This window comes from Phyllobates terribilis, unplaced genomic scaffold, assembly GCF_046119375.1.
Source record: "Phyllobates terribilis strain yellow unplaced genomic scaffold, ASM4611937v1 Scaffold_4__5_contigs__length_816908805, whole genome shotgun sequence".
Lineage (NCBI taxonomy): Eukaryota > Metazoa > Chordata > Amphibia > Anura > Dendrobatidae > Phyllobates > Phyllobates terribilis.
In genome coordinates this window covers 212,706,552-212,850,730 of record NW_027362764.1, presented here as the reverse complement: position 1 = coordinate 212,850,730, position 144,179 = coordinate 212,706,552, and the positions used below count along the sequence as shown (strand labels likewise).

The following is a 144,179-nucleotide window of genomic DNA, read 5'->3' as shown; positions in this document are numbered from 1 at the left end:
TACACAGGCACCTCCATTATTGAGGCGGTGCCTTAAATAGGGGCAGTCCTCCGGCCATTGGCCTGGGACTTTTAGGACGGCGCGTGTGCGTCCCCTTTAAGAGGAAGAGAGCGCATGTGTGCTCTAAGTGCAAAGACCGAGGATCTACGCGCGGTGCACGCACTCCGGACAGACACTGCGATGAGGCCAGGGGGGAGGAGCGGGGAATGCCGGACCAGAGCCGCGGTGGTTAGTAGATCGGCGTCTGTCGGGCAGAGGGCAGAGATGCCGACGCTACAGTCCATCTCTAGGCTTTCCTGAGCCACGGTCATGCAAGGAGACGCAAAAAAAATTACTATCATTTCCTGGCAGCACAGATGACAAGGGCCAGAACAAGTATATGCGTCCGTGAAATACATGTGCAGCACACGAATGGCATCAGTGTACACTCTGTGTGCTGTCCATGTTTAACATTGCAAAGTATAGGAGAAGCTTTGTCAATTAATTCTTTCTGTAACCATACCAGAAAAACACTGACACTGATGGTAAACACCGATGGCACCAGTACTGTTTTTTACGTACATGTTTAAAGGGAACCTGTCACCAGCAAAAACACTATTAACCTGCAGATATGGGGATAATCTGCAGGTTAATATCGCTATTATGCTGCCCGGCGCCTGCATGTAGCCGAACGCTACGGGTAGAAAATTAACTTTATTCTCCCCGACAGCATTCAGACTTCAGTCACGAGGGCAGTGGCGGTGCGGGTTCTGTCACCACTGTGAGTATAGAGAGTGGCGGCTGTAATCACACCTCCTGGCCCTGACAGACAGCTGAGCCCCAGTGCAGAGTCAGTGTCAGTCAGTGCCGGGGGCACGGTTATAGCTGTAGTCTTAGAGCTGTGACTAAACCAGCGTCGGACCTGCCCCTCCCCCCGTGACTAAAACCGAATGTTGTGAGGGGAATAAAGTTAATTTTCTCTCTGCAGCATTCGGCTACATGCAGGCACCAGGCAGGTTAGCAACACTGTTAACTTGCAAATTAACCCCATATCTGAAGGTTAACAGTGTTTTTTTCTGGAGACAGGTTCCTTTTAAACACAGATGTGTGAAGGAGGCCCTACAACACTAGACTACACTATACTACAGATTGAATTTCCAGACTGGCTATCTTATCATACCAGGGTTAATTCCCATGATGCTTGTGATGCGCCCCCTGGGCTGTGGGGTACTCGACAGCCGGGCCGGTCATTGCTAGGGGAAATGTCACAGTGGCGGTGACCCGGTCCGTGACCCAGGGCGGTCAATAAAAGAGGATTTATAGTTTTTATGTTTAATGTTCGCCACCTGAGGTATGCAGCTATATGGAGCTGTTGCTGCCGAGCAGGTCCTCTGTAGCTGTTGGTAATGCAACAGGTAAAGCTAAGCTCCAGGGAGGTGTGGTGATGGTTAATGATGAGGTAGCTGTTGTTGTGCAGTGTAGTGCAGGGCTGGTGATGGCTCAGCAATAATTCACAGTGACAGTGGGGTGCAGTCTTCAAGGGTTACTCACGATTATCACGTTGCTCCTGGTTACAATGGCCAAATTATCACCACCCGCGGTGTTCTGCGTTCACCGAGGCAGGGGTTCAGCAATCCCTCAGGTAATTCAAGAGCACTTAACGGGACCCCTTTCTGTGTGCCTTTCTCGGTCGACTTCCTGCGCTGGCTCTCACCCTCCTGCCCTGCGCCTCGCAAACAGTGTCCCAAGCCAGTAACCTCAGATCTTGGCGGGCAACCTGGAGTTCCCTGGATCCTGTGCGGCTATGTAACATACCTGGCGGCGCCCTTGCATGGTGGTCCATCTCCCACTGTGCAAGAGCGCGCACTTGATCTCCAGTCCAGAATGTCTCTCTGGCTTCCCTCCATGCTGTCTGTTTGTGTCTGTTTCTGCTGCTTAAGGGCGGCGCCCGATCACTTCCTGCTTTTTGTACCTGCTGTGGGTCACACCCCTTGTGCGTCCTCAGCCTATTGCTGTCTGTCACCTGGTATATAACCCAGCTGCTCCAATCAATCCCTGCCTGAGCATTGTGCTTCATTCAGTGTGTGCTTGCACTCTGAAGGTGCCAGGTCCCGTTCTGTGTTTCTCTTGTCTGCCTATCCTGGAGGCTGTATTTCCAGGCCTGTCTGAACACGCTCCTAGCCTGTTCCTCCCACCTTCTAGGGGCCGATTACCTAGACCCGCTTCTGTATCTTGTCTGTCCTGTCTGAACACGCTCCTAGCCTATTCCCCCCGCCTTCTAGGGGCCGATTACCTAGACCCGCTCCTGTATCTTGTCTGTCCTGTCTGAACACGCTCCTAGCCTGTTCCCCCCGCCTTCTAGGGGCCGATTACCTAGACCCGCTCCTGTATCTTGTCTGTCCTGTCTGAACACGCTCCTAGCCTGTTCCTCCCGCCTTCTAGGGGCCGATTACCTAGACCCGCTCCTGTATCTTGTCTGTCCTGTCTGAACACGCTCCTAGCCTGTTCCCCCCGCCTTCTAGGGGCCGATTACCTAGACCCGCTCCTGTATCTTGTCTGTCCTGTCTGAACACGCTCCTAGCCTGTTCCTCCCGCCTTCTAGGGGCCGATTACCTAGACCCGCTCCTGTATCTTGTCTGTCCTGTCTGAACACGCTCCTTGCCTGTTCGTCCCGCCTCTCTGGGGGCCGTATTCCCAGACCCGCTCCTGTATCCCGCTGCAGTGTCGGTCTCTTTCGTACACTCAGTTCCAGTCTGAACTCTCTCCTATCCTTTACCTGTTTTGCCTCTATGTCCGTTCCTTTCCTTTTTCTGCAGAGTCTGAACTCGTACCTAACTCCTGCTTGTTGTCTCTGTACTCCCGTTTGTGAGTTTGTGGTCCACTTGCTACTTCACTGCAAATACCCTGTGGGTATCTGGCTCTGCCTTTCCCTTCCTGTCTGTTCCGTGTGAACAGAGCCCTGTCCGTCCTGCTCTGACCCCTTTTGCTCACTGCTCCGGCAGCCTTGCTCCGCTCTTATCCTTTTGCTCACTGCTCCAGCAGTCTCGCTCCGCTCTTATCCTTTTGCTCACTGCTCCGGCAGTCTTGCTCAGCTCTGACCCTTTGCTCACCGCTCCTGGCGGTCTCGTCCTGCTCTGCTCTTGCTCACCGCTCCGGGCGGTCTCGTCCTGCTCTGCTTTTGCTCACCGCTCCAGGCGGTCTCGTCCTGTTCTGCTCTTGCTCACCGCTCCAGGCGGTCTCGTCCTGCTCTGCTCTTGCTCACCGCTCCAGGCGGTCTCGTCCTGCTCTGTTCTTGCTCACCGCTCCAGGTGGTCTCGTCCTGCCCTGCTCTTGCTCACCGCTCCAGGCGGTCTCGTCCTGCCCTGCTCTTGCTCACCGCTCCAGGCGGTCTCATCCTGCCCTGCTCTTGCTCACCACTCCAGGCGGTCTCGTCCTGCCCTGCTCTTGCTCACCGCTCCGGGCGGCCTCGTCCTGCCCTGCTCTCGCTCACCTCTCTGGGCGGCCTCACTCTGCTGTGTTTGTCCGCCACATCTGTGGTTCTGTTCCAGAGTCCCAGTGTGTACTGGGTCCTATCCCGCCTGTGTTCCTACCTGCTAGTGCCTTCCTGTCTGCACTCTAGCCGTGCTTGCCTGTACCCCCCTGCCTGCATACCCGCCTGCCTGCATACCAACCGTGCCTGCCTATTCCCACCAGTCTGTGAGCCAGCCTAACCAGTCTGTTCCTGTATTCCCCTGTGTGGGTCAACAGCCGTGTCCAGGGTCTGTCCTGGAGTAGCACCTGGTCCCTCTGCTCGGTTCCTCCTTGGTGCACTGGCTTCGTATGCCGTCGTGCGACCCTGGTCGGATCGGGTGAATACCTAGTTACGCCCCTCCAGGCATTCACTCTCCGGCACGGTCCAGTGGAATCACACGCACACGCCGCTCAGCCCGGGCGTGTGCATTACAGGCTACATTTTTGGCAATTAATTGCGGCTGTGGAAACTACACCCTGAAAATGTAGAAGCCTCCGGTTTCTAGCTGAATATCGTAATTCCCACTAGTTAGGGGCCGGTGCCCTTTGCGGCCTGATCCTTCCACGTCCTGGTAGCTTCGGACGTACAGGTGGCCTCCAGCACTTCTCGTACCCATAGGATCCCCTCGTTCTTTCTGGAGCCTTCCTCCCTGCTCCTCTCCTCTCTTCAGTCTCACCTCCTCGGCCTCTCTCACTCAAGCCCGCTCCTCCCGAGCAGAGCTCCTGCAGAGCTCCTGCTCCTTTCACTGTCCTCCTCTGACTGAACCCTTTCTAGATGGTTCCTATACTACTCCTGAAGTGCTCCCCTGTACTTCTTCCTCCACCGACACCCATTACATGGTTCCGCCCTCCAGCTAGGGACCAGGGACTGTGCTCTCCCTTAGGAGCAATCTCGCCCTGCCCTCTGAAGTGGAGTGTAATGGATGCAAGTCGGTGGGTCCCGGGCAGTACTCCATCCTTACCTGAGAGTGAGATACCACACCTCTGGGTGAGATGCAGTACCTCTGTGGCGACTGAACCCTCAGGGGCGCCACACTTGCCTTACACTAAGGCCCCTTATACATATTAGACTAAGGTCGGCTGAACCTAACGATATTGCCAGGTAGGCAAAGAAGTGGGGTTAGTGTGTAATGATCTATGTTGTATTATCAGCTTGAGCTAATAGTACATGATGTGTCTGTGGACCCACACGGTATAGACATAAGTACTCTGTGTGGTCTGTGTACAGGACCCTACCACGAGTATAATGCCCTACATGGCACAGCAATGAAGTATGAATTGAGAGATGCCTTAATGAATGCCTGATGTATTCCTAGCACAGGTGGGATTTCACTGTCCTGAAGTGTGATCAGATCCTGCTGATAAATGATCCCTATGTGATGAAACTTGTAAACAAGCATTTTTCTTCCAGTAATAACTTGAAAGAATGTAATTATAACACTGCCAGGAATGACAGCTTTCAATACGCCCCATCTCTGACATGACCTCTTGAGTGCTAACATACTGTGATAAGATGTGTGTCCAAGATGACATAATATCAGCTGAGGATAAACTCTCTCATTTGCAGCTGTTGTAAAGCTTAGAATAGGGTGATTTAATTGCGGTTCTGTTCCAAAATGTTCAAATGGCACAGACTTCATTCAGATTAAGGGCTCTTTCACACATCAGTGTGTCCGATAGGTGTGGTGACAGTATTCACACGTACCGGAGACACTGACACACCTAGACCCATTCAAATCTATGGGTCTGCGCACATGTCAGTGTGTTTCCACAGACTGTGTGTTCATGTGCTCCACATGCTGACATGTCTGTTTTTTTGTGGATGCACGGTCTGCAAAAGTGTCTCACGCAGAACACACATGGATGACATCTGTGTGTCATCAGTGTGACACGGGCCGGCGCTTGGGAACAGCGCTAACTGTACACTGATTGGGAATCAGTGTACAGTTAGCGCTGTTCCCAAGCGCCGGGTGCTGAATGCTGCCCTCATCATGGTTCCTGCCGGTGCTGCGATCAGCACCAGCAGGGACAATAATGAGGGTAGTAGTATTCTGCTCCCGCAGTGTCCCTGTGTAAAAATAAGAATAAAATAATAAAATCCATATACTCACCTGTCCTGAGATGTCCCCCGCTGTAATTGTCCCTGCTGGTACTGATAGCAGCGCCAGCAGGGAACCATGATGAGGGCAGTGTTCAGCACCTGGTGCTTGGGAACAGCGCTAAATTTAGCGCTTATACCAAGGCGCCGGTCCGTGTGATCCTGATGCGGCACACGGTTGCCACACATGTGACACACGTGGACACACGGATATCTCTGGTACAGTTTTTTCCGGTACCGGAAATATAAGGACATGTGAAACTGGCCTATGTAGTTTCAGTACAATTAAAACTGGATTATAGGATGGGCACAGGTATAAAGTGCCCTGGGGTCTCCTCCACCCAGGGAAACGATCAGATCTCCATCATCCACAAAATGTGGTACTACTATTCAGGCACTATCTTTTTTTGGGTCATTCTACAGGAAGATTCAGAAGAAGCCCGGAAGAAGCCCGGAATATTCCATTATAACTCCCGTTTGTAATTCATTGTGTTATATGCAATTCTGCAAGTGATCTCCGTTTTCTGCAAGACTGATTTCGATGCTGCACTCCATTTTCCGTGAATGTATCGGCAAGCATGTAGGGGGAATAACTGCAATTTCACTTTGAATGTTTTCATTCAAATCTTCCACAGTGCAAGGCTTGTTCTTATAAACTTTTCTGCTGAGCATATCCCAACGGAAGAAGTCTGGTGGTGTCAGATCCACCAACTGTGGTGGCCAAAGCCCCATTGAAATTATCTTGTTATTGAAAAAGGACTCTGCCATGCTCCTTGCCGATGTGTGACACTATCCTCACTCTTGCTGGAATTAACCTTCACGATCATCCAGTTAATTAACAGACTGTTCAAAAATGCCCAGCACACATCAGTGTTCACTGTGGTATCAAAGAAAATAGGGCCAATGATGCGCAACCGAGACATCATGCACCATACACTGACCTTATGATCATGGAGTGTTTTTTGTTGAGTGGCAGAGATTTTCAGCCTCTATCACATGGATGTTTAGCAATGCCGTATGGTGCCTATATCATCGATCCAAACCCAGGGCATCCTGACTTGTTCAAAGCACCATTACTAATTAGCACATTGCATGTTGTTTTGGTCAGATTGCTTTGTCCTAGCGAGAGTTATTAAAGGAAATTCAAGGCCTCTTTCAAGTGAATCTCCCTATGTAATTTTTAGGACACGTAGCATTGCCACTGCATTGTGGACACCTTGGGCAGCAGCATGACACTACTGGAACAGCTGGATAGACATTTTGTTTTGCCAGGGAAAGTGGAAATGTGCTGCAAATGCAAGGAGCCAAACTGGGAGCAGTCTCCTGGTCACTGTTTATATGGGTTCTGTATACCCTGTTCATCTTTGGGTCCTCATACTCTCAGGAAAACAGGGCCCTGTGATGGCAATTTGGCAATCTAATGAAGAAATAGTGGCATGGTCACCACACATTTGCATTTTGCTCTCTTTCTCTTGAGTGTTTGCTAATACTACATTGAATTTAGGTAGAAAAACATCTTTGGGGGTTCACTCAGCTAGCGCTCAGTCTCCTGTTCTTATAGGCCCCATAGTAGCATAAACTGGCTTTATGCAATGTATGGCATGGGCCATGCATTTTGCCGTCGGATTGCAGTTTCTGTAAAATCTACATAAAATGACGACATTGCACATATCTTTTGTGTTGACTTTGCTCATGTTTTGACAACTTACTAATTGGTTACGATCTGGGGATACATAAATATGAAATTGCTAAATATGCACCATTAACTGTGATGTATCTCCAGACCATAAAGATGTGACGGGATCATGTCAGTTCATATTTTACTTTCCTATATGTGAATTCTTCTAAGGCTTTACCCTGTAGGGTGGGAACCATCATTTACAGATGAACCGATCATTTCTGTTGCCTTGGAAAAACATTTCTTCATTTACTCCACTGCGATGAAACTATTATAACATCTTTTGTGCCACTGACTTTTATTTAATGGTCGTAATAAAATCCTGGAATGCTATTATGTACATGTGTTTTATGTTAAGGCATAGTAAGCCTGGAAATCAGGTGTAGATCTATGACTGCTTACAGAAAGTGTTATTGTCCCTAATTTTCTCCGCTAACCCTAGATTTAGTAACTGTTAGTGGATAATATTGTTACTTCAAAATGTTAATGAGATTCTATAATTCCATAAACTGCATATTAAAATTTCTCTGCTTCTGGATAATATACATTGTACTTACCTCTTTAATGCCTTGTGCATATGGAAAGAATGGATAGATATCCAAAGAAACCTGTAAGTTAAGAGTTATGAGAGTAAAAACTTTTTAGAGGCTTGATTATTATTATTATTTATTATTATAGCGCCATTCATTCCATGGCGCTTTACATGTGAAAGGGGGTATACATAATAAAAAACAAGTATAATAATCATGAACAAAACATGTCAGCAACTGGTACAGGAGGAGAGAGGACCCAAGGGATGGGTGAGGATACAGTAGGTGAGGGTAGAGCTGGTCATGCAGCGGTATTGTGGAACCAGAGTTACTGCAGGTTGTACGCTTGTTGGAAGAGGTGGTTCTTCAGCTTCCTTTTGAAGGTTTCCACAGTAGGCAAGAGTCTGATATGTTGGGGTAGAGAGTTCCAGAGTAGGGGAGATGCACGGGAGATGTCTTGTATGCAATTGTGGGAAGAGTAGATAAGAGGGGAGTAGAGAAGGACATCTTGTGAGGATCGAAAGTTCTGGGCAATGGGGAGCCAGTGAAGGGACTGACAGAGAGGAGAGGCCGGGGAATAGCAGGGGGACAGGTGGATTAGTCGGGCAGCAGAGTTTAGGATTGATTGGAGCGGTGCGATAGTGTTAGAGGGGAGGCCACAAAGCAGGAGGTTGCAGTGGTCAAGGTGGAAGATGACGAGGGCATGTGTGTCATCCTGGCCTGGATGCCACAAATATAATAAAGCTGTGTCTGAGAGCAAGGGGGAGGTTCTCTGGTCAGGGGAACATTAGCATGCAATACCTCCTGTCTCAGGCCAGTAGGGGGAGCAGGCTGCCCCTATAAAAGCTGGAACTGGGGGCAGGGTTAGAGGAGAACTGGACGACATGTCTCTGGATTGAGAGGTGTCCCAGAGCAGTGAGGGACAGTTGTATTGCACCCTAAGAGGACGTGTGGCAGTAGGAGAGCCACAAGCCAGGGACAAGAGGTGAAGTACGCCTGTCCTGGCAGATAAAGAACCAAATTTACCAGACTTTGGTGTCTGAGGCTGTGAGGATTCCACGTCCTACAGCAGATAACCAGTCCGCAGGGGACTGTACGTTCCTTGGCCTAAGAAGCCCGGAGGCTCCGCCACAGCAGAAGGGACCAGCAGAGCCGTACCAGGCCGGGAGTAGAAAGGAACCCACGTTGCAAACCATACGGGCGAGAGGACACGGTGAGCTCGGGACCGTGGGCTGTTACCCTACCAGGAGGAGATAGCCAGAAGGAGCGCAGACAGCACGGTAGGCCTACACCCTCACCCTGACCAGGGCCAATTTCCCAATTGCTCTCAGACATCCAGGTCCCCTCCTAGCCAGGACTGTTTGTGGGTCAGTTCACCTGTTCTAGTAAAGACCCTGGACTGCAACCTGTTGTCTGTGTGCTCCTTGCTCCTCCAGCACTAACGGTACTGGGACGCCCTACACCATCACCCCCATCTTCCATTATACTGCCCTGGGGCCGCATTCTTCCCGTGGGGAGTCACACTATCCCAACTGCATACATCATCAGCCCCAGCGGTCTACCTGGCAGCGGCGGTCCGCACTGACCGCAATCCACGGGTGGCGTAGTCGGACAAACCAACAGCGCATAGCAGACTACCACTGGTCTGACCACCTTGAGCCATGGAACCGGGTAGCCACTACTACCCCCATTGTTCCCCTATTGCCCGGATCTGAGTGCCCCACGGCCCAGGGGGCGAGTCAGCTTTGGCGTAGTCGGCAGGATAGTAACCAACCCACCACAAACGGGTATTGTGTGCCTGAAAAAGACTATGCACGCACCTGAAAAGAGGTTTCCCGCCATCCGGAGCCGTTTCCCGCCATTTCCAGCCGTCTCCCGCCATCTTCCGTTGGTTCCCGCCATCTTCAGCCGTTTTCCCACCATCGGACGCCATCTTCAGGATGCCGCACGGGAAGAAGAGGGGCGTGGACGTCCAAACCGCGCAAGACCCGAAGCTCCGCCCCACGCACCGACGCTGTGCAAGGTCCTGGAAGGGAGAGAGAGCGACGCTGACGTCACCAGGACGCGACGCAAGGTCCTCGTTCAGAGCAGCATCAGCGGAGCAGCGGCCTACAGAAGAGGATGGTCGGAAGGTAGGCCACGCTTAACTAGGGGGGAAGAAGATGTCGGACACAGAGGCGCCCACTACCACCAGCGCAGCTGCAGCAGCGGTGATGCCATTTTCCCTGCCCTACATCCCTGGAGTGGCTTGGCTGCCTAAGTACTCAGGGGAGCCCCATGCCCTGACTGATTTTAAGGAAAGGCTGTACAGTTTGTTCCAAGTTTACCCCCTGACAGAGGAACAGAAGGTCAGCATACTGACGGGGCAGTTAACTGGCGCAGCCCAGCGGAAGGTAAAGTCGTGGCCCGCTGAGGAGAAAAGGACTGTGAAGGAAATTCTGGCCCGGCTGCGAGGTACCTTTGATACCCGTACCTCAGCAGAAATTAAAATGCGGTTCTATGGATGTAAGCAGCAGGCACAGGACAGCATCAGAGACTATGCCCTAAATTTGCAGGAAGCCTTGAGAGCCATCAAACAAACTGACCCTGGCAGCGTGCAGGAAACGGACAAGCTGCTAACAGAACAATTCATAGAAGCTCTGCTGTCTAGCGCCCACAGGGCCCAACTGCGCCTCATGTTCTTTCAGAACCCTGATCTGACCTTTGCCCAATTTAAGGACAGGGCCATAAGGGTGCTCTGTGAACCCGCAACCAGTGGCGCTATAAACCCCCGGCGTCCTGCTCTCACCTACCACCAGGAGGCAGCGCCCTCCCTTATGGACTCTGTGGGGGCTGACGCACAGGCCCTGAACCAAGTCCCGTCGAAAGACCTGCACCACCAAGTCCAGGAGCTGACCAGGAGCGTTGCGGCGTTGACCAGGACCGTCCAGGCGTTACAAGTGGACCCGTCAAGACCCATCGAGCTGGCTTCAAGTCCGGAGGATGTCCCGTGGCGTCGACAGAGGAGGACCCCGTCGTTCAGAGGGAGGCCCACAGACCGCTACGCAGAGGATGGGCAGCCCATTTGCCGTCGATGCAACCAGCCCGGACACATTTCCAGGAACTGTAATTTAAACGGGCCCAACCTGGGGCAGAGGGCCGACTCCCAGGGATAAGATCACCAGGCCCTTATAATTGGCGTGATAAGTACGGTGGGGGGCGCCCGGTTATACCCGTGGTGCTTGACGGTATCCCCATGAGCGCCTTGCTGGATACTGGGTCGCAAGTAACCACTATCCCTTATGTACTTTTTAAGCAGTATTGGACTGATGCTGATATCACACGGTATCCAGACAGTAACTTGAGCATTATCGCCAGTAATGGCTTACCCGTGCCGCAGATGGGGTTCAAGGAGATGACCATTAAAATTGGTAAAGTTGAACTACCGGCACAGGGAGTGATTATTGTGGACATTGACCGTCGTGAAAGTCACCCTAAAATAACTGTGGGTACTAACGTGATTGAAAATTGTCTTTCAGAGGTAATTGTAATTCTACAACAGGTGGCGGTGAATGCTAGTTCCAGCCAACAGAGAGTCCTCAACAAAGAGATAAAAGCCCTGATGAAACGGCAGCAGGTAGAACTGTCTGGTGGTGAGATCGGTAGTGTAAGACTGAGTGATCCGTTCCCCATTTCCATGCCTCCCAAAAGTTAAATGATGATCTGGTGTCGGACTGCAATCGGGTTGAGAGGTAGAGACTACCAAGCCATGGTAGAACCCGTGTACTCAGACAGCAGGCCCACCATTTTGACAGCCCGGGGGGTGGTTGATGTCCGTCATGGGAGGGTGCCCGTTCGCATTCTCAACATTGGGGAGAGAGAGGTACACTTACCCAGGTACGCTACACTTGCCAAACTGTTTGTTGTCGAACACAAACCTATCAGGGCCGTGGAGCCTTTGCCTCCATCTCCACAGGCGGAGGGTAATGTCTCCCAGAAACAAAAGGAGGACTGATGCCAGAAACTCCATGTGGGTGCTGACTCCACTCCCCTGCACCAAAAACAAGGAGTCTACCGGGTGGTACAGGAGTACGAGAGAGTCTTTAGTAAGCACCCGCTGGACTTCGGCAGAGTAAAAGGGATAGAACACCACATCCCCACAGGGAGCCACCCACCAATAAAAGAGAGACACAGGCATGTACCCCCTGCACATTATCAGAATGCCAAGGGTATGCTGCGGGAAATGAAAGAAGCTGGGGTCATTAGAGATAGCTGTAGCCCCTGGGCAGCCCCCCTGGTTCTGGTAAAAAAGAAAGACGGCTCCATGAGACTGTGCGTGGACTATAGACAAATCAACCGTATCACCCACAAAGACGCATATCCGCTGCCTAGAATAGAGGAGTTTTTAGCCGCACTAAAATCAGCTAACTTCTTTTCTACTTTGGACCTTACTAGCAGGTACTGGCAGGTTCCTGTGGCAGAGGCTGACAAGGAGAAGACCGCCTTCACCACCCCGATGGGACTGAGTGAGTTCAACTGTATGCCGTTCGGGCTCTGCAACGCACCAGGGACCTTCCAGAGGCTGATGGAATGCTGTCTAGGGCAACGAAACTTCGAGACGGTCCTCCTTTACCTGGACAACGTGATCGTCTATTCGAAGACTTACGAGGATCATCTAAAGCACCAGGCCGAGGTGTTCGAAGCCCTGGCAGGCTATGGCCTGAAGGTGAAACCATCGAAGTGTCACCTGCTGAAACCAAAGGTCCAGTACCTAGGGCACGTGGTAAGTGCGGAAGGAGTAGCCCCCGACCCTGACAAGGTCACGGCAATCAAGAGCTGGCCCAGCCCCTCGAGCATCAAAGAAGTAAGGCAGTTCCTCGGGTTGGTAGGCTACTACCGAAGGTTCATCCCCGGGTTCACTAAGATGGCAGCTCCTATGCAGGACCTCCTTCTAGGACAGTCTAAGTCCAGAAGCCAAAAGCCACCCTTCAAGTGAGATCAACCAGAAGAGGAGTCCTTCCGCCAGTTGAAGATGGCCCTCACGGGGGATGAGATCCTGGCCTACCCTGATTATGGTCAGCCTTTTATTCTCCACACAGACGCCAGTAACGTGGGACTGGGAGCAGTACTGTCCCAAAACCAACAGGGCAGAGAAAGGGTGATCGCGTACGCCAGTCGGAAGCTGAGGCCCACCGAGAGGAACCCGGAGAATTACAGCTCCTTTAAGCTAGAATTCTTGGCGGTGGTGTGGACCATAAAGGAACGCTTCAAGCATTACCTGGCCTCCGCAAAGTTCACTGTGTACACGGACAACAACCCGTTAACACAACTAGACAGTGCAAGACTTGGTGCCCTGGAACAGCGGTGGATGGCCCGTCTCTCCAATTATGACTTCGTGATCAAGTACCGGGCAGGCAAAACCAATGCCAACGCTGACGCCCTATCGAGAATGCCTCACTTACCTGAAGGTGACGAAGACCCGGAAGAGCTGGAGGAGGTAGAACTCCCCGCGTTTCACCGGTATGGAGCCGCTCAATACTCCCACCGTGTGAAGGAGGAGGATTTAACAACCGTTATGATCAATCCCCTACCTCACCACAGCTGGGCCGAGACCCAAAATAGTGACCCTGCAGTCCGCCTGGTGAAAGATCTGCTGACCCAGGAAGACGGTCCAGATGCTCCAGAGGAAGCCAAGCAGCTATGGAAAGAGAAGAGCAAGCTGTTCCTCTATGAAGGCAAGCCGTGCAGACAACTTGTCAACCACCGGACGCACGAGCTGACCTGGCAAGTCGTGGTCCCAAGGCGGGATGCAGCTATGGTCCTGGGGGCTTACCATGACAGAGCGGGGCACTTCGGTAGGAAGAAGCTGGAGTTCCTGCTAAGAGGACGGTTCTTTTGGGTCGGCATGAGGGGGGCTGTAGAGAAGTGGTGCAGGGACTGTGGCCCTTGTAACTTAAGGAGAAAAGACCGCACCAGCCAGAAGACACCCTTGAAGCCCATCGTCACCCAGCAACCTCTTGAGCTGGTAGCTCTGGACCACGTCAAATTGGCTCCAAGCCGGTCAGGATACATCTACGCCCTGACAATCGTGGACCACTATTCCCGTTTTCTAGTGGTGGTCCCGGTGAAAGACTTGACAGCCCAAACGGCGGCCAGAGCCTTCCAGCAATACTTCTGCTGTCCACACGGGTATCCGGAACAGGTCCTGACAGACAGGGTCCAGCGTTCGAAGCCGAAATCTTCCAAGAGTTCTGCAACCTCTATGGCTGTAAGAATATTCGGACAACGCCTTACCACCCACAAACCAACGGGATGTGTGAGAAAATGAACAATATAGTCAATGATCTCCTGAAGACGTTACCCCTGGAGGAACGCAGTCTGTGGCCAGAAAAACTGCCGGATCTAATAGACTTATACAACCATATCCCGGTGAATGCTACAAACTGCACCCCGGCTTACCTGATGCGAGCTAGACCAGGTAAGCGGCCCGTACACCTGGAGATGGGAGTCCTAACACCTGAGGATACCTCCAAGGATGCGGACTGGGATACGGAATGGCAACTGCAGTACAAGAAGGTACAGGAGAGTGTGGAGAAGAGCCTGGCCCAGGTGAGAGAGAAGCAAGAAAAACTCTTCAACCAACACGCCCCAGCTGGTCCCCTAGAACCTGGTGAGCAGGTCCTGAAGCGAAAGAGAAGGCTTCACAAGTTGGACGACCAGTGGGAAAGGGAGCCCTACACCATACTGCAGTCTGATCACGACAACCCGAAGGTGTGCGTGATCACTAAGGATGGAGGAGAAACCACTAGTACCTTCTCCACAGACCACCTAAAAAGGTGCCCCGAGCAACTCCGTAGTGCAGAAGAGGATCAAAGTGACCTTGAACCCGCAGAGGACAAGGAAGAAATGATCAGCACAGTTCTCGGAGAGTTTACTCAGTCCTGGACTCGAATAAACGATGCCATAGTGGTACCCGTCCTGCATTTCCTGCAACCGGCTCAGCAACAACCTACACCAGAGCCAGAAGGTGAAGAAGAGCAAGCAGCTCCAGAGGCAGAAGAGCCTGTACCAGCAGCCCAGGAGAGTCAACCCTCTGCTGACAGTGAGCCTGCCATGCCTGCGGTAAGCCAGAGGACCCGCAGACAGCTGCCTGCCCTACCTGTACACCCAGCTGGTAGCTGTACCCCTAACGCTAGTGGGGAAAGCCAGGTTGGTCCACCACCAGACAGTGGGTTAAGGAGGTCAACCAGGAGCACAAAGGGGCAGATACCCGCTCGCTGGAGAATATAGGGTGCACTAAAATTGTAAATAACCCTGTTGCCAAATGTTGAAATGTTTGCCAAGTTACCTGCATGATTATTAACAGTGTATTTCAGTTTCTTGCAGTTACCGTACGGACTCAAAGGTTATGGACTTTTAATAACGGGGACTTTGTATGGACTGCGTTCGGAGCCTGACCAAGGAATGAACTAAGACTGTGAAGAACTTGGGGTAGGACAGGCCCCCACCTGGTTAAGGCTCCCCGTTGTGTTGGTGATATGGACACCCGGTCACAGACCACACTGTGACCTTAAGAACTCAATCTGTGCGTCATTTGTCTACTAATGTTTTATAGTCATGTATATTATCTTTGTTTACTGTTTAGTCCCGGAGTACTAAATTCTACTAGGGGGGAATGTGTCACCCTGGCCTGGATGCCACAAATATAATAAAGCTGTGTCTGAGAGCAAGGGGGAGGTTCTCTGGTCAGCGGAACATTAGCATGCAATACCTCCTGTCTCAGGCCAGTAGGGGGAGCAGGCTGCCCCTATAAAAGCTGGAACTGGGGGCAGGGTTAGAGGAGAACAGGACGACCTGTCTCTGGATTGAGAGGTGTCCCAGAGCAGTGGGGGACAGTTGTATTGCACCCAAAGAGGACGTGTGGCAGTAGGAGAGCCACAAGCCAGGGACAAGAGGTGAAGTACGCCTGTCCTGGCAGATAAAGAACCAAATTTACCAGACTTTGGTGTCTGAGGCTGTGAGGATTCCATGTCCTACAGCAGATAACCAGTCCGCAGGGGACTGTACGTTCCTTGGCCTAAGAAGCCCGGAGGCTCCGCCACAGTAGAAGGGACCAGCAGAGCCGTACCAGGCCGGGAGTAGAAAGGAACCCACATTGCAAACCATACGGGTGAGAGGACACGGTGAGCTCGGGACCGTGGGCTGTTACCCTACCAGGAGGGGATAGCCAGAAGGAGCGCAGAGAGCACGGTAGGCCTACACCCTCACTCTGACCAGGGCCAATTTCCCAATTGCTCTCAGACATCCAGGTCCCCTCCTAGCCGGGACTGTTTGTGGGTCAGTTCACCTGTTCTAGTAAAGACCCTGGACTGCAACCTGTTGTCTGTGTGCTCCTTGCTCCTCCAGCACTAACGGTACTGGAACGCCCTACAGCATCACCCCCATCTTCCATTATACTGCCCTGGGGCCGCACTCTTCCCGTGGGGAGTCACACTATCCCAGCTGCATACATCATCAGCCCCAGCGGTCTACCTGGCAGCGGCGGTCCGCACTGACCGCAATCCACGGGTAGCGTAGTCGGACACACCAACAGCGCGTCGCAGACTACCACTGGTCTGACCACCCTGAGCCACGGAACCGGGTAGCCACTACTACCCCCATCATTCCCCTATTGCCCGGATCCGAGTGCCCCACGGCCCAGGGGGCAAGTCACATGCACTAGTGTTTTTGCAAATTCTTGGTTAAGGAATGTGTGGATCCGGGAAATATTTTTGAGTTGGCGTCGGCAGGAAGTGGAAAGGGCTTGGATATGTGGTTTGAAGGAGAGATTAGAGTCAAAGGTTATTCCGAGGCAGCGAGCTTGTGGGACAGGGGAGAGTGAGCAGCCATTGACTTGATGGATCGGTCTGTTGGGGGCGTTGAGTGAGAAGGGGAAAAGATGATGAACTCTGTTTCATTCATGTTAAGTTTTAGAAATCTAGCAGAGAAGAAAGATGAAATTGTGGACAGACATTGTGGGATTCTGGTTAGTAAGAAAGTGCAGCTTTCGAGGCTTTGTCAGATTGGGCGAGCCAGGTTTTGGTGATGCAGAAGAAGGAAAGTTTATTAGTAATGAAAAGATAATGAATGTATAAAAGTTTGTTGCAGACAGAGCTAGCATTCCGTAGAGCTCCTGTTAGAGGGACTGGGAAAGTGGGAGCTGGGTGAATGGGTGTAAGGTTAGAAAGACTGCAGAAATTTGTGATAGATCGTGGCTAAGAGGTTGAAGTGACTGTGGGGATGTGGTGAGGAGGACCAGGATTTGAAGAGATATCGCCAGCAGTGAGGAGGGGCAGAGAAAGTGTTAGTAAGTGGAAGGAGGAGAAGGCATGAGGTGGCTGTCTGTGTTTGGAGACACAGGATTTCATGTTGAGGAACAGTGCTGAGAAGGTGAGATGGATGGAGTGGATGGAGGGAGAGATGATCAATTTATTACGAGATGTAGGGATTAGGGGGGTTAGAAGGAAGTGAAGGTCTATGGGAGTGAGAGTGAAAATAAACAGAAACATTGTTTCCTGTGATTATGTATCCAGTTACCTTCAGTACCCTTCTGGTTAAATTCATTGCATTACACTTAAATGATGCGCTTAGGTGATGCTCAGTAGACTACGTCATGCAGACGTATTGCTCACAAAATATTTGCAAGCCAATGCATTCAGGTGTTAAACAGAGGGGAGAGGCCTGTGCTCATCGATCATTGTAATACATTTGTTATTCATTCTTGTCTCTCCTATAAACATAAACATTTAGTTTGGACAAGTATGTATGATTTTAACTATGAGAAAAAAGTTTCATCAACCCCTTCCTGATACTGCAATTCTCCATTTTTGCGCTTTCGTTTTTTTCCTCCCCTTCTTCCTAGAGCCATGACTTTTTCATCTTTTCATCAACATAGAAATATGAGGGCTTGTTTTTTGTGGGTTAAGTTGTAGTTTTGAATGGCATCATTCATTTTCCAACTCATTGTACTGTACAGTTCCTGAACTTGTATCAAGTTCGGGACCTGACAAATAGCGTACAGCTATGTCAATGTAAGGCAGGGGTTAAAGAAAACCTGCCAGGGAATTTAAGGCTCATTCAGATGTCAGAGATTTTTCTTGTGCGCAAAAAAAAAAAAAAAAGACCAATTGTCATCACTGTTGTGGATCAGATTTTTATCATTGTTTCGTCAGGGTCAGTTTTACCATTACGCTATTTTCACACATTGCATTTTTGCTGTGTTTTTTTCTGCAGGCAAAACCTACTCTGTTGACAGTAAAGAAGCCGCTTACAAAAAGTAGGTTTTGCTGCATTTTTTGCAGCATTTTTGCTGTGTTTCTTTGCTGCGTTTTTGCATCTATTCATTGCTTTCTATGAATGAAAAAACTCTGCAAAAACACGGCAAAAATGCTGAAAAAATTGACATGCTGCAATTTTTAAAAATGCAGCAGTTTTCCACTTCAGTCAGGAAAAAAAACAATGTGTGTGCATTAGATTTCTGAAATCTGATAGCTTTTGCTGGTGCTGATAATGTCTGTAAAGTGCAGTGGAATTAATCGCACTATATAAGTGAGTAAAATAAATAAAATAAATAAATACTGTGAAATGCAGCTTTTAATTTGCATAAATTTGCATAAAAATGCAGCAAAAACGCAGCATGTGAACATAGCCTTAGTGTTTTATCATTTTTTTGTGTACAAGAAGTTTTCTCAAACTTCTCTTATCGGACAGCACATGAATGGCATCTGAGTACTGATAACAGGACCCATGGACTTGCACTAGCAGGTTTGATCCGTGGCTTGGATCTAAACTGAATATGTCTCTGTGACTTAATGGGGATCACTCAGTCAACAAAAACTCACGGACATAGACTAAGAGTTCCGTGACAAACAAGGATCAAACTTACTGTATATGTGAAAAACTGACATCTGAATGAGCCCCTAGAGTCACTAATTACTTTGCTGGATAGTTAGTAAAAGACAAGTTCGAATATACCTTCATGGCCGCAAATTCGTCAGATGAGGACTGATTCCTGGGAACTGCACCAAGCCTTGCATTATTCATCATCTATTGCTTTTGATAGAGGTCTGGTCACAGAATGTAATGCACTGTGCAGTCTCAACAGATGTTAATCAAGCAAATGGGATGGAGCTAGATAGAGATTATTGTGGAGAACTGATACCCTAGTTGGGTATTGACCCACCCTTGGTGCACTTACACCCTTAATTAAATAAATGATTTACATAATTCAAATTGATTTTCTCAGCACTAGAATATCCATTATATCTATAAAGGCATGTTTGGACCTGTGTTTTACTACCCTACTCAGCAAACTTATTGATTTGGTCTTCAAACATCCTGACATATTTGGTGCTGCTTATCACCTAGGGCAACAAAGGATCAGACAGGCCAAGATCCCTGTCCAATTCTTAGGGGTAACGTTTCTCCTTGTGGAGAGTGACGCACCTTTTCTGGCATGCCAAGGTAAGGAGGCTTATTTGCTGTTCAATGCTCCTCTGGGAAATTTAATATGCAAATTGCCTCTTCAGAGAAAAAGTGGACTTAAACTCTATAGCGCCACCTATTGGAAGCAGTGATCCTACAAGTCACAATCAACCCTTTAACGAATCGTGCAATATGACTTAGGATAATAATCAAATTAGAATCTCAATTTGCAGACACAGTGTTTTGGGTTGGTGGTCCTCGACAGTGCAAAGTATGAGAACTGACTTGGCATGTGTCACTCTCCACAAGGAGAAACGTTATCTCTTAGACCTCAGTCCAGAGCCTTTCACCTAGCCAAATCAGTTCTCATACTTTGCAACAGCCTGAAACACCGTGTCTGCAAATTGAGATTCTGATTTGGCTTTTATCCTAAGTTATATTGCACGACTCGTTAAAGGGTTGATTGTGACTTGTAGGATCGCTGCTTCCAATAGGTGGTGCTATAGAGTTCAAGTCCTCTTTTTCTCTAAAGAGGCAATTTGCATGTCCAAGTCTTGTATTTTTCTAAGGCCACGGCCCCACTCTCAGTATTCGGTCAGTATTTTTTCTCAGAAGTGGGAGCCAAAACCAGGAGTGGGTGATAAATGCAGAATTGGTGACTTGTTTCTATTATGCCTTTTCTCTGATTGTTCCTCACCTTGTTTTGGATCCCACTCATGAGAAAAAATACTGATCAAATACTGATATTGGGGCCGTGGCCTAAGAGTGATGTCTGGGAATAGATGGACTAAAATGTTTAGTCTTGGCTCATTCACCATCAAAACGGTTCTGACCTGGTGCCATATTTTCAGTAGTACTCCATTCATGGTGCTATTGATGTGTACATGCTTCACTATAGAGCCACATCTTATGCAGCACTATTTTAATGATTTAGGCTATGTGCCCACAATGCAGAAAAGCTCTGGGTTTTTCCTGAGCGTTTCTGCATCTCCCTGGCAGAAAAAACGCATGCGTTTGTCAATGTTTTTAGCATGCGATTTCGCATGCTTTTGTCAAGCGCTTTTCCAAGCGATTTTAGCATCACTTTGAAAAGTGCTTGAAAGTTGGTCTCACAATATAAATCCATGCAACCGGCATGGATTTATATTGTGTGACCAACATAATGTTAAAAAAAAAGAATTAGAACGTAAAAAATAAAAAATAACCTTATACTCACCTTTTGATGGCCCCCGCTCTGCTCCCGGCGTCACTGCTGGCTCTGTGGCGGGTACCGGTAATGTAAAAGGACCTTCCATTACGTCAGCGGTCATGTGAGAGGTCACGCGACCGCTGACGTCATGGAAGGTCCTTTTACATTACAGGTACCCGCCATGGAGCCAGCAGCGACGCCGGGAGCCGAGCGGGGTCAATCAGAAGGTGAGTATAAGATTATTTTTTATTTTAATTCTTTTTTTACTTACAGGTACTATGGTACCCGGGTCTGGAGGAGAGTCTCCTCTTCTCCAAACCCGGGTACCATCCACGCATTAATCGCATAAGATCCGCATGACTACATCTTATGCGCATCTTATGCGATCCAATGCAAGTCAATGGAGGCGATTTTGCAGCGAAATTGCGCTAGAATTGATCTTGTTGCGGGTTTTACCGCAATGCGAATCGCAGCGGAAATTTCCGCATAATGTGCAACGCACATGCGGATTTGCATTGCAGTAAATGGCAGACCTATTACAAGCGATTTTAATGTGTTTTTGTGGAGTTTTCGCAGCGAAAATACGCCGTAAAAACGCATTAAAAACGCTTTGTGTGCACATAGCCTTATAAGGGAATTACAGCAACTGAAAAATAACCTGGCATACAATTACCTCTTATGTGGAAAAAAAATTCTTGATTCAATAGACCAGACTGTTGGTTTCTCTATATGGTATAATGGATATAACTAGGATATGTGATATATTTAACTTCAAGATTTGAAGGGAATCTGTCAGTAGGCTAAACCCTCCTAAGCAGTCTGTATGGGTATATAGGTCATAGGAAGCTGATTAAAATGATACCTTGATATCTGCGATCCAACGTCTTATTCCTGAAAAATCCACAGTTTTCTTAATATGTAAAGTAGTTAAGATTTATCGGCCGGTCACCGATCTGCACAAGACCGCAACACCTCAAGATATTATTTTAAATGAAAGGGGTCGTTACCAGTGTGAGACATGAAATGACTGACAGTCTGCTCTCTTGATCTACATGTCTCACACTGGTAACTCCCCCCTTCATTTAAAATAATCTCTGGAGGCAGATAGCAGGGAGATCAGTGTCCCGGCCATAGAGCTTAACCGCTCATTTACATATAAGAAAAACGTGGATTTCTTTGAAATAAGACATCGGATCACAAATGTCAAGGTATCATTTTATTCAGCTTACTATGACCTAAATGCCCATACAGACAGTTTAGGAAGGTTGATCCTACTAACAGATTACCTTTTAATATTGAGACAAATCTGAAATGCTGATAAATCAGGGGAGAATGAGTCAGAGTATATTATGTAATGATCTACAACATGTAATGATATACAGTTATGTACCCACGTTGACTTCATTCAGCAAATCCTGGCCGGTCAGCCTTCTAAGATGTTTTGATACTCACGCATTTGAGCTGTATGCAGGAGATCTCTGGATAAGTAATTAGCATAGACACTTATTTAAAACTAGCAGCCGGAGTTACGAAACAAGTTTTGTGTTACACGCACGCCGCCTAAGTTCAGATAGGGGCGAAACCGGTTACATGATTTCGTTGGAATCCTGGGGGAACCGTTACTCGGGGGGACCATAGGCTGCAGCTTCTCTCAGGCACACGATAGATTCAGTTGCTGACCAGATGCAACTGACAAGAGCAGGGGCGTACATAGGAATCATGGGGCCCCATAGCAGAAGCTCTATTTGGGGCCCCCCCACCCAAAAAAAATGTAAATAATTGTCGGGGTCACCGAAGAGCAGATCTCACAACTTTCCATCCTTTACATAGTAATTTTCCCCCGCTCTGCGTCCTCGAATACAGATATGTAACCCCCCCCCCCATTAATATACTATTAGCCACTTAGTAATCAAAATATAAAGTCATAAGTAGCACTGTGCCCCCATTAACTATAATCTGCACCGGACAATAATATAAATTATTCAGTCTCTTTGACTCTCCCCAATTAACTGTAAGGCTATGTGCACACGGAAAACATACAAGGCTTCACAGTACAAGCAAAGTGAAACCCCCATAATTGCTCTCTCCCAGCACCCCCATCATTGCTCTCTCCCAGCACCCTCGTCATTGCTGTCTCCCAGCACCCTCGTCATTGCTGTCTCCCAGCACCCTCGTCATTGCTCTCTCCCAGCACCCCCGTCATTGCTCTCTCCCACCACCTCCATCATTGCTCTCTCTCAGCACCCCCATCATTACTCTCTCCCAGCACCCCCGTCATTGCTCTGTCCCAGCACCCCCATCATTGCTCTGTCCCAGCACCCTCATCGCTGCTCTCTCTCAGCACCCGCATCATTGCTCTGTCTCACCACCCCCATCATTGCTCTCTCCCAGCCCCCATCATTGCTCTGTCCCAGCACCCCCATCATTGCTCTGTCCCAGCACCTCCATCATTGCTCTCTCCCAGCCCCCCATCATTGATCTGTCCCAGCGCCTCCATCACTGCTTCTCCCAGCACTCCCATCATTGCGCTCTCCCAGCACCCCCATCATTGCGCTCTCCCAGCACCCCCATCATTGCGCTCTCTCAGCACCCCCATCATTTCCTCTCAGCATCCCCATCATTACTCTGTCCCAGCACCTACATCATTGCTCTCTCCCAGCACCCCCATCATTGCTCTCTCCCAGCACCCCCATAATTGCTCTCTCCCAGCAACACGTCATTGCTCTCCCCTTCCCCACCATCCCCATCATTGCTCTCCCCAGCCCTATCAGCCCCATTATTGCTCTCCCCAGCTCCATCAGCCCCATCATTCCTCTCCCCAGCCCCATCAGCCCCATTATTGCTCTTCCCAGCCCCATCAGCCCCATTATTGCTCTTTCCAGCCCCATCATTCCTCTCCCCAGCCCCATTATTGCTCTCCCCAGCCCCATCATCCCATCATTCCTCTCCCCAGCCCCATCAACTCCATTATTCCTCTCCCCAGCCCCACCATCCCCATCATTGCTCTCCCCAGCCCCATCATTGCTCTCCCTAGCCCCACCATCCCATTATTCCTCTCCCCAGCCCCATCAACCCCATTATTCCTCTCCCCAGTCCCATCATTCCTCTCCCCAGCCCCATTATTGCTCTCCCCGGCCCCATCAGCCCAATTATTCCTCTCCCCAGCCCCATCAGCCCCATTATTGCTCTCCCCAGCCCCATCAGCCCCATTATTCCTCTCCCCAGCCCCATCAGCCCTCTCCCCAGCCCCAATATTTCTCTCCCCAGCCCCATCATTGCTCTCCCCAGTCCCATCAGCCCCATTATTGCTCTTCCCAGCCCCATCATTCCTCTCCCCAGCCCCACCATTGCTCTCCCCCCAACTCCCCTCCCCAGCATTTCAGTAAAAAGAACAAAAAAAAAAAAACAACAACTTACCTCAGCTCGCTCCCCTGCAGCAGCATCCTCCTGGTTGCCGGCAGCTTTCTTCCTGACCCAGGCGTGCACTGCATGATGACGTCATCAAGCTGCGCACGCCTGGATCAGGGAGGAAGCAGAGGACGAACCCTCCAGCTCCGCTGCTATTCTCCTCCTGACAGCAGCGGAGCTGCAGGGATCGCTCCCTGACCGCCGCGTGCAGGGAGCAGCTGCACCTTGCAGGCCCCTTGGTGCAGCGGCATGGTGGGGACCCGGCGCAGCTGCACCGGCGCCAGTATGTCCACCCCTGAACTGCTATGGGGTCCCCCCGGCTCACGGGCCCCATAGCAGTCGCGTGGTCTGCCGCCATTGGCGGTACGTCACTGGACAAGAGTCTTCATAAATGGTAGCACAGTAACATTTAATGAGGCATGGCCAGTGCAATGCAAATGTCTCTTGACAACAGGCTCCAGTAATAACAGTACAGTCTCCTTTGCAGCACAGCAGTACAGTCTATTATCCGGTAGCACAGTACAGCACAGTTTTAATCACAGGCTTTTCCTTCACAAGGACTCAATTGTACACAGCATTCTTTATCCTGCATGGAGATGGAGGGGGGAGGGTTTGATGAGGGAGATGATCTCTGTGACACAATTCCTTCCAGTCCCTATCTTCCTGCCCGATAATACTCCACACTGTTAGCTCAGGGAGTCTAACACACTTTTGTTTAGCTTCCCTTCTGACCTGAATTCTGTTCCCTTGCCTTCTGTGAGATACAATTTATAAGCCACCTTTCTTTTCGGCTCCGGCCAGACAGTAAACAACTTCCCCACAATCCCCCTGGGGCTCTGCTAAAACACTCCCCTTCTCCTGTGACTGTGTTAACCCTTCTAGTTGCTGGATGCTTCTGGAGCACAAAACTTCCCGTCTCATGTGCTTGTGTTACTTCTAATAGGTGTTGAATGCATTTAAAGCAACAGCACTACTTCTGCATGTCACACTCTGCAACAGTGCTACGTCTGCATGTCACTCTTCCCTCCTTTTTGAATGTTGTCCTCGGCATTCATCTTAACTGGTCAATCTGACCAATTCTGAGACTGTGGTGAAAGTTGGATAACTTTATATACAAATTGGCATTGTGAAATTGGTATAACGTTCATAAACATTGATAACAACCTAATCTTATGACCTTTTTCTTGTAGGATGCCTGTAAGACATAAACAATTAACACAATCAGCATCTCTTCTGCTGGAGCTTTTTGTACATCTTCAACCAGCTCTCTCTCTCTCTCTCTATGCTTTAACAGTTCTTTGTTTTTACAAGGTCTTTTTAGAAAAATCAAAGCATGAAAACAAATCTTTCCACCAGGCAACATCTTCCATACTGCTTCTCGATGGTGAATACCACTCAAGTGGGCTTACCTGGTCCGCAGGCAGAGATACCTGTTTCCAGTCGACAGTCCTTGGCACTTGACCCAGTTCACCAAGTGTCTCATATGTCAGCATCACAGGCCTTCTCAGTTCTCGAGTTGACATCCTCCTAGTGGATTGTTCCTCAGAAACCACAGAAGTTTCTTCCGCCACACTCATTTCCCCTGCTTCCTCAGATGCTCTTGGATCTGCCTCTCTGAGTTCCTGTACTTCTCCTGAGTCGCTTGTTTCCGGATGGTCTGGTAATTCACTCCTTCGATCATCAGATCTGAATTGGACTTCATCTGTACTCCTTGGTACGAACTCTGGAGCCTCAGGGCTTAATTCACTCTCCTGAGGATGGTACATTCCTCTCCTTACCGGTCCGAGAAATACAACGGTGTGTTCTTCTCCATCGGAACTTTCAAGGTCACTATCCACCTCCTGAGCTTCAGTCTGTGGTGGTCCCTTAGTCAATCTCGGACGATGTCGGTCTACTTCTGGGAAGTCTTGTTGTGGTGAGAGATATTCACAGGGTAGTAGTAAATTCCGATGGACTATTCTGGTTTTCTTGTCTCCTGTTTTCTATCAGATTTCATACACTGGGTTGTCATCAGTTTTCCTCCTTATGATCACATACACCTTGTCTTCCCAGTATGAACGAAGTTTTCCTGGACCGCCTTTCTCACATACGTTCTTGACTAGCACCCGGCTTCCCGGTGCCAATTCAGCTCCATAACATTTTCAATCATAGTACTCCTTACCCTTGCTCTGTCCTTGCGTAACCACTTTGGACCCTATGTTGTATGCCTCTGCCATCCGGTCCTTCCATTTCCGAACGTAATCCGGATACGTTCTGTAATTCTCTAACACCGGAGTATCAAAAGATGAAGTCGATTGGCAGTCTTGGCGTTCGTTCATACAATAAGAAAAAGGGTGAGTAACCCGTTGCATCGCTCTTTGTACAGTCATGGCCAAAAGTTTTGAGAATGACACCAAAATTATATTTTCACATGATCTGCTGGCCTCTGGTTTTTATTAGTGTTTGTCTGATGTTTATATCACATGCAGAAATATAATTGCAATCATATTATGAGTACCAATAGGTTATATTGACAGTTAGAATGAGTTAATGCAGCAAGTCAATATTTGCAGTGTTGCCCCTTCTTCTTCAAGACCTCTGTAATTCTCCCTGGCATGCTCTCAATCAACTTTTGGACCAAATCCTGACTGATAGCAGTCCATTCTTGCATAATCAATGCTTGCATTTTGCCAGAATTTGTTGGTTTTTGTTTGTCCACCCGTCTCTTGATGATTGACCACAAGTTCTCAATGGGATTAAGATCTGGGGAGTTTCCAGGCCATGGACCCAAAATCTCTATGTTTTGTTCCATGAGCCATTTAGTTATCACCTTTGCTTTATGGCAAGGTGCTCCATCATGCTGGAAAAGGCATTGTTGGGCGCCAAACTGCTCTTGGACGGTTGGGAGAAGTTGCTCTTGGAGGACATTCTGGTACCATTCTTTATTCATGGCTGTGTTTTTAGGCAAGACTGTGAGTGAGCCGATTCCCTTGGCTGAGAAGCAACCCCACACATGAATGGTTTCAGGATGCTTTACAGTTGGCATGAGACAAGACTGGTGGTAGCGCTCACCTCTTCTTCTCCGAATAAGCTGTTTTCCAGATGTCCCAAACAATCGAAAAGGGGATTCATCAGAGAAAATGACTTTGCCCCAGTCCTCAGCAGTCCACTCCCTGTACCTTTTGCAGAATATCAGTCGGCCCCTGATGTTTTTTCTGGAGAGAAGTGGCTTCTTTGCTGCCCTCCTTGAAACCAGCCCTTGCTCAAAGAGTCTCCGCCTCACAGTGCGTGCAGAAGCACTCACACCAGCCTGCTGCCATTCCTGAGCAAGCTCGGCACTGCTGGTAGTCCGATCCCGCAGCTGAAACAGTTTTAAGATACGGTCCTGGCGCTTGCTGGTCTTTCTTGGGCGCCCTGGAGCCTTTTTGACAACAATGAAAGCTCTCTCCTTGAAGTTCTTGATGATGCGATAGATTGTTGACTGAGGTGCAATCTTTGTAGCTGCCATACTCTTCCCTGTTAGGCCATTTTTGTGCAGTGCAATGATGGCTGCACGTGTTTCTTTAGAGATAACCATGGTTAACTGAAGAGAAACAATGATACCAAGAACCAGCCTCCTTTTAAAGTGTCCAGTGATGTCATTCTTACTTAATCATGACTGATTGATCGCCAGCGCTGTTCTCATCAACACCCACACCTGTGTTAATGGATCAATCACTAAAACGATGTTAGCTGCTCCTTTTAAGGCAGGACTGCAATGATGTTGAAATGTGTTTTGGGGGTTAAAGTTCATTTTCAGGGCAAATATTGACTTTGCAAGTACAGTAATTGCTGTTAAGCTGATCACTCTGACATTCAGGAGTATATGCAAATTGCCATTACAAAAAATGAAGCAGTAAACTTTGGAAAAATTACTATTTGTCTCGTTCTCAATACTTTTGGCCATGACTGTACAGTTATAGGCATGTACCACTTTTGACAGAGAACTCTTCCAGTTTCCTTCTCATCAGCTGTTAAAGTGCGCAAAATCGACAATAATGTCCGGTTAAAATGTTCTACTTGTTATTACCCTCTGGGTGATAGGGCGTTGTGTGGGATCTCTGAATTCTACAGTACTTTCCTAGCTTGGCAAACAGCTGGTTCTCAAAGTCTCTTCCTTGGTCGTGGTGTAACCTCGTAGGGAACCCAAACCTCAAATCAAAATCATTGAAGATCTTATCGGCTACTGTTCGACCTGATTTATTGGTGGTGTCATATGCTTGAGCAAATCGAGTGAAATGGTCCATCACCACCAAGATGTATTCATAACCACCGTTGCACGTCTCGAGATGTAGAAAGTCTATTGAGACCATCTCAAATGGATACGTAGTTTGTATATTGCCCATAGGTGCCCGGGCAGACACCCACACTCCCTGGTCACGTACCTCTCAATACCTCTCTGCATGTATGGCCATGCAGATCAAATTTGTTGCCCTTTCCACTCCCAAGTGTCCAATGTTTTCATGGAGTTCTTTGAAAACCAACCTACGGAATACTCTGGCTAGTACCAACTGCCGGTTTTGTCTTCCTTTACGATACACTGAGGTAGAGCTTTGTCCATTCTTTAATTAAAACAGATATGTAAGAGGTGACAGACAGTCGCCCTGCAGTGGTTTACAGGAGATCTCCACGTTTGGCAATGCAGACAGAGGATGTTTAGGACCTAGCGACTACCTCCCTTTAGTCTGGGTGTATATATATCTGGTGTGTCTAGGTGGGCGTCGCCTGTTATACTCATTTCTACTTGGAACTTGGCTGAACCAGCATCACGTCCTCTCTGGAGTCTTTAGGCCGTGTGCTAGTCCAGATTATGAGGTCAACTCTTCCCCCTTTCCTTAGTGTCTGCGCTCCCTTTCCCCTCTGTGTTTCACTCATACCTGGCATGATAAGATACTGCTGGTGACTCATTGTCTCTCTCCCATTTACTTAGAAACTGATTTTGGTCCACATAAAGTAGTATTCTACCAATTTATCTGATCTTCTCGTTGTGCTCTACGGATTTTTCCTTTCGGTAGTTGTTGAATAGACCGGGGGTGATCTTGTTCTCTAACTTTTATGGTGGTTTCCACCGTCAATGGACACCACAATGATGTGTATTCCTCCTGATAAGCTTGTACTGCTTGAGTAGTGCTCTCAATTGCTTCCAGACAGACTTCCTCCGAGCATTCTTGCATGAAGTCCTCAGGCTCTAGTGGCATTCTTGACAATCCGTCAGCATCCGCATTGCATTTTCCTGGCCTGCACTTGATGCTGAAATTGAAGTCAACTAGTTCAGCGACCCATCTCTGACCCGTTGCATTCAGTTTGGCTGTAGTAAGGACATAGGTCAAAGGGTTGTTGTCAGTGTATACCTCAAATTCTTTGCTGTAGTAGAGATTGTAACGGGTCTGGGAGGCGGAACCTCTGACCAACTATACAAGGGGGCGGTCCTTGTAAGGAAGCGGGTGGCTCCCAGGGAAGACGGGCAGGTAGTCATGGCAAGTGACAGGGACAGTCTCTGGGTATAAGGGCAGGTAGTCACGGCAAGTGACAGGGACAGTCTCTGGGTAGAAGGACGGGTACTCACGGCAAGTGACAGGGACAGTCTCTGGGTAGAAGGACAGCAGGCAGGTGGCTGGTGAGCGGGCGAGAGTCTTTGGACAGGCAGGTGGTCACGGCAAGTGACGGCAGAGCCTCCAGGTAGGCTAGCAGGCAGGTAGCAGGTGAGTGCTCCCAGGTGAGCAGGCAAGAGTCTCTGGACAGGCAGGTGGTCACGGCAAGAGACGGCGGAGTCTCCAGGTAGGCTAGCAAGCAGGTAGCAGGTGAGCGCTCCCAGGTGAGCAGGCAAGAGTCTCTGGACAGGCAGGTGGTCACGGCAAGAGACGGCGGAGCCTCCAGGTAGGCTAGCAGGCAGGTAGCAGGTGAGCGCTCCCAGGTGAGCAGGCAAGAGTCTCTGGACAGGCAGGTGGTCACGGCAAGTGACGCGGAGCCTCCAGGTAGGCTAGCAGACAGGTAGCAGGTGAGCGGGCAGGCTGGTCCATAGACAGACTGACAGGTGTCGGAAGGCAGACCGTCGGACCGCAGGCTTGCAAGCAGGTAAACGGATATCAGGCAGGTATCAAGCAGGAATCTGACAGGTGACTGGCAGGTAACTGGTAACGGGACCTGAGGGCTGAAGCAGAGTGAAGGCTTTGCAACAACATTGCTCGGGCACCTCCATTTTGGAGGAGGTGCCTTATATATGGTGAGGTCCTCCGGCCATTGGCCGGGGACTCCTTAGGACGGCGCGCGCGGCCCCTTTAAGAGAGGGGGAGCGCGCGCGCGCCCTAAGCACAGTGGCCGGGAAGCAGCGCGCGCTGCCAGCAGAGCGGGAGGAGGACGCCGGGCACGGAGTGGAGAGGTGAGGGGAACAGCGTCCCTGCCTAGCAGGAGGCAGGGACGCCGACGCTACAGTACCCCCCCCTTTAGGCCCCCCCTTTTTTAGGCCAGACAGAAATTTATCAAGGATGAGAGGGGCATGGATGTTCTCCCGGGGCTCCCAAGTTCTCTCCTCAGGACCAAACCCCTTCCAATCTACCAGAAAAAAGGTTTTTCCTCTTACCCTTTTGGTGGCCAGAATGTTCTCTACCTCAAACTCGTTTTCAGCGGAAACCGGAGCAGGAGGCGTACCTGTAGACTTGGAAAAAGAGTTAAGTACCACGGGTTTGAGGAGAGATACATGGAAGGAGTTAGGGATCCGCAAGTTGGCCGGGAGTCTGAATTTATAGGCCACTGGGTTGATTTGTTTGATAACTTCCAGTGGGCCGATGAACCGAGGCCCTAACTTGTAGGAAGGAATCTTGAGCCGGACATACTTGGACGAGAGCCAGACTTTATCTTCAGGACGGAATTGTGGAGGATCCAGGCGTTTCTTGTCAGCGTGTTTTTTCATCCGCTTGGACGACAGAAGGAGATGCGGATCGGGTACTCTCCCAAATGGAGGAAAATTTGCTAACGAGAGATTCCGCAGCCGGATTGTCCACCGAGGTGGAGATGGGAAATGGGATCCGAGGATGCTGACCGAAGACTACAAAAAACGGGGACTTGGAGGAAGATTCGCTCTCGTGATTATTGTAAGAGAATTCGGCCCATGGCAGGAGATCCACCCAGTCTGAATGGTGGGCATTAACGAAATGCCGGAGGTAACTGGTCAGTATCTGATTGATCCGCTCCACTTGACCATTGGACTGTGGGTGGTATGCGGAGGAGAAGTCCAGGGTGACGTCTAGCAGCTTGCATGTGGCTCTCCAGAAGCGTGAGGTGAACTGGACCCCACGATCCGACATGATGTGGAGGGGCAGGCCATGGAGACGGAAGATGTGGCGGATAAAGTCTTTAGCCAGCTCGGGTGCAGACGGGAGGCCTGGCAGGGGAATGAAATGAGCCATTTTGGAAAAGCGGTCAGCGACCACCCAAATGACCGTACAACCGGCAGAGACAGGGAGATCTGTTATGAAGTCCATAGCTATATGCTGCCAGGGGGCAGCAGGTACTGGAAGAGGAAGGAGGCGACCGGCTGGCAGGTGTCTCGGAACCTTGTTGCGGGCGCAGGACACACAGACAGAAACAAAGTCTATTACGTCCTTGTGCAGGGTAGGCCACCAGTAGTGCCGGGTGATAAGCTGGAGGGTCTTTTTCTGACCGGCGTGGCCAGCAAGCTTAGACGAGTGACCCCAGTGTAGGATCTTCTCCCGATCAGGTACCGTTACGAACGTCTTACCGGGAGGGAGACAATTTAGACTCACGGGGGCCACCTGCATTACTCTGGCGGGATCGATGATGTGTTTAGGTTCCTCCTCAAGATCAGACACCAGGAAGGATTGGGACAAGGCATCAGCTTTGATGTTTTTGTCAGCCGGGCAAAAATGAAGAACAAAATCAAAGCGAGCAAAAAACAAGGACCACCGGACTTGGCGTGGGTTAAGTCTCTGGGCACTCTGGAGGTAAGCCAAGTTCTTGTGGTCCGTGTAAATTATTACCGGGTGAAGAGCCCCCTCGAGCAGGTAACGCCACTCCTCCAATGCCAGCTTAATGGCCAATAACTCTCGGTCTCCTATAGAATAGTTGCGCTCGGAAGAGGAGAAGAGTTTGGAGAAGAAGCCGCAAGTTACCATTCTCCCGGAAGACAATTTTTGGGTAAGTACCGCTCCGGCTCCAGAAGAGGAGGCGTCAACTTCCAGGAAGAATTGCTTATTGCCGTCCGGGCGATGCAGCACCGGGGCGGAAGAGAAAGCCTGTTTTAAGGAAAGAAAGGCTTCCTCTGCTTCGGGCGGCCATTCTCTGGGATTAGTGCCCTTACGGGTGAGCGCAGAGATAGGGGCCGTCCGGGAAGAGAACTGCGGTATGAAGAGGCAGTAGTAGTTGGCGAAGCCCAGGAACCGCTGAATAGCCTTCAACCCCTCTGGTCGAGGCCACTTCTCGATGGCAGACAGTTTCTCAGGATCCATTCGTAGGCCGGTGTGAGAAATTATGTAGCCCAAAAACGGAAGCGAGGTCTGCTCAAAGAGGCACTTCTCATATTTAGCGTAGAGGTGGTTCTGCCTGAGCCTGAGCAGAACCTGACGAACATCCCTCCGGTGTGTGGGGAGATCCGGAGAGAAGACCAAGATGTCGTTCAGGTACACCACTACGCAGGAGTAGAGAAGGTCCCGGAAGATGTCATTGACCAACTCTTGAAAGACGGCAGGAGCGTTACAGAGACCGAAGGGCATTACCAGGTATTCATAGTGGCCGTCCCGGGTGTTGAATGCCGTCTTCCATTCATCCCCCTGACGGATACGGACCAGGTTATACGCCTCACGGAGGTCCAGCTTGGTGAGGATTCTAGCCCCCCTCAGACGGTCAAATAATTCCGGGATGAGCGGAAGGGGGTATTTATTCTTCACCGTGATCTGGTTAAGGCCTCTATAGTCTATACAGGGACAGAGTGAGCCGTCCTTCTTTTTGACGAAGAAGAAGCCTGCTCCCGCCGGGGAAGTAGATTTCTGGATGAACCCCCGGACCAGATTCTCCTCAATATATTCTGACATGGATCGGGTCTCAGCAGCGTACAAAGGGTAAATGCGCCCACGGGGAGGAGTAGCGCCGGGCATCAGGTCGATTGTGCAGTCGTATGGTCTATGAGGGGGTAATGTCTCTGCCTCCTTTTTATTAAAGACGTCCGCATACGACCAATAAGGAGCCGGAAGACCAGGTAGATTGGCTGGAGTAGGAGAAGGACGGACAGGATGGACGGGAACTAAACAAGTCTTATGGCAGTCCTGTCCCCAGCGAAGGACTTCTCCGGTCTGCCAATCAAGCAAGGGTGCATGTCTCTGAAGCCAAGGTAGGCCTAGTAAGAGGGCGTGAGAGAGTCCAGGCAGAACATAAAAGAAGATGCTCTCAGAGGGCAGCATTCCCACCTGCAGGGTTATGGATTCGGTGATGAGTTGGATGGTATGTGGTAAGAGACCCCCATCCACGGCAGCGACAGATAAGGGTACAGCTAGAGGTTTGGTGGGAATGCGGTATGTCTCTACCAGAGACTGAGAAATGAGATTTCCGGCAGCTCCAGAGTCAAGTTGGGCTAGTTCAAAATAACGGTTCTCCCCGCAGATGATAGAGACCGACAGCAACAGAGATGGAGAGGGTTTACTCTTGTCTAGGACGACCTCTCTGAGCGATCCTAGACACAGGCGTTTCCTGACCTCTCCGGGCAGGAACGGATCCGGGGCTCCTTACTGCCACAGTAGAAGCAGCTCCCCTCGGCACGGCGTAACTCTTGACGGGTTTTGACCATCTTGGTCTGGTCGACCTGCATAGGCTCGGGTGAGTGCTCCTGGGGAGTAGTGGGAGAAGTGACAGATTTCTGAAAGGTAGGGGCTAGACGTGGAAACCTCCTCTCACGGGTGACCTCTTTGGCGCGTTCCTGGAACCGGATGTCAATCCGGGTGGCAAGAGTTATTAAGTCGTCGAGTGTGGTAGGTATGTCCCGACCGGCGAGTTCATCTTTAATACGGCCGGTCAGACCCTCCCAAAAGACAGACACCAGGGCGTCGTTATCCCAGGCCAGCTCCGAAGCAAGGGGACGGAACCGTATGGCATATTGGCCCACGGTGAGATTTCCTTGATGGAGGCGTAGCAGAGATGATGCGGATGAGGTCTTCCGTCCGGGTTCGTCGAAGACTTTCCGGAAAGCCGTGAGAAAGGCTGGCAGGTTGGACACCAGGGGGTCTCCTCTCTCCCATAGAGGATTTAGCCAAGCCAGTGCCTCCCCCGAGAGATGGGACTTGATGAAGGCTACTTTGGCCCGGTCGGAGATAAACTGGTGGGACAGGAGTTCAAAGTGCAGGGTGCACTGGTTTATGAAGCCCCGAGCTTGAGCGGGGTCGCCTCCGAAACGAGGAGGTGCAGAAAGCCGGGGTCCGGGGCAGGATGCCATGGTATTGGTGGGCAGCGGCGCTGCCGAGCTGCGAGTCATGACACTAGCGATGGTTGCTGGTGGAGTAGTCAGAGTGTCCAGGCGAGAGTTGACACTCCGCAGATGACTCAGGATGGACTCCTGTTGGGACCTCTGACGGGACAGTTCATGACATAGGTCCGAGAGCGAGGGAGCTTGGGTGCCACCGGGTTCCATGGCCCGAGCAAACTGTAACGGGTCTGGGAGGCGGAACCTCTGAGCAACTATACAAGGGGGCGGTCCTTGTAAGGAAGCGGGTGGCTCCCAGGGAGGACAGGCAGGTAGTCACGGCAAGTGACAGGGACAGTCTCTGGGTAGAAGGACGGGTACTCACGGCAAGTGACAGGGACAGTCTCTGGGTAGAAGGACAGCAGGCAGGTGGCTGGTGAGCGGGCGAGAGTCTTTGGACAGGCAGGTGGTCACGGCAAGTGACGGCAGAGCCTCCAGGTAGGCTAGCAAGCAGGTAGCAGGTGAGCGCTCCCAGGTGAGCAGGCAAGAGTCTCTGGACAGGCAGGTGGTCACGGCAAGAGACGGCGGAGCCTCCAGGTAGGCTAGCAGGCAGGTAGCAGGTGAGCGCTCCCAGGTGAGCAGGCAAGAGTCTCTGGACAGGCAGGTGGTCACGGCAAGAGACGGCGGAGCCTCCAGGTAGGCTAGCAGGCAGGTAGCAGGTGAGCGCTCCCAGGTGAGCAGGCAAGAGTCTCTAGACAGGCAGGTGGTCACGGCAAGTGACGGCGGAGCCTCCAGGTAGGCTAGCAGGCAGGTAGCAGATGAGCGCTCTCAGGTGAGCGGGCAGGCTGGTCCATAGACAGACTGACAGGTGTCGGAAGGCAGACCGTCGGACCGCAGGCTTGCAAGCAGGTAAATGGATATCAGGCAGGTATCAAGCAGGAATCTGACAGGTGACTGGCAGGTAACTGGTAACGGGACCTGAGGGCTGAAGCAGAGTGAAGGCTTTGCAACAACATTGCTCGGGCACCTCCATTTTGGAGGAGGTGCCTTATATATGGTGAGGTGACTCCTTAGGACGGCGCGCGCGGCCCCTTTAAGAGAGGGAGAGCGCGCGTGCGCCCTAAGCACAGTGGCCGGGAAGCAGCGCGCGCTACCAGCAGAGCGGGAGGAGGACGCCGGGCACGGAGTGGAGAGGTGAGGGGAACAGCGTCCCTGCCTAGCAGGAGGCAGGGACGCCGACGCTACAGAGATAATCTCTAAATCGTTCACAGATAGCCCATTTCAATGCTAGGAACTCCAATTTTCCAGAATGTAGATTGTAATTCTTTTCGTCGTCTGTCAATGTTGTAGAACCGTAACCGATGACTCTCAATTTTCCATCTTGATGCTGATACAGGGCATCTCCCAGTCCAACTTGAGAAGCATCACAATGAAGAACAAGTGGTAAATTGAATTCAGGATATCCCAAGATGGGTGGTTTTACCAGGTAGTCTATTAGTTCTTCCAATAATGCCTGGTGGTCTGCTTTCCAGAGAATGGGCTGTTGGGACGAAACTGCGCTGTTTCTTTTAAGCCCGGTCCTACTCGCGTTTTTCTTTTTCTCCATGGGTGTTGTTGACTCTGTCGTCCCCCCCAAGAGGAGGTATAGCGGGGCAGCAATCCTGGAGAAGTTCCGAACGTAAGTACGATAGTAGGAGAGGAATCCTAAGATCTGCCTCAACTCCCCGACAGCTTGTCTTTTAAGGCTAGTACTGGAGCGATTTCTTCTGGGTCCATGGTATATCTTCTCCGGACACAATTATCCCTAGAAATCGGACTTGCCTTTTGAACAGTTCACACTTCTTTGGGGTCAACTTAACTCCGTGTTGTTGATACCGCTGTAATACTGTCCTCATGTGTTCAACATGCTCCCGGAAGGTTTTGCTGTGTACCACATTGTCATCCACGTACGGCTGGCAGATATCGTCCCTCAATCCTTCTAAACATGTCTCCATGCTCCTCTGGAATTCTGCTGGAGCTGAACTGCTCGATATGCGGATCCACTCATATAATCCCCACAGTGTGATGAATGCTGTCAAGGGTCTACTGGACTCTTCGACAGACCCTTGGTGGTATGCCTTACCCTGATCCACGTGCTTCCTGATAGGCTATCAAGCATATCTTGGATCTTTGGTATCGGGTGTCAATCAGGTACTGACTTTTGGTTTAGTTCCCGGTAATCACAACAGAGTCTCAATGTACCGTCCTTCTTCCTAACACAGACAATAGGAGAGGAATAAGACGACTTTGACTTTTGGACCGAACCTCTGTTGATGAGATCTTGTAAATATTCTTTCACTTCACAATGTAATGGTTTTGGCACAGACATGTAACTTCTGTTTACTGGGGTCATGTCTTTCAAATTGATTTTCAAATGCAATGACGGGATACAGCCTATATCAGAGTCATCTTTGGAGAACGCATGACACTCTTCTCTCAGCATCGGTTTTGCTACCGCTAGATCTTTTGCACACAAGTGTTCCAGGGGTACTGGAGGATCCCAGGACCCCGAGGTGTGTTGCGCACTTTCCTCCCCTGGGCGACTCCTGTTCCTTGGTAGGGAGACTGAATTCACTGTAGACCTCTGGGCTGGTCTCACACTGGCTGGATATACCGTTTTAATGGTTTTGATGTTACCTAACACAGTCTTTGGATCCAGTCTAATTTTGTGTTTCGTAGTATTCATCACCGGTACTGTCACTCGAGCAATCCCACCAGTAGGAATCGTAAGCACAGTCACACCTTGAACTTGTCCTTCCGGAAGTTCTGAGGTGTCTTTTGGCATGAACAGTCTTTTCTGAACTTTTCTTCCCAGTTCTACCCGGACTCCACACCTCACCCCCCACCATTTGGTTTGCAGGGATGATGGTTGGGCGCAAGCCTACCTTGACTTCTTTTAGGTTCATTGTATTCTGTGCTTTTTTTAATCACATTTTTTTAATCACATTTTCCGACATGGCGTTGGATAAGGCAAGCGATGTGGCAATTGCATCCACCACCAGCGTCCCTGCTTTGTGTTTCGTGATGACCTCACTGATTACATTATAACCCAGAATAGGATCCTCTGCCACGTTCTGATCACTGGTCACAAGAAAAGGTACCAAAAGCTTCATGGTGTTGCTGTTCTTTGTGGCCCTGAGTTGGAAAGTCATTTCCACCCAGCCTATGAAAGGGATTTCGGTCTGGTTGACGACTTTGCCGTGGAGGTCCACTGGTCCCAAGAGTTCTTTTAGTGACCGAAGGCAAGTGTGTGGCAGGTAGTGCCTTCTCCATTCTTCATTTAAAATGCTCGCTTGGACTTCTGTGTGCCACAGTGCTTTTACTAGGAGTCCATCTAGCTGGCACTGTATAAAGCACCTTTCACCGATTAGGCTGATGAGGCTATCTTTACTGACCGAGGAATCCTCCTCCCAGGAGTACATCGTTTGACCTCCGCACTGGGCATTAAGTAGCTGATGCCACTGTGTCCCTTGCAGCTGTTGTAGACGGGAACACACTTGGGGATAGTACTGATGCAGCCATTTTACCTCATGCGCTATTCTGGGGTTTGGTGAGATTTTGGATTTGCTTCTGGGGCCTCCTTCGTGTCGTGGTTACCAGTCACCCTGCACTGGTAACCTCCTGTCTTTTAACCCAAATGGCCGTGACCATTGGCATTCCTTGGCATAATGTCCTTCCTCACCACATCTTAGACAGTGGACACACACTGTACTCTGATTTGATGAACGGCATGCTTCACATGCCGAGTATCTTCTGTTTTGGAACCCACTCCTGGGTTTGAGGGATACCGTTTCTGGCCTGGAACGAATCAACTTTTTCACCTCAATCAACTCGGCTCGCAGTTCTCCTATTGCATCCTCCCATTCAGCGCTGGCGGTCTTCTCTTTTGTTGGTGATTTAAGGTTCCCTCTCGGAGGTGGCACTGGAGGGTCTCTATTATGATCTTCAGACTGGCCACTGGGGGTCTCCAACTTCAGCTGACTCATTTAGGTACTGTTTCAGCTGCAACTTGATATCTTTGCTGATTAATCCCGTTCCCAATGATCTCAATAACTTCTTCTGGACTAGTCCAGCATCAAACTTCTCTTCCACTTCTTCATCTCTGGATGCAAACAACAGTTTATCCTTCAGTTCAATTGCTCTGAATAAGAAACTTTGGGGTGATTCATTATTTTTCTGTGAGAGGTTAATGAGTTGGTGGAACAATTCTGAAGTACTCTCTTCTTTATAATGCGCTTTTAAAATCATCTTCAGCTATTGGAAGGTCACTTGACTTTTCATTTCTAGCATACTAGAAATGAAAAGTCAAGTGACTGGTTCAGTCCTGGGCTGATCACTTTCCCCACCCCCTTAACGATCTTATCTGGCTGATAGCCTTTCTGTAAGCCTGCATCGATCTGGTGCAACAAGTTCATATAAGACAGTCTTTCTTTCTGTTCACACTCTCCAATCTGTCCCAAGATCTTGAATTCTTTCCTTATAGTGATTTGTGGTGTTAGAGAGGACTGTCTCTATGATTTATCTAACCTGAGCAGGTTAAAGGTCCTGTCTGAGTCTATCACCCATTCAGAGGTTTTGGTTGATTCCTGCAGGGCTGTTGCTAAGGCTTTGAATTGTTCTTTCAATTTCTGTAATTCAGTCTGTGGATGGAGATTTCCGCTTTTGGTAATTGGTGAAACCCCTCCATCCTCTAACTTCAACCTGGTTAGAAACTGTGTTAGTTCCTGGAGGAATGTCCCCATGACGTCTTCAACTTCTTTCTTCCCCAGTTCATCCATTTTTGCATTAATGGCAGCTAACAGTTGCCTGCGGTTGTGTGCTTTGGAAATCTGTTCTTCTGACATCTTTATATGTTCTGCTACTGTTCTCAATTCTTCACAGATTAACTTAAGAAGCAGCTCACTAATTCTGTCCATTTGTATTTCCACATCCATTGCTGCTAGTGAGTTTTTCTTTAGGGCTGGTCCCCTTTAACAAGGTGTTTGTGGAAGTAAATCTAAGGCTATGTGCCCACGATGCAGAAATGCTCCGGATTTTACATGCGTTTTTCTGCCAGGGACAAGCGTATGTCCCGCATTTTTCACATGCGATTTCGCATGCGGGTTGTCAAGCGCTTTTCCAAGCGATTTTAGCATCACTTGGAAAAGTGCTTGACAACTTGGTCACACTATATAAATCCATGCAACCGGCATAGATTTATATAGTGTGACCAAGTTAATAGTTAAAAAGAATGGTAAAAAAATAAAAAAATAAACATTATACTCACCTTCTGATGGCCCCCGGTCTCCTTCTCCTGTGCGTCCGGTGTGTTGGGCGGCTCGCGGTGGTCTAAAAGGACCACGTGGTCGCGTTACCTGTCACATGACTAAATGACGTCATGGAATGTCCTTTTAGACCATCGTGAGCCGCCGGGGAGCCAGGACGCATCACTGAGGAGACCGGGGGCCATCAGAAGTTGAGTATAATGTTTATTTTTTATTTTAAATTCTTTTTTTTTTTACAGGTACTATGGTACCCGGGTTTGGAGGGGAATCTCCTCTTCTCCAGACCCGGGTACCATCCACACATTGAATCGCTTAATATCCGCATGTGCACACGTAGTGATGCGGATATTATGCGATTGAATGCAAGTCAATGGCGGCGAAAACGCCGCGATTACGCAAAATTAACACATGCACATGCAGATTATCATTGGGGAACATTGCAGACCTTCTGCCAAGCGTTTTTTAAGCGTTTCCGCAGTGGAATTGCCGCTGCGGAAACACTTAAAAAACGCATCATGGGCACACAGCCTAAAGCTTTCACTGGGCAGCATGGTGGCTCAGTGGATAGCACTGTAACCTGTAACCTTGAAGCGCTGGGGTTCTGGGTTCAAATCCCCCCCCCAAGGACAACATCTGCAAGGAGTTTGTATGTTCTCCCCATGTTTGTGTGGATTTCCTCCAGGTTCTCCAGTTTCCTCCCACACTCCAAAGACATACTGATAGGGAATCTAGATTGTGCCATTAATGTCTTTAAATTGTCTGAATTGTAAAGTGCTGTGGAATATGTTGGTGCTATATAAATAAAAAGATTTTTATTATACTATACTGGGGCAGTGAGGCTTTGTCATGCCAGCTGCAGGATATTGCTCTGATCAGCAGTACAGTATGAGGAGGACTCAGGTGCTGATTAGGGTTGAGTGAGTATGTTCTGTCCGAGTACGCTCGGGCCAAGCTCTGAGTAGTTACAGCTGCTCGGTGATATGGTTGAATCGCTCCCGTGTGCATGATTTGCAACTGTTTGACAGCTTTATTACATGTGAGGAATGTGTAAGAAATAGACATTCCTCACATGTAATAAAACTGTCAAATAGTTGCAAATCTTACACACGGGAGTGATTCAAACATATCACCGAGCAGCTGTAAATACTCGGTACTCGGCGAAAGGGTTAATAGAACATACTCGCTCAACACTAGTGCTGATCCTTTCACTGCCATCATCAGTACTCCAAATGAGAACATTTTGATATCAATGCATCTGAAGGCAGGCAAATAGACAGGGGCAAAAATGGTTTGGAAGAAGCCATTTCCATACAATTTTTTTTTTACAATAAATGAAAACAAATCCCCTATTGAAGTGATTTGCAAAGTTTAATAACTTCCCAAGCTGGACATGTTTTTTTTTCCAAACTGAAAGTTTAGTTACTCTTCAAGCCCTTGCCATTGTTTTCCATTCTCAGCCTGGTTCGCATACACATAAGTGAGCTCACTGGGGTGATCTGAAACTCCATAATCGTAAAAATATTTTCAGCAAGACTTATCTGTGCTCAGAGATGACATCTGTGGGCAGTTGTCTAGTGAAACCTCCTGTACAAATTGTCTCTATACAAATGAATAAAGGACATAGATTTATTTCACACTAATTGCAATACATCAAATATTTCCTGGGGAAAATCTTATCAAAATGTCATTACATTTGCAAATTATAAATTGTCCTTACTATTATTTTTTTTTTGCATTACAAATTACACATCTTTTTTTTTGTTTTGTTGCTTTGTTTCCCCAGAAAACTTTTTAATATTCAATGGCAGGACTTTTATTGTGAAGATAGAACATCAAATAAATGAGCCTTTCCTTTTTCACCCTGCCAGACCCCTTTGAAAAATCAGCAGCCCCCTCCTCTGCCTCACCTTAATCCCACCCTCTCCTCCTGTTAGCAGTCTGGTCTGAGCTGGCTCCTCTGTGAGTGACCCAGAAGTTGGCTGAACTTTCCCAGAAACTGCATACATAGACACTCACTTAGCCAAGGGGAATCTCATCATGTGAGGAGGGGTACATGAGGCTGATTTATAGCACAGTAGTTTTTAGGGGAGGGTAGTATATGGGCTGCACATTTTAATGCAAACTAAGCAGAAGAAAGGACTTTTAAACAGATACAACTGTGGATACAAAACATCTGGAGAGCATTTCAAGAGAGACTACAGACAGTGGTGCTGGAGCTGAGCAGGAACCATGTAAACCTGATACCTCCAAGCTGTGAAGTGCTGGGATCCTAAGGAATAAGAGGCTGCAGCACTGACTGCCTATGGAAAGGAGGACACAAAGAACAGGACTGCTGTGGGGGGCTGCACAGTCACCGCTGCTCTACAAGACATGGTATGGATGGCTGTCTGTGACCATCAGGGTGGGAGTGTGAATGTACACATCTAATTCTCCAGGAATCAGCTTGTAACATTAGTCCTACACTTGTCAGATAACCCTCTAACTGCATGGGGAGAACAACCCTTTGTTTTAGATCCTATGCATTAGCATGTAGTAAAATGGTAAAAAACAAGCAATAAGCCTTTTATTTTAATGTAGTTGCATTTTTTTTAAATTTACCATCTTTTGTCATTTCATAAACTAGAATTTTATGCCGTTACTTCCCAAAACAAATGTCTGAATGCTTAGGCTGTGTTCACATGTTGTATTTTTGCCATTTTTTTTTTCTGTAGGCAAAACCTGCTCCCGGCAGTAAAGACGCTTACAAAAATCAGGTTTTGATGAGTTTTTGCTCCTTTTTTTGTGCAGATTATGTGTCATTTATCTACAGTGCATGTTCAATAAAGTTAGTTTTATTCACCAAATAAGAAGCAAAAACACATGGTTGCGGGTTTTTGCAGCGTTTTTGCCCTTTCTCATTGATTTCTATGATGAAAGATGAGAAAACGTTGCAAATACACTGAAAGAATTGACATGCTGCAGTTTACAAAAACGCAGCAGATTTCCAATTCAGTCAGAAAAAAAAAAACATTGTGTGCATGAAATTTAATAACCCCTTATTAATAATTTCAGGGAGGTGAGAAAAAAAACAATCAATTGCAGGACTAAACACAAACACGTCCATATTTTTCTCACCTACTTTCCATTATCCCCATTTTTGTTTTGTTCTTTTTACTATTCGGTTTCCTTTTTGCTACTCTTTCTATACCTTACTTAGTTTCTCCCTTTATTGCATTCTATTTCTTTCTATTTCCTTTAATCATAAAAATGCATTGGTTCTTTATATTTTTTAGGTCTTTAACGAGACTAAAGCCACGGCCCCACTATCAGTATCTGGTCAGTATTTTTTCTCAGGAGTGGGAGCCAAAACCAGGAGTGGGTGATAAATGCAGAATTAGCGACTTCTTTCTATTATACCTTTTCTCTGATTGCTCCTCACCTGATTTTGGCTCCCACTCCTTAGGAAAAAATACTGACCAAAGACTGATAGTGGGGCAGTGGCCTAGAAGGGTAGTCCAGAGTAAATTCTGTTTAATCTGTTGGGTTGCAGATATAGTGAATAACTAATGGAGCATTATTAACCCTCCTTCTGTCCAACACTGCCTCACCGCAAGTAATCTGGTCTTTGTTTACAGGCTGCAACTTTCACATTGAACATGACCGCTGTAGCCAATCACTTGGTGCAGGGTGCAGCAGCTCTGTCAATGTAGACAACACGAGTTGCTGAGCCAAATAATTGCCTGCAGCGATCTCTTTCGCCATAGTTTTAGTTACTATTGCAGCCTGACAAAAAAAAGGGAGGAGCAGCAGCGGAGAGGCAGTGCTGGACCTGGGGAGATTGAATATTGTTGAGTTTATTTCTATGTCTTTAAGGGATACATCTTGAAAGTTTGATAGATGAAGGACCCACCTCTAGGACCCCAACCTTTTGAAAGAATTGGAACAAGAAAGATCAGATCTGACAGGTCCCCCACTCCCTCCAACCGATCAGAATTCCCTGCCTAACCAGCCCTTTATACCCTTAGTCACCTAAACACATGTTTAAAAAAAAGTATTTAGAAACTCCATTTTTCTTATGCAAATGAACCTTTTGACTAGTCGAGGGGGCGATAGTTTCCCCAGACTAGTCGGCACTCTCTGCATGTTATGTTGCCCCCTGTGGTCGTGATAACATGATTTGCAAGAGGCGGTGTCATCGCCAGCTCCCTGTAAATCTTACGCATGCGCACAGCTTTCTTCGACAACGTCATTGTGCCTTTAAAGTCAGGTGTACACTTCCCAACTTCAGAGCTGCACTGCACATGACCGGAAGTCCAAAAGACGGCTTTTAACGTCTATTGGAGCTCCAGCATTTGTATCCATAACCTCCATAGAATATAGTGAAGTTAGTTGTGTAGAGTGCAATCTGCTCTTCCTTTTTATTTCCAGGGGTACAAAATTCTGCTTGAAGTGTTTTCAGTGCCCTTATAGGGGTCAGGCACCGGACCTCCATTAATATCTCTGCAACAATTTTTCAAAAATTGGTTGCACACTTTAACCAGTTCAGCAATTTAATCAAATTATGTTGCAGTGATCAGCCATATAAATTGATAACATTCTTTTAATCGAACACCCAAAGATCCAGCATATATTGATCCATTGATATTAGTCCCAAATTAAGTATCTGCAATTCCCGGATGGACCTAAAAGGACATACTGTAGCTTGTAATTTTTGTTCCCAAAATCTGCTTGACTTCATAGTGTTGAGCTACTTTTGTTTTGCCAAGTATTAATTATATGTGCTGATTAGTAATAATTTACGGTGATGTGATTGTCATTAATACTTCTGATGTTGTTAGTAATGAAATACATTTGTAATAAAGCTCTATTTGTAAGATATCAAAACAATGGAGTAGAAGTTGGAATGCTCTTGGCTTTCATCCGATACTTGTTAATGGTGTGGAAAGGAGACATAATCTTTGCCAGGAAATCATTTATGTCAGTAAGCTGGGCAGCCATGTTTATAAGAATGTTCGCTATAAAAAATAAAAAAAAGCAAAAGCAAAGTAAATTATTGTGAATTTTTTATCTTCATGTCGGGGAAAAGTGTGGAATTTCATGAACGTGCTTTCCAGGTCACTTAGCTTGGAGACGTGAACTAACAGACTTCACAGCTGAGCTCCTGAATGCCTTTGTAGAAATCTGATACCGTCTTTTCCGTAGCAAATGTTTAAGCTATCAGAATTGCCTTTTTCAATTTCTCTGCTCAGACAAAACAGTAGAAGCAATATGCACGTTTTTTTTCCCCATCAAATCAGTTAGTTTCATAGTTTTCAAATAAAAAGTGATATGTTAAAACCATGCAAAACATAATATGTACTGGTTCTCCGTTTCAACATGTCTTATAGCCCAGAGCTGCATTCACAATTCTACTCAATCCAGAAATGAATTATTCTTTGCAGGCTCAGTATCTGCACACCTGAGTCTTCCCACGCTGAGGATTTGTAACCAGGCTCCCACCTACCATTTGTGTCTTCCTATGTGGCAAAGGAACCTCTGGGCCACCTCTAAAACCAGGGATTGGGCACGACTGCAGCATCCCTGATAAGTACAGTGGATATAAAAAGTCTAAACACCCCTATTAAAATGCCAGTTTTTTGTCAAGTAAAAAAAATCATACCAAGAAGAATCATTTCAGAACTTTTTCCACCTTTAATGTCATCTACTAAAGTCAAAAATATCAGAAAAATCCTACTAGAACAGCTAAACTTTATATGGAGTTATTTAGAAACATGGTATATGATGGCAGCTGTGTACTGACTCATATTTGACATGAGTTTAGATGTGATTTGCTAATTTTGAACACCACCACATCCCCAATTAGAAGAGAGCGTTCACACTTAGGCCTCATTCTTCTTGGTATGATTTTTTTTTACATAACAAAAACCTAGCATTTTAACAGGGGTGTGTAGACTTTTTATGTCCATTGTAAGTCCAGGTACATCTGCATCAATGTAGAGATATAGTATTGTGCAAAAGTTCTAGGCAGGTGTGCAAGAAATGCTGCAAAGTAAGCATTCTGTAATAAATATAAGTGTTAATAGATTATTTTTTTATCAGTTAACAAAATGAAAAGTGATCAAAAGAGAAACCTAAATCAAATCAATATTTGGTGTGACTGCCCTTTGTCAAAATCACATCAGTTCTTCTAGTTACACTTGCACACAATTTTTGAAGCAATTTGGCAGGGAGGTTGTTTCAAACATCTTGGAGAACTAACCACAGATCTTCTGTGGATGTAGGTTTGTGGAAATCCTTCTGTCCCATCGTGAAATCTCAGGCAGACTCAATGATGTTGAGATCAGGGCTCTGTGGGGGCCAATATCATCACTTCCAAAACTCCTTGGTCTTCCTTACTCTGAAGATAGCTATTAAGGACATTGGTTGTAGGTTTGGGTTTGCTGTCCTGCTGCCGAATTATTCTTGAGTCAATCAGACTTCTCTGATAGTGTAGCATGATGGATAATGTGTGCTTTATTTCTCAGCATTGAGGACCATAGATGCAGTGGTCAGCCAAAGAAACTTAGTGCAGAAGATGAAGAACACATCATGCTGACTTCTTTTTGCAATCGTAAGTTGTACAGCAGTGCCATCAGTTTAGAACTGGCAGCAACAAGTGAGACAATGCTATGTCCATCTGGTCCATCTGGAGAAGTCACAAGTGGAAGAATTGTGGCAAAAAAAACATACATTTGACATGGAAACAAGACCAAGCGACTCAACTATGCATGAAAACATGGGAAATAGGGAGCATAAAAATGGCAGCAGGGTACTCTGGACTGATGAGTCAAAATTTGAAATAATTATTTGTAACAGAAGACAGTTTGTTCACTGAAGGGCAGGAGTTTGGTACAAGAATGAGTGTCTGCAGGCAACAGTGAAGCATGGTGGAGGTTCCTTGCAAGTGTGAGGCTGTATTTCAGTAAATGGAGTTGGCAATTTGTTAACAGTGTCCTCAAAGTTGGCAGATACGTATCCATCATGCTATACCATCAGTTAGGCTTCTGATTGATTCCAAATTTATTGTGCAGCAGGATTACATGAAGAGACAGACAAGTTTGCACAAGCCTACATCCACAGATGATCTGTGGTTAATGTTCCTTCAAACACTACATGTATATACCTAGAAGAATTGAAGCTGTTTTGAAGGCAAAAGGTGGTCACACCAGATATTGGTTTAATTTAGATTTCTCTTTTATTCATTCACTTTGCATATTGTTAATTGATAAAAATAAACTATTAACACCTTTGAAAGCCTTCTTTCCACACCTGTCTACTGTAAAACCTTTGCATATCACTGTGTATCTCAATCTTCTTTGGGAAATAAAAATACAGGTTTGCCCATAAACACTTGATATCTTGTCTCGTGGGCATGAACGTAAGTGGTCCGTTTATGTTTAGACATCTTAGACTTGCCTCTTGAAGTGTCATAGCGTGGTGCTCTCTCCCTGGTGGAAGCTGAGGTTTGGACTGGCTCTCGTCTGACCTGGTTTATTGGTTTATTTTCAGAAGTCTTTTTTTATGCCTTAATACACATAGTAGTAACTTCAGCAGTCATGTTATTAGAAAAGTATCTAAAAAGTGGATGGATTCAGAAAGACCGATTTTTCATCCTGGAGAACTGCCAGTGAAACAAACATGTTTTATATGTAAACATACATATTGATGTCTTAGGTAGAAATGTCGAACATTCACAAATGTTATTATGCTGACGTGAGATGTAGTAAAGTAACTTTTTCTGATCATTGACCCAGGACCAGGATAAACTTCGTCTGCAGTATGGTAAAGCTTCCCTGGAACCAATTTAAAGGGAATGTATCCACTTTTCTTTTTTTTTTGCTTTGTAAAACCAGAAATATTCTTTCTGATCTATTTTTATTTTCTGATAATTTTTCTTCGTTCTACTTTTTGTCCATGACTATGGATCTGAACTTACAGTAGCCATATTGATCATAGGAATCGATAGTTTGGAGATGCTCATTGACTTTGATAGGATAGTGTTGGAGGTGGGGGAGGTGTGATTGAACCATCACCAGTTTTAAATGGTAGATCCTCTACACTGCATCAGTACAGAGCCAGCTGTCAGTCCGTGCTGGGGCACGGTTACAGCCATCGCTCACTACGTACTGAGCGGTGACTGAAGATACACCAGTTGTGCTTCTATGACTGAAAGCCTGAGGCTGCCTGGAGGATTAAAGTTCATTTCCTCCTGGCAGCGGGGCTTTCAAGGCAGCGGCGGCTAAAAAGCTAAAAGCGTTTTTTTCCTTTTAATTCTAAACCTAGCTGCTGGGTTTTAGCTAGGCAGCACTCACACACCAGTGTGTCATGGTCCGTTATTCATGGACCAGCCATGGGTCTCCTGACCTGAACTCAACAGTCTTATAGGCATATATGAGGCTGTTAAATTCAGACCCACGGTCAGGCTGTGCAACGCTGTCCATACTCAGACTGTGACACAGGACTGAGTGAATTCGGTCCTACTCTAGAAATCTGCCAAATTGAAGTTCACAGACTACACCATTGTGTTCTGTATACATTTTGCTAATCTGTTAGAAGATCACTTTTGGGCGTAATTCTTTTTTTACATTGTTAGGAATCCTACAATACAAAGAGATCTAGAAGACTGGGATCTACTTAAGATGCAACATGCTAACTTACACCACAGTATTGCTATTGCCATGAGTTTTGGGGAATAGAAATCCTGGATGAGACGTTTAATGTATTATTACTTCCCTTTATTTTACTTAGGTAAAATTTAATTTGCTTAAGAAAAAATAAAGAATAACTTTGAGTTATTACTGGAAAATAAGAGCACAATAGCGGAGAAAGTACTGAGCAGAATGTTCTAGCTGGAGGTTTCAATTATACAGTCATGTAAAATCTTTCTGCCAAGTTCCAGGACATCAAAGATCCCATAGCTAAAATGTTCAGTGGATTTCTCTAGTGTTTGGATAAAATGTGCAATTAATAAATACAACTAAATCCATACAGTGATGTTCTTTTTTCCATATTATTAATGCCATACTGTACAGTTATAAAGAGCTAGCATGCCACATTCGATCATATTCTTAAATGTTTCTTCATAGTTTTTAGGTGCCAACCTACCAAGGACAGGTGGTAAAGCAAAGGAGACCTCCCCGGGTCTAGCTCTGACTCTCCGCCGCTGCTCCCAATGTCTGTAGCACTGATGTCACGTTGAGAGTACTGCAGCCAATAACTGAGCTCAGCGGCTTAGCAGTCGACAGTAGAAGCCGCTCAGAGATGCTGAGCTCACGGATTAGCTGCAGCGTTGACGACGTGACGTCAACACTGCAGACAATAACATACACGACGAGCAACAGAGACTCTGTACTGGGTCTGGGTAGGGTGAGTAAAGCACAGTTTGTTTATTTTTTTAAATAAACTGCAGCCAAACCGCACGTTTTTTCTGAAACCAGAAAACTCCTTTTAGGGTCTCATACATGTTATACTACCAAACTGCCAAATTCAGCGGGTTTGACCAACAGTTTAATGTGTATGGAGGCCTCCCAACTCTTCCCTAACATGTAATGTCAAGGACAGCACAATGTTGGATGTGTGACGGCAGATACTCTTTTTCTCCCATATATATAAACAATATAACATACTACCAGCTGTTATGATAGAGTTGCAACTCACTCAGGAAAATAAGTAAACTAAAATCTGCAACCGACCCTAACAGTTCCTGTACAGCCTAGAGATCCTGACCTGTAGTGTGTAAAGTTTCTGCGTGAGCAGAGATAGCCCTAACTACAGACTAGAAGCTGGCGGCTCGGAACTATACTTGAAAGGCCTTCGAGCGCTTAACGTTCCTCCTAAAGAACCAGAGGGCAGTGCAGAGTGTAAATTACCTACAGAAAGGAAAGTGTGTTGAAAAAAGGGAAGATTCCAGAGTGAGAAAAGTAAGCCACGAAATGCTAAAAAAAGAATAAAGTACGTACTGTTAGATTATATGCCTCCTACTTCCTAAAAAGAAACAGAAGGTAGGTGCAGGGTAAAGAACAGAAACATCAAGGAGAAAAAACCCTAGCTGAAATTTCACTGACTGGCTTTAAACTACAGCAGAATTTCTGAACAGCCACAAGAAACTATCACCAGTAGGAATTGCCAATAGGGGAACATACTATAAAGCTGCACCTGAAAGGTGATAGGGCAGACAAATGAAAAAACCTGTGTTAAGCTAAACAGACTGCAGCCAGAAAAACAGAGCCTAAACACCCAGAGAAAAAAATGTGTCTGCTGTGGCTCAGTGGACAGAGAAGCTGACCACAAAACACATTCTCAAGGGTTCTGATCCTGGAGCATGACACCAGCCAGCAAAGAAAGGATTATTGGAGGGATCAAAGGATAAGCATGTTGATGCAACCTGAATAGAGAAATAAATTAAGCAGATAGGGATGTGAAAACCACATGTGTATCGCCACTAAATGTGTGGCTTCATCAGGAACATAAGTGCTGTGCTGGTAGTATGTTATATTGTTTATGGTTTTTCTAAAACCATTGTTCTTGTACACGTATTATGTTGTATTAGATATTTTAAATACAGTTTTGCACAGGTAGTGTTATATCTGATCACACAATTTTTACATGTGTACCAAGAACATTTATTATTGAAGTGGGATATTTATTGTGCTTGTGCCTATTTGTTTTGCTAACTTTCAATTTGGCATTTTATTCTATGTCCTTTGTTGTGCAATGTACATGTATTATAAATCCAGCGTGCAATACACCAGCACTTTATTTAATCCAGTCGGCTATTTCTGTTGTTGGGCATTCTGTGTAATTTGTCAGTTAGGGTGGACTGAAGCTTTATCATTGCTTTCTGTCCGATTTATCTTTATTATAGCCTTTTAGCTTTTTAATTGGCTTTATGTGTATGTTTTTTGGCTTGTGTTAATAAATATTTATACAGTACATTTAATTTTTAAAAGTGATCCCTTGTTTATTGCATACTTCTCTCTTCATATATAATATTGCACTTTTTGGTATGTGCGGGGCTGATCCCTTTTCATTCAGTGGTGCCCTCTACTTTGTTCAAATCAGTTGATGTTGGTAATGATTTCCTTCATGGTAGAACTTTGAGTTATACTTACCTATTTTTAGTCTATCAACAGTTAGAACTTGTAAGATTCCAGTTGTATAAAACACGGGAAAATGTTTCTGTGTGTATATATATACACTGCTCAAAAAAATAAAGGGAACACTCAAATAACACATCCTAGATCTGAATGAATGAAATATTCTCATTGAATACTTTGTTCTGTACATAGTTGAATGTGCTGACAACAAAATCACACAAAAATCATCAATGGAAATCAAATTTATTAACCAATGGAGGCCTGGATTTGGAGGCCTTCACGGTTGACCAAGTGAGTGTCAAATTATTATGTTGATTGCACAATCCAACAGTGAACCAGACGGAGACAGTGTGCTCTGTATGGGAGGATTCAGAGAATCTCTGATCCCGTTTATTTTGCTTAGCATTTTATATTGTTTTGAGTTTATTAATGTCCAATCATCTACTGCCGTACTACAGGCTTGAACCAATGTTAGTACAATTATTACGGAAACACATATATGGTCATATTATCGTTAGTTCGAAGTATGGTGGAAATGTACAAGGTCAATCCTGGCCTAGACTAATTAGATAACAGGAGTGGGTGTCTGACAAAATGTTCTTGTGAGAAAAAGGTTAGTGTGGGAAAGTTCCATGGGAAGAGAAAGAAAGAATGTATGTTATGCAAGGAGTGATAATAACATGATTTTAAAGCAAGCAGACAAAATGGAGTTGCTCTAGCATGAGTATCAATATGTCTTTTACACTTGGATAGCATGAATATTAATATGTTCTTTACATTCCCCCCTAAAAATTATGTTATTATCAACAATAGAGGTGCTTTCCCAGGGTCATGCTTTGAGCCTGAGGGACTTTGGTCTTCACTCAATTAGTGCCCTTGTTACCAATCGAGGCTGTCGCGGCATGTCCATCCCCCCTTGTTTGTTGACATGATCATAATGCTCTGATCTTCAGACGTGAGGTTGGTCGGGGCATGCGGGTAAAGGTCATCATTCCCTTGTCGTTCAGGTCCTCAATGCTGGTTACATCTGGGAGGTCCGTGTACAGTAGCACTGGATGTCGGTTAACAGTGTCCTCCTTGCTCACTGATGATTGGCAGGTTTTCCTCATGCAAAATGGGATACAATAAAAGACTAGTTTTAGTAAAACATATATTAACAAGACGCAAGCAGCAATATGCAACACTCCTTGTAATATTCCAGCAATCCATCCACCAATCCCTTTAAACCAATTAGCAGGATTTAAAAAGGAAAATGTATCAGACCACCAACTGTCTTTGGTCAATTCATTATGTTTGTTGTACTCTTCTCTGAGTTTCCTAATGTCTTCCATTTTAGTCTTTAACCGAATGGTAGAGTCAGGATCAATATAGTGACAACAGGCTGGACCTATAACCTGACACATCCCTCCTTGAGCTGCTGTCAAATAGTCCAGCACTAAAGTGTGTTGATTAGCCACTATAATAAGTTGATTCTGCACTGCAACAGTAGTATTACTTCCAAAATATTCCAAATCTGGTCATCTAAGTAGTCAGTGACTTCTACTAACTTGTCCCACATTTGTGTTGCCATAGGGTAGAGGAAGACAGTACTGGCTATCTTATTGGGTATACTCTTTTGTACCAAATGAGGTATTCCTGATGGGCGTGGGGTGTTGTCTTTGGCACCTTTATAAATGGTATGAAGAGGGATGGCTCTCATATCTGCTTTACTATGGGGAATAAGATAAGTGGCTGGAGTTAGCCGGGCCAACGTACAAGTCCCCCCTACTCCGACTGGGAGCCATTTACACGCATTATTCCCACAGACCCAATATGTGGCTGATGGCAGGTCCCATAAAACAAAGTGCTGTAATACTAATTTATGTACCAAATCGATAAAAACGGTGTTATTTGATAACATACACCATGAAGGCATTTGTCCCAGGGGGCTACAATATCCAACATCCGGATTGCCACATGTTGGATCACTAGACTTATATTCAGAAAATTCATGTTTTACTGCTGTTGGGGTCGTCAGGAGCACTTGGTATGGTCCGTCATACAATGGCTCTAGTCCATGTTTCCGAACATGCCTCTTCACATACACATAATCTCCAGGCTTGAGGGTATGACAACCTTCTGCATCAGCTGGATCTGGAATAGAAGATGATACTAATGTAATGCATGGGTGTTAGTTAAGGCTTTGGCAAGCTGAATCACATATTGCACAACATAATCTGTTTCTTCTGATAATTGTTGTGGGGTAAATCTAGCTATGGCTGGTTATGACCCAAATAGTATCTCATAGTGTGACAGTTTGTGTTTCCCTATGGGGGTGGTGCGTATGTGATATAGTGCAATGGGAAGGAGCTCAGGCCACTGGGCCGTAGTCTCCTGCATCATTTTGGTTAATTGCCTTTTCAGTGTGCCATTCAATCTCTTCACCTTGCCACTTGACTGTGGATGGTAAGGAGTATGTAACGCCACTGTTGATCCGATCATGGTAAGTATTTCTTGATATACACATGAGGAAAAGGCTGGTCCTTGATCACTTTTGATAACTTCTGGGACTCCATACCGGCAAACAACTTCAGAGATCAGCTTCTTGGCGGTGCTAAGGTTGCAGCCTCTACCAATGTATCTTCAGTTGTGACAGCATATCCAGTATCCAGTATGGAACCTGCCAGAGGTGTCAACATATCTGGATCCATCCCTATATAACGTAAGTTCTGGGTCATCCAAGGGTACTTCCCCCACTAGAACAAGTGGAGTTGACTCCGCAGTAATTTGTTCCAGACAATCATGCGGTGGAGCCTCTTTCCCCTCTCCTTCAGGTGCTGGTAGCAGGGTGGCTTGGTTGATGGTGGTGCACCGGTGTAATTTCACATTTTCTGGCAAAATTAACGAACACTGCAGCCGCAGGTGTCTCTGTGTAGATAGATGTTTAGGTTGCTGTGTGGCGTGAACCGCTCGTAGACAACTGGGGGAGGCCCTGGCTACAGGGTCCAGATGTGCTGAGTAATACCTGACTGGGCGCTGCTTTGTACAGTGTCTCTGCGTGAGTACTCCGGCTGCATGCCCTCCCGTCTCAGAGACATACAAATGGAAAGGTTGAGCATAGTCTGGATTTCCAAGGACAGGGGCTGTCATTATCCTTGACTTTAGTTGCTCAAAGGCTTGTTGCAGCTGTTCTTGTTGTTTACATCTGCCAGGGTGTCTTCTTTTAATGCATCATATAAGGGCTGCATTAGACGTGAGGCGTCTGGGATCCATTTTCTGCAATATGTTCATAGTCCGAGGAACCGTTGCAGCTCTGTGGGATCTTTTGGGAATAGTAGTAGGTAGATGACCGTCTTCCTTTCTTCTGTGAGATGTCTGGCACCCTGAGTAAGGCAGTGGCCTAAAAAGACCACTTGACCAAGGCAAAACTGAAGTTTCGAGGCTGAGACTCGATAATTCAGTTTTGCTAGATGCTTGAGGAGGCTAACACTGGCCCTGATGGACACTTACTCCGTGGGGGCACACAAAAGAAGATCATCCACGTATTGTAAAAGTATTACCTCAGAGTTGTCCAGCTGCCACGGCAGCAGACAGCTAGACATGTTCTTTGCAAACTGATTAGGGCTATTCTGCGCACCCTGCGGCATCACCGTCCAAGTCAATTGCCTGCCCTGATATGTAAATGCAAACAGAAACTGACAGTCTTTGTGTAGTGGAATGCTGAAAAAAAACAAAAAACAAAACGTTTGCTAAATCAATTACTGTAAACCAGACAACGTGTATGTGCATCTATTAGACACTTAAGGATATATGACCATCTAGAGAATTAGTTTACATCACCATATTTAAGCCCTAATGTCAAAGTGGACATAAATATGTGCTGTTGAGGGTAGTGGATTGATCAGCCAACTTATCCTGAGCCCACATTTTAAGGGCTTGACAGAAGTCAACTCCACGCTCATACGTATTGGCATCTAATGCTCTGTCACACACTGATCATGATGATCTTCCCCATACACATTCCGGGTGTAGTGTGTATTGCTGCCTGTATTCCGGGTGTGCCAAGATGGCCGCCACCAGAAGGTCAGAGGCCGGAGGTGATGCAATGGGTGTAGCAACATGGCCGCTGCAGGAAGGGTTGGAACTTTGGGCGGACATAGGTATAACAGATGAGGATGGGGCACTTCCACCACTTCCGTTGACTACCTCTTGAAGCTCATCAAGAGAATGCCAAGAGTGTGCAAAGCAGTCATCAAAGCAAAAGGTGGCTACTTTGAAGAACCTAGAATATAAGACATATTTTCAGTTGTTTCACACTTTTTTGTTAAGTATATAATTCCACGTGTTAATTCATAGTTTTGATGCCTTCAGTGTTAATGTACAATTTTCATAGTCATGAAAATACAGAAAAATCTTTAAATGAGAAGGTGTGTCCAAACTTTTGGTCTGTACTGTATATATATATATATATATATATATATATATATATATATATATATATATATATATATATATATACAGTGGGTATGGATAGTATTCAGACCCCTTTAAATTTTTCACTTTTTGTTTCATTGCAGCCATTTGGTAAATTCTAAAAAGTTCATTTTTTTCTCATTAAAGTACACTCTGCACCCCATCTTGACTGAAAAAAAAACAGAAATGTAGAATTTTTTGCAAATTCATTAAAAAAGAAAAACTGAAATATCACATGGTCATAAGTATTCAGACCCTTTGCTCAGACACTCATATTTAAGTCACATGCTGTCCATTTCCTTGTGATCCTCCTTGAGATGGTTCTACTCATTCATTGGAGTCCAGCTGTGTTTAATTAAACTGATATGACTTGATTTGGAAAGGCACACACCTGTCTATATAAGACCTCACAGCTCACAGTGCATGTCAGACCAAATGAGAATCATGAGCTCAAAGGAACTGCCCGAGGAGCTCAGGGACAGAATTGTGGCAAGGCACTGATCTGGCCAAGGTTACAAAAGAATTTCTGCATTACTCAAGGTTCCTAAGAGCACAGTGGCCTCCATAATCCTTAAATGGAAGAAGTTTGGGACCACCAGAAGTCTTTCTAGACTTGGCCGTCCAGCCAAACTGAGCAATCGTGGGAGAAGAGCCTTGGTGAGAGCGGTAAAGAAGAACCCCAAGATCACTGTAGCTGAGCTCCAGAGATGCAGTAGGGGGATGGGAGAAAGTTCCACAAAGTCAACTATCACTGCAGTCCTCCACCAGTCGGGCCTTTATGGCAGAGTGGCCTGACGGAAGCCTCTACTCAGTGCAAGACATATGAAAGTTTGCATAGTGTTTGCTCAAAAGCACATGAAGGACTCCCAGAATATGAGAAATAAGATTCTCTGGTCTGATGAGACGAAGATAGAACTTTTTGGTGATAATTCTAAGCGGTATGTGTGGAGAAAACCAGGCACTGCTCATCACCTGCCCAATACAATCCCAACAGTGAAACATGGTGGTGGCAGCATCATGCTATGGGGGTGTTTTTCAGCTGCAACGACTGGTTGCAATTGAAGGAAACATGAATGCGGCGAAGTACAGAGTGATCCTGGATGAAAACCTCTTCCAGAGTGCTCTGGACCTCAGACTTGGCTGAAGGTTCACCTTCCAACAAGACAATGACCCTAAGCATACAGCTAAAATAACAAAGAAGTGGCTTCAGATCAACTTTGTGACCATTCTTGACTGGCCCAGCCGAAGCCCTGACCTAAACCCAATTGAGCATCTCTGGAGAGACCTGAAAATGGCTGTCCACCAACATTCACCATCCAACCTGATGAAACTGGAGAGGATCTGCAAGGAAGAATGGCAGAAGATCCCCAAATCCAGGTGTGAAAAACTTGTTGCATCATTCCCAAGAAGACTGATGGCTGTACTAGCTCAAAAGGGTGCTTCTATTCAATACTGAGCAAAGGGTCTGAATACTTATGACCATGTGATATTTCAGTTTTTCTTTTTTAATAAATTTGCAAAAATGTATGCATTTCTGTTTTTTTTCAGTCAAGATGGGGTGCAGAGTGTACTTTAATGAGAAAAAAAATGAACTTTTTAAAATTTACCAAATGGCTGCAGTGAAACAAAGAGTGAAAATTTTAAAGGGGTCTGAATACTTTCCGTATCCACTGTATATATATATATAATGTGCTAAAGGGACATCTAAAGTAAATTAAAATCTATAAAGAAAGGACAGATACAGTGCCCTGAAAAAGTATTCATACCCTCTGAACATTTCCACATTTTTCCACCCACAAACTTAAATCTTGTTATTTCGATGTTATGTGCTATATCAACACAAAGTAGCAAGTATTTGTAAAATGTAAAGGAAATGATAGATGTTTTTTTAAATATTTAAAAAATATAAATCTGAAAATGGTGACGTGCATTCTTATTCAACCCCCCTGAGTCAATAATTTGTACAACCACCTTTTGCTGCAATTACTGCTGCAACTCTTTTGGGCTATGTCTACCAGCTTTGCACATCTAGGAGCTGAACTTTTTGCCCATTCTTCTTTGCACACTCGCTCTAACTCAGTGAGATTGGATGGAAGCGTCTGAACAGCAATTTTCAAGTCTTGGGATTTAGGTCTGGACTTTGACTGGGCTATTCACATACATGACTATGCTTTGATCTAAACCATTCCATTGCAGCTCTGGCAGTATGTTTAGGGTCGTTGTCCTGCTGCTGGAAGGTGAACCTACACCCCAGTCTCAAGTGTTTTGAAGCCTCTAACAGCTTTTCCTCCAGGATTACCCTGTACTCAGCTCCATCCATCTTCCCATCAACTCTGACCAGCTTCCCTGCCCCTGCTGAAGAAAAGCATCCCCACAGCATGATGCTGCCATCACCATATTTGACGGTGGGGTTGGTGTTTTCAGTGTGATGTGCACTGTTAGTTTTCTGCATACAAAGCTATTTGCATTTAGCCCAAAAAGTTCTATTTTGGTCTCATCTGATCAGAGCACCATCTTCCACATTCTAGCTGTGTACCCTACATATTTTTTTGCAAACTGTAAACGGGACTTCTTATGGCTTGCTTTTAAAAATGGCTTTCTTCTTGCCACTCTTCCATAAAGGCCAGATTTGTGGAGTATACAACTAACAGATGTCTTCTGAACAGATTCTTCCACCTGATCTATGGATCTCTGTAGCTCATCCAGCGTGACCATGGGCCTCTTGGCTGCTTCTCTAATTAGTGCTCTCCTTGCCTGTGATGTCAGTTTAGGTGGACTGTTATGTCTTAGATGTCTTGGTAGGTTTGCAGTTGGGCCATACTCCTTCTATATGTGGATGATGGATTGAACAGTGCTCTGTGAGATGTTCAGCGCATGGGGTATTTTTTGTTTATAACCTAACTCTGCTGTACTCTACTCCACAACTTTATCCCTGACCTGTCTGGTGTGTTCCTTGGCATTCATGATGCTGGTTGATCCCGAATGTCCTCAAAAAAACTCTGAGGCCTTCACAGAACAGCTGTAGTTATAATGAAAATAAATTACACACAGGTGGACTCATTTTATTAAGTATGTGACTTCTGGAGGCAATTTGTCAGAATTTTATTTAGGGGTATCAGACTACAGGGAGCTGAATACAAATGCACGTCACAATTTTCAGATATTTTTTAAATAATTGGAAAGCTATATATTATTTCCTTTTTTACTTTACAGATACTTGCTAATATGTGTCGGTATATCACGTAAAATCCAAATGAAAAAAAACTTTTACGTTTGTGGGTGGCACATGAAAAAATGTGGAAAAGTTCACGGGCCATGAATACTTTTTCAAGGCAGTGTATCTGTCTATGACCCTCCATTATGTAAGGATTTTGGGTCATTCCTACTATGTATGCTTTAAAGAACCTGCCATTGCATCTCCAACGTTGTATAAAGTTGATAAATGATTATGATTATTGATAAACAAACAGATCATGCAGTAAATGTTGTTATTTCATGATCAGTTGCTAAATAGTCTATTATTAGATTACAATCTATATAGAAACATTTATTAACACTTATCTTTATTTCTTACTTTAGGCCCTGATGTTATGGCTGAGGATGCGCTTGAAGAGAAGACCTTTTGTTGGTTTCTGCTTTTTGTTCATCTTCTCTCTATTGCTAATGAACAGTTTTCCTGCATTACCCACAAATACAAATGGAGTTTCTGATCATCAACGTTCCCAACACAGAAAAGTAGTCCGACATAAACGACTATGGACTCACACCACAGAATCTAGTCTTGGCCTAATCCAAAATGCTGACCACAAAAGTTGGGAATCTGGCCTGGAGAGTTATAGGGCAGACATACAATCATTTCTGAACTCCAGCCGCAACTGTAAGGGAAAAAGTAATTTAGGTCAGTTTAGCAAGCACGAAGGATGGAAAAATAATTATTATCAAACCAAAGAGAAGAGGTCTGCAACCAAAAAACATTTACTGACTGCAAGCAATGCCACAGGGCATAAACCAAAGAGCCTTATACTGGTAACCCATATAAACAAAATGATACATAATTATTTGGGTCCAGTAGGAATCCTTGCAGGCAAGGATCCTCATAATCTGAAGGAAAGTGGCATCTCTCTTCCGAAACCAATTTTAGCAAAAAACAATAATTTGGAAAAATCCAAAACTAAAATTCAAAGCCTACTCAAGAACTATTCAAAAGTCATACCAGAATTTCACCACCAGAAAACAGATGCACATGTGTTTCCACTAGGCAGGTTTTCAGGCTCTCCGGGAGCGGGCTCTGTAAGAAATGGGGAGGGAGCCAGGGAGAACTTGAGTAATAAAACGGCTTTTTTCCAGGATTCTTCAAGAAACTCTAAAAGAGATTTAATCTCAGACTGCATAAAATTGCAGTCTGAAAAGCTTAAGGCTGGTCATCTTAAAGGAGACAGATTCTCTAACTCTCCTCCATGGTTTACATCAGATGATTTGCTGAAGATGAAGTTACTTTCTGAAGGAGAAATTGTAGCAAAATCAAGAATCCCTGCTCATGGCCAGGTTCTTAAAGTTGCTCTTTGCCCTGGCTATATGGATGGACAATGTCATCAAAAGCATCACTGCAAACAAGGCTTATGTGGATTAATTAAAAGACCCAGTGATTTATACGAAGTTCTAGCTTTCCATCTTGATAGGGTCCTTGGGTTGAATCGAAGCCTTCCAGCAGTGACCAGATTATTTACTAACAACCTATTGCCATACAAGTATACTAATGGTGTGCCAAGGCCTATTGTGTGGTGGGCACCGGACATCAAACATTTAAATGACTCCAACAATGACCAGAATTCTCATGCTCTGGGCTGGCTAGAATATCAGAATATGTTGAAGCATAGGTGTGGCATGGCGAACTCTCTTACTTCCATTGATACAGCACCATGTGTTGGCATTAAACATACTGAATGGTCTAAATTGGCCTTATTTGATTTTCTCCTGCAGGTATGGTTATTTTTTTTTTCCATATTTATAAGTGCACACATAGGTTGTTAGATTGGTGTTTTTTCCTAACAAGATGTATTGAAAATATTAGTGCATATTAACATTATTCTAGTGTTAGCTTGGTTGTTCATTAAAACATTACTGTATGTACGGTATAATTATTATTATTATTTATTATTATAGCACCATTTATTCCATGGCGCTTTACATGTGAAAAAGGGGTATAATACAAGAACAATTACAATAATCTTGAACACAATGTGACAGCGACTGGTACAGGAGGAGCGAGGACCCTGCCCGCGAGGGCTCACAATCTACGAGGGATGGGTGAGGATACAGTAGGTGAGGGTAGAGCTGGTCGTGCAGCGATATGGTGGAGCGGTGGTTACTGCAGGTTGTAGGCTTGTCGGAAGAGGTGGGTCTTCAGGTTCCTTTTGAAGGCTTCCACGGTAGGCGAGAGTCTGATACGTTGGGGTAGAGCGTTCCAGAGTAGGGCAGAAGCATGGGAGAAATCTTGTATACGGTTGTGGGAGGAGGAGAGTAGAGAAGGAGATCTTGTGAGGATCGGAGGTTGCGTGCAGGTATGTAACGGGAGACTAGGTCGGAGATATATGGAGGAGACTGGTTGTGAATGGCTTTGCATGTCATGGTTAGGGTTTTGAACTGGAGTCTCTGAGCAATGGGGAGCCAGTGAAGAGATTGACAGAGAGGAGAGGCCGGGGAATAGCGGGGGGACAGGTTGATTAGTTGTTGATATATTGTAAGGTTGATATAATGTCAATAGTCTAGTACATACCAACATGGTTGCAAAGGTTAACTTTACCTGTAATTGTAACAGGTCCACTGTCAGGCCTGGAGGATGGAGCAGTGTACCATGAGTTTAGTTGCTCCCATAGTTGCTGCCAGCTTTCTCCAGGTTGTTACCCAGAAACCCAGTGTAACCTGTCACCAAATCCACTCCAAACTACTTGTGGCTGCAAGTGTGAAAATGTGCCCGGCAGCTAACACTCCATGCCATGACAGTATGCTCTCAGTCCTAGTTCTTGTTAGCTATAGGGTACTGCCTTTTTCAGGACAACCTTACTTTAATTTGCAACAGCAAAATTCACACAGGTCTACTTTATCGTCAAATAGGTCTTAAACCCAATCTTGACCACCCAACCTTGACCTTGATGCACATTAAGTTCAAAGTATCAGCCAATACTTGAATTTCTTCTTCTACATAGTAGAAGGACACTCTAATTATTTGGCTTATATTCCAAGAACCTGTTGGACTAACTTATCTCCCTTAACTTTCACCAGCCCACTAATTTCACAGAACAAAAAAAACAAATACTATTTTATAGACTTCAAGAAACTCAGTCTCTCCATAACTGCTGATCGCTCTATCAAACTTGACCTGTCGCACAGCCCACACTGACCAGCAATGGCTCCTCCTGGGACAGAAATCTATCACTGTCTACAGCTAACTTTGGCCAATTTCCCAAAGGGCTTAAGTTTTGCTAAACGCAGAGCATGTCAGTTATTTTTAAGCTGAATCAGACAAAACTACAGTACCCAGCACAGCTACTTCAAGATTTGTACAGACAGTGAAGAGCACAACAAAGTTGTCACAAACAGCTGATCAATGGGGGTACCAAAATTAAGACTCCATCAATCTAATCTTAATGGCATATCTTGGAGGGGTTGTGCAATACTTGGACAGCCCTTCTATATACTATATTTCCCCTTGTAAAATAAAAATAACAAATACCTCCCCACCAGTGCTGTTCCAGCGATGACGTGCCGGATCTCCTGAGGCTTCTGTGACATTGTTATGCCACGTGAGCACTGCAGCCAACCAGCGGCCACGAATCGGCTGCAGTGCTCACACTTCCCACAGATGTTTGAGGTTTGTCTGAAGGAAGTGAGCACAGCAACTCAATAGCTGCCGCCGATTGGCTACGGGCTCACGTGGCATAACAATGTCACATGAGCCCCAGGAGACCAGGAATTGGATGTTTCGCCCCCAGCAGTTCGCCCCCAGCAATTCGCCCCCTGGTACATTTCGCCCCCGCACATTTTGTCCCCAGCATTTGGCCCCCAGGATGTTTTGCCCCCACAGATTTCACCCCCGCACATATCGCCCCCAGTTCGCGCAATGTCCGGGGACGAAATGTGCAGGGGTGAATCTTCCTGGGGGCGAAATGATAGGGGCAAAATATGCGGGGGCGAAATGTACCTGGGGGCAAATTGCTGGGGGCGAACTGCTGGGGGCGAAACTTCCTCTAACCCATGTAATGCAGCAGCTTGCTAGCATTACTGTAAAAGGTCCAGGATGTGTTTTACCTGACCATGTACCTTCCCCTTTAACTGACTGGTCACATGACTGTGATATCACACAGGTCCTGTATGCACAGTAAAGCTCTGTACACATGACTGGGACAGCACACAGGACCTATACACACAGCTGACTGATCACATGACTGTGACATCAGCAAGGTCCTGTCAGTATGTGGGAGTCTGTGCACAGGATATATAAACCCTGGTGATTTGAGACAGGTGTGTTCGGCGTGAGGCCTGTGCTCCGTGTGTGTGGGACACCGTTTGTGAGAGGCCTAGTGAGGCCGAGAGTGAAGCCTGGCAGCCTGAAAGGCCGAGCCCGGATCCTGTGCGTGGATGCCAGTGGCCTTTGAGGGAGAGCCGGCTTGTTGAGGAACCCTGAAAGGCGCAGGCTGGATGTCAAGTGTGGAAGACATACCAGTAGCCTACGAGGGGACGACGGCTAGAGACCCCTACCTGGGTAGCCACAAAGCCACAGTGGTGGCAAGCGTAATGGACTGAGACAGCTAAACCCGGCAAAGGTAATACCCTGTGCTATATGGACATTGTGATATGAACATTGCTATTTTTACCTTGCCGTAAGCTGTAACCTGGAGCAAGTGGGCCTGTGTGCCACTTGGCTCATGAACATTGTGTTAATGTGTGTCGGCGTGCCACGGAGTTGGACCCGGCGAACTGTGGCTTATGAAGTAATAAACTGCAGCATTGTGAGAAAATACGTAAAGACATTGCACGTGTGAAATTGATTGACGCAGCGAAGCAAGTAACCCCAGTATGATGACTAGCGCTGCCTTACATATGGTGGAGAATGCGGGCAACGGCAGCCCGGTTGCTAGCGGCAACGACAACCCGGTTGCTAGCGTCAACGGCACAGGACGACGAGTGTGGATAAAGCATCTTGCGGCAACTCGGCGGGGTTGCGAAGATTATCGTCGCACTCAAACCTGGTTTGCGGTGTCTCGGTGGGGCCACGAATATTTTTCCGGGAGAGCGGTGAAGTGCTAGTGTGAACAGCGTACCGCGATGGCTGTGAGCAAAGCAGCAGATCTGTCTGGAGCTATTGAGCGGTTGAAGGGCCGGTTGGGACCAGAGCAGGTATTTGGGATACTTTTACTGGACATGGTGCAGGAACCGCAGGAGCTGAGGGCACCATATGGAATGGCGGCAGTGGATCATTCTATGAACTCTCCGGGGGCGCCAGTGTTGTCCCAGAGTGCCCGGGGAGGTGGTAAGAGATGTTGTGAACTGAGTCCTAAGACTACTGCTGATTTTTTGTGTAAAAATTACCCTGCCGGTGTGGTTGTTAAAAAGGGGGCGGAGTCTAAAAAGGGGCGGATTTTCACAAGAGTGTGGAGTGTAGAAAACTGAAAATTGTTACTGGTTGTGGGTTGGTACCTCCTAAAAATGACAATGTGACCGTTGATAACGGGGTAACTCCAGTAGAAGGGGGTGACGTCAAAGTGGGAGGTGACCTGTTAGTCCACAACACCATGAGGAGTGACACAGACCCCGTAGCTGACTGTGACGCTATGAAAGTAAAAAGTGAGTTCAGTCAGGAGGAGCTAGACGAGGGGAGAGAGTCCCCCTCTCGTCGTCGACGGCGCAAGGGCCACAAAAAGGTTGCTCCGATAGTACTCCCTGAAAATGAAAATAAAGAGAATATAGTACTGTGTGCCTATGCTTCAAGTGTGGATCCTCCTTTAGAGGTAGAACAGGAGATGACGTTGCCAGTAGCAACCTCCGGTACGGTACTGAGACTGACGAGTCAGGATCCGACTGCCCTGAAAGGGGAGGCGGCCAGTCATGACCAAGAGCTGGAGCCTATCAGGCCGCAGTGTCAGATTGACGTGCAGCAGTTATGTGAAAACCTGGGGAACGTGTCCTCAGACCAGCTGAACCTGGAGTCTGAGCAGCAGAAAATATACCAGGTTATGAGGAACTGGCAGCGAGACATGGAGGGAAGCAACGCGGAAATTAACCATTGGAAGGAAATGTTCTATGGAATTAAGGAGGACAGCCGCAAAATCAAGGAGGAGGTTTTTCAATTACAGATTGACAAAGCGGTGTGTGAAGATGAGTTATGCGAGGTGAAAGATCGCTTCTCCCTGGTACAGTTAGAGCTGCCTGCCCTCAAAGAGGCGCTGCAGCATGAAGTTGCTGGGCGTGAACAAAACCTAGAACGATTGCGCGAACAGTTCAACCAGGAGCTGTGTGACTCCAAGAAGGAGTGTGATGAAAAGTTCGGTATGGAACTGCAACAACTTAAGAGAGATTATGAGGATCTCCTCAAGGTAAAAGAAAAACTAGAGGAGGATAAGGCGGGTGCAGAGCAAGTGCGCCAAGTGGGTGAGACCACTCTGCAAGAGACCCGTGAGGAGAATGATTACTCTGTGGAAAGACCCTAGGTCTGGAAGCTCAGGTGAAGGAGCTACAGATGTCCTGTGAAACTCTCCAGAGGGCGGAGACGTGCCTTAAAGAAACAGTCAGCAAGATGGAAGCTGAGCGGAAAAAGATGGAGGAGTCCATCGGAGAAGCCACAGACCAGGGCCAGGAGTTGGCCGCTGGTGAGGGGAGGTGTGAAGCAGATACCTCCTCGAGTGATGCGAGCTTGAATGATTCGGTGGAAGTAAGAGCCGAGATCAGGGAGCTCAAGGAATTGCTTCAGGCCCATTTGAAGCAAGAGAGGTCTGAGAGAACTCTACTGTTAAAAGAGCAGTTGAAGCAGGAAGAGCTTCAGAGACGGGCCGCTGAGAGGCGAGTGACGGAACTAGAGGAAGAGGTTTCCGGGCTCAAAAGTCACCTGACAAAGTATCACTCGGTGAGCGAGGCCTCCTTGGAGAAGGAAAAGGGCAAACACGTTGTACTCACTCCCTTGTACCATGAGAAGGTGGACCTGAGGAGAGCTAAGAGCAGAGTAACAGAAGATAAATATGAAGTGGAAGTGGTCAAGACAAAAATTCGTGAATTTGTAGCTGTGAGTCAGCTCAGGGTAAGCATACAGGGGGAAGAAGCTGAAAGTCAGTTGTCCCTGAACCCTGAGCTGGTTGATCGTCTGGAAACCACTGGTGAGACCGAAACGTCTTGGTACAAATGCCTCGTAGATGTACCTGAGGATTTGAGGGAAGAATGCACCCGTGAGTCCGTGCATGAAGAGTTTAAGAAGGCTGTGGGAGCCTGTAAGGTGTACTTGACCTCCGAAGCTAAACAGCTGGTGGTTCTGTCCATGACCGAAGTCACAGTGAAGAGGGTGGCGATCCTAAGTGATATGCATTGGCGATGTATTCGCACGAAGCGGTTTCTCTGGTTGAAGACGGAACAAGCCGTTAGACAACTGGAACTGATGAGGAAAGCTCACAGTATGCGTGAAGAGGTCATCCGGGTGCCTCATGTTCTGGTGAGAAAGCTCATTGGGAGAAGCGGTCGAGCCATGCAGATGATGGTCAAGAAGTCTGGTGTGGTGAAAGTAAGCAGTCCCCGTGATCATCAGGACTGGATACCAGACGAAGACGGCATGGTGTCCTTCTCCGCTGTAGGAACAGAAGAAAGCCTAGAATATATACGCATCCTGATTGAGTACCGAGTGACCTACCTGCAGGAGGTAGAACAATTGAATCTCGCTAGACTGCGAGTAGATAGACAGCATCATCTGAGCAGCAGAAGATGGAAGCCGTCTAGAAATAGTGAGACCCGACAGAGAAAGGGCCCCCTAAATAACAGAACTGCTACAGCTGGAGTTAGGGACCTTTCAAGATGTCCTGAGAGTAGTGGGCGTGGGTTTAGAGGTAGTGAGACTTCCAGTAACTCAGGTTTGAGCAGCCCATACAAACGACCCCATAGAGGACGGGACAGTACGGAGTCGAACCGGACCTTAGATACCAGGGCATGTGAGTCACACCGCTGTATGACTGACCGCTGGGAGCGGGGGAGGTCTGACAAGATTATGACTGACCGCTGGGAGCGGGGTAGACCTGGCAAGGTTACGACCCGGAAAGGTGACCTGATGAAGTCAGTGACAGTGACAAATGGTAGGTCCCTAAGGAATGGGCTAATGTCGTTGACTAAGGTTCCAGGGGCTGAGTAGCACAATTGTAAAGTACATGGTCTCTATGTGAGCTGGGGGTTATAATGTTATTGTGTATATTATGTGTTCAACCCCATAAGTTTGAACAGAGGGGGAGATATGTAATGCAGCAGCTTGCTAGCATTACTGTAAAAGGTCCAGGATGTGTTTTACCTGACCATGTACCTTCCCCTTTAACTGACTGGTCACATGACTGTGATATCACACAGGTCCTGTATGCACAGTAAAGCTCTGTACACATGACTGGGACAGCACACAGGACCTATACACACAGCTGACTGATCACATGACTGTGACATCAGCAAGGTCCTGTCAGTATGTGGGTGTCTGTGCACAGGATATATAAACCCTGGTGATTTGAGACAGGTGTGTTCGGTGTGAGGCGTGAGGCCTGTGCTCCATGTGTGTGGGACACCGTTTGTGAGAGGCCTAGTGAGGCCGAGAGTGAAGCCTGGCAGCCTGAAAGGCCGAGCCCGGATCCTGTGCGTGGATGCCAGTGGCCTTTGAGGGAGAGCCGGCTTGTTGAGGAACCCTGAAAGGCGCAGGCTGGATGTCAAGTGTGGAAGACATACCAGTAGCCTATGAGGGGACGACGGCTAGAGACCCCTACCTGGGAAGCCACAAAGCCACAGTGGTGGCAAGCGTAATGGACTGAGACAGCTAAACCCAGCAAAGGTAATACCCTGTGCTATATAGACATTGTGATATGAACATTGCTATTTTTACCTTGCCGTAAGCTGTAACCTGGAGCAAGTGGGCCTGTGTGCCACTTGGCTCATGAACATTGTGTTAATGTGTGTCGGCGTGCCACGGAGTTGGACCCGGCGAACTGTGGCTTATGAAGTAATAAACTGCAGCATTGTGAGAAAATACGTAAAGACATTGCACGTGTGCATTGATTGACGCAGCGAAGCGAGTAACCCCAGTATGATGACTAGCGCTGCCTTACACCCAGGAGACCTGGCACTGACATCGCTGGGACAGCACTGGTAGGGACGGGACTATTTCTATTTTTATTTTACAAGGGGTTGTCCTAGGAGTGCACACTACCTCTAATGATAAGCCATCACTTTTAAGAGTCTGGAAAACTTCTGGGCCAGGAAAAATTATACTGACTATTAGGGAATTCTCTTGACCGCAACATTTATCAACCTGCACTTGTTCTGACACCCACATAATTCAGGGAAGGGGTCCTGGTGTAGTTATGTATTATTCTTATTAGATAGGCTTGAGATGTTACTTGAAGTGCCGGGACTTCAATGTGAAATCTACAACAGAGCTCGATTCTTAACAAATGCCATTTATAATACTGCCATTTTCTTGTGTGGCAGAGGAGCCTTCTGGCCCCATCAATTAGGACCTGGGTATGAGTGCTGTCGTTTCACCGTACAATCATGCCCCTGGGCAGACATACACATAAAAAAAGCTCATTTCTATAGTGTCATGTACACAAAAGCTTCACAAACCGTACAACTGTTCATAAGTATTGGGTTGATTTCTCTATAATAAACCATAGACGTATCCGTGTACTACATCATGTCTCCCAAACATTTGTAAACTATTTTTGTTAGTTATATGGTTCCCAAATGTTTCATTCATGACACTGTTGTGGAAAGTGCTGGATAAGTATTCTGCTAAGTACGTCTGACATACAAACGTGCAGCACATGGTAATCATTTATCTGAACGTTTCCCTCTGGATGGTTCTCATGAATATCTTCAGAGTTGAGGTATGGAATATGTTGCTTTTGAAGTTGCCATCCCCAGAGTATGACCAGATTACTGTTTTGGCTGATTTTAATATTTAATAACCTAAGTTTTTGCTCTTAATACTTAATGGCCTAAGTTCAAAGCTTTACCACAAATAATATTCATCATTACTCAGTGCTACTTTCTAATTTTAAGAGCTTTCCTAGGATATTAGTAAATGGCCAAGTAGCTTTAATTCCAACATAAACATTTCAACTTCTGCTTCTTTTTAATTGGCAGTTTAGGTGGAGAGTTTTACTGTATGTAAAAAACGGGGGTTTGACAAGTAACCACGGGTCACCATAGCAAGGCTGGCAAGGGGCCACACTCCACCAACACCATAAGCAGTAAGTGTGGTCAAGAGAGGGTGTAGTTCAGATTATCATGGTATTTGTTCAGTCAGTATATTCCTCCTTTCTTTAGACTCTCAATTTCATTATGTAATACTTTATTTATTTATTTTACTCACTTATTTAGTGCTATTAATTCCACAGCTCTTTACAGACATCATCATCACTGTCCCCATTGGGGCTCACAATCTACAATCCTTATCAGTATGTTTTTGGAGTGTGGGAGGAAACCGGAGAACCTGGAGAAAACACATGCAAACAAAGGGAGAACATACGAACTCCTTGCAGATGTTGTCCTTGATGGGATGTGAACCCAGGAACTCAGTTTTGCTAATCACTGAGCTGCTCTTAGAGTCTGCTTTTAAAGGGACTCTGACAGTACAGAATGACTGTTCAAACCAAGTACTGGCGCTTGGTGCTCACCTGGTGGGGCCAATAATTGAAGTACACATTCCCACTTGCTTGTTGTCCCTCTGTCTCCACATCCCCTCTTCTTTGATTGACAACTCTGGCTTCACAGAGCCATAGAAAGGTGGAGATATATGGAAAACAAGCTGGTGGGGAGATGCACTTAAATTATTGTCTGCACCATGAAGCACCGAGAACCTGTACTTGGTTTGTACTTGGCTAGAACAGGCATTCTGTGCTGGCTGACTCCCTTTAAGGGGTTAGTCCAGTACAGTTTTTTTGTTGTAAGAAACAGTGGCATCCTTGTCCATAGACTTTATCCGGTATTACAACTTGATAACATTGAAATGGGTCTGGACTTCTATGTCAGTGACACAAATCTCTGTTGTTGAGAGTTGAAAGGGTTTCTTCAGGCATATCTATGGTCTATCCTCAGGGGAGATCTTCAGTGTCAGATTGATGTGGGCCTGACATCCGGTACCTACATCAATCAGGTGTTATTAGCTTCAGAGGCCGTTGTATGCAAACATTGAAAAGGCCTGTACAGAACAGATGTCGGGTGCAAGATACCCACGATCTGATATTGATGACCTATGCAGAGGATAAGGACAACCCCTTTAAGGCACAATGAATGGTGTAGGTAAAGTACAGGTGCATCTCACTAAATTAGAATATCACCAAAAAGTTAATTTATTTCAGTTCTTCAATACAAAAAGTGAAACTCATATATTATATAGAGTCATCACAAACAGAGTGATCTATTTCAAGTATTTATTTCTGTTACTGTTGATGATTATGGCTTACAGCCAATGAAAACACAAAAGTCATTATCTCAGTAAATTAGAATGATTAACAAAAAACACCTGCAAAGGCTTCCTAAGCATATAAAAAAGGTCCCTTAGTCTTTTTCAGTAGGCTCCACAATCATGGGGAAGACTGCTGACTTGACAGATGTCCGGAAGGCAGTCAGTGACACACTCCACAAGGTCCCAGAGTTCCAATTTTCATTTGGAAGTCAAGGTCCCAGAGTCTGGAGGAAGAGTGGAGAGGCACACAATCCAAGCTGCTTGAGGTCTAGTGTGAAGTTTCCACAATCAGTGATGGTTTGGGGAGCCATGTCATCTGCTGGTGTAGGTCCACTGTGTTTAATCAAGACCAAAGTCAGCGCAGCCGTCTACCAGGACATTTTAGAGCAATTCATGCTTCCCTCAGCTGACAGACTTTTTGGAGATGGAAATTTCATTCTCCAGCAGGACTTGGCACCTGTCCACACTGCCAAAAGTACCAATACCTGGTTTAAAAACAACAGTATCACTGTGCTTGATTGGCCAGCAAACTCGCCTGACCTTAACCCCATAGAGAATCTATGGGGTATTGTCAAGAGGAAGATGAGAGACACCAGACCCCACAATGCAGACGAGCTGAAGGCTGCTATCAAAGCAACCTGGGCTTCCATAACACCTCAGCAGTGCCACAGGCTGATCGCCTCCATGCCACGCCGCATTGATGTAGTAATTGATGCAAAAGGAGCCCCGACCAAGTATTGAGTGCATTTACTGAACATACATTTCAGTGGGCCAACATTTTGAATTTTAAAAACATTTTTCAAGCTGTTGTTATAAAGTATTCTAATTTACTGAGATAATGACTTTTGTGTTTTCATTGGCTGTAAGCCATAATCATCAACATTAACTGAAATGAACACTTGAAATAGATCACTCTGTTTGTAATGACTCTATATAATATAGGAGTTTCACTTTTTGTATTGAAGAACTGAAATAAATTAACTTTTTGATGATATTCTAATTTAGTGAGATGCACCTGTACACCAGTCTAGAGTCCAGGCTGTTTAGCTCACAGGATTTCATGTGATATTTTTCTGACAGTCTTTATTTTACTACAGAGCTTATAACAAATTATAATTTTTTAGGTTAGCACTTTTTGAACATTTACTTTTAGGGTGGTTAGGACATTGAGGCCATTTGTTAGGGCATAGAAATAACTGAAGATCTTTTGGCTGCACTGTTTGTATGATTACACAGTTTATGGGCACAATGGGGTACACTGATAAAGCAGGCTAGTTTGCCTTATATGTTAGATAAAAGTCATCCATTAAAAGTTAAATTTCGGCAGGACTGAGCAACTATGTAATATATGTGTATACTATGTAATGCAGATGGAGTGTCAAACTGTCCACCTACAACCGATTCTGGGGGGAAAGAAGGATGAGACATGTTGGATTTAAAAATACCAAATTGATTGTTCTCCTGGGAGATACAGTAAGTCACTGCCAGAGACGTCTCATAGCGGCATATTCTCCTCTGGCCATTAAAAACATATGAATGTTAAGCAGGAATCTGCAGATATCTGAGCAGTCGGGAGCAGTACCTTATGGCCAAATCTACAGTGTATGGCCAACTCAACATAAAAACATATTTTAAATCATCAACATTTATAGCATATCCCCAGGATTGCATTTCTGCCATAAATGTCTGATACATACAGACCCCATCTCTGGGGCAAGCATCTATGTCCAGAATGGTGTCCCCTGCCCCCCGCCATCCTTCCGATTTGCGATCCCAGAATGGAGAGGTGGCCGGGCATGCTCTGCTCTCTATATTCACATCTTTGGGAGTTCCTAATACACATGCAGGCTCCAGGCAAAACGGTGAGTCACGGGACTTCCATTCTCAATAAAGATGTGGCCCACATCTATCAGGCTTTTAGATCACATCCGGTGGATTTATTAAGACCTTTAATGTAATGATGGAACTGTTTTTATGATATGTGTGCCATTGTCATATAATTGTACTCCACCATGTATGATTTTGGATTGGGATTTAACATAGAACTAATAACTAAATGTTTTAGCAAGTAGCAGGTCTCGCCAATTATTGAATCACCACATCTGTGACATTTAAAGGGGTTATTTGGGACTTTTATTATATTTTCTTATGGGGCTAAGAACTTGCAGGCAGGTCCTGCTGGCTCAGAGCGGTCATGGACTGCTCCTGCCGCAATTCTGCAGAGGCTTCCATATCACGTCGACAGAGCTGCTCCTTTTCCGCTTTGCTGTGTTGATGAGGCGTCTGTGCTGGTGCAATGCTGATTGACAGCCGGCTGCTAATTAGCATGACGAGTATGATGTCGATAGTGACAAAGCAGATTGGAATAGAGCTGCTCTGTCGATGAGAGGTGAAATGAAGTGGGGAAATCACCAACTGAGCCTTAACAGATCGTTCCTGTGCAGAATAGGCAGGTAGTTAGCAACTGCCTGCCTGTTAGTTCTTAGCCCCATCCACAAAAATAGTGAAAGTTATCTCTTTAACTGTTTAGAGGAACCCTATAACAACGTATAGGATATAACCTGTGTTTTTAGGAGTAAACATTGCACACATTTTATGCAATCACCTAGAGTGGGGCGGAGAGAAGCCGGACTAGTCAGGTCTCCCACTATAGTCCCCAGCTGGCGTTTCAAACTATGTTTTCTCTGACATGCCAAAATGCCACAGTGTAAAAAATACCTGGCTGCAATCTATTCCATACATGTCAAACTCAGGCCTGTGGGCCAAATCTGGCCCAAAGGGTGATTATATTTGGTCCGCGACACCAGAACCACCACCCCTATGTGGGGCCATTATATTGTATGGAGGACTATGTGGTTCCCATAGTACTGTATTGAGAACTATGTGGGGCCATTATTCTGTATGGAGGACTATGTGGTTCCCATAGTACTGTATGGAGGACTATGTGGGGCCATTATTCTGTATGGAGGACTATGTGGGGCCCATTATACTGTATGGAGGACTATATGGGGCCATTATATTGTATGGAGGACTATGTGGTTCCCATAGTACTGTATGGAGAACTATGTGGGGCCATTATTCTGTATGGAGGACTATGTGGTTCCCATAGTACTGTATGGAGGACTATGTGGGGCCATTATACGGTATGGAGGACTATGTGGGGCCCATTATACGGTATGGAGGACTATGTGGGGCCCATTATACGGTATGGAGGACTATGTGGGGCCCATTATTCTGTATGGAGGACTATGTGGGGCCCATTATTCTGTATGGAGGACTATGTGGGGCCCATTATTCTGTATGGAGGACTATGTGGGGCCCATTATTCTGTATGGAGGACTATGTGGGGCCCATTATTCTGTATGGAGGACTATGTGGGGCCCATTATTCTGTATGGAGGACTATGTGGGGCCCATTATTCTGTATGGAGGACTATGTGGGACCATTATTCTGTATGGAGGACTATGTGGGGTCCATTATATACATATTAACATATTTTGTAAAGCCGAATAAAGACTTGCGTCCATCAAGTTCGACCTGTTAGTTCTGTAATTGCTAAAGTTGATCCAGAGGAGGGCAAAAACCCCAAATGATTTGGCCAATCTTCACCTGAGGAAAAATTCCCTCCCGACTCTGAAACCAGCAGTCAGAATAAATCCCTGTATCAACCTACTATTTTATTTTATTTTTAAGTATATGCTGAAATCTGCCTGGTATCTAGAAATGCATCCAGTCCCCGCTTGAACTGGTGTAGTGAATCCGACATTACCGTCTCCTCACTCAGTGAATTCCATATTCTCACTGCTCTTACCGTAAAGAACCCCTTCCTATGCTGGTGCTGGAACCTTTTCTCTTCCAGTCTTAGTGAGTGCCCTCTTGTTACCATAATATCCCTCCTTTTGAACAAATCCCGGGCAAGATCTCTATACTGTCCCCTATCATATTTGTACACATTTATTATGTCCCCCCTCAACCTTCTCTTTTCCAGGCTGAATAGTCCTAGTTTTGACAACCTCTCTGGGTATTGCAGTCCCTCCATTCCCTTTATTAATTTTGTTGCCCTCCTTTGTACCTTTTCAAGCTCATTTATATCCTTTCTATATATTGGGGCCCATAACTGAGCACAGTATTCCAAGTGTGGTCTGACCAGTGCTTTGTACAGTGGAAGAACAATGTTCTCATCCTTTGCAGCTATACCTCTTCTGATACATCCCATTACCCTGTTTGCCCTTACAGCAGCGGCCTGACTTTGGGCACTCCAATTTAGTTTGCTATCAATCAAGATGCCCAAGTCCTTCTCCATCTCTGAATTCCCCAATGATTTCCCATTCAGTGAGTACTGGTGACTTCCATTTTTCCTTCTCATATGTATGACCTTACATTTCTCCTCGTTAAACCTCATTTGCCATTTAATGCTCCACCTACCCAGCTTATCCAAATCCCTCTGTAGGTCTGCACTGTCCTCTTTTGTATTAATTGTTTTACATAACTTTGTGTCATCTGCAAATATTGATATTTTACTATTTATCCCGTTGACTATGTCGTTAATAAAGATATTAAATAACATTGGGCCTAGTACAGACCCCTGTGGTACCCCACTAGTGACGCTTACCCAATCTGAGTATATTCCATTTATAACCACCCTCTGCCTTCTATCCTTTAGCCAGTTAGCTACCCACTTGCAGACATTTTCCCCCAGCCCCATCATTCTCATTTTGTATACCAACCTATTATGTGGCACGCTATCGAACGCTTTTGAGAAGTCGAGATACACGACATCCACTGGTTCCCCCTGATCTACTCGAGAGCTAACCTCCTCGTAGAAGTCAATCAGGTTTGTTTGGCAGGAACGATTCCTCATGAATCCATGTTGGTTCGGGATTAAAAGATTATTAGCATCAAGATGCTCCGTAATTGCCTCTTTAATGAAGCTTTCAAAAATTTTGCCCACAACGGACGTCAGACTCACCGGCCAATAGTTTCCGGCGTCACTTTTCGCTCCCTTTTTGAATATTGGCACTACATTCGCCTGTCGCCAATCAAGTGGCACAGACCCAGTCTCAACAGAGTCCTTAAATATAAGATATAACGGTCTGTCTATCACATTACTTAGTTCCCTTAGTACCCGTGGGTGTATGCCATCAGGTCCTGGTGATTTGTTTATTTTAATGTTACTGAGGCGTTTCTGTACCCCAGCTTGGGTTAGATTTGTCATACTTAGTGGAGGATTAAGCTTGTCACTTCTCATTTCTCCTGTTAGTTCTATTTCCTTTGTGAAAGTTGTCGAAAAAAAATTATTTAATAGATTAGCTTTATCCTCATCTTTCTCTATGATTTTGCCTTCCTCACTTTTTATCGGTCCAATATTATCCGATTTAATCCTTTTACTATTTATATACGTAAAGAACAGTTTGGGATTTGATCTACTTTCCCTAGCAATACGTCTCTCTGTTTCCTCCTTCGCTATTTTTATTTGTTTTTTACAGGTTCTCGTTTTTTCCTTGTAACACATTAGTGCCTCCTCACTGTTTTCCTGTTTTAATCTCTTGAATGCCTCTTTTTTGCTATTTAACGCCCCTTTTACGTTCTTGTTCAACCATATTGGTTTCCTCTTATTTCTGGCCCTTTTATTCCCATACGATATATATCTCTCGCACTGAGTATTCAGAATTCTTTTGAAGGTTTCCCATTTACTATTAGTATTCCTTTGATTAAGAACTTTGTCCCAGTCAATAAGTTGAAGGCTTTCTTTCAGCTGATCAAACTTCGCCCTCCTAAAGTTTAATGTTTTTGTTGTTCCCTTATTGATAACCCTACTGAAGGGCATTTTGAAGTCGATAATATTATGGTCGCTATTACCTAGGTGCCCCCCTATCTATACCTCAGTTATTCTATCAGGCCTATTAGTCAATATTAAGTCCAACACGGCCTTCCCTCTCGTTGGTTCCTGCACTAGTTGGGAGAGATAATTATCCTTAATATTTGTCAAGAACCTTTTTCCTTTCTGAGATCTACAGGTTTCTGTTTCCCAGTCAATATCCGGGTAGTTGAAATCCCCCATTACAATCACTTCATTATGTTTTGCTACTTTGTCTATTTGTCCTAATAGCAGATTCTCATTCTCCTCTGTTATATTTGGTGACTTATAGCAGACCCCCAGTAATATTTTATTATTATTTTTAGTTCCCTCTATCTCTACCCACATGGACTCGACCCCCTCTTCTCCCTCTCCTATATCTTCCCTTAGTCTGGGCTTTAGACATGACTTTACATATAAGCAGACTCCTCCGCCTTTCCCCTGTTTCCGGTCCCTTCTAAATAAACTATAATCTAATAAATTTACCGCCCAGTCGTAGCTATCGTCTAGCCAAGTCTCTGTTATACCTACGATGTCATACCTCTCCTCCGATATAAGCGCCTGCAGCTCATCCGCCTTATTGGTCAGGTTTCTTGCGTTGGTCAGCATGCAAGATAAAACTTTGGGGTTATTTAGCATCCTATTCTTCTCTAACGATCTAACTGTACTATCCCCACCCCCCTCTCCACCCTCATTATATTCACTTCTCCCCTTCCCCCTTGCTTGCCTCACATCCCACCTATTTCCTTGGTTTCCCCCCCCCGTCTCTAGTTTAAAAACTCCTCCAACCTATTAGCCATCTTCTTCCCCAGCACCGCTGCACCCTCCCCATTGAGGTGCAGCCCGTCCCTACGGTAGAGCCTGTAGCCGACCGCGAAGTCGGCCCAGTTCTCCATGAACCCAAACCCTTCTGCCTTGCACCAACTCTTTAGCCACTTATTCACCTCCCTAACTTCCCGTTGGCGCTCCTGTGTGGCTTGCGGGATTGGTAGTATTTCTGAGAAAACTACCTTGGAGGTCCTTGCCCTAAGCTTCCTACCTAGGTCCCTGAAATCATTTTTAAGGACCCTCCATCTACCACTCACTTTGTCATTGGTGCCGATGTGGACCATGACCGCTGGGTCTTCGCCAGCCCCACCCAGTAACCTGTCAACCCGATCCGCGATGTGCCGGACTCGAGCGCCAGGGAGGCAGCACACCGTTCGGCGATCCCGGTCTTTGTGACAGATTGCCCTGTCTGTCCCCCTAATAATAGAGTCACCCACTACCAGAACCTGTCTTGCCTGCCCTACACTTCCCCCCTCCCCCTCATTACTGGAGCATACACTCCCCCGGCGGTCAGAGGATCTGTCGTGCTCCAATAATGCCGGTTCTGAACCAGCCTTCCTATACTTCTTCCCTCTATCCCTCCTAACTGTTATCCAGCTCCCTGCCTGTTCAGCCTGCACTTCCCCTCTATGCTCCACCCCCAGTATTGACCCATTGAGTGTCTGCTCGGTGAGCAGCAAACTCCGTTCCATGTTGTCGATGCTCCTCAGTACCGCTATCTGAGCACTTAGATCCAGAATTTGGGCTTCCAAGTGCACGATATGCTCACATCTCTCGCAGCAGTATGGATCCTCGAGCGGTTGCTCACTGAATGCATACATTGCGCAAGATGTACACTGCACGGCTCCGGCCAAAATGGACGTCATTCTAAATATGGGGATACAGTCAGTATATATATACAAGTACAAAACACAATTATTTATATATAGGTGTATGGACGGGGATCAATTAGGGATGTGCAAGTGTATCAATTAGATATCGGCGGGGGATCAGTTAAGTATCAAGTATGGACGGGGGAATCAGATAAGTAGGTCAGGTGGATTAATTAAGTAAAAAGTAAAGTAAAGAAAGAATGAAATACAGTCAGCAATTCAGTCCTAAGTCCTCCCTTCCAAACTCCCTGAATCCAAAGTCACTGAAAAACAAGTCACACACTTACTTTCGTTCGCACTTACGCTCCGCACACACGCAGCTCGTTCACACTCGCAAACTAAGAGATTTAAAGAGTCTTTTTTTTTTTTTTTTCTTCCTTTTCCAGCAATGTACCCTTCACCTCAATGCACTTCCAAAGGACTTGATGTCCAACCAGCTGCCCCTTATAAACCCTTAATTATGACCCCTTCCCCTTAATTAACCCCTTGTGAGTAAATCTACACCTCAGGATTTTAGTGCAATGTAGTTAACCCTTAAATACACAGGTAGTAAACTAAGAAACTAAAACTGTAGTGAGAAAATAGGTTTTAAAAAGCCCAATAAATCTAAACAGGTAGAAAAGCACTCAGCAGGTCACAATGCAGCACTCACCGCAATTCACACAGGTATTTTCTGCAGGATTCCCAAATACCTCTTCACTGAAAAACAAGTCACACACTTACTTTCGTTCGCACTTACGCTCCGGACACACGCAGCTCGTTCACACTCGCAAACTAAGAGATTTAAAGAGTTTTTTTTTTTTTTTTTTTCTTTTCCAGCAATGTACCCTTCACCTCAATGCACTTCCAAAGGACTTGATGTCCAACCAGCTGCCCCTTATAAACCCTTAATTATGACCCCTTCCCCTTAATTAACCCCTTGTGAGTAAATCTACACCTCAGGATTTTAGTGCAATGTAGTTAACCCTTAAATACACAGGTAGTAAACTAAGAAACTAAAACTGTAGTGAGAAAATAGGTTTTAAAAAGCCCAATAAATCTAAACAGGTAGAAAAGCACTCAGCAGGTCACAATGCAGCACTCACCGCAATTCACACAGGTATTTTCTGCAGGATTCCCAAATACCTCTTCACTGAAAAACAAGTCACACACTTACTTTCGTTCGCACTTACGCTCCGGACACACGCAGCTCGTTCACACTCGCAAACTAAGAGATTTAAAGAGTTTTTTTTTTTTTTCTTCCTTTTCCAGCAATGTACCCTTCACCTCAATGCACTTCCAAAGGATTCTGTATGGAGGACTATGTGGGGCCATTATATTGTATGGAGGACTATATGGTTCCCATAGTACTGTATGGAGAACTATGTGGGGCCAATTATACTGTATGGAGGACTATGTGGTCCCCATAGTACTGTATGGAGGACTATGTGGGGCCATTATTCTGCATGGAGGACTATGTGGGGCCCATTATTCTGCATGGAGGACTATGTGGGGCCCATTATTCTGTATGGAGGACTATGTGGGGCCCATTCTATATGGAGGTCTACGTGGTGCCCGTTATTCTGTATGGAGGACTATGTGGGGTCCATTATACTGTATGAAGGACTATGTGGGGCCCATTATTCTGTATGGAGGACTATGTGGGGCCATTATACTGTATGGAGGACTATATGAGGTCATTATTCTGTATGGAGGACTATGTAGGGTCATTATTCTGTATGGAGGACTATGTGGGGCCCATTATTCTGTATGGAGGACTATGTAGCACCATTATACTGTATGGAGGACTATGTGAGGCCATTATTCTGTATGGAGGACTTCATGGGGCCCATTATACTGTATGGAGGACTATGTGGGGCCATTATTCTGTATTGAGGACTGTGTGGGGCCCATTATTCTGTATGGAGGACTATGTGGGGCCCATTATTCTGTATGGAGGACTATGTGGGGCCCATTATTCTGTATGGAGGACTATGTGGGGCCCATTCTATATGGAGGACTACCTGGTGCCCGTTATTCTGTATGGAGGACTATGTGGGGTCTATTATACTGTATACTGGTTGGCCAGCGACTTTGTCCAAGTTTTTCATTTTGGCCCTCTGTGTGTTTGAGTTTGACATCCCTGATCTATTCCCAGGGTCCCTTTAAACATTTGACTGAGCGTTACCTTACCAGTGTTATTCTGCCATCTTTTAACATACACAGTAAAACAGAACTCTGCATAAAATACAACAAAAAAGATTATTATTATTTTATTAATGGATTACCTTATTATAAGCACACTTTATCACAAAGTCACATTTACCTTCTGTCTGCATCAGTCATTTTCAAACCCAATTCCCTCCCCCCACGGACTGTCTAAATGATCCTTTACCACGAAGCTGTAAAATTTAGCAATGTAAATGCTATCGGAGATTCTGTTGCTGAACACACAGTCTGTGTGTGCCCGCTGGCCCAAACCGTGGCAGCCATCCTAAACCAGCAGACTGTATTTGCTTCTCAACCGCTCTTTAAACAAGAAACTGAGCAGAGAAGCAAGTATCTTTTTGTCTGGACCTGTCTCACCAAGCCACATTTATTTCCTGGTGTATATATTGCAGCCAGCACTGTCAAAGATCCATTCTTACCGCTCGGCAGCGAACTCCGAAGATAATCGCAGGTCAGACTTCCTAGAAAGGCACAGAGGCTAATTTTCTGCATTCAATTAAGGGCAATTACCAAGTGTTACCAGGGGCAATTACCGTCTACCCTGTAACAGAAAAGTATATGAATATGAGATCCAATAGTAAATATAATAAACACAAGCGCACCATTCATTCACTTTTACATTAAGTGTCTTCTAGGTAAGGGGAGCTATAGTTTATTCATAATATTACAAAAAGTCTTACAACTTCATAACATATTTTAATTTTCAATTCCTCCCCATTTTTAAGATCTCTGATTGCCTTGAGTAGAATTGGGTCTTTCTGACCTTCTGATGATCATATACTGCTGGTGGGGTTGTTACATCACAATAAAATAAAATTTCTGCTATTGTAAATTTGCAGATTTCACTTGTTGCACTGACAATGGTGAAATCCATGGAAGAAATATGTAAAATGCTGCAAATTACAAAGCCCTATTCACTGGAATTGTACAAATCGTTCAGCATTTGTTGCTGTAAGGGCCCGTTCACACAACTGTATTTTTGGTCCGAGTGTTATCCATGAAAAAAATGGACAGCACTCAAACCAATGTTCTTCATTGGGGCAGTGCAGAAGAGCAATTTTTTTTTTTTTTTTTGCTGACTGAATCTGCATGTGAAAAAAAATCGCAACGTGCACTAGTTTCTTCTGTAAATTGGATGAGACTTGCCCATTCAAGTCTATGGGTGCGTAAAAAATAATCAGATGCCGTACGTTTGTTGCCTTCTGAAGACAGATCAGTTTTGCAAAACTACAAGTGCCCCTATTGATTGATGCATATAGCAGAAGATAATCATCTGTCATATGCATCAATAGAGTGGCATTTGCAGTTTCACATCACTGGTCTCTCAACAGCAGGCAACAAACACAGTTCAGCTAATCTCAGCCCATGTACGTAGAGCCCCTTCTTGCAGTATCTCTCAGCCCCTCTATGCAGAATCCAATCCTGCAGTATATCGCTATTTCAGCCCCCCTCCTGCAGTACATCCTTCTCCTCAAGCCCTGTACACTGATGCCTTTCCTGTAGTATATCACTCCTTTCAGCCCCCTGTACATGGCCCCATGCTGCAGTATATCGCTCCTTTTAGTCACCAGCACATAGGTACCATTGCTTCCTGGTTTGAGCTCCCACAGTGTAATGAAGTATGCTCCACCCCTTTCCGTGACATCATCACTCACAGTAGAAGCCCAATTCTAGACACAGCACACACATCTATGCTAACAGTTTGCCAGCTGCGCATGATCAGCTATGACCTGAAAGTAATAAAAGACAGTTCCAATGGCAGCTAAAAGGCCATTAAAGTGTGGAGGGTTATCCTTAGGGGGTGCTATGTGCAAAATGGGACAGATTTAAAAATTATTAATATTGGCACAAATTATAAATGATTTATGTTGGTTATATTGCCACTAATTAATAAATATATATAAACGTTCTTTCAAGACCACATTGTGATGCCCTTTAAAACTGGAAACCCATTCTTATTTACTCCCCCCTTCTTCAATCCTCCATCCTGTCAGTGTGAGCCTTGGTTATGTCTCAGGACAATGTGATGTATTGATATCAGCACGTTTGTTCTGTGGACTTCCAGAAATCACAGCTGCAAGAAAAATATTTTAGAAGATAACTTTCACGACAGCCTTGATAACTCTTTAGCCACACTAAGCCATTTGTTGATGCAGGCCATACAAATACAAATGCTGGCTACACTTAATGGAAATATACATTGAATCAGACATATATCTGCAAGAAAAAAGGTCTAATAACAGATCTGCTGCACACAAAGGAATGTAGCTAGTAATTGTACTGCAGCAGGGAATCGGATCTACAAATTCAACTGCCACAAAGAACGATATATTGTAATAAATGGATATAGTCTCAAATCTACAGAAAAATCTGAAGCAACTCTATAGAATTCCAATATTTTATTGTAAATCTCTGTGCAATCAATTGCATTTGCTTTTCTTTAAAATTGTTATAGAACAGCGCCATCAAGTGGCCAAACTAAAATAAGCTAGAATGAAAATGAATACCAAGTGTCACATAAATATTGGAAAATTGTTTTGAGCCTTAAAACCAGTATTCACATTCATGAAACCAGATCACTATGCGGCAGTGCCAAAGCGATTTGTAAGACAAAATTGGCCTCAAAATCACTTAAAAATGTTATTTAAGGCTGTGTGCCTAAGATTAGTTTTTTAAGTGTTTCCGCAGCAGCAAAAATGCTGCAGAAACACTTAAAAAACGCATGGTAGAAGGCCTGCCATGTTCCCCAATGATAATCCGCATGTGCTGTGCACATGCTGCGGAAATTTCCGCTGCAGATTATCATTGCGGAAAAAAACGCAGCACTACCAATTATTTTGCAGAAGCGCTGCGTTTTCACCGCCATTGACTTGCATTAGAACGCATAGATTACGCATCACTGTATATGTAGATGCGCTTTCCATGCGTTCTAATGAGCGGATGGTACCCAGGTCTAGAGAAGAGCAGACTCTCCTCCGGATCCGGGTACCATAGAAAACTGTAAAAAAAAGAATAAAAAAAAAATATGTATATATACTTACCTTCTGATGGCCCCCAGTGCACTCCTCCTCTCATGCCGGCAGATCGCGGTGGACTGAAGGACCCGCGCTGACGTCATAGTCATGTGACGGGTCACGCGATGATGACGTCGGCAGGTCCTTCAGTGTAACACGATCTGCCGGCAGCTGGGACGGTGAAGCAAGACAGCGCGGGCCAACGGAAGGTAAGTATAGATTTATTTTTTGACATTCTCTCGGGTCACACTATATAAATCCATGCTGTTTGCATGGATTTATATAGTGTGACCATGTTGTCAAGCACTTTCCAAGTGATGCTAAAATCGCTTGGAAAGCGTTTGTCAACCCGCATGCGGAAATGCAAGTGAAGAACGCTTCACATCCGCTTGTCCCTGGCAGGAAAAGCGCATGTACAATCCGCATGAGTTTTTTTCTGCCAGGGAGATGCAGAAACGCTCAGGAAAAAATCCACATAGCCTAAAAAAAAACACCTGAAACATCATTTTTGCAGCCTTTTTGTTAAATAATAGTGAATTTATTGTTATTTGTAATTGCATATTGACCTAAATGTTCACATGACTCTGTGGCTAGTGCAGGATGTGACTATATACTCGCTCACATTAGCGTATATAAAATAGCTCTGATGTTGCTCCTGAAAATTTGGACAAGTGGAATCCATATGGTTCAACTTATGTCAAGCAAGGGTTATGCGATTTTTCTCACCTACCATCTTTATGACATGCGTATGCAATGCGTTTTTAACATCATCTTTTACATACGGTAATTTAAAGCTAGTTTTCAAATTAATAAAGCAATCTTTATATGTACAGTACAGACCAAAAGTTTGGACACACCTTCTCATTTAAAGATTTTTCTGTATTTTCATGACTATGAAAATTGTACATTCACACTGAAGGCATCAAAACTATGAATTAACACATGTGGAATTATATACGTAACAAAAAAGTGTGAAACAACTGAAAATATGTCTTATATTCTAGGTTCTTCAAAGTAGCCACCTTTTGCTGCTTTGCACACTCTTGGCATTCTCTTGATGAGCTTCAAGAGGTAGTCAACGAAAATAGTCTTCCAACAATCTTGAAGGAGTTCCCAGAGATGCTTAGCACTTGTTGGCCCTTTTGCCTTCACTCTGCGGTCCAGCTCACCCCAAACCATCTCAATTGGGTTCAGGTCTGGGGACTGTGGAGGGCAGGTCATCTGGCGTAGCACCCCATCACTCCCCTTCTTGGTCAAGTAGCCCTTACACAGCCTGGAGGTGTGTTTGGGGTCATTGTCCTGTTGAAAAATAATTGATGGTCCAACTAAACGCAAACCGGATGGAATAGCATGCCGCTGCAAGATGCTGTGGTAGTCATGCTGGTTCAATATTCCTTCAATTTTGAATAAATCCCCAACAGCGTCACCAGCAAAGCACCCTCACACCATCACACCTCCTCCTCCATACTTCACGGTGGGAACCAGGCATGTAGAGTCCATCCGTTCACCTTTTCTGCGTCGCACAAAGAGACGGTGGTTGGAACCAAAGATTTCAAATTTGGACTCATCAGACCAAAGCACAGATTTCCACTGGTCTAATGTCCATTCCTTGTGTTCTTTAGCCCAAACAAGTCTCTTCTGCTTGTTGCCTGTCCTTAGCAGTGGTTTCCTAGCAGCTATTTTACCATGAAGGCCTGCTTCACAAAGACTCCTCTTAACAGTTGTTGAAGAGATGTGTCTGCTGCTAGAACTCTGTGTGGCATTGACCTGGTCTCTAATCTGAGTTGCTGTTAACCTGCGATTTCTGAGGCTGGTGACTCGGATAAACTTATCCTCAGAAGCAGAGGTGACTCTTGGTCTTCCTTTCCTGGGGCGGTCCTCATGTGAGCCAGTTTCTTTGTAGCGCTTGATGGATTTTGCAACTGCACTTGGGGACACTTTCAAAGTTTTCCCAATTTTTCGGACTGACTGACCTTCATTTCTTAAAGTAATGGTGGCCACTCGTTTTTCTTTACTTAGCTGTTTTTTTCTTGCCATAATACAGTTATATGAAAACGTTTGGGCACCCCTATTAATCTTAAGCTTAATGTTTTATAAAAATTGGTGTTTTTGCAACAGCTATTTCAGTTTGAGATATGTAATAACTGTTGGACACAGTAATGTTTCTGCCTTGAAATGAGGTTTATTGTACTAACAGAAAATGTGCAATCTGCATTCAAACAAAATTTGACAGGTGCATAAGTATGGGCACCCTTATCATTTTCTTGTTTTAAATACTCCTACTTACTTTTTACTGACTTACTAAAGCACTTTTTTTGGTTTTGTAACCTCATTGAGCTTTGAACTTCATAGCCAGGTGTATGCAATCATGAGAAAAGCTACTTAAAGTGGCCACTTGCAAGTTGTTCTCCTGCTTGAATCTCCTCTGAAGAGTGACATCATGGGCTCCTCAAAACAACTGTCAAATGATCTGAAAACAAAGATTATTCAACATAGTTGTTCAGGGGAAGGATACAAAAAGCTGTCTCAGAGATTTAACCTGTCAGTCTCCACTGTGAGGAACATAGTAAGGAAATGGAAGAACACAGGGACAGTTCTTGTTAAGGCCAGAAGTGGCAGGCTAAGAAAAACATCAGAAAGGCAGAGAAGAAGACTGGTGAGATCAGTCAAGGACAATCCTCAGACCACCTCCAGAGAGCTGCAGCATCAACTTTGCTGCAGATGGTGTCACTGTGCATCGGTCAACTATACAGCGCACTTTGCACAAGGAGAAACTGTATGGGAGAGTGATGCGAAAGAAGCCGTTTCTGCAAGCACGCCACAAACAGAGTTGGCTGAGGTATGCAAAAGCACATTTGGAGAAGCCAATTTCTTTTTGGAAGAAGGTCCTGTGGACTGATGAAACCAAGATTGAGTTGTTTGGTCATACAAAAAGGCGTTATGCATGGCGGCAAAAAAACACAGCATTCCAAGAAAAACACTTGCTACCCACAGTAAAATTTGGTGGAGGTTCCATCATCCTTTGGGGCTGTGTGGCCAATGCCGGCACCGGGAATCTTGTTAAAGTTGAGGGACGCATGGATTCCACTCAGCATTAGCCGATTCTTGACAATATTGTTCAAGAATCAGTGACAAAGTTGAAGTTACGCAGGGGATGGATCTTTCAGCAAGACAATGATCCAAAACACCGCTCCAAATCTACTCAGGCATTCATGCAGAGGAACAATTACAATGTTCTGGAATGGCCATCCCTGTCCCCAGACCTGAATATCATTGAACATCTGTGGGATCATTTGAAGAGGGCTGTCCATGCTCAGCGACCATCAAACTTAACTGAACTGGAATTGTTTTGTAAAGAGGAATGGTCAAAAATACCTTCATCCAGGATCCAGGAAATCATTAAAAGCTACAGGAAGCGACTAGAGGCTGTTATTTTTGCAAAAGGAGGATCTACTAAATATTAATGTCACTTTTCTGGTGAGGTGCCCATACTTATGCACCTGTCAAATTTTGTTTGAATGCAGATTGCACATTTTCTGTTAGTACAATAAACCTCATGTCAAGGCAGAAACATTACTGTATCCAACAGTTATTACATATATCAAACTGAAATAGCTGTTGCAAAAACACCAATTTTTATAAAACATTAAGCTTAAGATTAATAGGGGTGCCCGAACTTTTTCATATAACTGTACAAATTCTAACAGTCTATTCAGTAGGACTATCAGCTGTGTATCCACCAGACTTCTGCACAACACAACTGATGGTCCGAACCCCATTTATAAGGCAAGAAATCCCACTTATTAAACCTGACAGGGCACACTTGTGAAGTGAAAACCATTTCCGGTGACTACCTCTTGAAGCTCATCAATAGAATGCCAAGAGTGTGTAAAGCAGTCATCAAAGCAAAAGGTGGCTACTATGAAGAACCTAGGATATAAGACATATTTTCAGTTGTTTCACACTTTTTTGTTAAGTATATAATTCCACATGTGTTAATTCATGGTTTTGATGCCTTCAGTGTGAATGTACAATTTCCATAGTTATGAAAATACAGAAATCTTTAAATGAGAAGGTGTGTCCAAACTTTTGGTCTGTACTGTATATATGTACAGATATAGATAGATAGAAGATAGATATCCTGTAGATATTTAATGTCACAACCCCCCCCCCCACACACACACACACACACATATAATAATCTAGCACCCTAACCTATTAAATAAATAAATAAAAAAAATGTCATGGGGTTCCCCCTACTTATGATAACCAGCCAAGGTAAAGCAGACAGCTGCAGGCTTATATTATCAGGATAGGAAGGTCTCTGGTTATTGGGCCCTTCTTAGCCTAAAAATACAAGTCCGCAGCCACCCCAGAATTGGCGTATCACATGAGATGTTCCAATTATGGCCCTTGGCCCAGCTCTTACCAATTGCCTTGGTGTGGTGGCAATCGGGGTAATAGTTTATGGGGTAAAGATATCAGATGTCCTCTGTATTCTATTCCAGTGTGAGCGAGCTGTTATGCTGGGCATTCCATGGCAGAACGGGGGAGTTACCGGGGGTTGTTGGGGCAATCCCGGGAGGAGCAAATTTGGGATGGGGCTTAAAAAAGTTCTCAAGTTCTTAAATAGGTAAAATTGCAAAGTACTTGTAAAAGAAAGCAACCTTACAATCTCCCTCCTATTAAAAATCCTCTCCATTCTCAATGACAGAGGGATTTTTAATTTTATAGTGTACAGCTTGTTTCATACGTTACTGGCCACCATGCAGTCTCAGAATGCCCAGTTTCATTGGAAGGAGCACATGCGCTTGTAGGCTCAATGGTTTATAGGCAACTCTAATTGTATAGCGAGTGCACTTCCATACATCAGTATTACGGCCACTATTTAGCATGAGTATTTCTGAGCTATTGCCAGGTTCTAAAACACAGAAGGGATGCACATTTTTCCACTACACTTCTCTCTGTAGGTTTCACTCCTGGTTTTGGCTTACAAATACTGACACGTGAAATGGTCTAAGACGAAGACATAAAGCGCAGAATTCACCTTCAGCTTTTTGGTTGCAGCAGTTGTTTTTATCTTTATAGCTGGGAATGCATTGTCAATGACTTTTTCCCCTCAATCCTCCGTTCCGTCAGTGTGAGCCTTGGTTATGTCTCAGGACAGTGTGATGTATTGATATCGGCACGTTCATTCTGTAGACTTCCAGAAATCACAGCTGCAAAGAGAATATTTTAGAAGGCAGTGATGAGAATTAACAGCCACAAAGAAATGTATCTAATAATCTGCAACAAATAAATGGAAAAATCTGCAACGCATTCATAAAATTTAAATATTTTTATAGTGCATTTAATATGAACAGCACCATCAATTGGCCATACTATATTTATGGATTAAAGTTAAAAGGGCTTCCTTTCCCCTTTTTAACTTTTTTTTTTTTTTACAAATTCATTGTGGCCATGCTAAATATAAAAAATAATCTGTTACTTACCCTGCCCATGTCCAGGGCTGCATCTCTGTAGCTGCTCCACTGATTTTTACTGGTTACAGGGGTGACATCACGTCAACAGCGCTGCAGCTGATCACTCTGCTCATTGGCTCATGCCGTCTACATCAGCATAGCTGCTAAGCCTTACTGCCTTGCAAGACCAGCTTCAGCTTTTATCATGCTATATGTCTTTGAGACTGGGCAAAAATTTATTGTCAAATAGAATTTATTTTGCTCCTTTCTTATAGCATATCTTAAAAGGAATGTCATCAGAATATGACCAATTGTTTAATTTTTTTAATTAATTATATTTTTTAAAATTTTCATGTAAATATCTAATTAAAAAAAAACTAAAAAAAAATCTAACAATTTTCAGATTGGCCCCTATGGCTATTATTGGACACCTGCTTCCTGTTCTCTTCAGCAGCCAGATGGACATAAGATACATTGGTGTGAAAAAGTGTTTGCCCACTTCCTAATTTCTTATTCTTTTGCATGTTTGTCACACTTAAATGTTTCAGATCACAAAACAAATTTAAATATTTAACAAAGATAACACAAATATATATATATATATATATATAACACCAAGATAACTTAAAGCAATAACAAACTATATGGTCCAAGTTGAGAATTGCCAAGACAATAAAACTTTATTGACAACATATAGAAGCACAAATGCACAGAAATAATTAAAAACAAGGCACACCACAGATGATAAAAAAGGTGGAGCACCTGGACCTGAATAATGCAGTAAGTAATATATCATTCATATGGCTCCAGCAGGTAAGTATGTAACAACCAGTATATGGTATACATATGAGAATAATTAGACAGCATAAAATACATAGATGGCAAACCACATATAGAGAGTCAATAAATACAAATACACAAGTATATAAATACATAAAGTAGTTCCAAATAAATAACTATTTTATACACAATGTCCAAGTAAAGCTGCATATATAGATAAATAATTCCTATAGGGACCACCCAAAGTAACCATAAAATATAACTATAATTACCAAGGAGCGTAGGTCAAAGGTCCAGGCACCCACCACACACCCGACGCGCGTTTTGCACAGGAAATGCTTTGTCCAGGGGTGATGGAGTGCTGGAAAGGAGGAATATTTAAATGGATCCTGGCCAATGACGTCCAAAATTGGTGATCGTATACAGCTGCGCTATAACCCCTATGCAAAATCTTAACCTCAGATCAACGTTGTGTAGCGTAATGCCCCCGCAGTAATACACCGCACGCATGCCGGTCGCCATGTCCCGGGACCGCCGAAGAAAGTATTTCCCGTCATGTGACCGCACGCGGTCACATGATCGGGACTAAATCACGTGATTAGTGTTTAAGGCGCTCAGCGCTTGCGCGGAAGCCAGATCTCTGGCTGGAAGAAACAGCAGGGGGAACTCGCAAAAGAAAAAAACCTTGCCAATGCCTACAAGCGCAGATGTCGATCAAATAAAAACCTAATGGAACCACCACCTGGTGTATAAATAAAGATATATATGTATCGATATATAATGATAAAGGCCACCATTATAAGATATATAACATAAAATAACCTATATGAAGAGGACACCATAAAGAAAAAAACACTACCCTAAGAAAGAGGAAAGGTTTTTAATTCACTAGTAAAAAAAGGTGCGAAATGTGCATAAAGTGTACAGTGCATATTAAGAATAGACAAAAACACGTGTCCATAATATTAATATTAAAATACAAGATATAATAGCAAATTCACTAAAAACCGCTACCATAAGGAGGGGAAAGATTTTTAATTGATGGACTAAAGAGTGCCTCAAGTGCATAAAGTGAACAGTGCAAATGTGTAAGTGAACATGATTTTTATTATTATTATTATTATTATTATATTACTAAGATTAGACTAAAGCATAAAAAAAAAATGAAAAAATTAAATAGGAAAGTTATACTATAGAAAGAGTATGAAGAAAGACTGACCAAAATAACCATCCAATTGAAAAAAACATATTAAATATAACTTCAAAAATAAAAGCAAGGAATAATAACCCGGGGGCCCATTAAACAGGTTGCAAGGCTCAGAAGACCAGGACCATCTAAAAAAGAAACATAATCAGTACAACAAAAAAACACAAAGAAAACTGAAATAAAACCATGATTAAAACCAGCACTACTAGGACTCAGCTCAAAAGGTGGAAAAAAACAAATACATATAGGGATATAGGGTCATTAGAGAAAAGGCACAAAGCTATTATGGTCATTGAGTCCATGGGGCGAGATAGTATTCAGTTTATAAATCCACTTTGTTTCTTTTTGAGCCAATAATTTCTTCCAGTTTCCCCCTCTGGGGCTCACAAAAACTCGATCAATGCCCTTGAAAACTAATCCCGTTGGATCACAATTATGAGTCATTTTGAAGTGACGTGGAATGGATTTCAGCATAGATAAATCCTCAACTTGTGCAGCCCCCTCAATGTCTAGGACATGTTCACGAATCCGCCTCCTGAATTCTTGTGTCGTCATCCCTATATATATTAGGCCACACGGACACGTAGCATGATAGATGACTGATTTGGTAGTGCAATTAATATTGTACGTAATTCTATATCTCCTATCATTAGAGTCAAGGAAATATTCCGCGGTGTCAACATTTTTACAAGCTACACATTTATTACATGGTGAACATCCCCATTTTGGACCCTTTGAACCAAAGATAAAACCTGTCCCAGGTTCCTTATGATAACTGTGAACAAGATGATCACGAAGATTTCTAGCTCCTCTATATGTAATAGAAGGCCTTTTGTCAATAAATTGAGAAATGGTCTTGTCCAGTGATAGGACTGCCCAATGTTTCTGCATAATTGCATAAACATCCTCACTGTGGGAATTAGTCAAGTACACAACGTACCTTTGGGTCCAGCTTCATTGTACGTGATTTGTTCTTTAAGAGATCAATTCTTTCACAATGACGGGCTCTTGCATAGGCTTTACAGATAGGCTTCTTCCCATATCCCCGATCTTTACACCGTCTGTATAGATCATCTGCTTGTTTTCGAAAAGAGAAGTATTGGAGCATATCCTTCTTGCCCTTAGAAATTGTCCAACCGGTATATTATTTACCAGGTGTTTTGGATGTTGTGATAAGACATGGAGAAAAGTATTGGCAGCGGTGCTCTTCCGAAATAAATCTGTCTCAGCATTCCCGTGACCGTCCACCTGTATCAGAATATCAAGAAATTCAATGCAGTCTCTACTGCTCTTGTAAGTTAACTTGATATTTAGATCATTTCTATTGAGATCATCAAAGAAAGAATTTAGTTCATCTTGTGAACCCTGCCAAATTAAGAGTACATCATCGATGTACCGCCACCATGATACCACCCGATTAACTAAAGTAGAGGGACTAGTCTGGAAGATGCTCCTCTCCCACAGCCCCAGGAACAGGTTAGCATATGAGGGCGCACAAGACGCCCCCATTGCTGTGCCCTGGAGCTGTAGGTAGAGTGCATCCCGAAACATAAAAAAATTGTGTGTCAACACAAAATTCAATGAGGCAAGTAAAAACGCACACATATCACCATCCAGTCCATTGGAGCTAAGAAAAAAACGCACGGCCTCAATGCCATCCCTGTGTCGGATGGATGTGTATAGTGACTCCACATCACATGTAACAAACCACATATTTGGCTCAAGTTGAAGATTGTCCAGTTTTCTCAGTACGTCGTTGGTATCTTTAAGGTAGGATGGGAGTGTCTCAACCATCGGTCTCAAGTAATGGTCTATTAACTTGCATAAGGGATCACAGATGTTATTTATTCCCGATACAATGGGCCTACCTAGTGGTGTGAGGGAATCCTTATGGATTTTCGGGAGAAGATAAATTCCTGCCACTGTTGGTTCGTCAATCCAGAGGCCTTCCATTTGTTTCGTGGTAATGATCCGTCTGTCCACTGCATCCGATAATAATTCATGCAGTTCAATCCTGAATTTAGACAATGGGTTAAAAGTCCGCCTACGATAACAGTCATTGTTACTGAGTAGCCTATACATCTCCTTCTCATACATGGCCGTTGGCCAGATGACCACATTGCCTTCCTTATCGGATGGTTTAATAACCACTCCTTTAAGGGATTCAAAGCCTCTCAAGGCCAATCTTTCTTGTTTGTTAAGATTATCACATTTAATTTTTTCTGGTACCTTTTCAAGGTCCTGTATGACCATTCGTACAAGCAGGTCTATTTTAGGAAATCCTGATATTGGAGGAAACTTCTTGGATTTCGGAAGAAGCTGTTGTGGATATGTATCCCTGCTGGTATTGGATGATTCCTCCTCCAATTCCTCCATTATCCTCAAGCCTCAATTTCAGTTGATGTAGATAAAACAGGGTCATTAAATTTATTAAAATACAGCTTCCTGAATATCAATTTTCTAGCAAAAAGCTGTATATCCTTGACGGCTGCGAATCGATTAAAGCTAGATGATGGGGAGAAAGAGAGACCACGGCTTAATATCGAGATTTGATCAGTTGATAATGCAATGTCCGAAAGATTAATTACCTTCATAAAGGTCTTGTGTTGGTTGCCCTGGACATTTCCTGGCGTCTCTTCCCATTGTACCAGCGGTATTGATCAGTGCAACGTTTATTGTGCCGGAGATAGTATCGTTCATTGTCCGTAGATGAAACACTAGATGCACCAGTAGTTGATGCATCCCTTGAGCTTATAGTGGGAGCCTCCGATTTCTTTGTCTTTTTTAGGAAATTCCATCTGAAGACTCTATTTTGTTTCTTATCTTGTAGATCTCTCTGAAATTTCTTAGTTTTGGTATTGGATCTGATTTTCCCATTCCACACAGTTTTTTCAATCTCTTTTTTGTATTCCTCCATTTCCTCCTTAGAACATTCCGTTTGGAATTTCTTCTGAATTTCCTCTATTTCAACCCCCAACTCATCCACAATTTTACCGTTAATCTCCAGCAATATTTCCATAAATGTATCAGAACAGGTATTGCAGGCTGCCTCAAAACGTAGTCACAGATTTTCGTCTTCGACAGGAAAAGACGACCTGCACCCGTAACCCACGAGGGGTTAAACCTTTAGTCAAATAGGTTTTTTTCTTTTGCGAGTTCCCCCTGCTGTTTCTTCTAGCCAGAGATCTGGCTTCCGCGCATGCGCTGAGCGCCTTAAACACTAATCACGTGATTTAGTCCCGATCATGTGACCGCGTGCGGTCACATGACGGGAAATACTTTCTTCGGCGGTACCGGGACATGGCGGCCGGCATGCGTGCGGTGTACTACTGCGGGGGCATTACGCTACACAGGTACCCATGACAACGTTGATCCGAGGTTAAGATTTTGCATAAGGGTTATAGCGCAGCTGTATACGAGCACCAATTTTGGACGTCATTGGCCAGGATCCATTTAAATATTCCTCCTTCCCAGCACTCCATCACCCCTGGATGAAGCATTTCCTGTGCAAAACGCGCGTCGGGTGTGTGGTGGGTGCTTGGACCTTTGACCTACGCTCCTTGGTAATTATAGTTATATTTTATGGTAACTTTGGGTGGTCCCTATAGGAATTATTTATCTATATATGCAGCTTTACTTAGACATTGTTTATAAAATAGTTATTTATTTGGAACTACTTTATGTATTTATATACTTGTGTATTTGTATTTATTGACTCTCTATATGTGGTTTACCATCTATGTATTTTATGCTGTCTAATTATTCTCATATGTATACCATATACTAGTTGTTACATACTTACCTGCTGGAGCCATATGAATGATATATTACTTACTGCATTATTCAGGTCCAGGTGCTCCACCTTTTTCATCATCTGTGGTGTGCCTTGTTTTTAATTATTTTTGTGCATTTGTGCTTCTATATGTTTTCAATAAAGTTTTATTGTCTTGGCAATTCTCAACTTGGGCCATGTAGTTGGTTATTGCTTTAAGTTATCTTGGTGTTATTGATGTTAAATTGGGCCCAAATGATTTATTGGTGTTTAAAGATAACACAAACACAAAATGCAATTTTTAAATTAAGTTCTTTGTCAGGGATTCACATGATCCCGATTACTCACAGAGACCACCCACTGATATCTCTTGAGCAAACAGCTCTCTGCTGCCCTATATGGTCAGAACAATTGCGCGATTGGCTGACAATCAATATAGGAGGCTGCAGGCTGTTCTCACTAAGTAGTTATCGGCAAGCTAGCAGTGAGCGTACGGCATACACACCACCTTCCAACGCATGGAATATGTGCATATGCCCTCATACTATCACTGATAGCCTTACGATAACCCAATTAATATCATTCGCTGTCACCACCAATCAGATTTGAAATGCAATACAGGTCTGATCGGACGCCTACTTTCTGGTAGCGTATGGCTTCGGGGGAGGGAACAATTACAGAGCAAAAGAAACAGAACTATTAAATTTTATATTTAATCCAAAAGGGAGGCAGTGTTTATGAAAAAATATACACAAGGTTTTACAAAGGGGGACAAAACAATTCATATGCAGTTACACAAAATAAAATGGGATTAAAGAAGAACTCACTATACAGATCGCAGAGCTGATTCAGTCTAGCTGGAGGAAAGCACTCTAATGCCCGTTCAGCACTCCAATGCCCGTTATGCTTACACATAAATATGTAACTTTCAGCATGAGTATGGACCCATCTTCAGCCTGGTCTTTTATGCCGAAGGGGGGGGCCTGCCCACACATCCCACTGTGATGACATCACGTGAGCGGGGCTCGACCTTTCATGTTTTTATTAAAATATCTAACTTCCGCGATAACTTCTCGCTGGGTGATCGCAGAAGCTCACGAGTGATGCCATATTTTTTATTACGAATTTACCTTTCTTTAGAGACTAGACATGATGTGACTGCAGTTGGTTATCTGTGTACTTTATCATTATAGTTCACCGGAGGGGCATACAGCTATGGAAAAATATGTGTATTGTTCTTTAGCTGACCCTGCCGCGCAAAATATTTTTCCAATTATTATCGGAAGTATAGAACTTCCGATATTCCATATTTTGTGTCGGTGCCGGCGAAACTGCAGATTTCTGTTGAGCAAATAGGGATGCCCTGGGGGTGAGAGAGAATTCTTTTGAAGCTAGGAACTGCATCCTCCTCACCTAGATGTATATTTATCACAGGCCTGTGCCATTAGGAAATACATTTGTTTGCTATTTTGAATGGACTATTGAGTTTGCCACCTCTCCTGTGTGTGCTGGAATTTGCATGCAGTGCTTATTTTACTCTGACAGATGGTCGATAAGGGAGGCTGGAAGAGTGGCTTGGGGAGAGAGATTCTTAATATTTTCTATGACAGTCTTTATTATTAAGGGAAAAAGAAATCCAAACCTACAGGGTCGTGTGTGAAAAAGTGAATATAAATTAACTGTGGTTTATCACATCTTTGGAAAGCGGAGTTCAATTTCCCTAGCAACACACAGGCCTGATTACCGCCACACTTGTTCTTAATCGAAATCACTTAAATAGGAGCTGCCTGACAAAGTGAAGTAGACCAAAAGATCCTCAAAAGTTAGAGATCATGCTGTGATCCAAAGAAATCAAATGAGAACAAATGAGAAACAAATGAGAAACAAAGTAATTGAGACCTTTCAGTATGGAAAAGGTTATAAAGCCATTTCTAAAGCTTTGGGACTCCAGCGAACCACAGTGAGAGCCATTATGCACAAATGGCGAAAATATGGAACATTGGTGAATCTTCCCAGGAGTGGCCGTCCTACCAAAATTACCTCAAGAGTGCAGCGACAACTCATCCAAGAGCTCACAAAAGACCCCACAAACATCCAAAAAACTGCATGCCTCACTTGCCTCAGTTAAAGTCAGTGTTCATGACTACCATAAGAAAGAGACTGGGCAAAAATTGCATGCATGGCAGAGTTCCAAGACGAAAACCACTGCCGAGCAAAAAAGAACATAAAGGCATGTCTCAGTTTTGCCAGAAAACATCTTGATGATCGCCAAAGACTTTTGGGAGAATACTCTGTGGACTGACGAGACAACAGTTGAACTTTTTGGACGGCGTATTTCCCATTACATCTGGCATAGAGGTAACACAGCATTTCACAAAAGGAACATCATACCAACAGTAAAATATGGTGGTGTTAGTGTAATGGTCTGGGGCTGTTTTGCTGCTTCAGGACCTGGAAGAGTTGCTGTGGTAAATGGAACCATGAATTCTGCTGTCTACCAAAAAATCCTGAATGTCTGGTCATCTGTTCGTGACCTCAAGCTAAAGCGCTCTTAGGTTATGTAGCAGGACAATGATCCAAACACACCAGCAAGTCCACCTGTGAATGGCTTAAGAAAAGCAAAATTAAGACTTTGGAGTCGCCTAATCAAAGTCCTGACCTTAATCCGATTGAGATGTTGAGATGCTGTGGCATGACTTTAAAAAGGTAGTTCATGCTCGGAATCCCTCCAATGTGGCTGAATTACAACAATTTTGCAAAGATGAGTAGGCAAAATTCCTCCAGAGAATTGTAAAAGACTCATTGCCAGTTATCACAAATGCTTGATTGCATTTGTTGCTGCTAAGGGTGGCCCAACCAGTTATTAGGTTTAGGGGGCAATTACTTTTTCACACAGGGCCCTGTAGGTTTTGATCTCTTTTTCCCTTGATAATAAAGACCTTCATTTACAAACTGCTTTTTGTGTTTACTTGTGTTATCTTTGTCAAATATTTATATTTGTTTTGTGATCTGAAATATTTAAGTGTGACAATCATGCAAAAGAATAAGAAATCAGGAAGGGGGCAAACACTTTTTCACACCACTGTATGCGCACATTATGTATTTTAGATGACGGCGCACCCACTGAGCTTTTGAAGCCGAAGACACTTAAGGAAAGTGCCAGAGGTGTTTTATCCTGAAGTATCTTATTTGGTGTCTTCTTGGTCGTTTTTACATCAGCAATTTTCTTTTTCAACTGTAAATATAAACTTGTAATCAGCTTCCAATCGGAAACCACCTGAAGAATGGTCAGGTTACTTTTTTTTAGCCACTTTACAGCTATCAAACCTTGAAGTGGTTAAAAGAAGCTGAAGTTGAATAAAAATGTGCAGGGAAAGTTGTTTTGAGATTGCAGTGCATGTGTTAGTTCATTTTAGCATTTTAAAGGGGTATTCTCAAGTTATTACATTTCACGCATAATCACCTGAGAACGACATCAAGTGCACATAGCGTTAAAGAAGAACTTTCACCCAATTTTTCATGTTGAACTGGACACACGATGTAATAGGTATTGCAGAGTGGAATTTTTTTTTTATTTCGCCTCTCCATTCCAGAGATATTAGCAATCAAAGTATTAGGCACCTAATGATTTTTAAAATCAAAGTGGGTGTTATCAAAGTTTTCACTGGGGGGCGTGTACTTCTTCTCTCTCTATGATGCTGACCAATTATAAGCCGGCAGCAACACTCAAAGAAAAGAAGAACACGCCCTTCATAGTTTATAGGAGTTTTTTCAGCATGTGATATGTATGACAGACAGCCCTGATCTCCTGGTCTAACCTCCTCCATGCATCAGTGTGGTGGGAGAGTTAGCACAACTGGGTTTAGCTGTGTCACATTACAATCCCTTCAATCAGCTCTTCTGATTACTGAGTGTGCCAGTAATCACAATTATATCTGCTACCACATGAATAATTTGGCTGTTCTGGACTACTCCTGAGTGAGATGTAATGAGATCCTGTTTTGATCTCACTGCAGAGTGATTACAAGTTGAACACAATAGCCATAATTGTGCTTAATGACACATCATATTGCGACAGTGTGGGGGTGGGGCGGTGCTATCAGAGGGGGAGAGCTATTATAAGGGTTTGTAATGTGACACAGCTAAACTCAGCTACACTGACCATACCCCCACACTTACTCACACATGAAATTAGACCAGGAGATCATGGCTGTATCCTTACTTTTCATACATTGAGACACTTGCGGTAAGCAATGATGGGGGCATGTTCTTCTTTCCTTTGAAAATTGCTGTCTGCTTATGATTGGTCAGAAAGCTCTAATAACACACTTGGACTTAGCAAAAATAAACTCACTATCTGCCAAATACTTTGATTGCTAATATCTCCTTAACGTAGAAGCAAAATGAAAAAAAAAAAATATTCTACTCTGCAGCCACTATTACATATGTCCAGCTCAACGTGAAAAATTAGGTGAAAGGTTCTCTTTAAAGAGTTTTTAGAACACTAACAAATATATATCAGTAGGCATTTCAAGCAGCTGTCTACCGCTGCATCTTTTTTACATCCATAAAACATTGTAATTTCATGCCCAAAATGTAACAACAGCAGTCAAATAACAGATCATCAGTATGCATTTAATTTCCCGGGTTAGTTTTTCAAGGTAGAAGATTGCCCTCAGATGTCTTCTATCTGCCCACGTGCTGATGAGATAATGACTTGTAGGTGGGAGACTTTCATACATCCTATACTAAAAACAAAGAGTAACTATGTGTGAGTACTGCATTATGATTTTGTTATGGAAATGTTAACCATGAATAACTCCAGATACGAACTGCTTGTAAGAGAAATTACTTTAGGAGGCAGAAATTTCCTTTGCACTAAGTATTAGTGTAAAACAGGCTGTGTGCATGCAGAGCTACACCAAACGTAACTTTTCAAAAGGATATAATGTTTCAGTACTAATACATATTCTGCATATTATAGCTTAATGAGGAGTTCTCACCAGGTCAAACAAGGCTGGGTATTGCTCTTATTTTATTCCAGCTGCTTTCTTGAACCTGCCAGGTGTTTTTTTGAACATATCCCATGTGTTTCCAGAGATATGGGCCTTTTTACTTAGTGGTAATTTCTATGGTTATTACCAAGGGGGTGTGGCTCATACAATGCTCAGGGGTGTGTCTTTAAGCTGCTTTGCATTATTACCCTGTGATCAAGACCCCCTTGGCAAAGGCCATAAAAATTAGCACCTAATAAAATGGCCCATATCTACAGAATCGTACTGCTTATTTAAAAAAAAATTATATTCAGGGGAGCAGGGGGAATAAAATAAGAACAAAAACTGGCCACTTTTGATCTGGTGACAGCTCATCTTTAAAGCGATCCTACATGTCACAAAGGAAATTTCACAATAAATGCACAATTAAAATACCTTCCATTCTCCTATTTAATCTTCTTTTGTTGTTTCTCTGATTCCTATTCCATTACCCATTTTTTTTAAATAGCTCATTGGCCCCAATGCAAAAATTGTATTCAAGCCTCTAAGCATCATGTGCCAGGACTGTTGTTTTCCAGAGGTGTAGTTTGAAGAGCCTGAGCTCAAATGCAGAAATGAGTAACAGGGACCCCACTTACCATGTAGCATTTATAATACTGCTATCTTAAGAGGTAGATGGGCCATTGGCCCCGTCAGTCACCAGGATCTAGATGCGACTGTTACCCCTTCACCCTCTATAGATAGGCCCTGGAATGAACATTTCCCAGACATGAACATCTCGTAGTTCAGATTAAAGGGAATCTGTCAGCAGGTTTTTGCTACCTCATCTGAGAGCAGCATAATGTAGGAAAAGAGAGGCTGAATCCAAATGTATCGCTTAGTTTACCGGGTGCCGCAGTTGTGATACAATCAGAGTTCTTAAATGTAGCATGTGGCAGAGCTCAGAAAGCTAATCTCGCCCACACCACAGCTTTCTATGTACATTGTCTATTGACAGGGAGCTGCTTATCAGAGGAAGGGACGTGGTCGGACCAGGGCTCACGTGCACTGTGATCCAAGCACTCATAATCTCTTGATGATAAAACATTAATTGTATGGAAACAACAGCACACAGCCTGATAAGAGAGGCATCGCTGAAATCTGTGTTTCAACCACTACATCATGCTGCCCTCAGATTACATAGCAAAAACCTGCTGACAGATTCCCTTTAAGGCATGTATTATAATTAGTGTTGAGCGATACCTTCCGATATCAGGAAATATCGTATCGGATCGGACCGATACTCAAAAAGTATCGGATATCGCCGATTCCGATACCAGAAACCAATGCAAGTCAATGGAACAGAAATATCGGAATGAAAATAAACCCTTTCTTTCCTTGTAGGTTAATTCTACATGAAGTAAAACAACTAAGAATAATGTAGAATGTATTATGCGAAAAGCCGGCAATTCATCAGCGCATACACCGGTACCCGACAATTTAGAATAGAAAGAATAGAGCTTCAGACATAGATTAGATAGATAGAAACATGTCAGTCACATATATAATAAGTACAGTGATAGTGTTGATTACTGTACTTGTCATTTAGTGTAAAGGATTTATTAAAAAAAATATTAGTGTTTTCATGCACCGTCTCTTTAAGAAAGCCGGCCGGCAATTCAGCAGCGGTACCCGACAATTTATAACAGACAGAATAGAGCTTCACACATAGATTAGATAGATAGAAACATGTCAGTCACATATATATGAAGTACAGTGACCGTGTTGCTTACTGTACTTGTCATTTAGTGTAAAGGATTTATTAAAAAAAATAATAGTGTTTTAATGCACCGTCTCTTTAAGAAAGCCGGCCGGCAATTCAGCATCTGTACCCGACAATTTAGAATAGAAAGAATAGAGAATCACACATAGATTAGATAGATAGAAACATGTCAGTCACATATATATGAAGTACAGTGACAGTGTTGCTTACTGTACTTGTCATTTAGTGTTAAAATAAAGGATTTATTTAAAAAAAAATTGGCGTGGGGTTCCCCTTAATTTTAGTCTCTAGCGGAGGTTAAGCAGACAGCTGGGGCAGATGTTTGAAGCCTGGGAAGGGGGTAATACCCACGGAGCTTCCCAGGCTGCTAATATCAGCCCCCAGCGGAATACTTAGCCTTTACTAGCTATTAAAATGGGGGACCCCCCCAAAAAAATGACGTGGGGTTCCCCCTAATTTAATAGCTAGCAAAGGCTAGGCAGACAGCTGGGGGCTGATATTAATAGCCCAGGAAGGGTGCCATGAATATTGGCCCCCTCCCAGGCTAGAAACACCAGCCGTCAGCCGCCCCAGAAATGGCGCATCCATAGGATGCGCCAATTCTGGCACTTAGCCTCGCTCTTCCCACTGCCCTGTAGCGGTGGCAGTGGGGTAATAGGGTTGGGGTTGATGTCAGCTTATAATGCCAGCTGACATCAAGCCCAGGTTAGTAATGGAGAGGCGTCTATAAGACACCCCCATTACTAACCCCATAGTCAAAGTAAAAAAAAAAACACAAACACCCAGAATAAAGTCCTTTAATTGAAATAAACACACAATTCTTTATTGTTCTAAATTAAACCATACTTACCGTCACGCCCATTCCAGCTGAAGCCAATGATCTCCTGCAATAAAAGAAAAATAATAAAGCAACCTCATCCTTACCTTTCCATGGTTCCCACGACAGCTTCAGCTCTGCTACATCGAGATGACAGGCTGGACCGCAGCAGAACGCTGCCATCCAGCCTGTCATCCCGCAGACACTGAGAAGCGCAGGCATGCTTGCGCTCCTCAGTGTCTCTCTGTGACAGCATAAACATGAGCCGAGGTCATGTCCAATGAACTCAGCTCACCTCATGCACGTCACTGACAGCGTGGGAGAATTCTCACGCTGAAGCGCTGAGTGCAGGAGAATTTTCCCACGCTGTCAGTGACGTGCATGAGGTGAGCCGAGTTCATTGGACATGACCTCACCTCATGCACGTCACTGACAGCGTGGGAAAATTCTCCTGCACTCAGCGCTTCAGCGTGAGAATTTTCCCACGCTGTCAGTGACGTGCATGAGGTGAGCTGAGTTCATTGGACATGAACTCGGCTCATCTGGATGACGTCACAGAGAGACACTGAGGAGCGCAAGCATGCCTGCGCTTCTCAGTGTCTGCGGGATGACAGGCTGGATGGCAGCATTCTGCTGCGGTCCAGCCTGTCATCTCGATGTAGCAGAGCTGAAGCTGTCGTGGGATCCATGGGAAGGTAAGGATGAGGTTGGTTTATTATTTTTCTTTTATTGCAGGAGATCGTTGGCTTCAGCTGGAATGGGCGTGATGGTAGGTATGGTTTAATTTAGAACAATAAAGAATTGTGTCTTTATTTCAATTAAAGGACTTTATTCTGGGTGTTTGTGTTTTTTTTAAATACTTTACTAGAAATTCATGGTGGTCATGTCTAATATTGGCGTGACCCCATGAATTTCGGGCTTAGGGCCAGCTGATAATGCCAAGCTGGCCTTAACCCCTTTATTACCCAGTGAGCCACCGCACCAGGGCCCTGGATGAGTTGGGTACAGCGCCATAAGATGGCGCTTCTATGAACGCGCCATTTTCCGGGGTGGCTGCGGACTGCAATTTGCAGCGGGTGGGGCCCAGAAAGCTTGGGCCTCCCTGCGCTGCAGATTCCAGCCCCCAGCTGCCTAGTTGTACCTGGCTGGAGACAAAAATAGGGCGAAGCTCCACTTATTTTTTTTTTTAATTATTTCATGAAATTCATGAAATAATTAAGAAAAAAAGGGCTTCCCTATATTGTTGTGTCCGGCCAGGTACAAATAGGCAGCTGGTGGTTGGGGGCAGCCCGTTCCTGCCTGCTGTACCTGGCTGGACACAAATATAGTGCGAAGCCCCACGTCAATTTTTTTTTAATTATTTCATGAATTTCCTGAAATAATTTAAAAAAAATTGACGTGGGGCTTCGCACTATATTTGTGTCCAGCCAGGTACAGCAGGCAGGAACGGGCTGCCCCCAACCACCAGCTGCCTATTTGTACCTGGCCGGACACAACAATATCGGGAAGCCCTTTTTAAAAAAAAATATTTCATGAAATAATTTAAAAAAAAAATACGTGGGGCTTCTCCCTATTTTTGTGTCCAGCCAGGTACAACTAGGCAGCTGGAGGATGGAATCTGCAGCGCAGGGAGGCCCAAGCTTTCTGGGCCTCCCCCCCACTGCAAATTGCAGTCCGCAGCCACCCCAGAAAATGGCGCGTTAATAGAAGCTGGATGCTGTACCTGGCTGGCATACAAAAATATGACAAAGCCCACGTCAAAATTTTTGGGAAAAATTAATTAAAAAATAAATAATAATTTAGGGACTGCATCTTTATTAACTCCTCAAATGTCATTTAGTGTTAAAATAAAGGATTTATTTAAAAAAAAAATTGGCGTGGGATGCCCCATAATTTTAGTCTCTAGCGGAGGTTAAGCAGACGGCTGGGGCAGATGTTTGAAGCCTGGGAAGGGGGTAATACCCACGGAGCTTCCCAGACTACTAATATCAGCCCCCAGCTGAATACCTAGCCTTTACTAGCTATTAAAATGGGGGACCCCCCAAAAAAAATGACGTGGGGTCCCCCCTATTTTAATAGCTAGCAAAGGCTAGGCAGACAGCTGGGGGCTGATATTAATAGCCCAGGAAGGGTGCCATGAATATTGGCCCCCTCCCAGGCTAGAAACACCAGCCGTCAGCCGCCCCAGAAATGGCGCATCCATAGGATGCGCCAATTCTGGCACTGAGCCTCGCTCTTCCACGCTGCCCTGGTGCGGTGGCAGGGGGTAATGGAGTTGGGGTTCATGTCAGCGCCAGCTGCCATAAAGCCCAGGTTAGTAATGATGGGCGTCTATAAGACACCCCCATTACTAACCTACAAAGTGTTAAAAATAAAAAACACACTACACCCAGAAAAAAATAATTTATTTGAAATAAAGCACACCATTTTATTTAATTCTTAGTTTACTAAAAAAAAATAGTTACCTGTCCACGTTCCTGCGCTGATCTCCCATGCACAGCTGTGTCATCTGGAGATGGTGACAGCTGTGCATGGCTGCTGTAAGCTCACGCTGCCGGGAACACGTCCGCTCCCGGCAGCGGGAGCCACTGACTGAGGTCACCGGAGTGCATTCAGGCAGCGCAGCTCCAGAGACCTCCTTTACGGCACTGCTGTACCGTGGGAATTTCAGCAGGGCCGTAAAGGAGCTGACCGGAGCAGCGCTGCCTGAACTCCGGCGAACCCGCTTATTCAATGACGGGGCTGCTTTACGGCCCCATCATTCTAGCGGCGGCAGCGGTTCAGAGCGGTCACATTCTATGTGGCTGCTCTGAACTGGAGATCTTCGTGGGACACTCGTGGACTACTACGGAGGGGTAAGGATAAGGTTGTGGTTTTTTATTTTAGATTTTATTACAGGAGATCGATGGCTTCGGGGAATTAGGTGTCTAGGTGAGTATAGGTGTAGTTTTTTATTTTTTACTTTATTTTAGGTGGCGATCGGCGGGGACAGGTAATGTATGAACTAATTTATTGTAGGTAACCACTGGCCACCAATGACATGTATTTAACATTTATTGGGGACACAGTAGGGCAATTTAAATAGCAGGATCAGGCTGATGGGAACTACTGCTCCCATCGAGCTGATCCTGCTGGCACAAGTGGACGGGGGACAGACATAGGCCGATGGGAGTAGTAGTGTCACATCGGCCTATGTCTGCCTGCACGCACACACCCCCAGACATCGCACAGACACCGCACACACCCGCAGACACCGCACAGACACCCCACACACCGCGCACACCCGCACAGACACCCACACACACCAATCATGACCGGTCTGGGAGGTGAGGCTGACCTGTGCGACCGTGGGAAAGTTCATGTGAGTTCATGCAATGCAGTGAAGCATGAACTCACATGAACCCTCCGAGGGCACCGCGGCTGCTTCAAATGAACAGCTGATCGGCATCACCTGATACCTCAGCTGTTCATTTGAAATAACCGGCGGGAAAGCGCAGCACAGAACGGGAAAGCCGGCGGTGAAGTCTTTTCACTGCCGGCTTCCCCGCCCGGGTTCTTCGCTCCCCGCTCCTTGGTGCTGCGCTCCCCGCCCGGTCCTAACTTACGATCGGGATGGGAGGTGGCGAGGGGAGCGGAGGATCGGGGTGGGAGGCTGCGCGGAAGTAGTATGGGGCCGTGTGATTGTTTAAAAGCCGGCGGCTTTTTACCGCCCGCCGGCTTTTAAACAATCAGGAGAATTCTCCCACGCTGGGATGGCATTCTCATGACAGGCTGGATCGCAGCTGAGCGCTGCCATCCAGCTTGTCATCCTTCAGAGACACTGCAGAGCGCAGGCATTATGGGAACTTCCGATTCCGGTATTCGATATTGTAAAAGTATCGGAATTAAGTATCGGAATTCCGATACTGCGAATATCGGCCGATACCCGATATTTCAGTATCGGAATGCTCAACACTAATTATAATATCTCTAACATTAGAGTTTACAATGGTTTTCTTCATATTTGCATATGTATCTCTGAAGATGAGGCTTAGTCACAGCTTCACTATGTTAAGAAATTGAAAGAATTTGTAATTCTGTAACAGCTGCTGTGCCTGATCCTGCCAAATGTTGAATTGTAGGAAAATCAAAGCTACAGAACAAAATGCTGCAAAATAGAAGCAAATATTGCAATGGTGAAAAAGGTACACTATGGCTGCAGCAAATGACAAGCACTTTGTAATGTATACATGGCACTGAGGAACTTACTGTACAAATACTGTTAAAGAGGACCTGTCACAATTCCTGATATGTCTCATTAACTCCTTCATGACCGTCCACTGTTTTGATAGCAGGTGGTTTGTTACTTTTGGCATTGTAGTAGAGGATAATGAATGATTTGAGCAATGAATGATTAGCTAACGATTCCTGGGATAACAGTGAGGTGTTACTAAAGAAAATAGGTGGATAGGGGATAATTTTTAAATTTGAGAACACCCTTTTAAAGGCAGGAAAATGTAGCAATGCGTGGCGACCATTCAGTTACTCTTATATTACAGGGATGGATTGAGTCACTATCACAGAGTTACTCACCATTTTGGCTCAAAGAACAAAGTCGTGAAAAGGTGACCCCACTTCATGGTATTTCTACGCCCTATTAGGGTAGAGACAACCCTTTTAACTGCACAATAAATGCCTAAAATGTGGCCACAGCAGTTGTCAGATGTAAGTCAGATCAAGAATTAGGGTGCTTTCACATCGCATTCAGGCACCTGTCCGGTGGCCTCGTCGAGGCTTATGTTCGCAAAACGGGATTTGGACGTGTGCATCGTCGGGGCCATATACTATAAGGGTGCATCATTTTTGGGAATATATGACTACCGGAGACAGACACTCAAACGCAGTCTTCTACGTCTGAGTGTTCGCCTCCAGCAGGCGCACACGCCCAAAAATGGTGCCCGACAGAGCGCACGTTCATTCTGTGGGCACCATTATACTTCACCTAATCACTATTAAAATCTGGCTGACATATCAAGATAATGTGAAGAATTACATAAATGAGGATCTCTACTAACCAGTTTCTTTCAATGTCTTACTTTATCAGGTTCAGGATCGACTAGACAGATACTGTTGTGGATTTAACCCTGAGCCAACAGAGTCCTGTGTGGAGGAGCTGCTGCATGACAAATGTCGCAACCAGAATGAACTTGTTTTAGTACATATCCTGGTAGGTGTTCACATTATGTAAGACTATGGCTGCTTTGATGATCTCCAGCAATACACTGCCTTTGTTACAGCATGTGGGCTGTTACAGCCACGTCTGACCTATCTCCTAAGACCTCTGCCGCTAGCTAGTACTATGTTTGCACTGCCAATGGCATTGGGAGATGTAAGCGTAGTCCTGTTACATTAGTCTGGCTGGGACTTGTGATACTGCCAAAATAGGGCGTACTGCAGGGTGTTGGTTATCTGTTGATATCAGCTCCCTGCTGTGAGCCTTGAGCAGAGTCACTTCCTATTTAAACCTCTAGCAGCTACATATAACTGCCAGTTATAAGTTCACTTACCCTGGTTCACTCCTGCTACTTTGCTCCTGCTCAGAATTCCTGTCTTTGACTTGTGTTTTGATTACCTCTTGATTTTGTGCCTGACCTTGTCCTCTTGATTCCGATTCAGCATTCTGACTATTCTCTGCCAGCCTGCTTCACTGGCTAGCCCCCACTCCATGAACACAACCCGGTTTTGCCCTGCATAAGTTCAGATTCCTGTATAGGGGTTTCAGGGTGAAAGTCATGGTTTCCTTGAGACCTTCTAGAATGAGCGGCTTGTGCAAAGCCTGTCTATGAAAGCCCTTTTAAGAGCTGCTAGCATTCCAATGACAGTGCTTCATTACAGGTGCTGTGTTAAGTACCCTCTTCTGGCATCTCCCATCCATATGGTTTATTATAATAAAATGTAAAAAAAAAAAAAAAAATACTATCTCTTATATATAGCCAAATATCAGTACTATACATTGGCCAAATAATCCTTCTTTACAGTGGTCAAACAATAAAAGCTATATACTGCCATCACCACCATACACAACTGCTCTTCTAGTGTTCATATAACACCAACAAACCAACATTCCATGACAAATTAAGGCTCCATGCACAAACTAGTCCACTAACATTGCTCTACAGTATCTAACAAGTACTGCTATACAAAAATATCTTAAAGAGTTTTTGACAACATTTCAGAGCCTGATTCTCGGATTTCCGTTGGATAGATGATAACTTGATTTTAACCCTTTAAGCTTCTTGGTGATCACAAGCCTCAGGTGCCAGGTCATTTGAGATGCTCCTTTAAGCACAAGCAGTTGCCCACCCCTATGTTTGGTGTGCCAGAGACTTTGTCATGCAGAATTCTGAAATATATATAAATAAATAATATTGCTTTGGCTTTTTTTTAGGTGCGTCATAGTGACCCTTCTCATTTAGTTTACATTGACAATGCTGGGAGGCCCAATCACCCTGATGACAATCTGAACTTTAGGCTTTTACAAGGGATTGATGGGTAAGATAGCAGTTTTTTTTTTGTTGTATGCATTTTGTCCTTTTATTTCTTTTGAAATACATTTTTTTCAGCCCTGTATTTTAAAAGCCATTCCTGTCAACAAGGTGTAGCATAGCTAAGAAGGAGAGGGTAAATCCCAGCTCTGCAGGGTCTTGATTAGATACACCTGTAGGGTTTTGCTAAGAAGCAGGAAGTAGCTTCATGGAGTGGCAGTCTCATGAAGGAGTGTCAGTGTTCTGGCTCAAGCAGAGTTGAGGGTGCTACTGGTGAGTGGCCAGCCAAAATGTGAGCTGTAGATGAGAGAGAGAGACATGCTGGGGTTTCTCTCTAAATGGAAACTGCACTAAGCAGTCTGTTCAGTGTAAACCGTGCCCAGAGTTGAACATTTCTGTTTGGCACTGGAAGCATAAATGGGATACTGAGACTGGTGGAATCAGGCCTCTATGTATGAAGTCTGCTCTGGGAGAAATGACTAATCTGTTCAGGTGAGCCTGTGTAGAACGAGCTAAAAAGCTTGTAACAGAACTTCAACATGACGTTTCAAGGATGGAGCGAGACTGCCATCTACTGGCCAGAGACAGTCAAGCGGAACCAAAATACACAAAGGAAGTTGCAGGCAGGGCAGATTCAGAGGCTGGACCCGATCAGGTGACTTCCAGGAAGGAGTTCAGAGAGATAAGAGGCCAGCGCGCCAAACCTGAGAGGTCTTTGGCGCCAAGCAGCAGAGAGGAGCAGACGTGCTCCCTGCGTCCTGAGAAACCCCGCGTGACAGGCCAAATCCAGAGGCCTGAGAGGTGCTCCAGCCGGGCACCGGTAAAAGAGCTCCGGATCCCTCACAGTTGTGACTCGAGTGCTGTGCCTGCTGAGGATACTAGGAACCTGATCGCTGTGCTGAGTGAGTTCGCGGAACCCGACGTCGGCCGCCGACAGACGAGGCCTGGACCCCCCTATCCAAGGCTCGAGAGACTGCCCCCAACAGCCAAGCAGAGAGGAGCTGCATATGTGAGCAGGGCCGTCACTTCCACTGCTCACCCACGGTACCGGGGACAATTGGGTTTAAGTACTCAGGTTGGGAGGGGGACGGTTGGGGCTAAAGTAGCACAACGTGATTTAATTGAATTCATCCGGAAAGAGACTCACGGCCTAGCGGGAATAACCGGTGACCCCCGCTAGGGCCAAATTCACGGTTAAAGAACTTGTGTGGTGCTTCTCATGCTTGAGGGCATCACCTTACTTTAAGAGACTGTGCCTTATTTTAAGAGACTGCGCCTTACTTTAAGAGACTGCGCCTTATTTTAAGAGACTGCGCCTTATTTTGAGAAATTTAGTATTTTTCTGATATTTCAAACCACTGTTCATTACCCTTGTTGCTAATCCCTTGTTTCAGTATACCTGTTGTATAAAACTGTTTACAAACATTTCTGACTGTTCTCGCCTTGTGTCTCTGTGCGTTGCATTCCGGCACCTGCATTACATTTGGCGTAGTCGGCAGGATGCAACATTCAGACGCAGAGATGGCGGATCAGTCTATGGCTGGGTCCGGCCGGAGCCATATACCCCAGGGGGCTATGCTCAGCCATCTTCCCAAGTTTACAGGGGATGGCATGTCACTTTGGGACTGGGCAGAAAGACTGAGAAGTATGCTACGTATGTATCCCCTTGACCCTCTAGCCCAGGCGGAGTTGGCCCTCCTAACCCTTGATGGAGAGGCCCGACAGACTGTGATGTACCGTCCACCTGGGGACCGTGACACCGTGGATAAAGTGATAAAAATTCTAGAGGACATGCACGGTGACACTACAGATTTGGGACACTTGCGCTTACGGTTGTTTCAGCGGGTCCAAGGGGAAAATGAGACAGTAAATCAGTATGTTAATGCATTACAGGAAGTGACAGCCCATATCACTAAGAAAACTCGAGATGGGAACCGAGGACTGGGATCATTGGATGAGGTGTTGCGTGACCAACTGATTGCTGGCTTGAAAGACCCTTCCCTGAGGCAGATCCTGAAGGAGCGGCTGCGATTGAGCCCTGATATGGGCTTCCTGGAGGTAGGGGCTGAAGCTAGAGTCCTGGAGAGAGAAGTTCCTGTTCTCAAAGCCACAGTTAGAAGTCATGAGGCAATTGCTCCTGGATTCACCAACCAAGAGCCTGATTGGGTATGGGAAATACGTCAGGAAATTCGAGACATTCGGGGTGAGCTGAATTCTATTAGGAAGACTCCTACTGCCCCCTTGCCGACGGACCGTACTGCTCAACGCGGACGGAGACCAGAACGAGAAAGACGTTCCTATCCGGCCCCAGCACGACATGTACCCGACCTATCGGCAGAACGAGGACCGGAGTGCTGGACCTGCGGAGGTAGGGGGCATATCTCCAAAGACTGTCCCAACCGAGAAAGGAGGAGGAGGGGACAGCCGTTAAACTAAAATGCCCCACGGTTGTGGAGCATACCGTGGGGTCTCGAGCTTCAGAGAGTAGAAGAGGGAGCTCTGAAGACATTGTCTCCGAGAGGCCCATTATCTGGGCTGAATTCAATGGGCAGCGGATCCGTTGTTTGATGGACACCGGGTCTCAAGTGACCACTATGCCTGAGACGTACTTCCAAAGTCACTTTCCTGAAGTCGCTCGTTCCTGCCGGGAACCCACTGTCAAACTGGTGGCGGCTAATCAACTACCTATCCCAGTAGCGGGAGTAGTATGGATGTTTGTGCGGGCATGTGGAAAGGACCTCAGTCGAAAAGGGATTGTACTGACCACCGGGCCCGGAGGCGATGGGCTTATTGTAACCCTGGGCATGAATGTGCTGAAAGAAGTCGGACAGTTCCTGGCTGAGGGCTGTAGCAAAAACAACTGGACCCGCGCCACTCGAGACCCAGCTAACAAGAGAGTGTTCCAGCACCTCGTGCGGGTCAGTCAGATTCAAAAGTTGCCCACTACCTCCCAGTACCTTGGTAAGGTATCGATACCGCCCGAAGCCACAATAACACTGCCGGTGGGACAGACTGTACTCACTTTGCCGGTGCTGGCACATGTGTCCTTAGAGGGCGTGGACATTCAAGTTGAACCAATGGAGGGAGAAGTAGCGCCCTCTGGACTCCTGATTGCTCGAACTCTGGCTACCGTGCGGCACGGTCGAGTACCCGTGCGCTGCATCAATTTAAGTGGCACCAGTTTACAGTTGTTGCCCCGACAAGAGGTGGCGCGAGTGTGCGTAATGCCGGAGGCCCTTACTAGAGCTGACGCTATAGGGCTGGCACCTGTGGAAGGAAAACCATGGACCCTAGAGGTGTCCCTCAATAGCCAGGAACATGGAAGAGAACCGTTGGCTGGACGCCACCTCCTGGAAGAAATGGAAGCTAACCTGACTGAGTTTTCTGCTGGACAAGTGAGGCAGATCGAACAACTTCTACAGCGATATCAGGGAGTGTTTGCACAGCATGAAGATGATTTCGGGTGCACTCGGGACATTCAGCACGAAATACCCACCGGAAATACTGCTCCCATCCGAGAGAGATATCGGCAGATCCCGCCTCAAATGTACCAGGAGGTGAAAGAGCTATTGGCCCACATGTTGCGGAACGGTGTGATCCGTGAAAGCCAGAGCCCCTGGGCGGCTCCGATCGTGCTGGTCCAAAAGAAGGACGGTACCCTGAGATTCTGCGTAGACTATCGGAAGCTGAATGCCTGTACAGTACGGGACTCCTATCCACTCCCCCGAATCGAAGAGTCTCTATCTGCACTAGGGAGCGCCAAATTCTTCTCCTCCCTCGACCTGGCCAGTGGCTATTGGCAGGTCCCAGTAGCTGAGAAGGATCGTCCGAAGACAGCTTTTGTTCTCCCTATGGGCCTGTTTGAGTTCAATCGAATGCCGTTCGGACTAACAAATGCGCCAGGAACCTTCCAACGGCTGATGGAGAGATGCTTGGGGGACCTCAACTTTGAAGCCACTTTAATATATCTGGACGATATAATTATCTATTCCGCAACGTTTGAGGATCATCTCCGCCGATTGGAACAAGTGTTAGAACGGCTACAAAGGCACGGCCTGAAAATTAAGCCTCGTAAGTGTCGTCTCTTCAAACGAGAAATTGAATATCTGGGGCACACTGTGTCCAGTGCAGGGGTGCACCCCACTGCAGAGAAAGTAGCTGCCATGCAGAAGTGGCCCACGCCCGCCAATCTAAGGGAACTAAGGGCATTCCTGGGGCTCGCTGGATACTACCGCAGATTCATTAAAGACTTCGCTAAGATTGCGAACCCGCTCAATGAATTGCTGAGAGGAACAGCCGGGGGAGCCAAGCGGCAGCCCATTCAGTGGGGCCCACGGCAAGAAGAGGCATTCCGAGCATTGAAAATGGCGCTAACAGATGCCCCGATTCTGGCCTACGCTGACTTTTCGCAGCCGTTCATGTTGTACACTGATGGAAGCTTGCATGGGCTGGGAGCAGTGCTGGCTCAAGTACAAGGAGGGAAAGAGCGAGTGATCGCGTATGCCAGCAGGTCACTCCGAGATACGGAGAAGAATCCGGACAACTACAGTTCGTTTAAGCTGGAGCTACTGGCACTGGTGTGGGCCATGACCGAGAAGTTTGCTGAGTACCTGTCAGGGTCAGAAGTGCAAGTGCGGACAGATAACAACCCTTTGGCCCACTTGGAGAACACCAAACTGGGCGCGTTAGAACAGCGGTGGGTCGCAAGGATGTCCAAATTCCAGTATAAAATCGCCTATCGGTCCAAGGCCCTGAACACACATGCAGATGCCCTGTCCCAGGTCACTCAGGCGGGGCCGAAGAAGGACAGAGATGAGGAGCTCGAAGGCGACGAGATCCCGGATTTCAGCCAGTTCGCCGCTGCTGTGGTCGACGCCCAAGAGACCAGAGGGGAGCCGAGGCCCACTCAGATTCTGGGACGTTCAAGAGACGAATGGATACATCTGCAGCAATCCGACCCGGAGCTAGCAAAGTTGAGAGAATGGGTCGCCCTTAATCAGAGACCCGACCAGGAAACCAGAGCCGCTTCACTTCCAACTACCCTACAAATCCTAGGCCAGTGGGAGAGGCTCCTCCTGAAGGATGGCTTGCTATGCCGAAGAATCCAGCTGCCTCGAGAGTTTGATGTTACCTGGCAAGTGGTAGTTCCAGGAGCACTAGTAACACAGCTAGCCCAAGAAGCTCATAGAAGAGGTGCTCACTTCGGAGTAGAAAAGACCCGGTGGTTGCAACGGCTGGTGTATTGGCCTCAACTGCGACAAGAAGTCGAGGGGGTCTGCCGAACATGTCGCCAGTGTGAGTTGAACAAGCCCCCGGAGCAAAGAGCTCCCATTCAGACCATCCGAACTTCTGCCCCCTTGGAAGTCTTGATGATTGACTACTTGATGGTAGGAACTTCATACAACGGTTATGGACACTGTTTAGTCATGACTGATCATTTCACCAAGTTTGCAGTAGTGACGCCCACTAAAGATCAGACGGCGGGGGGCGTGGCCTAGCTCTTGATGTGAGAGGTCGGGTGGCAGTGCCTCTCCACCACCATTAGCTTCAATTATCCTGCACAGAGCCCGAATCAGCCAAATCCCTTATCAGGAACTGCTGTCTGAGGGTCCCGGGAGTCAGAGGCGAGCTTCTGCCAGACTCAGAGAGACCAACATGGGCCGCAAAAGGCAGAAGGATGCCGGGGCCTGCAGCAGTGCCTCAGCCCAAGATGGCACCGAGACAGAGGAAGAGGCGGGAAGGAGGAACACAGCCTATGCACGGAGGCTGGAGGCTTCAGCACGGCTGCACAGGTATGCGAGGGGCATGGAGGCAGATGAAGAAGGAAGTGAAGGCAGTGAGAAGCATGGAGATGAGGAGGAAGACGGTGAGGAGATGCCTGTGCTACATAATGTACAGCAGGAGGAGGGGGATGGTGACACTGTGCTGGCAGCTGAAAGTTCAGATGAGGCAGAGCCGACTCTGCGAGATGTATTCCAGGCTGTCTTATACTGCAAGACTGCTTTAACTGCTCTGACAAAGCAGGTGAATGGTCTGAAAGCCGACATGGGAGGCATTGAGGCTTCTATGCAGAAAGTTACAGCCAGATTGACTGAGGTGGAGGGCAGAGTTGGCGTAACAGAAGATCATTTAACCTCAGTGCAAAAGACGCAACAACAGCACACTCAGAGGATCACGGTAGTGGCTAATAAAAACGATGACCTGGAAAACCGGTCAAGCAGGAACAATTTGCGTATTGTGGGCATCCCTGAAAGAGCTGAGGGTGCTGACCCCACGACCTTTGTTGAAACCTGGCTGCTGGGAAAGTTTGGGTCTAATATCCTGTCGAGGGTGTTTGCTGTGGAGCGTGCCCATCGTGTGCCCATGAGACCCCCAGTGCCTGGAGAGGGCCCTCGTACGATGTTAGCCAGAATCCTGAACTGCAGAGACCGGGACACTATTTTACGTAAGGCCAGAAAATTGACAGATCTCACCCTGGAGGGCAAACGCATTGAAATATACCCGGATTACTCGGCTGAGGTGCAAAAGCTGCGGCTACGGTATGGTGAAGTGAAGAAACAGCTCCGCTCTTTGAATGTGAATTACTCTACAATTTATCCTGCTAAATTAAGAGTGGAAGCCTTTGGAAAGGTCAATTTTTTCCCATCACCGGTAGAGGCCGCTTCGTGGTTGGAGCGGAACCGGAGCAAATTGAGAGAAGCTGAGAACTCGGCACGGTGAATACACGACCCTGCTATCCTGACTACTGGACAGGGTTGTGGTTCTACATTGCTCTGCGAAACCGCAGAGGAGGGGGAGAAACCCCCGCTGGGATCTACGTTTTATAGTTTTATAGTTAATTTGTTTGATTAATGGTTCGGGACTATGCATACTATTGATTATGTGGTGGAGAGACTGCCAATGCTGGAGGAGGACACGACGCATGTTGATATGCGGTATACTACGATGTTGCTCAGGTTCTTTGAGCTCCCACTCTCACGTTGGGAAGAGAGTGACAAGAGAAGGGTGGGGGGAGGGGGAGGGAGGGGGGGAGGTGGATGGGTTGGATTTGCGGGAAAATGGGGTTGCTTATGCTGTTTGACCTGGTATGCTGGGGAACAAAATGGAAAGATGTTACTTGATGATGGTGGATTGTTTTTTCTAATGCACAATGAGTAACCGTACGGTTCGGATTTTAAGTTGGAATGTACGTGGTATATCTGACAGGATTAAGAGGGCAGCAGTTCTGAATCACATCAGATCTTGTGATCCTATGATTGCGTGCTTACAGGAGACCCATCTCACTAGAGATACTAGGCACTGGCTATCGAGAGGGTGGATGTTAAAGACATATCATTCTACTTATTCCTCGTACTCCAGGGGGGTGTCAGTCCTAATACACAAAAACGCTCATTATGAAGAGCTGGCAGTGCAAGTAGACAGTGAAGGGCAGTATGTATGGATTGCGTGCAGATTGTATGGACACAAAATGATTTTAGTGGCTTTATATATCCCTCCACCTTATTCTAAAAAGGAACTTCAAGCAGTAATGGACTTGACGGCCAGATGGGGGGAGGCTCCGATGTTGATTATGGGAGATGTTAACAACACCATGAATGATCACTGGGATAAAGTACGTCCGGCAGGTATGGAAGCTGGACGGGACGGAATGACTGCATTTGGCACCTACGTGGGGGAGCTGGGGCTGGTGGATCTGTGGAGAGTACGAAATGAGGGTAAGAGGACCTTCTCGTGTCACTCGGCTACACACGGAACACTGTCAAGGATAGACCTGGCTTTTGGGGATACTGCTATGGATGGGATGGTGGGGGAGGTGGAATACCTACAGAGGACTCTATCGGATCATAGTCCTATGGTTGTCACGCTTCTAGTGGGATCTGCTCAGGGTCAGAGGGGAGGTTGGCGTCTTCACCCGACGTGGCTTAAAGTGGTGGATATGGGTGGCATAACCAAAGAACTAGAGCACTTCTTCCAAGTTAATGAAGGGAGTGCTGAGGCTACAGTGGTGTGGGAGGCTATGAAGGCATTTACGAGGGGACTCTTTATAAGTGAGATCTCACGGTGTAAGACCAAAACTAAATTGGCAGATCAACAAATAAAGGATGACTTGACAAGGGCAGAGGCAGACATGATTTTGGCGCCAACGAGTGTAGCTCACAATAGACTAAAATTGGCACAGGAGGCAGTTAATAAACTGCACATGATGCAAGCCGAGAGGAAAAGGGCATTTCAGCAAGCCCAATTCTTTGAGGAAGGAGAGAGAGTGGGTCGCTTGTTGGCGGTGATATCTGCGGCACAGAGGGAGTCTTCCAGGGTGTACAGGTTGAGAGACCAAGCGGGGACGACTCTGACAGACACAAAGGACATATTGGAGGTCTTTAAGGAATATTACATGGCACTGTACAATTCAAGAGTACGGGACACAGAGGGGGCCGTAGAGGAATTCTTGGAGGGCATCTCACTGTCTAAATTGTCTGAGGAAGATAGGTTAAGGTTGGATGAACCTGTGAGTGTGGAGGAGGTGGAATGTGCAATTCTGTCTATGCCCAATAACAAATCACCGGGTGCTGATGGTCTACCTGGGGAGGTGTACAAGGAGCTGGTGGAACTGCTAGCCCCAAAATTGAAATCTGTGTTTGATGAGGCTTTGGAGAAGGGGGCGTTACCGAGATCAATGGAGGAAGCGGTGATAGTGGTTCTGCCAAAGGAGGGGAAAGACCCCATGGATGCGGAGTCGTATGGGCCCATATCGTTGTTGACAACGGATGTCAAAATACTCGCTAAGATCCTGGCCACCCGGCTCACCGGGGTTGCGCATACTGTTATTCACGAGGACCAGTCGGGCTTTATGCCCAACCGCTCCACGGCTGTTAACTTGAGAAGATTATTTCTTAATATGCAGCTGCCTGCTGATAATGGTGGCGGGAGAATAGTGATGTCGTTGGATGCTAGGAAAGCATTCGATAGCGTGGAATGGGAATATTTATGGAAAATCATGGAAATAATGGGATTTGGCCCCGCATTCATGGCCTGGGTGAAGTTATTGTACTCATCCCCAAGGGCGGTAGTTAAGGTGAATGGTGAACGGTCCGGGATGTTTGACTTACATAGGGGCACAAGGCAGGGGTGCCCGCTGTCCCCGCTATTGTTTGCGGTGGCTGTGGAGCCCCTGGCGGCCAAAATAAGAGCTGAGAGAGGAGTGGTCGGATTTAAATTTGGGAGGCTGGAAGAAAAAATATCACTGTATGCCGATGACATCCTGTTATTTCTGGAAAATGCAGGAGAGACATTGGGGTGCACGATGGATGTAATTAAACAATTTGGGAGCATTTCGGGACTGGAGATAAACTGGCACAAGTCTTATGTCATGGCTGTAGATAGACCAATAAAAGTGGAGGAGATAGATGAGAGGGGGAAGCAGCTCCAGCTGGTTTCACAATTTAAATACCTTGGGATATGGGTGGCGCTTCCATTGACACGATTCACGGATCTGAATTTAGTTCCTCTGCTAGAGAAATTTAAAAAGAAAATAGGCGCATGGTGCCAATTGGCTTTGACGGTGACGGGTAGAACTAACCTGATTAAGATGGTCCTTATGCCACAACTAATGTACGTTTTGCACAACTCACCGATATGGCTACCAAAAAAACGGTTTCAGGGTATTGATTCTATCTTCAGATCCTTGATATGGGGCAAGAGGCAGGCAAGGATTAAATTGGGAACGCTGCAAAATGGGAAGGAGGAGGGAGGATTGGCCGCTCCCAATCCCTTGGTCTATTTCTTGGCAGTACAAGGCCAGCATGTCAGGGGATGGAGAGAGCCCGATTGTGGAGGGGCAGCTTGCCGGGTGCTGGTACATGTGTCGGGGAGACGCCCACTGGTCCAGGCGTTAGAGGATGGTACCTTTAAGAAATTGGGAGCAATATATCCTACCTTAGGCTTGACTCAGAAGGTATGGGACACTATTAAAAAGATCAGGGGGGTGGACGGGCTGACTAAGTACTCACCGGTGTTGGGCAATGAACATCTGCCGGAACTTAATAAGCTGTGTCAAATGGGCAATTGGAAGGCGCAAGGAGTGAGATATGTGTGCCAGCTGCAGAGTGGAACGGACCTGAAGACCTTTGAGAAATTGAGAGAAGAATTTGATTTGCCTTTGGTATGGGGATTTCAATACTATAGGCTTCGACATGCTTGGAGGGCACAGTGTGGATTGGGAGACATGACGGTTCAGGGTGACATTGTACTAGACTTTGTGTGTATGAAGGGAGGGACGAGGGGAGTCATATCGAGCTTATATCATGACCTACTGCACTCCTATCTGGGGGGGAATCACCTCATTGCAAAGAGTAAATGGGAAAGGGAGGTGGGTACCCTCACAACAGAACAATGGGAGGCGATTCTAGAATATGCCCCGAAGATCTCTTTAAGCGAGCAGGCACGGATTTCCCAATTATACATAATACATAGGACATACAAAACACCGCTGCGCCTGTACAAGGCGGGCTTGAGGGGAGATTCCAATTGCCCTAGATGTGGCACGGACCAGGCCGGACTGCTACACATGCTATGGTCATGCCCACGGTTGGTGGCTTATTGGTTGTTCGTTGTCAGCAAAATTGAGAGGGCTTATACATGTACAATTGACAGAAACCCGGTGCTGTGTGTTTTGGGGGAGGTGGATGGAATACCTGTCTCAGAACATTACAAAGTGGCGATAGCGCGATTGCTATATGTGGCACGCAAACTAATAGCACGAAAATGGACAGATTCGGAACCCCCCACTAGGAGGGAATTTATTGCTCAGACACGTACGGTGATGCATTTAGAGGAAAGCATTTATAGGCGGAGGCATGGAGAGAGAACTTTTGGGAAAATATGGTCCGCATGGATGGCGGTAATATGATTGTCAATGTTCCCAGTTATGCCCGGCATAAGGAGTATTGGCGGGAGGGGGGAGGGGGGAGAGGGTTTTGACTGTATTATTACACGTTATGTGAATTGTTATATGTATATTGATAACTGTTTGCTGTTAAAATTTTTGAAACCTAAATAAAAATAATTGGTTTAAAAAAAAAAAAAAAGATCAGACGGCAGAAGCCGCAGCCAAGGCCATCTGTCAAGATTTCATCCGGATTTATGGGTGCCCGAAGTGAATACATTCTGACCAGGGGGCCTGCTTCCAAGGACGAGTGATGGATGAGCTATACCGCATCTATGGGATCGACCGTTCCCGGACAACGCCCTACCACCCGCAAGGGAACGGGGCTTGCGAGCGCTTTAACCGAACCCTGTTGCAAATGTTGCGAACACTGGAAGCGGACAAAAAGATGAAGTGGCCCGAATTCGTGTCCAAGCTGGTGTGGGTGTATAATAATCGAGTTCATGCAACCACCGGCTACACCCCCTACATGTTGCTGTTTGGAAGAAGTGGCCGAGAAATCACCGAACTGGAGCTAGACTCAGAAGACCCCGGTCCGGGCAGTAGCCCAAGTACCTGGATTCGAGAACACCAGCGTCGACTCCATACTGTGAGAAGACTGGTTGCTCAGAAGTTTCAGGAAGTAGAGCATGCAGTTCGGCCCCCGACCACAGGTGGATCGCTTCAGCCAGGAGACCGAGTGCTGGTGAGGGCTAAATGATTTGGGAGTAAGCTGGACCATCGTTGGGAGGCAATACCATATCGGGTGGTGAAGAAGGTTCACCCAGACAACCCCGTCTACGAGGTTAGGCCCGAAGGGGATGACACCGCGACATCCAGGGTGTTGCACCGTAATATGTTGCGACCTTGCTCCTCTGAAGCAGAAGTCTGTAACAGGGCTGGGCCCTCAGACGTGTTGGCTGAAGTGCCACATACAGGAACCTTGGGGGATGAAGAAGGGTGGGCCACAATGCAGTTGGGCCCGTCAGAACCGTTGGTGCCACTCCCGAGTGGAAGTCAGAATGAGTCAGGAAATGATTTGCAATCCCCAGTAGTTGATTCCTCGGATCTCCCGGAGTCTCCTCCGCAAGAAGAGCCCCGCAGAACTGAGCGGGCTAATGCCGGAATTCCTCCTAACCGGTATGCTCAGGAAGAGTTTATCTGGTCTCGAATCCAACAGAAAACGCAGGAGTGTGCCCAACTCCTGTCTGAGCTTGCACTGCCTGGAAGGAGACATCAATTCTGCGAGGAGTCCACTCGCCCGAGGACTGGCGAGCAAAAAGGAGGGAGGAATGTAGAACGAGCTAAAAAGCTTGTAACAGAACTTCAACATGACGTTTCAAGGATGGAGCGAGACTGCCATCTACTGGCCAGAGACAGTCAAGCGGAACCAAAATACACAAAGGAAGTTGCAGGCAGGGCAGATTCAGAGGCTGGACCCGATCAGGTGACTTCCAGGAAGGAGTTCAGAGAGATAAGAGGCCAGCGCGCCAAACCTGAGAGGTCTTTGGCGCCAAGCAGCAGAGAGGAGCAGACGTGCTCCCTGCGTCCTGAGAAACCCCGCGTGACAGGCCAAATCCAGAGGCCTGAGAGGTGCTCCAGCCGGGCACCGGTAAAAGAGCTCCGGATCCCTCACAGTTGTGACTCGAGTGCTGTGCCTGCTGAGGATACTAGGAACCTGATCGCTGTGCTGAGTGAGTTCGCGGAACCCGACGTCGGCCGCCGACAGACGAGGCCTGGACCCCCCTATCCAAGGCTCGAGAGACTGCCCCCAACAGCCAAGCAGAGAGGAGCTGCATACGTGAGCAGGGCCGTCACTTCCACTGCTCACCCACGGTACCGGGGACAATTGGGTTTAAGTACTCAGGTTGGGAGGGGGACGGTTGGGGCTAAAGTAGCACAACGTGATTTAATTGAATTCATCCGGAAAGAGACTCACGGCCTAGCGGGAATAACCGGTGACCCCCGCTAGGGCCAAATTCACGGTTAAAGAACTTGTGTGGTGCTTCTCATGCTTGAGGGCATCACCTTACTTTAAGAGACTGTGCCTTATTTTAAGAGACTGCGCCTTACTTTAAGAGACTGCGCCTTATTTTAAGAGACTGCGCCTTATTTTAAGAGACTGCGCCTTATTTTGAGAAATTTAGTATTTTTCTGATATTTCAAACCACTGTTCATTACCCTTGTTGCTAATCCCTTGTTTCAGTATACCTGTTGTATAAAACTGTTTACAAACATTTCTGACTGTTCTCGCCTTGTGTCTCTGTGCGTTGCATTCCGGCACCTGCATTACACCTGCACTGACATATGTGATCTTGATTAAATGCACAGGCCGAGTGCAGAGAACCGCAAAGATTTATTTTTATTTATTTATTTATTTTACTCACTTATATAGCACCATTAATTCCACAGTACTTTACAGACATTATGGGCACTGTCCACGTCAGGGCTCACAATCTACATTACTATCAGTATGTCTTTGGAATGTGGGAGGAAACCAGAGAACCCAGAGGAAATCCACGCAAACATGGAGAGAACATACAAACTCCATGCAGATGTTGTCCTTGGTTGGATTTGATCCCAGGACCCCAGCACTGGAAGGCTGCAGTGCTAACCACTGAACCACCGAGCTCTCCTTAAGTATCAATAGTTGATATGGACAATAGCTGTTTTGTTTGACTGAGCTGGGGCTAGCTCAGGCATTTATGAGTAGCCAGGGTCTGTTCTGTTTAGTTAGAGCCTGGACAAGGATAGGGATTTATGTTTATTTTGGTGCTGGGCAACCTGTGGAAAGCAATAAAAACTGCACGTGTTTGGACCAAAGCTGCATTGGCTGTGTGAACGCTACCTAAGGCCTAATGCTTAACACCTACCAAAGAGAGTGAAATAGCAAGATGAGAGCTTGTTTACTTCAGGATGAATTGTATTTTTAAATTGTCATTATTTTACAGCACATAATGTTTAATACATTGTTTAAAGGTTTGTAATGTTACACCGCCCAACCCACCTGTGTTGCCCCTCCCCCAACACAGACTCATGCAGGAGGTCAGTCCAGGAGATCAGACTGTATCATTACATCTCCCATACTGAGAAATCTGCTCTAAGCTATTGTGGGGGCGTGTTCTTCTTTCCCTTGAGTGTTGCTGCCTGCTTATGATTGGTTGGCATCATATAGGGAGAAGAAGTACACTCCCAGGGGAAACTCTGATAACACCCACTTAAATTTACAAAAAAGTGTAACTCCTTAGGTGCCAAATACATTGTTTGCTAATATCTCCTCCAACCGAGAGGTGGAATTAAACAGAAAAAAAAACAATAAAAAAAAACTACATCCACTATTACATCCTGTTTCAAGCTCCATATGAAACATTTGGTGAAAGATCTTCAACTTTTGTAAATTTTTTGTATTTGGGGTTAGAAAACAAAAGGAATTGTCATAATTTTGAGTTTTCCTTTTACAGTGTTCACCAGTGCAGCATAAATGACAGAATAATTGGTTTATGATCATTATGATTACGGCAATACCAATTTTTTTCTCATTTTGCACAGTAAAAGCACATATATTTATTTTATTGATTTTAAACACAAATAACCTTTTTATTCTTATATCTGCAAGGGGCTTGTTTCTGATTTTGTTCTTTTTATTTATTTATTTTTACTCACTTGTATAGCGCCATTAATTCCACAGCGCTCTACAGACATTATCGGCACTGTCCCCATTGGGGCTCACAATCTAGATTCCCTATCAGTATGTCTTTGGAGTGTGGGAGGAAACCAGAGAACCCGGAGGAAACCCACGCAAACACGGGGAGAACATACAGACTCCTTGCAGATGTTGTCCTTGATGGGATTTGAACCCAGGACCCCAGTGCTGCAATGCTAACCACTGAGTAACCGTGCTGCCGCTTTTTATGATTTTTTTTTTATTATGTTACTTTCTATTTTTTTTGGTAGGCGTTATGAATGAAAACAGCATTTTTGGCATTTTTTATGGTCCAGTTATGGATGAGGCAATATCAATACATTTTTCTTTTCTTTTTTTTCATTGTAAGGGAAAAACCTTAATAGTACGCTACAGGGTGTGAAGAGTGCAAAACAGGATACAAGATACAAATCCATTCGCATTATCTTCAACAGGACAGAAAAAGGAACCTGCATCATGTTTGTGGTCAGTTCCACAAATATGCATTCTTTACATGCCGTAATCCATGGGGTGCTGTAGTATTAATCTTCTTATTACCATTCAGTAGTAAGCAGCACCATATGGCAGCACATAGCTATGGCTCATCTCCACCGCTGAGCCACGTCCATGGAGCCTTTAGGGCATTGCATGGAGACTGTGCAGCTCTGTAATATGGCGCCATGCTGGTCACGTGCTCTGTCGGACACTGTGTTCACTCTAATGTATTTCATTACAATTTCTTTGCCACAACCACTAAAATGTTATTATTATACCCTTTTAGGTTCCCTGAATCGGCAGTGCAAGTGCTAAGGTCGGGATGTTTACAGACCATGCTATTAAGGTCATTGGAAATGGACCATATTTTCTGGAGCAGCCATGGAGGCTTCCAGGGAATAAAGAAATTAGTTGAAACCATTGATCAGAGAGGACACATACTATTGAAGTACATAGAAAAACACTCCATACCACTTACCTCTCATCTATAACTATCTGCTCAACACCAAGAACTGGAAAATGTGAAAACGTCATAAGAACCAACATCAAAAAGAAATCAAAGCTGCCAGAAATATGAGAAGAGAAGAAATAAACTATAAATTCTGTGCAACAAAGCCAAGCGACACTGTCCGACTATGTGATAGATATCATATTCACTGCTGTGTCTATGAAAAGAGGCCCATGTCATTGTAAATTGACAAAATGAACCAAAATGCATACGATAAGTTCCCACCATGAGTATTTGGTGCATTGTTTGATGCTGCAGTATTTCTGCACCAAGTAGATAAATTAGGTTACTTGTGTTTTTTCATTGCCTTTGAGGGCGTTCCTTTACAAGAGCTTTTGTGTCATGTTTTTTTCAGCTGCACTTTTTGTTTCTTTTTGGTATGTCATGTTTTAAATAAACTACTTTGTTTTGGAGAATTCGTCTTTACTAAGTTACCGCGCTTTGATAAAACTTTGTTGATAGACTCATGGGAGGGTAACATTCGTTTTTATTGCGTATCTGCTGCGGAAATGCACTAAAAATGCATATATGTTTTTGTCTGCAGATTTTACTTATCTCATTCAAGTCTATAGAGAAAATCCGCAAATAAAACAGATATTTACTGAAAGAGAACTTGGCATGCTGCGGATTTAAAAAACGTATCGCAGGTCTATTTCTGCAGCGATAAAAATAGCACTGGTGGCATCATATATGCACTGCTCAAAAAAATAAAGGGAACACTCAAATAATTCATCCTAGATCTGAATGAATGAAATATTATCATTGAATACTTTGTTCTGTACAAAGTTGAATGTGCTGACAACAAAATCACACAAAATCATCAATGGCAATTAAATGTATTAACCAATGGAGGCCTGAATTTGGAGTCACCCCAAAATGAAAGTGGAAAAACACACTACAAGCTGAACCAACTTTGATGTAATGTCCTTAAAACAAGTCAAAATGAGGCTCAGTATTGTGTGTGGCCTCCACGTGCCTGTATGACCTCCCTACAACGCCTGGGCATGCTCCTGATGAGGTTGCAGATGGTCTCCTGTGGGATCTCCTCCCAGACCTGGACTAAAGCATCCGCCAACTCCTGGACAGTCTGTGGTGCAACGTGACGTTGGTGGATGGAGCGAGACATGATGTCCCAGATGTGCTCAATCGGATTCAGGTCTGGGGAACGGGCAGGCCAGTCCATAGCTTCAATGCCTTCATCTTGCAGGAACTGCTGACACACTCCAGCCACATGAGGTCTGGCATTGTCCTGCATTAGGAGGAACCCAGGGCCAACCGCACCAGCATATGGTCTCAAAAGGGATCAGAGGATCTCATCTCGGTACCTAATGGCAGTCAGGCTACCTCTGGCGAGCACATGGAGGGCTGTGTGGCCCTCCGAAGAAATGCCACCCCACACCATTACTGACCCACTGCCAAACTGGTAATGCTGAAGGATGTTGCAGGCAGCAGATCGCTTTCCACGGCGTCTCCAGACTCTGTCACGTCTGTCACATGTGCTCAGTGTGAACCTGCTTTCATCTGTGAAGAGCACAGGGCACCAGTGGCGACTTTGCCAATCCTTGTGTTCTGTGGCAAATGCCAAGCGTCCTGCACGGTGTTGGGCTGTGAGCCCAACCAGGGCCCTTATACCACCCTCATGGAGTCGGTTTCTAACCGTTTGTGCAGACACAAGCACATTTGTGGCCTGCTGGAGGTCATTTTGCAGGGCTCTGGCAGTGCTCCTCCTGTTCCTCCTTGCATAAAGGCGGAGGTAGCGGTCCTGCTGCTGGGTTGTTGCCCTCCTGCGGCCCTCTCCACATCTCCTGGTGTACTGGCCTGTCTCCTGGTAGTGCCTCCATCCTCTGGACACTACGCTGACAGACACAGAAAACTTTCTTGCCACAGCTCACATTGATGTGCCATGCTGGATGAGCTGAACTACCTGAGCAACTTCTGTGGGTTGTAGAGTCCGTCTCATGCTACCACGAGTGTGAAAGCACAACCAACATTCATAAGTGACTAAAACATCAGCCAGAAAGCATTGGTACTGAGATGTGGTCTGTGGTCCCCAACTGCAGAACCACTCCTTTATTGAGTGTGTCTTGATAATTGCCAATAATTTCCATCTATTGTCTATTTCATTTGCACAACAGCATGTGAAATTGATTGTCAATCAGTGTTGCTTCCTAAGTGGACAGTTTGATTTCACAGAAGTTTGATTTACTTGGCGTTATATTTAGTGTTGAGCGAGCACTAAAATTCTCGGGTGCTCGAAGCTCGGGCCGAGCTCACCGTGATACTCAGGTACTCGACCCGAGCAATGAGCCCAATGTTAGTCTATGGGAGACCCGAGCATTTTTTTGGCGGCACTGCCGGCAGTCTGTAGAAAGCCTAAAAAGTGCCCAAAACGATAGTGACAGTGCTCAAATGACATGGGGACAGCATGGGGATCGCCCCAGGAAGCTTTTTTGACCCCCAGGTCACTGCTGTCAACAACGTGGTCAGAGGTATTAAGCCACTTTTACAGGCTCACAATAGAACGTTCAAAAACGAAATAAACTGCTTTCCTGTGAAATATGTTAAGGAACATCCTTTCCAGGGTAAAGACTTGTGTATAAGGTAAAATAAATAACCAAAAGCAAAAATACTCCTCCACACCTTGGGCTATGTTCACAAGTAGCATTTTTTATGCATTTTTGCACTTTTGTATTGCTTTCAACCGTGACAAATGCATTCACCGGGAAATGTCATTTTAACATTTTACAACCTTATCTGGCCATCTGCTGTGTGGCACATGTCCCGGTGTGCCTTATACACAAGCGTGCATACCAAAACATTACCTGTGCCCTCCCCAGTGCATTTAGTGGGAAGGACAGCCTAGCCACAAACACGTGGACAAGTGAATGTGGCCAGGGATGGTCCATCTCACTGGGTTAATATTGTGGAAGCCGGGACACAGTTGGACACTGGGATGCAACACGTCCTCCAGACATAGAGGATTGCGGGTCCTGGGTCAAACAGGCTTCAACACAAAGTTCAGAAGGTAGACAGCAGCAGTGGTCGGCGTCCTACACAAAGAGTAAATTATTCATGATCATGAGGCCATCCATCTCCTTAGCTTTCTGTTCCTTGGAATGCAAGCGCATGTATGTAGTAGCGGCTAGGCCTGAGGTGGTCAGCGTTTTGGCGCATATCCTACCTCCTCCGAGGATTGCTGGATGTGTTCCTGCTACTATCCCAGTTCTATGACTCCCGTTAAAACAAAGCTTTAGGTGATGAATGATGGATGAGGTGGTGGCAAAGGAGAAAGAGCAGGAGGAACAGGGACCATTCACATCAATATCAGGCTAGTCAACCACACATGTCTTGTAGGATATGTTTCTGTACCAAAAGGAGCGGTTCGGCTACACATTTATAGGGCATACAGTGAGTGTAATGCCTACCAAAATTTTCGAGGCACTCCAATGCCCCTTGGAAGTGACATGGAGGTCAGAGGGCCTTAACTAAACCGTTTTTTCCATTTATAGCAAATGGGTCTCCTGTACACTGTTGGCCTAAGCAGTGAATGGAAGGCTTTCCAAAAATTATGAGAAACTGCAATGCCCCTTGAAACAGACGTGGATTACAGCGTACTAAAAACCTTCTACCCATTATTGGGGAGTGGGTCTCCCTTAGTGTTCGCCTATGCATTGAAAAGCAAAAGCTGACTAAAATTAGGAGGAAATGCAATGCCCGTTGGAAGAGTCGTGGAGGTTAGAGGTAATTAAAAACAACATTTCAATGCCCCTTGGAAAGAGTGGTGGAGTTCAGAGTGGTTTAACGAGACGGTTTTAATGCCCCTTGGAAGAGACGTGGAGGTCACAGTAGCTTAACAAGACGGTTTAAATGCCCCTTGGAAGAGACGTGGAGTTCAGAGTGGTTTAACAAGACGGTTTTAATGCCCCTTGGAAGAGCGGTGGAGTTCAGAGTGGTTTAACAAGACGGTTTTAATGCCCCTTGGAAGAGACGTGGAGGTCACAGTAGCTTAACAAGACTGTTTTAATGCCCCTTGGAAGAGACGTGGAGTTCAGAGTGGTTTAACATGACAGTTTTAATGCCCCTTGGAAGAGATGTGGAGGTCACAGTAGCTTAACAAGACGGTTTTAATGCCCCTTGGAAGAGACGTGGAGTTCAGAGTGGTATAACAAGATGGTTTTAATTCCACTTGGAAGAGACGTGGAGGTCCCAGTGGAATAAAAAGACAATATCAATGCCCCTTGGAAGAGTGGTGGAGGTCGCAGTGAAATAAAAAGACAATATCAATGCCCCTTGGAAGAGACGTGGAGGTCACAGTAGCTTAACAAGACGGTTTTAATGCCCCTTGGAAGAGATGTGGAGTTCAGAGTGGTTTAACAAGACTGTTTTAATGCCCCTTGGAAGAGACGTGAAGGTCACAGTAGCTTAACAAGATGGTTTTAATGCCCCTTGGAAGAGACGTGGCGTTCAGAGTGGTTTAACAAGACGGTTTTAATGCTCATTTGAAGAGACGTGGAGTTCAGAGTGGTTTAACAAGACGGTTTTAATGCCCCTTGAAAGAGACGTGGAGGTCACAGTAGCTTAACAAGCTTAACTCAAGCAGTCGTGAAATGTGCGAATTTAGGACTGTGGCCTGTGGGGCGTTGGCTGCGAATTTGCGCTTTCGTTCAAAGGTCTGGGATATGGACAATTGAACGCTGCAGTGGGACGTGGACGTGGACGTTGATGCTGTTTCTTGAGAAACTGCCATAACAAGTGAAGACTGAGAGGAGGGGGCATCTTTGCACGCAGTATGGACAGGGGATTGCCTTGCACGCACAACAGGGGGTTCTCTTACACGCACAACAGCGGAAGAAGCTGTGGTGACACCAGCTGACACTGGTAATGGACCCTGGGGTTCGCCCCACAAAGTCGGGTGCTTTGCTGACATGTGCCTGATCATGCTGGTGGTTGTCAGGCTGGTAGCTTTGTCACCCCTGCTGATGCTGGCCTGGCAGGTGGTACAAATGGCCTTTTTGGGGTTATCAGCAGAGTCTTTAAAAAAATTCCAGACTCTGGAAGACATACCGGTTGTACTGGCAACGTCCCTCGTGTTGGTGTTACGGGGAATGGTTGACTGCCTTCTGTCTGCGGCCACCACACTGCTTCTTCCTGCCTGTTGGGGTACTCTGCCTCCCTCCCCCTGTGTGCTGCTGGCCTCGCTCTGCGTGTCCTCCTGCCACGTTGGGTCAGTTACTAGATCATCCACCACCTCCTCCTCTTCCACTTCCGCACCACGGTCCTCCTCCTCACTTCGTGGAAATTGTGTCTCATCATCATCCACCTCTTGTGACAAATTGCCAGCGCCGCCTTCCTGTGGCCGTGGCTGTTCAAATATTTAGCCATCGCTACATGGTATCTCCTCTTCCACCATTTCAAGCGGAGTAGGCGAGGGGCCCAAATATGGAAATGGACCAGTGAACAGCTCTTCAGTGTCCAACTGTGGGATCAGTTGCTGTCTGACGACACTCGGCATGGTGGGAGGAAGGAGCATCAGGGTGAGGAGGAGTATGCAGTCGAGACTCATGGCTACTAACACTTGACTGTGTGGAAGACAGACCGGAGGTGGTGGTGCCAAGGTGACTGGAAGTATTATCTGCTATCCAATTAATAACCTGTCCACACTGATCAGTTCGCAATAGTGGTGCTGTTGTGTGCTTCCCTAGTAATTCGGTCAAGAACTGGGAGCGAGAAGATGTGGCTGTTGGTTGTGGCACATTTTCACCTTGGCCACGGCCCCGTCCTCTGCACACACCATCACCAGAACTTCCTGTTCCACGTCCCTTGCCCCGCGCCTTGCCCATTGTAAATGAAGTAAAATAGCTTACACTCGCACTACCAATGGCAAAAGGGTAATAAAAAGGACATTTGAACCGTGGAAGAGGAAAACCACAGTTCTAGTTCTCTGGCCTACACCAGAATCTTTTAAACATATATTTGTGTCTGAACAGTCAGCGAGACACTCAAAACGTTTTTTTTATGGAAAAAAGGCAAAGAAGTGGTCAATACAGAGATTTGAACCATAGAACTGCAAAACCACAGTTCTAGTTATCTGGCCTACACCAGACTCTTTTAAACAGATATATTTGTGTCTGAACAGTCAGCGAGACACTCAAAATGTTTTTTTTTTATGCAAAAAGGTGGATTACACCCATATTTGAACCGTGGAAGAGGAAAACCACAGTTCTAGTTATCTGGCCTACACCAGAATCTTTTAAACAGATATATTTGTGTCTGAACAGTCAGCGATACACTCAAAATGTTTTTTTTATGTAAAAAAGGCAAAAAAGTGGATAATACAGAGAATTGAACCGTGGAACTGCAAAACCACAGTTCTAGTTATCTGGCCTACACCAGACTCTTTTAAACAGATATATTTGTGTCTGAACAGTCAGCGAGACACTCAAAATGTTTTTTTTATGGAAAAAAGACAAAAAAGTGCATAATACAGAGATTTGATCCGTGGAACTGCAAAACCACAGTTCTAGTTATCTGGCCTACACCAGACTCTTTTAAACAGATATATTTGTGTCGGGTGGTGGGGAATACCAAAAGGTTAATAAGACGGGTATTTGTACAGTCTGACTGAGGGGGAAAAAATGAGGATTTAGATGAAAAAAAAGGGATTTTTCCTGACCCCTGAGATCTGGGGCTAAGTCTAGCAATTTGAAAAGCAGCACACAGGACTGTAATGCAGTGTTTGTTAGTATAACCACTGCGTCTCCTATACAGCCTGCCTGCCTGATATCTGGGATGGATATTAGTCCTGAGAAGGACTGTTTGATTTTGCAAACAATGTGTAATGTGTAATGCAAATTATGTGTAATTTTGATGTGTGAGTCTGATATGTGACATTCTTCAAACATCAGAATCAGAATCACAATGACTTTTAGTCACCCTGAGTATTTTCATGGTTGATCTCATAAGACAAGAAAAGCTAACTGTCACTATCACTTGACCTGATGGCTGAATGGTAAAGCATCAGCCTCCAAAACTTCAGTGTCTGGGTTTAAATCCCAATAGAAGTAGAAATATATTTAATTATGCCTAGTTAGCACACAAATTACAAGGATGTTTTACTTTTAATATCTAAATTGCAAAAAGAACTTCATTACTCCATACATGAATATATAAGAAATATTGTATCTAGATTGATGTCACTTTGAAAAATGAAGGTTTTTTGCGCATAATTTGGCCAATTTATGTGTGCCCATCAACCATGACAAGGTCACCTTCGTATGATGGGTAACTACGCTACGCTACCACTTGATATGCCACTCTTGGGCTGTAAGCCTGTATGGACAATATGTCTCTGCTTGGGCTTTAATCCTACAATGTATGGGCTGGTAGAGCTAGATAAAACCACTTGTGAATGAATAGAAGGAATTAGTGGGAGGGACGCATGGTCAGAAAAAAGGCTGTCAAACTTCTAATAGTGTGAACACGTACCTGCTGCAATGTCCCAGGAGCGGGATCCCAAAAATGATTAATAGAAAAAAAAGAGTGTTTTTTTTACTTTTAATATCTGACATTCTGATTGTCATCCTTAAGTGTTAAGAGTTTCAGACACGTATCATCTTATTTGCATGGTAAATCACATAGCCAAAGTAAATTAGGAGGCACTAATTTACTACATATCTATTTCCAAGTGACTGTACATTTCCATAATTTCTTAAAGGTGTTTAATGATAAAAATTTCTTTATTGTAAACTTTTCTTTCCATACACCCAAGAACTGGCTGCAAACTCCCAATTTAGTTTGGCTATGTAATTTACCATGCAAATAGACAGCGTGTCTGAAACTCTTAGCACATCAGGATGACAATGAGAATGTCAGATATTAAAATTAAAACACCCCTTTAGTCAGGGTCGGACTGGGGTGTTGTAGCGCCGGCGTCCCTGCCCTCTGCTAGGCAGGGACGCTGTTCCCCTCACCCCTCTGCTCCGAGCCCGGCGTCCTCCTCCCGCTCTGCTGGCAGCGCGCGCTCCTTCCCGGCCACTGTGCTTAGGGCGCGCGCGCTCCCTCCCTCTTAAGGGGGCCGCGCGCGCCGTCCTAAGGAGTACCCGGCCAATGGCCGGAGGACTTCACCATATATAAGGCACCTCCTCCAAAATGGAGGTGCCCGAGCAATGTTGTTGCACTGTTCACTACTCTGCTTCAGCCCTCAGGTCCCGTTGCCAGTTACCTGCCAGTTACCTGCCAGAAACCTGCCAGTTTGCTGTCTGTTTCCTGCCTGACATTTCTCCTACCTGCTTGCTAGCCTGAGATCCGACGGTCTGCCTTCCTACTCCTGTCAGTCTGTCTATGGACCAGCTTGCCCGCTCACCTGGGAGCGCACATCTGCTACCTGCCTGCTAGCCAACCTGGAGGCTCCGCCGTCACGTGCTGTGACCACCTGCCATTCCAGAGACTCCTGCCCGCTCACCTGGGCGCGCACATCTGCTACCTGCCTGCCAGCCTACCTGGAGGCTCCGCCGTCACGTGCTGTGACCACCTGCCATTCCAGAGACTCCTGCCCGCTCACCTGGGAGCGCTCATCTGCTGCCTGTCTGTTGGCCTACCTGGAGGCTCCGCCGTCACATGCTGTGACCACCTGCTTATCCAGAGACTCTCGCCTGCTCACCTGGGAGCACTCATCTGTCATCCGCCTGCTAGCCTACCTGGAGGCTCAGCCGTCACAGGTCGTACCTACCCTATACCCAGAGACTGCCCCGGTCACTTGCTGTGACCTCCTGCCCGTTCACCCAGAGACTGCCCCGGTCACTTGCTGTGACCTCCTGCCCGTTCACCCAGAGACTGCCCCGGTCACTTGCTGTGACCTCCTGCCCGTTCACCCAGAGACTGCCCCGGTCACTTACTGTGACCTCCTGCCCGTTTACCCAGAGACTGTCCCGGTCACTTGCTGTGACTACCTGCCCGTCTTCCCTGGTCACCACCCGCTTCCTTACAAGGACCGCCCCCTTGTATAGTAGCTCAGAGGTTCCGCCTCCCAGACCCGTTACAGTTTGCTCGGGCCATGGAACCCGGTGGTACCCAAGCTCCCTCGCTCTCAGACCTATGTCATGAACTGTCCCGTCAGAGGTCCCAACAGGAGTCCATTCTGGGTCACCTGCGGAATGTCAACTCACGCCTGGACACTCTGACTGCTCCACCAGCAACCACCGCCAGTGCCAAGACTCGCAATCCGGCAGCTCCGCTGCCCACCAATACTATGGTATCCTACCCCGAACCCCGGCTTTCTGCACCTCCTCGCTTCGGAGGCGACTCCGCTCAGGCTCGGGGCTTTATAAATCAGTGCACCCTGCACTTTGAACTCCTGTCCCACCAGTTTTACTCCGACCGGGCCAAAATTGCCTTCATCATGTCCCATCTCACCGGGGAGGCCCTGGCCTGGCTAAATCCTCTATGGGAGAGAGGAGACCCCCTGGTGTCCGACTTGCCTCCCTTTCTCACGGCTTTCCGGAAAGTCTTCGATGAACCCGGACGGAAGACCTCTTCCGCATCATCTCTGCTACGCCTCCGTCAGGGAAGTCTCACCGTGGGCCAATATGCCATACGGTTCCGTACCCTTGCCTCGGAGCTGGCCTGGGATAACGACGCTCTGGTATCTGTCTTTTGGGAGGGTCTGTCCGGCCGTATTAAAGATGAACTCGCCGGTCGAGACATTCCTACCACTCTCGATGACCTAATAACTCTTGCCACCCGGATTGACCTACGGTTCCAGGAGCGTGCCAAAGAAGTCACCCGTGAGAGGAGGTTTCCACGTCTAGCTCCTACTTTTCAGAAACCAGTCACTCCCTCCGTTTCTCCCCAGGTACACTCTCCTGAGCCTATGCAGGTCGACCAGACCAAGATGGTCAAAACCCGTCAGGACTTACGCCGTGCCGAGGGGAGCTGCTTCTACTGTGGCAGTAAGGAGCACCGGATCCGTACCTGCCCGGAGAGGTCGGGAAACGCCTGTGTCTAGGTTCGCTCAGAGAGGTCGACCTAGACAAGAATAAATCCTCTCCATCTCTGCTGCTGTCAGTCTCAATTATCTGCGGGGAGAATCGTTATTTCAAACTAGCCCAACTTGACTCTGGAGCGGCCGGGAATCTTATTTCACAGGCCCTGGTAGAAAAATACCCCATTCCCACCAAACCTCTGGCTATACCATTATCTGTCGCTGCTGTGGATGGGGGCCTCTTACCACGTCCCATCCAACTCATCACCGAATCCATAACTCTGCAGGTGGGAATGCTGCATTCTGAGAGCATCTCTTTTCATGTTCTGCCTGGACTCTCTCACGCCCTCTTACTAGGTCTACCTTGGCTCCAGAGACATGCACCCGTGCTTGACTGGCAGACCGGAGAAGTCCTTCGCTGGGGACAGGACTGTCATAAGACTTGTTTGGTTCCTGTTCATCCCGCCCGTCCTTCTCCTACCCCAACTAATCTACCTGGACTTCCGATTCCCTATTGGTCATTTGCTGATGTCTTTAATAAAAAGGAGGCAGAGACATTACCCCCTCATAGACCATACGACTGTCCTATCGACCTGTTACCCGGTACTACGCCTCCCCGTGGGCGTATTTACCCATTGTCCGCTGCTGAGACCCGGTCGATGTCCGAATATATTGAGGAGAATTTGGCCAGGGGATTCATCCGGAAATCTACCTCCCCGGCGGGAGCAGGCTTCTTTTTCGTAAAAAAGAAGGACGGCTCTCTCCGTCCCTGTATAGACTATAGAGGCCTTAACCAGATCACGGTGAAGAATAAGTACCCCCTTCCGCTCATTCCAGAATTATTTGATCGTCTGAGGGGAGCTAGAATCTTCACCAAACTGGACCTCCGTGGGGCGTACAACCTGGTCCGTATCCGTCAAGGGGATGAATGGAAGACTGCATTCAACACCCGGGACGGCCACTATGAATATCTGGTAATGCCCTTTGGTCTCTGTAACGCTCCTGCCGTCTTTCAAGAGTTGGTCAATGACATCTTCCGGGACCTTCTCTACTCCTGCGTAGTGGTGTACCTGGACGACATCTTGGTCTTCTCTCCGGATCTCCAGACTCACCGGAGAGACATTCGTCAGGTCCTGCTCAGGCTCAGGCAGAATCACCTCTTCGCTAAATATGAGAAGTGCCTCTTTGAGCAGACCTCGCTTCCGTTTTTGGGCTACATTATTTCTCAGACCGGTCTACGAATGGATCCAGAGAAACTGTCTGCCATCGAGAAATGGCCCCGACCGGAGGGGTTGAAGGCCATTCAGCGGTTCCTGGGCTTCGCCAACTACTACCGCCTCTTCATACCGCACTTCTCTTCCCGGACTGCCCCAATTTCCGCGCTCACCCGTAAGGGTACTAATCCCAGAGAGTGGCCGCCCGAAGCAGAGGAGGCCTTTCTTTCCTTAAAACAGGCCTTCTCTTCCGCCCCGGTGCTGCATCGCCCAGATGGCAACAAGCAGTTCTTCCTGGAGGTTGACGCCTCCTCCTCTGGAGCCGGAGCGGTACTTACCCAAAAATCATCTTCCGGGAGAATGGTAACTTGTGGCTTCTTCTCCAAACTCTTCTCCTCTTCTGAGCGCAACTATTCCATAGGAGATCGAGAGTTATTGGCCATCAAGCTGGCATTGGAGGAGTGGCGTTACCTGCTCGAAGGGGCTCTTCACCCGGTTATAATCTACACTGACCACAAGAACTTGGCTTACCTCCAGCATGCCCAGAGACTTAACCCGCGCCAAGCTCGGTGGTCCTTGTTTTTTGCTCGCTTTGATTTTATTCTTCATTTTCGCCCGGCTGACAAAAACATCAAGGCGGACGCCTTGTCCCGATCCTTTCTGGTGTCTGATCTTGAGGAAGAACCGAAACATATCATCGATCCCGCCAGAGTAATGCAGGCTGCTCCTGTGAGTCTAAATCGTCTCCCTCCCGGTAAGACGTTCGTATCAGTACCTGATCGGGAGAAGATCCTACACTGGGGTCACTCGTCTAAACTAGCTGGCCACGCCAGTCAGAAAAAGACCCTCCAGCTTATTACCCGGCACTACTGTTGGCCTACCCTGCACAAGGACGTAATAGACTTTGTTTCTGCCTGTGTGTCCTGCGCCCGCAACAAGGTTCCGAGACATCTGCCAGCCGGTCGCCTCCTTCCGCTCCCAGTACCTGCTGCCCCCTGGCAGCATATAGCAATGGACTTTATAACTGATCTCCCCGTCTCTGCCGGTTGTACGGTCATTTGGGTGGTCGCTGACCGCTTTTCCAAGATGGCTCATTTCGTTCCCCTGCCAGGCCTCCCGTCTGCACCCGAGCTGGCTAAAGACTTTATCCGCCACATCTTCCGTCTTCATGGACTGCCCCTCCACATAGTGTCGGATCGTGGGGTACAGTTCACCTCACGCTTCTGGAGAGCCACTTGTAAACTGCTAGACGTCACCCTGGACTTCTCCTCCGCTTACCACCCACAGTCTAATGGTCAAGTGGAGCGGATCAATCAGAACCTGACCAGTTACCTCCGGCACTTCGTTAATGCCCACCATTCAGACTGGGTGGATCTCCTGCCATGGGCCGAATTTTCTTACAACAATCACGAGAGCGAATCTTCCTCCAAATCCCCGTTTTTTGTTGTCCTCGGATCCCATTTCCCGTCTCCACCTCGGTGGACAATCCGGCTGCGGAATCTCTTGTTAACAAATTTTCCTCCATATGGGAGAGTACCCGGTCCGCACTCCTTCTGTCATCCGAGCGTATGAAAAGACATGCTGACAAAAAACGTCTGGATCCTCCTCAATTCCGTCCAGGGGATAAGGTCTGGCTCTCGTCCAAGTATGTCCGGCTCAAGATTCCTTCCTATAAGTTAGGGCCTCGGTTCATCGGTCCTCTGGAGGTCATCAGTCAGATCAATCCGGTGGCCTATAAATTGAAACTCCCGGCCAACTTGCAGATCCCTAACTCCTTCCATGTATCTCTCCTCAAACCTGTGGTACTTAACTCTTTTTCCAAGTCTACAGGTACGCCTCCTGCTCCGGTTTCCGCTGAAAATGAATTTGAGGTAGAGAACATTCTGGCCACCAAAAGGGTAAGAGGGAAGAACTTTTTTCTAGTAGATTGGAAGGGGTTTGGTCCTGAAGAGAGAATGTTGGAGCCCCGGGAGAACATCCATGCCCCTCTCATCCTAGCTAAATTTCTCTCTGGCCTAAAAAAGGGGGGGCCTAAAGGGGGGGGGGTACTGTAGCGCCAGCGTCCCTGCTCTCTGCTAGGCAGGGACGCTGTTCCCCTCACCCCTCTGCTCCGAGCCCGGCGTCCTCCTCCCGCTCTGCTGGCAGCGCGCGCTCCTTCCCGGCCACTGTGATTAGGGCGCGCGCGCTCCCTCCCTCTTAAAGGGGCCGCGCGCGCCGTCCTAAGGAGTCCCCGGCCAATGGCCGGAGGACTTCACCATATATAAGGCACCTCCTCCAAAATGGAGGTGCCCGAGCAATGTTGTTGCACTGTTCACTACTCTGCTTCAGCCCTCAGGTCCCATTGCCAGTTACCTGCCAGTTACCTGCCAGAAACCTGCCAGTTTGCTGTCTGTTTCCTGCCTGACATTTCTCCTACCTGCTTGCTAGCCTGAGGTCCGACGGTCTGCCTTCCTACTCCTGTCAGTCTGTCTATGGACCAGCTTGCCCGCTCACCTGGGAGCGCACATCTACCTGCCTGCTAGCCTACCTGGAGGCTCCGCCGTCACGTGCTGTGACCACCTGCCATTCCAGAGACTCCTGCCCGCTCACCTGGGAGCGCACATCTGCTACCTGCCTGCCAGCCTACCTGGAGGCTCCGCCGTCACGTGCTGTGACCACCTGCCATTCCAGAGACTCCTGCCCGCTCACCTGGGAGCGCTCATCTGCTGCCTGTCTGTTGGCCTACCTGGAGGCTCCGCCGTCACATGCTGTGACCACCTGCTTATCCAGAGACTCTCGCCTGCTCACCTGGGAGCACTCATCTGTCATCCGCCTGCTAGCCTACCTGGAGGCTCAGCCGTCACAGGTCGTACCTACCCTATACCCAGAGACTGCCCCGGTCACTTGCTGTGACCTCCTGCCCGTTCACCCAGAGACTGCCCCGGTCACTTGCTGTGACCTCCTGCCCGTTCACCCAGAGACTGCCCCGGTCACTTGCTGTGACCTCCTGCCCGTTCACCCAGAGACTGCCCCGGTCACTTACTGTGACCTCCTGCCCGTTTACCCAGAGACTGTCCCGGTCACTTGCTGTGACTACCTGCCCGTCTTCCCTGGTCACCACCCGCTTCCTTACAAGGACCGCCCCCTTGTATAGTAGCTCAGAGGTTCCGCCTCCCAGACCCGTTACAGTTGTCTGTGGCCCACAGGGGGAATTGATCCTCGGGGCCCACCCTACAGCTATATGCAAATATACCTGTTAGCCATTATCCCTGTTACAGTGGAGCGTCGACTGTAAAGCACAGGCGGCTTCTGCACGTCTACTGTGCGCCGCCATAACTGGGATGTAGAATTATGGTAGTTTACATTACAGGGGTTCTTTGATGAAAACAAATTATCACTGATTCACAGGTTAGGTAGGTGATATCTTATTGATCGGTGGAATCCGACCATTGAAAACCACACTGATCGGAAGAATGGGGAACTTTTATACCTGACAGGTCACTTTTATCCCCATTTTAAAATGCAGCGGCAGGTGGGATGTATGACTGCAGCTCCATTCATACTCTTTGAAAAAAACAAGGGCTGCGTGTACAGCCACTGAGGGAATGAATGGATCAGTGGTCAAGTCACACATGAGTTCCAGTCTAATGTGGGTAAAAGCTCCACAGTCTGCCGATTGCACGGGTCCAGCAGTCAGGCCCCCACCAATCAATAACTTATTCTTAGGTCACGTTTACACATTCAGTATTTTACATCACTTATGTGTAAGCCAAAATCAGGAGTGGAACGATCAGGGGAAAAGTATAAAAAGAAACAAGTGCACCACTTCTGTATTTATTACCCACTCCTGGTTTTGGCTTACACATACTAATGTAAAATACTGACTAAATGTTGAACGTGTGAATGTGGTCTTAGGATAGGCGATTACTTACTTTCACCGGAGAACCTCTCTAAGTGCATATTTGCTACTGTGTGATAGACACAGGACAGGGAGGGGTTAGACGTCCAAGTAATTAATCTCTATTGGAAATAAAGAATCTTCCCCTTATTGATATCAGAGAAAATAAGTGATCTCCATACACAACATAATTCACTATTCCAAGACCAATAATACCACATACAAGAGAGAAATACTGTCATACCATGACCAGATCACTTATTACCACCACATAGTAACCGAATAATACCACATACAAGGGACAAATAGCGCCAAACCATGACCTGTAGTGATGAGCGAGCATTAAATTGCTCGGATACTCGTTGCTCAGGTCGAGAAAATTGGAATACTCGGGTGCTCGACCCGAGCAACGAGCCCAATGTAAGTCTATTATGGGAAACGCGACCATTTTTCAGGCGGCTCCCCCCGGCGGTCTGCAGAGGGCCTAAAAATTGCCCAAATCGATGGGAACAGTGCTCAAATAACATGGGAACAGCATGGGGAAGACCCCTGAAAGCATTTCTGACTCCCAGGTCAGGTAAAGCTGTTTTCACTTGAAATGTGGGCTTTTAGGCTCGTGGAGGCGGAAGCTTTTCAAAACCTCATGCCGGCTGCGGCCGGGTGTCCATACTAGGTCCCCAGCCACCACTATTTCTCCCGGTATCGTCTCCGCCTTAAACAAGCACGGGTCCCACAACATTACCCGTGCCCTCCCCAGTGCACTTACTGGGAAGGACCGCCTAACCACAAACACGTGGACAGGTGAATGTGGCCAGGGACGGTACGAGCCAGTCCACAGCTTTTTTTGATGAGAGTTGTATTTAGCTCGGTGAAAGAACTGGCATAGAGGGAAACTGTATCTACCCTGGGTGTCATTTCTCCCAGGAAGTCCTCTAATGCAGCTTGTTGCAGAAGCAATGGCAGCCTGTCCAACATCAACTCGCACTTGGTGCTTTGACACACAAACATCTTTCTTTGCGCATTTAATTTCATGAATACAGAGTTGGACAATGGCCTTATCTGCAATGCGGTTTAAGAATTAACATGCATAAGCATGTCCGATTCACATTAAAAAAGCAGCCACAGAGTGTCCAGGAACCTTCTCCCACACTTTTCTTAGCCAGGGCTGCTTCTCGGCAGGGTTGGACGGGCCCACCAAAGAACCGGAGACTCCTCCGGTGGGCCCTGGCTTGTCCTTCAGGAGAGTTCATAGTGCTGTGTGTTATGCACACGCCCGGACTGACTGGCATGTGCGGGTGTTGTGGTTCCACTGGACCATGGACCGGAGAGTGCCTGGAGGGGCGTGACTAAGTATCTGGCCGATCCGACCAAGGTGGCACGACGGCATACGACGCCAGTGCACCAGGGAGAAACCGGGCAGAGGGACCAGGTGCTACTCCAGGTCAAACTCCGGACACGGGGGTTGACCCACACTGGAATTACTGGAACAGGCAGGTTAGGCTGGCACAGACTGGTGGATGTAAGCAAACACGGCAGGTATGCAGAGGGGTGGATACAGGCAAGTATGCAGGCAGGGAGGTACTGGCCGAAAGGACGGGCTGGAGCACAGAAAGGTTAAGACCCAGTACAGACTGGGTCACAGAACCGCAGATGCGGTAGACAACCACAGCAGAGAGGGAACGCCCAAAGCGGTGGGCAAGAACAGAGCAGGACGGGGCTGCAGGAGCAGCGAGCAGAAGCAGGCCAGGACAGGACTGCCGGAGCAGCGGGCAGAAGCAGGGCAGGACAGGACTGCCGGAGCAGCGGGCAGAAGCAGGGCAGGACAGGACTGCCGGAGCAGCGGGCAGAAGCAGGGCAGGACAGGACTGCCAGAGCAGCGGGCAGAAGCAGGGCAGGACAGGACTGCCGGAGCAGCGGGCAGAAGCAGGGCAGGACAGGACTGCCGGAGCAGCGGGCAGAAGCAGGGCAGGACAGGACTGCCGGAGCAGTGAGCAAAAGGGTAAGAGCGGAGCAAGGCTGCCGGAGCAGTGAGCAAGGAGTCAGAGCAGGACGGACAGGGCTCTGTTCACACGGAACAGACAGGAAGGGAAAGGCAGAGCCAGATACCCACAGGGTACTTGCAGTGAAGTAGCGAGGGGACCACAAACTCACAAACGGGAGTACAGAGACAACAAGCAGGAGTTAGGTACGAGTTCAGACTCTGCAGAAAAAGGAAAGGAACGGACATAGAGGCAAAACAGGTAAAGGATAGGAGAGAGTTCAGACTGGAACTGAGTGTACGGAAGAGACCGACACTGCAGCGGGATACAGGAGCGGGTCTGGGAATACGGCCCCCAGAGAGGCGGGACGAACAGGCAAGGAGCGTGTTCAGACAGGACAGACAAGATACAGGAACGGATCTAGGTAATCGGCCCCTAGAAGGCGGGAGGAACAGGCTAGGAGCGTGTTCAGACAGGCCTGGAAATACAGCCTCCAGGAAAGGCAGCAGGCAAGAGTACACAGACAGGACTCAGTTCAGACACGGGAACAGATACTGCAAGACAGGAGAAATAGACAGGACTCAGTTCAGACAGGAACAGATACCGCAAGGCAGGGACACAAACAGGACTCTGTTCAGACGGGAACAGATACCGCAAGGCACAGACAGGCAGATCTAGGAATACGGCCCCTAGAAGGCGAAAGAACAGGCAAGAAGCGTGTTCACAAGAACAGACCACAGTTCAGACACAGAACTGGAAAACAGGCAGGAAAACAGGATAGGACCTGGCATGTCAGAGACAAAAAGCCAACTGACAGGACACAATGCTCAGGCGCCATCTTGAGGAAGAAGGTGGTATAAATACCCAAAGATGGACAGCAATAGGCTGAAGGTGCAACAGGGGCGTGTCCGCAGCAGGTACAAGAAACAGGAAGTTCAGCGGGCGTCGCCCTATGCAGCCAAAACAGACAAACAGACAGCAAGGAGGGAAGCCAGAGAGACATTCTGGACTGGAGATCAAGTGCGCGCTCTTGCACAGTGGGAGATGGACCACCATGCAAGGACGCCGCCAGGTATGTTACACTGTGTTACAGTTTTCAACAACTCTGCAGCGCTTGGCGGTTTGTCAATTAAGCATTAAGCATGTTATCTTCAGCACAGCCTGTTGCCACTTGGCCAAGGCAGTGCTGCAGTGCTGTCAGCTTGTGACTGATGTGGTCATTTCAGAGATGGAGGAGGAGGTGCAGGAGCTGAACAATGTGATTACATTGAGGTTAAATTGGTGACGCTGTTTTTTATACTACAGAAAGATCCTATTGTTTTGTTTTTTTTACGTTATTTTTTAAGACAAATGCATCACCGGGAAATGTCATTTTAACATTTTACAACCTTATCTGGCAATGTGGTGTGTGACACATCATCAGACACATCCTGTTTTATTTATGATGGAGGGACTCTGAAAGTCATAAAACCTATTTTTATAGGGCCATCAGACGGCCCTTACTATTCTTAAAAGGCCAGCAGTCGGCCCTCGCTATTGTTAGAGAGCCATCAGCTGGCTATGCTTTGTTGTTCCCATTATTAACAAGTGGGTCTCCTATACTGTTATTGCGCATCCAGTGACTGCAAGGGCTGCCAAAATTTGGGAAAAACCCCACTAAGAATTTAAAGACACATAGAGCAGGGCCACAGTAACGACAAATTCCCATTAGAAAGGAGAGAGTCTGCTACACAGTTATAGGGTATGCAGTGAGTCCAACGGCTGACCAATTTTAGGAAAAACCCCACTAAGAATTTAAAGACACAGAGCAGCGCCACAGTAACGACAAATTCCCATTAGAAATGAAAGAGTCTGCTATACAGTTATAGGGTATGCAGTGAGTCCAACTGCTGACCAATTTTAAGAAAAACCCACTAAGAATTTAAAGACACATAGAGCAGGGCCACAGTAACAAGTACGACATGTTCCCATTAGAAAGGAGAGGGTCTGCTATACAGTTATAGGGTATACAGTGAGTCCAATGGCTGAACAATTTTAGGAAAAGCCCCACTAAGAATTTAAAGACACATAGAGCAGGGCCACAGTAACAAGTACGACATGTTCCCATTAGAAAGGAGAGGGTCTGCTATACAGTTACAGAGTATGCAGTGAGTCCAACTGCTGACCAATTTAGGAAAAAACCCACTAAGAATTTAAAGACACATAGAGCAGGGCCACAGTAACGACAAATTCCCATTAGAAAGGAGAGAGTCTGCTATACAGTTAAAGGGTATGCAGTGGGTCCAACGGCTGACCAATTTTAGGAAAAACCCCACTAAGAATTTAAAGACACATAGAGCAAGGCCACAGTAAGGACAAAATCCCATTAGAAAGGAGAGAGTCTGCTATACAGTTATAGGGTATGCAGTGAGTCCAACTGCTGACCAATTTAGGAAAAAACCCACTAAGAATTTAAAGACACATAGAGCAGGGCCACAGTAACGACAAATTCCCATTAGAAAGGAGAGAGTCTGCTATACAGTTATAGGGTATGCAGTGAGTCCAACGGCTGACCAATTTTAGGAAAAACCCCACTAAGAATTTAAAGACACATAGAGCAGGGCCACAGTAACGACAAATTCCCATTAGAAAGGAGAGAGTCTGCTATACAGTTATAGGGTATGCAGTGAGTCCAACTGCTGACCAATTTTAGGAAAAACCCCACTAAGAATTTAAAGATACATAGAGCAGGGCCACAGTAACAAGTACGACATGTTCCCATTAGAAAGGAGAGTGTCTGCTATACAGTTATAGGGTATGCAGTGAGTCCAGCAGCTGAACAATTTTAGGAAAAGCCCTACTAAGAATTTAAAGACACATAGAGCAGGGCCACAGTAACGACAAATTCCCATTAGAAAGGAGAGAGTCTGCTATACAGTTATACGGTATGCAGTGAGTCCAACGGCTGACCAATTTTAGGAAAAACCCCACTAAGAATTTAAAGACACATAGAGCAGGGCCACAGTAATGACAAATTCCCATTAGAAAGGAGAGAGTCTGCTATACAGTTATACGGTATGCAGTGAGTCCAACCGCTGACCAATTTTAGGAAAAACCCCACTAAGAATTTAAAGACACATAGAGCAGGGCCAAAGTAATGACAAATTCCCATTAGAAAGGAGAGAGTCTGCTATACAGTTATAGGGTATGCAGTGAGTCCAACTGCTGACCAATTTTAGGAAAAACCCCACTAAGAATTTAAAGACACATAGAGCAGGGCCACAGTAACAAGCACGACATGTTCCCATTAGAAAGGAGAGGGTCTGCTATACAGTTATAGGGTATGCAGTGAATCCAACGGCTGAACAATTTTAGGAAAAGCCCCACTAAGAATTTAAAGACACATAGAGCAGGGCCACAGTAACAACAAATTCCCATTAGAAAGGAGAGAGTCTGCTAAACAGTTATAGGGTATGCAGTGAGTCCAACGGCTGACCAATTTTAGGAAAAACCCCACTAAGAACTTAAAGACACATAGAGCAAGGCCACAGTAACGACAAAATCCCATTAGAAAGGAGAGAGTCTGCTATACAGTTATAGGGTATGCAGTGAGTCCAACTGCTGACC

The 144,179-nt window shown here is 46.0% G+C and overlaps 1 protein-coding gene across 2 annotated transcripts; it reads left to right on the top strand.

Annotated features, from left to right (window-relative positions):
• Nucleotides 1-41,471: 41,471 nt before the first annotated feature.
• On the top strand, nucleotides 41,472-123,889 carry GASK1A (golgi associated kinase 1A). 2 transcript variants are annotated; one of them, XM_073678051.1, is made up of 5 exons: nucleotides 41,472-41,933; nucleotides 58,706-60,106; nucleotides 106,478-106,600; nucleotides 107,822-107,925; nucleotides 123,303-123,889. In XM_073678051.1, exons 1-5 carry the CDS (start codon nucleotides 41,931-41,933, stop codon nucleotides 123,505-123,507), a joined length of 1,836 nt encoding a protein of 611 aa, XP_073534152.1. In that variant the 5' UTR covers nucleotides 41,472-41,930; the 3' UTR covers nucleotides 123,508-123,889. The 2 variants fall into 2 exon arrangements, with proteins under 2 accessions (XP_073534152.1, XP_073534153.1); XM_073678052.1 differs by lacking the exon at nucleotides 107,822-107,925 and having other exon boundaries at nucleotides 123,303-123,439.
• Nucleotides 123,890-144,179: the final 20,290 nt, after the last annotated feature.

Coding starts and splice junctions, on each gene's coding strand:
- GASK1A (XM_073678051.1), top strand. Junction 106,601..107,821: donor TTGTTTTAGTACATATCCTG/GTAGGTGTTCAC, acceptor GCTTTTTTTTAG/GTGCGTCATAGTGACCCTTC. Junction 107,926..123,302: donor CTTTTACAAGGGATTGATGG/GTAAGATAGCAG, acceptor ATACCCTTTTAG/GTTCCCTGAATCGGCAGTGC.